This window comes from Bufo bufo, chromosome 3 (genome assembly GCF_905171765.1).
Source record: "Bufo bufo chromosome 3, aBufBuf1.1, whole genome shotgun sequence".
Taxonomy (NCBI): domain Eukaryota; kingdom Metazoa; phylum Chordata; class Amphibia; order Anura; family Bufonidae; genus Bufo; species Bufo bufo.
The window spans coordinates 121,394,309-121,525,976 of NC_053391.1; the positions used below are offsets into that span (position 1 = coordinate 121,394,309).

At 43.9% G+C, this 131,668-nt stretch overlaps 1 protein-coding gene and 1 pseudogene across 1 annotated transcript; both read left to right on the top strand.

Annotated features, from left to right (window-relative positions):
- Positions 1 to 2,032: 2,032 nt before the first annotated feature.
- LOC120994736 (3 beta-hydroxysteroid dehydrogenase type 7-like) lies at positions 2,033 to 102,344 on the top strand. The gene is made up of 7 exons (XM_040423520.1): positions 2,033 to 2,104; positions 17,893 to 18,063; positions 24,236 to 24,391; positions 32,602 to 32,710; positions 53,151 to 53,250; positions 65,865 to 66,027; positions 100,835 to 102,344. The coding sequence occupies exons 2-7, from the start codon at positions 17,916 to 17,918 to the stop codon at positions 101,260 to 101,262; spliced, it is 1,104 nt and encodes a 367-aa protein (XP_040279454.1). The 5' UTR covers positions 2,033 to 2,104; positions 17,893 to 17,915; the 3' UTR covers positions 101,263 to 102,344.
- Positions 93,608 to 94,615, top strand: LOC120994737 (annotated as a pseudogene).
- Positions 102,345 to 131,668: the final 29,324 nt, after the last annotated feature.

Below are 131,668 nucleotides of genomic sequence, written 5' to 3' on the forward strand. Positions count from 1 at the left end.
CACTGTTAGGGTCCATTCACACGTCCGTGGTGTGTTGCAGACCCGCAAATTGCGGATCCGCAACACACCCAGCCGGCACCCCCTATAGAAATGCCTATTATTGTCCGCAGCTGCGGACAAGAATAGGACATGTTCTATCTTTTGCGGAGCTGCGGACCGGAAGTTCGGGCCGAAACCCGTAAGTTCGGGGCCGCGCTCCGCAGATGCGGAAGCGGAGAGCACATAGTGTGCTCTCCGCCTCACGTCCGGGCCTATGGAGAATGAATGGGTCCGCACCTGTTCCGCAAAAATTGCAGAACGGGTGCGGACCCTTTTGTGGACGTGTGAATGGACCCTTAAGGAGATGGGGTACTGTGGTAGTCACTAATAAAGGGGTGGCCGCTGTGGAGGTCACTATTAAAGGGGCGAGCTGCTGTGGAGGTCACTGTTAAGCAGGCGGAATGCTGTGGAGTTCACTGTTAAAGGGGCGGACTGCTGTGGAGGTCACTATTAAGGGAGAGGGATGTTTTGGAGGTCACTATTAAAGGGGCAGATGCTGTGTAGCTCTCTGTTAAGGAGGCAAGGAATGATGGAGTTCACCGTTAAGGGGACGGAACGGTCCGCTATAGAGGTCAGTGTTAAGGGGCGGTGTGGTGCTGTAGAGGTCACTGTTAAGGGTGCAGGGTGTTGTGGAGGTCACATTTTAAGGGGACGGAGCTCTGTGTTATTGTGGAAATCACTGTTAACAAGACACTAATAAATGGGATGCCACTGTGGAGGTCACTGTTAAAGGGAAGGGGCGCTGTGGCTGTTACTGTTAAGGGGGCAGGCCACTGTGGAGGTCACTGTTAAAGGGGCTGGGTACTGTAGATGTCATTGTTATAGTGGATACTGTCTATCTTTTAACGACACACACAAACATTAAATGAAATAGATAAAATATAACAGTGCAAAGCCGGGTCCTTCTGCTAGTTCATAACTATTTTATGAGGTATCACTATCTGTCTTAAAAGCCGAGAAATTCTAATTTAGAAAATTGTGATATTTTTTTTCCCCCAAATTTTTTTGTACATTTTTGATTTTTTTTTTATAAATAAAGGCAAAACATTCTTATCTGTGCTCGCAGCTTGAAGGGTTGATCTCACTGACATTCACCCTCCTTGTCCTTCTCTCCCTCCCCTCTTTCCCATCCCCCTTTCCTTACCCTTCTTTCCTTTATTGCAAGCTCTATCTTCTCTTCATTCTCTCTTTTCTCTTCTCCTCAACTGCTTATATACTCACCTTTATCTTGACAACTTATAAGTTCATGTTCATCTATGACACAGTCACTGCCTTATAAAGTCAGAAATCGGGGATATACCCCGCGCTACACAGAATTTATTGAATATGGCTGTACCATTATTGAATACTTATTTTATTGTTATATATACAATTCACATGTATGAACAAATGCTATATAAACATGTTGCATGCATGAGCATTAAATAAAAACAGTTTAAACATAAAGGCAAAACATATCGACCCGAATTAAAAAAAACAAAAAAAACATTTTTAATCTATAGCATGTTAATTTATGTTGCGGACTTCAATATTTGCAATGCAGAGAGTGAAATCTGCTACAAACTTACAGCATTTCCACTAGGATTTTCCCATTTTGTGTGGATTTTGCTTCTGCGGAAAACCAGCAGACCCATTGTGGGTTTTTCCGCTGCAAAAATCTGCATCAGACCCTGCACAGGTGCTGGTACCCTTTCTAAAATCTGTTCCTTCAAAATACTGCATAAAATAACTGAACAAAACCTGTATGTGTGAATATACCCTTATTCTCACATGGTAGGATATATTCAAGCACAACTTTTTGTGTCTGTCTCCTACAACTTTTTGGGGCTTCCAGAAATTCATGCATCTGCTGCAGAAGCAACTCCATTCAGATGTATGTAACACATCTTCAGGTACAGAAATAACTGTAACAATTCTGTTGCTTGTGAACACACCCTAAGAGTTCGGTGACACTTGAGCTGGTGAACTTTCATCAGAGAATTTTATACACGAGTGAAGACAGGATGCCACAGGGAGTGGACAGAAAGGCTGAGTCTGTCCTCAAGTCAGCCACTGACTAGATCAGGTGAGACTATGTGCTGAAAATGATAAATATTACATTTTGATTTTATGTTTTTTTGTTCTTATTGTTGCTATGTGATCTAATTGGTCTTTTAATTCTATGTAAATTATCCTTAATCACTACAAATGAAAGGTTCTACAATATGCTTTGTGTTTCAATTACTCACCATTAGGCTTAATGCACACGAAAGTGTGCGCTCCATGGCCGTATTGCGGACCGCATTTGTGGATCCGCAATACACGGGCACCGTTCCGTGTGCATTCCGCATCACAGATGCGGACCCATTCACTTCAATGGGTCCGCAAATCCAGAGATGCGGAATGGTGCGGAACGGAAGCACGGAACGGAACCCTACGGAAGCACTACGGAGTGCTACCGTGGGGTTTCGTCCCGTACTTCTGTTCTGCAAAAAGATAGAACATGTCCTATCTTTTTGCGGAAAGGCCGGATCGCGGACCCATTAAAGTGAATGGGTCCGTGATCCGCTGCGACTGCCCCACGGTGGGTGTTCGTGCATTGCGACCTGCAATTTGCGGGCCTCAGCACGGCCACGGGGCGCACACGTTCGTGTGCAAGAGGCCTTAGGGCTCATGCACACGTCCATGTTTTTTGTCCGCATCCGATCCGCAAAAAATGCTTCACTTCAATGGGGCCACAAAAGGAAAAAATAGAACATGTCCTAAGATTGTACGTTTTACGGACAAGAATAAAACTGTTCTATAGATTGCAGGATGTTCCGTAACGCAAAAGGCGGAATGCACATGTCTGGTATCCATGTTTTGCAGATCAGCAATTTGCGAACCGCAAGAACAGTTATGGCCGTGTGCATGAGCCCTTAATAGGGTGCCTTCACACGCAGCAGATTTTCTTGCAGAAATTTCTGCAATTGAAAGAAAAAAAATCTGTTTCACAAAATGGATGTGCTTGCTGCAAACAAAAAAAAAAAACATTCAGATGAATGGAACTGATTTACAGGCAACAAAATCTGTCATGTGTGAAGGCACGCTAAAAAAAAACTACCAGAGAGATATGTGCAACAGATGTATTTAGCTGACATTGCAACCCCTAGGCTGGATAATACAGTATATCAATTATCTGAGTGCAGGGAAGTTATGCACGGGTTTGTAATCTCTGAATGTAAAAAAGGTTCTTTTATTTACTGGCAGCAAAAAAGATATATTGAAAAAAGTAAGAATCACAAAGTATGAGTTGTATAACTTTTTATTTATACTTCTATGGGGGAAATTTAACAAGCCCTGCATTCCAGAATTCTGGCTTGTGAAAGCCTTTTCATGGCATTGACCACGTGTTCTCCAGACCAATCTCCGGCTATCATTGCATCCCAGACAAAAGTGGCACTCATCGCTGAAGAGGATAGACCTCCATTATAGCCTCCATTGACAATTTGCTGTGCCCTGTGATAGCCTTTGAGAGGGGTAGCATGAAGTCAATAAAACACATGTAGATGGACATCTGACTTGAAGCTCAGTGACTACGTTTGGAATGTGATGTCCAATTTTACTTGCAGTACAGAGTACTTGCAGTTGAACAGTGTTGACATCTCAGCCTAGGAACGTAGCGATCTGGCGGCGTGATACATCAAGGTCTCTCAGTTCAAGGATTCTGTCCCTCTCAGTCTGTGACAAGTGGTGATAACTGGCACTTTGAAGAACAGAAGATATCACACAATCACCCCACATGACTTGATCCGATTTTTGAGGTTTCATGTGACTAAAAACTTTGCTTTCAATCTGGCTTTTATGTCCTCCACACTTGCCACAGTCTGGAGCTAGGTCCTTGAAAATCTGATCCCTTGCAGATCTTAGTGACACCAGCTACTTCTTCAATTTGCATAACTTTACGGCTTGTCCTTCTTGGTGTTGTAGTTTCTAGGTTAAGCATTGCACATATTGAATGTAAAAATAAAGAATAAAAGTAAAAAAATAAAAGCATACAATGCACAAAAAAACTTGATTTGTTTAATAAAAAAAAACATTCATATCTATGGAAAAATTATAATCAATATAAAAAAAAGTACGAGTATATTAATCCATGAAGTACCAGTCACATACTTCATACTGCAGGGATCAGCTACAACTGCCATCCAGCTGAAACTACATCTCCCAAAATACACACTCGTTCGCCTATTCTCAGAGCTCCCAGAACTGAGTTGTGCATCTTAGGCCTCATGCACACGACCGTTGTGTGTTTTGCGGTCCGCAAACCGCGGATCCGCAAAACACGGATGGCGTCCGTGTGCGTTCTGAAATTTGCGGAACGACACGGACAGCCTTTAATATAACTGCCTATTCTTGTCCGCAAAGCGCGGACAAGAATAGGACAGGTTATATTTTTTTGGCAGACCACGGAACGGAGCAACGAATGCGGACAGCACACGGAGTGCTGACCGCATCTTTTGCGGCCCCATTGAAGTTAATGCGTCCGCATCTGAGCCGCCAAAACTGTGGCTCGGATGCGGACCAACACAAGGGCTTAGGAGTTGTAGTTTCACAGAAGCAGGTGTGCCGGTGGTTGCTGATCTCCGTTGTAGTGTCTTGCAGGGCCCTTGAAGATTGCACTACCAGAATAGATAATTGTTGGAATATCTAGTTAGTAATTCATAGCTCTATTATTCATAGCTCTATTCATAGCTCTATTATGAAGGCTTGGCTTGGCTTGGCTTGGAAAAGTTAATAAAAATACACCCTATAGATGTTTAACCCTTTCAGGACACAGGCCAGGACCAGGCCATTTTTTTGCAAATCTGACATGTGTCACTTTATGTGGTAATTACTTTAAAACACTTTTACTTATCTAGGCCATTCTGAGATTGATTTCTCGTCACATATTGTCCTTCATGACAGTGGTAAAATTGAGTCAAAATATTTCATTTTTATTTATAAAAAAATACCACATTTAGCCAAAATTTTGAAAAAATTTCAATTTTCTAAATTTCAATTTAGTGATACCTCCTAAAATAGTTTTTACTTTACATTTCCCATATGTCTATTTCATGTCTGGATCATTTTGTAAATGACATTTTTCTTTTTTTGGGACGTTTGAAGGCTTAGAAGTTTAGAAGCAAATCTTGAAATTTTTCAGAAAATTTCCAAAACCCACTTTTTAAGGACCAGTTGAGGTCTGAAGTTACTTTGTGAGGCTTACATAATAGAAACCACTCAAAAATGACCCCATTTTAGAAACTACACCCCTTAAGGTATTCAAAACTGATTTTACAAACTTTGTTAACCCTTTAGGTGTTCCACAAGAGTTAATGGAAAATGGAGAAGACATTTTAGAATTGCACTTTTTGGGCAGATTTTCCATTTTAATAATTTTTTTTCTGCTAACAAAGCAAGGGTTAACAGCCAAACAAAACTCAAGATTTATTACCCTGATTCTGTAGTTTACAGAAACACCCAATATGTGGCCGTAAACTGCTGTACGGGCACACGGCAGGTCGCAGAAGGAAAGGAACGCCATATGGTTTTTGGAAGGCAGATTTCACTGGATAATTTTAAGCTGCCATGTCACATTTGAAGACCCCCTGATGCACCCCTAGAGTAGAAACTCCAAAAAAGACCCCGTTTTGGAAACTACGGGATAAGGTAGCATTTTTGTTGGTACTATTTTAGGGTACATATGATTTTTGGTTGCTCTATATTAGACTTTTTGTGACAAGTTAGCAAAAAATAGCTGATTTGGCACAATTTTTATTTTTTGTTATTTACAACGTTCATCTGACAGGTTAGATCATGTGGTATTTTTATAGAGCAGGTTGTTAAGGACGCAAAAATACCAAATATCAGAGAACATCAAGGCAGGATGTCAGTAATCCCAATTTATTACCTAAAATATAACCTAAAATAGTGACAGAACTAAAACCGTACTCACATATAACTGAAAACATGCAACTAAAAACATGCACATATAGCAAAATCGACCGCACAATGAAATGTCCACACAATCCGTGTAGGGCTGCAGTGTCCGTATGCAACTCAGGTCAGGTGTATAACCGCATGTATGCAGATTCAATTTGTGTGCAAACTCAGCAGGCAGTATAGGTCAAATGTTCAACCAATATAGTCTTGTCCAAAACTTCATACAAGCCCCATAGGGCAAAGTACATTACCCCTCCTGCGTCCCCTTGATCTTGCTCCAGCCACTTGGACTCAGGTCTATGACGTGGCATCCCACAAGACCTGGCTGCGTCCCACGTGATGCACGTAGCTGTTGTAGGGCTGGTCAGTGCGCTGGGTCCTAAGGTCCGGACTGTATGATTGTATCCACACTGGAGATCACTCCCTGGGGGTCCGAGGGGTATGGGGACTTTTGGTAATGTCACCTCAGAGTTCCAATGAAAAGTCCTGTGCTGTCATGAACCAAACCGGATGCGTTTCGGGGATCAAGCCCCTTCCTCAGCGGTAATGACAGCTTCCATAGACCATAGGGTCTATGGAAGCTGTCATTACCGCTGAGGAAGGGGCTTGATCCCCGAAACGCGTCCGGTTTGGTTCATGACAGCACAGGACTTTTCATTGGAACTCTGAGATGACATTACCAAAAGTCACCAATCATACGGTCCGGACCTTAGGACCCAGCGCACTGACCAGCCTTACATATAGATCAGGTTGTTAAGGACATGGCAATACCTAACATGTCTACTTTTGTTTTTTAACATTTAACACAATAATATCATTTTTGAAACAAAAAAATTATGTTTTAGTGTCTCCATAGTCTGAGAGCCATATTTTTTTTATTTTTTGGACGATTTTCTTATGTAGGGTCTAATTTTGCGGGATGAGGTGATGGTTATATTGGTACTATTCTGGGGGCATACGCATTTTTGATCGCTTGGTGTTGCACTTTTAGTGAAGTTTGACACCGTTTTTACTTTATATTTTTGACGGTGTTCATCTGAGGGATTAGATCATGTGATATTTTTATAGAGCCAGTCGTTGCGGACGCAGTGATACCTAATATGTATACTTTTCTTATTTTCCCCATTTAAAAAATAATAATTTTACTTTATTTTGGGAACAGGGCGCTTTTTGTTTTTTTACTTGAAACTTTAATTTTTTATTATAAAAAAACACTTTAACTTTTTTAAACTTTTAATATTTGTCCCACTGTGGGACTTCACCTTTTCAGGGTTAGATCCCCGTTTCAATTCAGTACAATACATTATGTATTGTACTGAATTGAACTGTCAGCGTCTTACAGAGTAAGACGCTGACAGTTGCCTAGGAGACCCAGCCCTCAGGCTGGATCTGCTGGGCTTCCGTACCTGGCAGGCTCCGATGCCTGTGTAAGGCATCGGGCTGCCATGGCAACCATCGGCCCCCTGTCAGAGCAGCGCGGGGGGCCAATGGAGTCAGAGGGAGCCCCTCCCTCTGTAAACCCCGCACGTGCTGCGGTCAGCGCTAACCACGGCATGTGAAAGGGTTAATCCGCCAGCATCGCCGCATACAGCGATGCCGGTGGATGCAGCAGGGGCCCGGCTATCAGTAACAGGAGCTGTACCCGCCCGATCCATCACGTACATGCACGTGAGGATGCTGTAAGGCACCACATTCCCCCACGTACATGTACGTGATAATACGGAAATGCGTTAAAGCAGCAGGTCTCGCACTAAGGGTGGTTGATATGTCGCAGATTTGCCGTCATGGATTTTCATGCAGCAGATCCGCAGTGTTGTACAGTACCAGCAATGTTCAACAGCAGTAAAGGGCTCAGCTCACCTGCAATCACTTGGGGAGGCACAGATCACAGGCACTGAGTATATTCCAAAACAAGGAGAGTCGTGCAGCTTCCCATAAAAAAAGTGATAGCATTTATTCTTTATAGCAATAAAATATCAAATAACACAGTACAGACTCACAGCATTAGCGTCTACATGTTTTGGATCTTAAAATGGTTATAGTCATGAGAAAGGGTCACATTTTAAGATCTGAAACACGTAGACGCTAACGCTGTGTATCTGTACTGTGCTACTGGATATTTTATTGCTATAAAGAATAAAGGCTATTACTTTTTTTATGGAAAGCTGGATGTCTCTCCTTGTTTTGGATAGTACCAACAAAGTGGATGAGAATTTAGGAAATCACCCTTTGTAATGCAGAGAGTCAAATTCAGAGCCATATACATGTACAGTGGATATAAAAAGTCTACACACCCCTGTTAAAATGTCAGGTTTCTGAGCTGTAAAAAAAAAAATGAGACAAAGATAAATCATTTGAGAACTTTTTCCACCTTTAATGTGACCTATAAACTGTACAACTCAATTGAAAAACAAACTGAAATCTTTAAGGTGGAGGGAAGAAAAAAAAAAATTAATAATGTGGTTGCATAAGTGTGCGCACTCTCTTATAACTGGGGATGTAGCTGTGTTCAGAATAAAGCAATCACATTCAAAATCATGTTAAATAGGAGTCAGCATACACCTGCCATCATTTAAAGTGCCTCTGATTAACCCCAAATAAAGTTCAGCTGCTCTAGTTGGTCTTTCCTGAAATTTTCTTAGTCGCATCCCACAGCAAAAGCCATGGTCCACAGAGAGCTTCCAAAGCATCAGAGGGATCTCATTGTTAAAAGGTATCAGTCAGGAGAAGGGTACAAAAGAATTTCCAAGGCATTAGATATACCATGGAACACAGTGAAGTCATTATCAAGGGGAGAAAATATGGCACAACAGTGACATTACCAAGATTTGGACGTCCCTCCAAAATTGATGAAAAGACGAGAAGAAAACTGGTCTGAGAGGCTACCAAGAGGCCTACAACAACATTAAAGGAGCTGCAGGAATATCTGGCAAGTACTGGCTGTGTGGTACATGTGACAATAATCTCCCGTATTCTTCATATGTCTGGGCTATGGGGTAGAATGGCAAGACGAAAGCCTTTTCTTACGAAGAAAAACATCCAAGCCAGGCTAAATTTTGAAAAAACACATCTGAAGTCTCCCAAAAGCATGTGGGAAAAGGTGTTATGGTCTGATGAAACCAAGGTTGAATTTTTTGGCCATAATTCCAAAAGATATGTTTGGCGCAAAAACAGCACTGCACATCACCAAAAGAACACCGTACCCACAGTGAAGCATGGTGGTGGCAGCATCAATATTGACACAAAACCTTCAGGCTTCTGCTAGAAAGCTGAACATGAAGAGGAACTTCATCTTTCAGCATGAAAACAACCCAAAGCATACATCCAAATGAACAAAAGAAATGGCTCACCAAGAAGACTAAAGAAGAGTCCAGACCTGAATCCCATTGAAAATCTGTGGGGTGATCTGAAGAGGGCTGTGCACAGGAGATGTGTGACGGTCGGGTACACACACACACAGGGGGGAGGGAAGTGACCACTGCGCTCCACCCTTATCCCTGGCCGTGCCTACTTGCCTCGCGAGTCCTAATGACAGGGGACAACTGGACGGCAATCCCTAGCTTGGACTAAATGCAGGGATGACAGACAGACAAACAACAGAACGTGAACGGACCGAGTCAATACCAGGAAAGCTACAAAGTACAAATGGAGCAAGCAGAGAATAGTCAGGAGAAGCCGGGTCATAAATACCAGGAGAGTCGTGTAGTACCAAAGGAGTCAGCAGAGGATTGTCAGGAGGAGGCCGGGGTCAGAATACCAGGAGAGCAGCAAAGTACACAAGGAGCAGGCAGAGGATCGTCAGGAATTCAGCAGGAGGTAGTACGCCAGGAAAGACAAAACCACAGGTGGAACCTAAATTAACAGGCAACCTGTGGCCAGCAGGCTGCCTGTATTTATAGTGGGGAGTGAGGGTCATGTGACGTGGCCAGCGTCACATGACCGACAGACCAACCAGTCGAGCACCGAGTGATCAGCTCGGCGCTCAAGGCAGACTTAGGAGCAGGGAGCCACCCAGCTAGTAAGCCGCCCTGGGAACGAGGTCAAGCACAGATCCTCGCTCCCGAAGCTAAGCAGCAGGTCTGCGGCTAATGGGGGACCGAGTGCACCTTCGGAACCCCGTTACAAGATGCCCTCGCAATCTGACAGATTTGGAGTGTTTTTGGAAAGAAGAGTGGACAAATCTTGCCAAGTCAAAATGTGCCATGCTGATAGACTCCTACCCAAAAAGACTGAGTGCTGTAATAAAATCAAAGGTGCTTCAACAAAGTATTAGTTTAAGGGTGTGCACACTTATGCAACCATATTATTTTATTTTTATATTTGTTCTTCCCTCTACCTAGATTTCAGTTTGTTTTTCAATTGAGTTGTACAGTTTATAGGTCACATTAAAGGTGGAAAAAGTTCTGAAATTATTTATCTTTGTCAGATTTTTTTACATCACAGAAACCTGACATTTTAATAGGGGTGTGTAGACTTTTTATATCCACTGTATATTATGCTGTTTTAGTCACTTTTTTTTGCTGCGGACTTGCGACAAAATCTTCCATTATATGTGGATGTACCCCAAGGGTACATTCACACAAAAGTGAGCAAAACAACCATTCAAAATAGATAAACAGTTTTTTGTGGCCATTTTGCATTAGTGTGTGGATCCATTTTGTAGCCTTTTATCTGATTTTAATAGTAGTTTCAAACCTCTGCAGTGCCCTCACTATACATAATGCCTCCCATTGTGCCTCTTTTTATTCAATGGCCCCCATAGTGCCCTCTCCAGTAATGGTCCTCTTAGTGACTCCTAGTAGTATATGTCATGGCCCCCTTTGTGCCCTCAGTATTTGTAAACTGTATCCCAGTGCCCCCAGTATATATATATATATATATATATATATATATATTACTGTCATAGTTCTCCAAGTAATTATAGTGCCGTCATGGTTTTGACTATGTTCAGGTACTGTGCGGCCCAAATAAATGTGTGCCACCATCAATACCATGTGGGAGTTAACAATACAGTCGCACTGAACAGTGCAGTATTCATTAGTTTAATTAGAGTCTGCTGCAGCCCCTTTGCCTGTGCGGTACTCGAACGCAGCACAGCCACATTATAACCGTGACACATCGCCACCGGCCATATCCTTATTGAAGCAACACTGATGCTCAGTCAGTATACTGGACTAGCAGTGCGCCTGTGTGCTGGAACTGATGACAGTCTACCGCTTATTACCTAAGGCCCCTTTCACACGGGCGAGTTTTCCGCGCGGGTGCAATGCCTGAGGTGAACGCATTGCACCCGCACTGAATCCTGACCCATTCACTTCAATGGGGCTGTGTACATGAGCGATGTTTTTCACGCATCATTTTTGCGTTGCATGAAAATCGCAGCATGTTCTATATTCTGCGTTTTTCACACAACGCAGGTCCCATAGAAATATAGAAATAATTGGGGCTTCGTGAAAATCGCACAGCATCTGCCAGCAAGTGCGGATGCGATGCGATTTTTACGCATGGTTGCTAAGGAGACGAGGGATGAGCGACCCGGGTCCCCTTTACTTTATTAGTTTCCATTATAATATGGTTATAATGGAAAATAATAGTTTTTTTTAATACAGAATGCAAAGTGAAATGTCACTTGAGGGTTAAAAAATAATAAAAACATTACTCACCTCATCCACTTGATCGCGCAGCCGGGATCCTCTTCTATCCTTCTATCTTCATTCAGCAGGACCTGCACTAACGTCACCGCGCTCACCACATGGTGAGCGCGGTGATGTCAGAGAAGGTCGTCTTTTTGCAGGTCCTTCACGAAGAACAAAGAAGAGAATCCCAGCTGCACGATCAAGTGGATGAGATGAGTAATGTTTTTATTATTTTTTTAACCCTCAAGTGACATTATACTTAGCATTCTGTATTAAAGAATGCTATTATTTTCCATTATAACCATGTTATAATGGAAAATAATTAAATCTACAGAACTCCTAACCCAAACCCGAACTTCAGTGAAGAAGTCCGGGTTCGGGTCTGGGTACCACATTCAGTTTTTTCTCACGCATGTGCAAAACGCATTGCACTCGCGGGGAAAAAACTGAACATCGGAACGCAATCGCAGACAAAACTGACTGCAATTGCGTGCCTTCTCGCACAGGTTTCCCGCAATGCACCCTGAACGCATCCGGCCCTCACCCGCGATGCCCGTGTGAAGGGGGCCAAAAGGTTTCTGTTTCACTGCCAGCAATTCCACAGTACAGCTTGCTTTTCAACAGATCCTTCTAGAGGCAGATGGTTATATTCAAGCATGCCCAATAGCATTAACTTATAACCCCCTAGTGACCAGCCTGTTTTGGGCCTTACTGGCCAAGCTTTTTTCTTTTTTCATTGTCGCCTTCCAAGAGCTATAACTTTTTTATTTTTCTGTCTATGTAACTGTATGAGGGCTTTGTTAATTTGTTGTTAATGGTGTCATTTTGGGGTACACAGAACTTTCTGGTTAATTTTTATTAACTCTTTCTGGGAGGGAAATGGGAAAAAACAATCGTGTCACTGATCACTTGTTATTAAATTTTTTCGGTGGCGACTAAGAATAAATTAGCAATTCTGTCAGTTTTACATGATATTTGTATAGTGCAGGTCATTACAGATGCAGTGATACCAAACATGTGGGGGAGATTTTATTTTTGCAATTTTGTTCATTGAAAAGCATATTTTCAATGGAAAAAAATTGTATTTTTTATTAATTTTTTTAAACTTTTTTTTTATTACTTAATAGTCCCACAAGGGGACTATGACAGGCAATATTTTGATTATCCCTATAGTGCATTGCATTTTAATGTTAGTGCTATACTGACATTGACCAGCAGGCTGCGCCAGAGAGGCGCAGCCTTCTGGAAAACATTCAAGGCAGGCTTGGGCCCTATATGGGGCCCCAGCCAGCCATAACACACATCGGCACCCTTCGATCGCATTTGGGGGCTGCAGATGGGAGACATAGGGAGTCCGCTACCTCCGTTAACGCTTAAATGAGGCGGGCGCCATTGCGGCATTTAAGGGGTTAAGCAGCCCAGATCGGCACTCCTGCCGGTCTGGGCAGTTAGAGCAGGAGTGCAGCTGTCATGTGAGAGCCGAGTCCCTGCTCTCTGCTGCATGGGGGACCGTTAAAAGGCCGCGGCCCAGCCTAAGGCCCCTTAGTGACCGCCGTAAAAACTAGAAGGCAGGTTCACATGTAGATTTTTAATGGCAATTTTTTTTTGCGTTAAAAGTTCTGTGTCAAGAAAAATGAAAGTCTGTGGGAAATACGAAATGTGAGGTTTTTTTTCTTCTGGAGTTTTTGTTAATTAGTTGTAATTTTTTAACTCATTTTTAAAAACGCATGATTTTAATGTTTGATGTTTTTTTCTGGGATCTTCTTCTGTAGAGGGTTAAAATGAAAAAACTCCATCAAAATAATGCCATAAAAACTGCATGTGATATAGAATTTTTTTTTGTGGTTTCTATGTTTTTTTTATTTAAAAAAAAATGCCAGAGCAAAATCATGTGTGTCTCAAGTGAAAAACCAGAGTTCTAACCAGTATTGAAAACAGATGTAGCAGTTCTAAACTTCAGTGTGATATTGCAGTGAGCCCCTGAGGAGCCATTGCAGAGGATGGGAGTGGAGCGACCCTGATAAGATGTTGTCCCACAGTGTACTCCCTCAAGCCGTAGCTCCCTGCGGATCGGTGCAGTGGATAGGTGGTTTGAAGAATCAGTTGAGCAGTAAAAGTATAACTCTCTTTACTTAGTGCAAATTATTACTTGTGGCACATAAAACAGTATTAAATAATTAAATTCAATGTGCAGATTCTTTGGCACCAAATGAGAAGGTATGGTGGATGGTTGGATGGCAATTTGATAGCACTAGCAGGCACTTGTGGATATACAGTAGGTGTCCACTGTGTGATACAGGCTTGATGCTAGTCTGGCCTGGAGGAGGATTGGATGATGGGTGTCTGAGTCGTAGTCCCTCACCTTACAGCAGTGTCTATAAAGCTCTAGTTTCACTGATCACTCTGCTGTATTGTCTGTCACAATGATACTTTCTGAAAGCAGTGTTCTGGATTTTGAAGATCTCTTTGGAGAATTAGACATGGTTACTAGGAGAGACAAAAAAGGGGGTCAGTCAGCACATACCAAACCGCAGGAGCACATTGCTATGGCAGGGAACAACATTAAAAGACAAAAACATGCAATGCGACAACTCACTGCAATATAGAGTACAAAATTGCATAATAATTACAAGTGCTACACTATAAGTGAGAGATACTTGGCAAATCGTTTTGTACAAAATTATTTGAGCCCGTCTGCCGAACGTCAAGGCGATCTCTGTTAGACGGGTTCCTACACTAAGTTCTACCTGTTAGGTGCCATGACGGCTACCAGTGGCTTCAATGAGGGAGCAGGCCTGACTATATACTCACACTAATTAAAATCAGCCTACACTCCCTGAAGTGTATGGTAGCCGTCATGGCACCTAACAGGTAGAACTTAGTGTAGGAACCCGTCTAACAGAGATCGCCTTGACGTGCGGCAGACGGGCTCAAATAATTTTGTACAAAACGATTTGCCAAGTATCTCTCACTTATAGTGTAGCACTTGTAATTATTATGCAATTTTGTACTCTATATTGCAGTGAGTTGTCGCATTGCATGTTTTTGTTTTTGTCTTTAAAATGGTTACTACTAGGAGTAGAAGCTCTCACATGTGATTTCTCTCTCTTTGCAGTCTGAACTGGAACTTGCCCTCCTGGCAGGATCAGCCCACTTTTACCAAGAGAGAAGGAGCAGGGCGATTAGCCCAGTTCCTGCCAACCTTATCTCCCTAAACGGCTAAAACATAAGAAGATACATAACAATATACAACACATTACTACAGTATTTACAATGTACTGTATAATAAACCCTCAGGTCTGGAGTAATGCAATATCACATCTCACTGTAATATCACGACACAAAAGCCATTGAAAAGAGTCATTTAAAAGTTTCCTCCCTTTGCTGGAATCAAGATGAGGATTGCTACATCTGTATGTCACCACTGATGCTCAAAATATTGGTTGCTATATCATAAGGGTAAATTTTTTATTAACTTTCCCAAGCCAAGCCTTCATAATAGATCTATAAATCAGGGTAGGGCCACTCGGTGCAGGTGGGCTCAGGGGGGCTATAAATAACTAATTCTAGGTGTACCTATGTCGCTGTAAGTCAGCGCTGAAGCTACACAGCTCTGTCACCTGTGTAGTGGACAGAGCTTGTCACTGCAGTGCTGCTCCCATTGACTTCAATATGAGTAGCACCATGGAACTAGCACCCTCCAGTACACAATTGACAAAGCTGTGTAGTTCCGGCGATGACTTCAAGTGACATAGCTACACCTAAACAGCTGATTGGTGGGGTGCATGATGTCAGATTGCTGCCATAATGGATTGGCCATCGCTTAGTAAAAACTGCATGACCCCTTTAAACATCAGATCGCTTAGTGAAAGGTATCATTACATTCAGCCAAGCTAGCCTTACAAGACATTGTGTCAGATTTATCAATGGATTTCCTAATGACAGACTCTCTTTAAATCCATGTCCCCTCCTAATCTTTGTTTTAAAGGGGTTGTCCCACAAAAAAATTTCTACCATTTTCAAACCAGCACCTGGATCTGAATACGCTTGTAATAGTATAGAATTAAAAATTTAGCAGAGCCATTGAGTTATTTAATAAAATGTATCTGTATAGCGCCAAATGCTGTTTTTTTATTTTTATTTCTTTGACCTGCTCACTGAGGAGGCCGCACATGCTCAATTTCATCCTTTAACTGCCTACTGATCTGTGATAGGGAGAGTTGAGACACGCCCCTGAGCTGCAGCAGAAAAGACACTCCCCCTGAGCTGTCAGCTTGATATAAATCTAGCAGAGTAATGAATGTGGAGATCTTTGGATCCATGTGAGGTACAGGGATGGTTCTAGCTTTGTTAGGACTCATGCACATAAAGGTTTTTTCTTTCCGTGTCCGATCCAGTTTTTTTTGCCAACCGTGTGGCGAAAAAAACCTCGCCACTGGGTTTTGGAGGGGCCTGTGTGCCAGCCTCTTGCCTCAGGATTATGACCCATATACTAACTTTGAAGGAGAAGACAGACCGGCCGCACAGCCTAAATCTGTGGAACTGTTTTGGGCAAAAAAGCCATGCTTGCTGTCGGCCAAATGTGACTTCCATGAAATTCGGGAACCCCTGCTCGGATCTGGGTGATTTTTTGGATATGTTGTTCACCTAGATCAGAGCTATCCATGGATGTATAAATTATGGGGATATGTGGGGTTTTGAGGTGTTTTTTGTGTTTTGGGAAAAATGTGTGTTTTCTGCCTGTGAGTGATTAAGTTAGCCCATTATGTTTGGTAATTGTATAACAGACAGAGCCTATTGTGTTTTGGTAATTGTATTTTGTTGATTGCGTCAAAGACAATGCCCATTGTATTTTGTTGATTGCGTAACAGACAGAGGGAAGGGGGTTTTGTGTACAATTGCTGGGAAGGTTTTAATACTGTAAATGCATGTGATTGGCTAATATATAAACTGTCACAGTCTTCTACAAAGCCCCCAGGGGGAGTGTCCCTTGCTAGGAGACCTGTATAAAAGGCTGAAAAATAACCCATTAAAAAGTTCCTGTTTTGCCTTCAACATAGAGCTTAGTCTCATGTGTGTGGGGATTGCTATACGCTGTATATTCCCCTGGCTATCCTGTAAGAGCTGTTCCTTGTTCCTGTGGTGGTTACGGTGTCGAGTGGAGTGCTTGGAGCCCTCGGGAAGCACTAGGAGCATCCATCAACGGAGTTACCCAGTCGAGGTGCCAGGAGATCCGTTACAGACCATATGCATAACCATTCATTTCAATGGGTCCGCAAAAAAAAAAAACGGAAGTTACTCAGTGTGCATTCCATTTTCATATGTCCGCATGTCCTACTATTGTCTGCATAACGCACAAGGATAGGACTGTTCTATTAGTGGCCATCTGTTCCATTCCACAAAATACGAAATGCACACGGACGTCATCCGTATTTTTTGCGGATCCATGTTTTGCTGACTGCAAAATACATACGGCCGTGTGCATGTGCCCTTAGAAAGAGGTTGTCATGTACTATATGATGTCTGATTTTCATTTTTTATATTCGTCATGGGATAACCCATTAAGGTGGTGCTCATTGTTTATCGTTCCTTCATTCTAACCCTAATATATCCCCCCAAGAACAACTACCGCTGGGGGATATGGTGCAGGTACTCCTATTTCATACCTAATAGCAAGTATGCCAAAATGTTTTTAAGTCTGAGCACAAACTAAAGATGAGGCCTAAGGGTAGTTTCACACTAGCATTACAGAGATCCGGCAGCCTGTTCCACTAGGGAACAGCCTTCCAGAGTTCTCTGAATCTGGCATTGCAGGACGCTACCTGAATGCCCGTCGGCCCGATTAAATATAATGGGGACTGGCAGAGATCCGGCAGCACCACGGCAAATACGCCAAGAATCAGCAGAACTGAAAATGTTGCGCGCAATCGTATTTTTCCGGTCAATTCACTGCATATTTGCCAGGTTGTTAGTGGGTTAATGTTTCAATGGTAGCATCAACAGGCTAACTGTGCATTAGATCACAATTCAAAAAGTAGTTGTCATATGACAAGATGTCAGTGCTGCCTGAGGCTCTGTTCATACTTTACTTCTGTTCTGTCTGCTTTTGGTTGGTCTTTAATGGCTGAAATAGTGTAGCATGCTTTGCTATTATATTCAGGAAACTTTGTGAAACCCAATCCATCATATTCACCATGACTCTAGTGAGAAATGCAACTACTGATATTTTCTGCTGTTTTATTCCTTATCTAATAAATTTGTCATTTTATAACAGGCAGTTCCTATACTATCCTCAATATGGCGAAAGATCTGGTGTACTTAGTCACAGGTGGATGCGGCTTTCTTGGAGAATGTATTGTAAAACTTTTACTCAAAGAAGAGTATGTGAAGGAGGTTAAAATATTTGATCTCAATGAAACTGAAGCTATAAGAAATCTAGAAACAGGTAAATACAAGAAATTATCATTCAAGGTCATAGTCAAGTACAGTCCCCGAAGCAGGGGATATCTGGATTTTATTTTCTATGATGTAATCTAATGTTATGCCATGTATTGTTAATGCATTGTATATTCACAGCATAGCTCTGTATGGTAACGGAGTTAAATAATTCTGACATAGCCCTTTGCAAGAGGTTGCTAGGTGGTGGCTGGCTCCACTCCTAGCTCTAGTGTTCTAGGAAAATCTGAGGAGGAAGAAGGGACAGGAAGGAAGCAAAGTTCATATGTTCTTTCTCCTTGGTCCTCAGGATTCAAAGACTAACAAGTCCCTGTTTGATTTACAGCAAGAGAGAAAAGAGCGAAAGGAAAAAGTTCAGAAATCTACATGGTCTAGCACCAAGAGTCAGTCAGTATGGAAACCGCCATTGAGGGCAATTCAGACTTTACTGCTGTGGAAGGATTACAGTTGATGCACATTAAAGTAACAGATTGGCCAGTTGTATCATTCAACCTATACACCACCATGTGCATTACATGTATAATGGCAAAATTACAGTTGCCAGCCACAGATTCTAATGAGAAAGACTCTAGCAAGATAGTGTGAGAAGAGGGCCATAATTTCCATGCTTGCCTAAATCCATACATCGCTATCTGGGATAGAATTGCAGTGTGTACAGTTGGAACTGTGTTTTGCTATTTTAGATATACTACAACTCTTATTTTGCACCACAGTATAAAGAGACTTCTTATTGAATTTACTCTGGCGTGCTTACTGACTCTTGCACCATACACAGGCCATTGCACATTGAACTCTACATGCCCTGCATTGCACCCATCCAAACACCTAACTAGTGTTGAGCGAAGTGCGCTTCGGATCATACATCCAAAGTTGCTTCGTTCAAAACTTTGTTTGAATGCTGTACGGAGACGGGTCTCCATACAGCATCCAAATTTATTGTCTTTGCGGAGGTGAAATTCGTTATGTCTGAAGTCTCACGAGACTTCATGGAATAACTTCGGACTTCAATTATTCAATTTGAAAACCATTATAAAACTGTTTTGAAGTCGTCTTTGGTATCGGCTGGTACCTGGGTACCGAAGCCAACTTCAGATCCCAGTTTTAAAATGGTTTTCAAGTTGAATAATCAAAGTGATTTCCATCAGCATATCAACTGTGCGGAATTTCAGAGCAGATTTTGCCCTTTGCGGTGCGTGACATCTAGGGCAAATCTGCATTAAAATCTGCAGGTAGCAAATATGGATTTTGGTGTGGATTTGGTGCAGAAACACAGCAAAATCTATAATAATTTATAGTGTTGAGCGAATCGAGCTTCGGATCCTAGATCCGAAGTCAATTTGTTCAAAACTTTATTTGAGTGCTATACGGAGATTAGTCTCTGACCTGCATTCAAATGTATGGGCTCCGAGGCAAGGCAAATTCGTTATCACCGAAGTCCCGTGGGACTTCGCCGAATAACTTCGGGATTTCATTTTTAAGCTTTAAAACATGGATCTGAAGTCGGCTTCGCTACCGCCAAGGCCGCTGTCAGACCTGGCATACTCGGGCAAGTGCCTGGGCCCACAGCTCCTGCGGGGCCCACAGCACAGCTGCCAGAGGCCAGAAGCAATGAACGCTTCCATCAATACAGATGGAAGCGCTCATTGCTGGAGCGCAGGGAGCTGCGGTCCGGTCACCACTGCTCAGCTCCCCGCACTCCTCCCCTTCTTCAGGCCAGCCGCGCTCTGAATGGTGAAGCTGGAAGACTTCTCCCCGCTCCACCATTCAGCCTGCAGGCATGGATCGCGCTGTCAGCCTGTGTGGGCGGAGCTTGCAGTCCAGTAATCTGCATAAGCTCTGCCCACACAGTGCTGCAGAGCGATCTGTACCTGCAGGGAAAAGAGGTATGTGAGCTTCAGGAATGGGACAAAGTGAGTAATTAGTGTTTTTTTGTTTTTAATACAGAGGGGTCACAGAGGACTTTATTACTATGGAGTAGGCACAAAGGACTTTATTACTATGGGGGCACAGAGGTCTTTATTACTATAGAGGGGGCACAGAGGTCTTTATTACTATGGAGGGGCACAGAGGACTTTATTACTATAGAAAGGGGCACAGAGGGCATTACTACCCTGGAGGGGGCACAGAGGGCATTACTAATGTGAAGGGGGCACAATGGGAATTTCTACTATGGAGGGAGCACAGAGCCAGAGGGCATTACTACAAGGAAGGGGGCACAGTGGGCATTATTACTGTGAAGGGGGAACAGTGGGCATTATTACTGAGAAAGGGGCACAATGGGGATTTCTACTATGAACGGGGAACAATAGGATTATTACTATGAAGGGGGCACAATGAGGATTATTACTGTGAAGGGGCATAATGGGAATTATTACTGTGAAGGGGCACAGAGAGGGCATAACTACTGTGAGAGGGCACACATCTGTACAAAACTACTGTGAAGGTTGTACAATGAGGGCAATACTACTGTGAGGGGGTACAATTTTTTTTAAAGTATGGGGGGGTGCCAGAGAAAGGACCCGCCCCGGGTGCCAAACACCGTAGGCACGCCACTGAAGCAGGGAACCATTTGCTCCCCGCTCCACCATTGAGCCGCCAGTGCTCCACAGCAGCAGTAGCACGATGTCCTTACACATCGTCCTGCTGATCTGTGTAGGAGGAGGAGTGGGGCAGGCGGGGAATCAGCCTCTGCTCCTCCTACACAGCAGCGCAATGTGTCACAGTATCCTGCTGCTGCTGATGGGGAGCGCAGATCATGGGAGGAGCCAGGTGATTGAGGCGAGGAGTATTTATTGTTTGTTTTTTTCACTTCCTGTGAAGGGGGCACATCTGGGTATAACCACTGTGAAGAGGGCACTGGGCCACTGTGAGGGGGCACATATTTTGGGATATCTACTGTGAAGGGGGCACATATCTTGGCATATCTACTGTGAGGGGGCACATATCTTGGCATATCAACTGTGAGGGAGCACATATCTTGGCATATCTACTATGAAGGGGGCATATCTTGGCATATCTACTGTGAGGGGGCACATATCTGTGAGTAGACCTGAGGGACTGAAACACTGGGTAGAAAATAAAAGTAGGCACGTAAGGACTGATTCACAAATATCCACTTTGTAGAAGGCTCTGTGTAAGGTATTAAATCTACAGGGTGGGCCATTTATATGGATACACCTTAATAAAATGGGAATGGTTGGTGATATTAACTTCCTGTTTGTGTCACATTAGTATATGTGAGGGGGGAAACTTTTTAAGATGGGTGGTGACCATGGCGGCCATTTTGAAGTCGGCCATTTTGAATCCAACTTTTGTTTTTTCAATAGGAAGAGGGTCATGTGACACATCAAACTTATTGGGAATTTCACATGAAAAACAATGGTGTGCTTGGTTTTAACGTAACTTTAAAAATCAATGGCCGAAGTTATTTATCGAAGTCTCTCAAGAATTTGCCTTGCCGGAGCCTATACGTTTTAATGCTGTACAGCGATAGGTCTTGGATAGTTTGGAGCGAATGGACTTTGGACCTAGGATAAATAAAAATGGAAATAATAATAAAAATAGAAATGTGCAAATGAGTCTCTAGGAGCAATGGGGGCACTGCCGTTATACCTAGAGTGATGAAGTTTTCACTGCCTGGCCCTGTCAATTAAATTGGAGGGGTTGTGGCAGTCGCAAAGAGAGCAAGAGAGAGCAGAGCCTCTAGGTGTAACAGCAACGCCCCAGTTGCTCCTAGAGGCTCATTTTCATATATTAAAACCTAATTTTTCTCAGCAATGCGGGCACATATGAACATAGGACCATCACAGATGCCTTCAGCTGCCAAGTGCACATGTAACAGCCAGTTGCATAGGTACAAATATGCTTACAGATGCCCTTTAAATTTATGCAGATTTTCTATGCAGATTTTAATTTGCTTCTAACTGCATTTCTGCACCAAATAGGCACCAAAATCTGCATGTGTTTTCTGCAGATTTTGTGGAGGATCTGCCTCAGATTTCACCTTTTGCCTTGCATAAACAATTGGTATGCTGCAAATTTCAAAATCCTCACTGCAGGTTAATTTCCACATGGAAAATTTCTGCACCATTTACATAAGATTTTAAAACTAGATTTGAACTATCATTTCCACCCGTTTCTGTCATAAATGAAAGCAAATCCGATGGGCCGTGGGCAGTGGTAAACCACCAATGAGGCCAGGTGAGGCGATCGCCTCAGGCAACACCAGGTAGGGGCAAGAGGGGGGCAGCAGAAGGGCCATGGGCTGAAGGGATGGGGTTAGGTTAAGAGATTGGCATTAGGGAGAGTGGGGGTGCCATTTCAGTTTTTGCCTCAGGCCTCATGCACACGACCGTTGTATGCATCCGTGTCCGTTGTTCCGTTTTCCGGAACAACGGACACGGTTCTGCGGACCCATGGACTTTCAATGGGTCCGTTGAAAACTCGGAAAATGCACCGTTTTTCATCCGCGTCTGTGATCCATGTTTCCTGTCCGTCAAAAAAATATGACCTGTCCTATTTTTTGGACGGACAACAGTTCACAGACCCATTCAAGTCAATGGGTCCGTGAAAAAACACGAATGCACACAAGATTGTCATCCTCGTCCGTGATCCGTGTGCGTAGGCTACTTTCACACAGACGGATCCGCTGATCCGTCTGCATAAAAGCTTTTTAGATCTGAGTTTTCACTTCGTGAAAACTCAGATCCGACAGTATATTCTAACACAGAGGCGGTCCCATAGTGATGGGGAAGCTTCAAGTTAGAATATACTAAGAACTGTGTACATGACTGCCCCCTGATGCCTGGCAGCACCCGATCTCTTACAAGGGGCTGTGATCTGCACAATTAACCCCTCAGGTGCCGCACCTGAGGGGTTAATTGTGCGTATCATAGCCCCCTGTAAGAGATCAGGTGCTGCCAGGCAGGAGGGGGCAGACCCCCCTCCCTCCCCAGTTTTAAATTCAAAGGTGGCCAGTGTGGCCCCCCCCTCCCTCCCCTGTATTTAACTCATTGGTGGCCAGTGAGGCCCCCCTCCCTCCCTCTCCTGTATTTAACTCATTGGTGGCCAGTGCGGCCCCCCTCCCTCCCCTGTATTTAACTCATTGGTGTCCAGTGCGGCCCCCCTCCCTCCCCTGTATTTAACTCATTGGTGGCCAGTGCGGCCCCCCTCCCTCCCTCACCTGTATTTAATTCATTGGTGGCCAGTGCGGCCTCCCCTACATAAATACAGGGGAGGGAGGGAGGGGGGGGGGGCCGCACTGGCCACCAATACATTTTAAACTGGGGAGGGAGGGGGGTCTGCCCCCTCCTGCCTGGCAGCACCTGATCTCTTACAGGGGGCTATGATACGCACAATTAACCCCTCAGGTGCGGCACCTGAGGGGTTAATTGTGCAGATCAAAGCCCCCTGTAAGAGATCGGGTGCTGCCAGGCAGCAGGGGGCAGTCATGTACACAGTTCTTAGTATATTCTAACTTGAAGCATCCCCATCACTATGGGAACGCCTCTGTGTTAGAATATACTGTCGGATCTAAGTTTTCACGATATAACTCAAATCCGATAGTATATTTTAACATAGAGGCGTTCCCATGGTGATGGGGACACTTCAAGTTAAAATATACCATCGGATTGGAGAAAACTCAGATCCGATGGTATAATAGGGACTCCTGACTTTACATTGAAAGTCAATGGGGGACGGATCCATTTGCAATTGCACCATATTGTGTCAACGTCAAACGGATCCGTCCCCATTGACTTGCATTGTAAGTCAGGACGGATCCGTTTGGCTCCGCACGGCCAGGTGGACACCAAAACGACTTTTTCCTTCATGTCTTTGGATCCTCCAAAAATCAAGGAAGACCCACGGAAGAAAAAACGGACACGGAACCCGTTTTTGCGGACCGCAAAAAAAACAGTCGTGTGCATGAGGCCTCAGGCAGCAGAAAGGCTAGGTGCACCCCTGGCTATGGGAGACCACATCCCTCCTGCATAGCCCCACCCACTCCACTTTTAAATGGTGACAAGAGAAGTAAAAAGTCACAAAATATGTCACAAAATATTTGTGACTTTGTACTACGCCACATTAATAGCTTGCATACTTTGGTAAATGTCTGCCAATGTGTCTCTGACTTCACCATTGTCTCTTATTGAAATTTTTAGCATCTACCACAGTTACTTTAATTAAAGGAGATATTACTGACTTTGACCAGATTTCATCGGCTGTTAAAGGCGTTGACGTAGTGATTCATACTGCTGCTCTTGTGGACAGTTTAAATATATTTCCTTTAAAGAAACTAGAAGCTATAAATGTTGGAGGTAAGTTGAACATTTTATTATATATCATTTCATGTCAATATTGCTGCCTTAAGACTGTATTACAGTAAAAGATTTTTAAGGTGGTTGTTGGGAATAGCCTGCTGATTAGTGGAGGAGACTGTTGCTATTATATGCAGCGATCTCCTCCATAGTATGGGGAAGAGTGATCGCTAATGTCATCACTCATCCCCATACTGACTTGTTGTTTTCCTGCTTAAAAATCTGGATTGCCCTGTGAAAGAGTGTTTGCTAGTTCACCAGGTAATCGGCGGCAGTACCACACTGCCAGATCATTGGTAACGAGCGTTCCTACGAGTGCTCGTTAGCGATGATCTGGCTGACTATCGGCCATTGTAATACAGCCTTTAAGCATTTTCCAAAGATTAAGCTGATCTGTTTGCCCTGCCACTGGAGCTCCCAGAGTTCAGCTGGACTGTCGGAAAACACAGCAGTAGGGTTAGGGTGCCCATATAACTTGCGTCCAGACATTGCAGATAATATCTAATTGGTGGGCTGCATCTTTACTAATTGCAATCATTGAATTCAGTTGGTTGTTCACATCATGTATGTGAATGTTAGGTTCTCCAGAGAAAGAGATGCACTTGGTTGTCACCTGGAGAGTACACAGAAATTGTGGGGCTTTATAGCAAGGTCAGAATTAACCCCCTCCCCATATAGCTACCCTGTATATTTAACTTTCCTTACTGTTATTTTGTTGTTATCTTTAAAAAGCATACACTATACTGATACATAGATAGATGTATGTGTAGATACCAGCAGCACAACTGCTGATTTACTTTTCATATCACCTTTTGCGTTTTCATTTTACAATTTGCATTTAAAGCTGTCCAATATTCAAATAAATGTTAATTGGGATGGGTGGGTGGGACTAAAAATTTAAATATATGTTAATAAGCCTTGGACTGAACATCCACCCTACAATGCCCTCTCATGCTTTAGTGATGTGTTATGCTTTCAATGTTGTTACTGCTTTATAGTCACACTTTAATTTATGTTATTTTTGCCAGTTCTGTTGTCTCCAGCAGCTTTCTTCCATTATGTCTTGTTTCCCCTTGCCTGTAGCATATGGTCCCGCCCACTGCCATTACTATTCACTGCCAAGGCCACTCATGATTTTGCCAGTGAGGTTGGAGCTACAGTTCATCCTCTCCTGATGCTGCCTGTCCATTCACAATACACCCGGTCACTTGTCACTTTGTCAAAAAAATGAAACATAAAGATTCCAAGCAAAAAGAAATTGCTTTACCTAGTATCCAATAATTAATAAATGGTTAAAAAAATGAAAAAATAAACCACATATAATTTGTCACCTCATCCTCCAAAAAAAGAGTAAAAAACATCATATGTATGTCATATATTAAATATACCGTATGGTGAACCTCATAAAAAATAAAAATAAATAAACAATGACAGAATTGCAATGGTTGTTCACCTCGCCTCATGAAAAAAATAGATAAAAAACTATCAAAAAGCCAAATGGTGCCAATAAAAACTACCCCATCCCATAAAAATTATCCCCCCACAAAGCTCAGTCAATAAAAAAGTTATGGCTTTTAAAAAAACATTTGAGCAAATTCCAGGTTAGAAAATCCAGATGTCGCTCCTTCCCTTCTGAGCACTCCTGTGTGCCCATACAGCAGTTTACAACCACATATGAGCTGTTGTCATATTCAGGATAAAATGTGAAGCAAAATGAGGTGAGCTTTTACTCCTGATAATAAGTGATGAGCGTCAGGTGCAGTATTCGAATTTGCGATATTTCTCGAATATTTTGTAGAATATTCGTCATATATTCACGAATTCGAGAATTCGAGATGATATTCTTGATTGCGAAAATCGGCAATGTATTATTCGCGTAATGAGTGTGAAATACCGACGTGGGTCACTTATGCTAAATTTTTCAAGCTGGTGAGGAGAAAATGGTTGACACGGCAGAACATTAGAATAGCTTTATATGCAGATAGAGTGCTCCAATATATTTGCACTTACGAATTTTCGGCAATTAATGATGAGCATATTTTTTCGCAATACGTGCAACTTGTATAGTAAGGGGCAGGCAACTTTTCTATTGGTTGCTAGGGATGTTGCTAAGCTGTGACAACGCCTTCTCATTGGCCCACAAGCTAGAAGAAGAAGATCACCTGATGTGTACTGTGTTAAAAAAATAAATAAAATGAATATTCGTCATTACAAATATGTAGCACTATATTCTAAATATTCGCAAATTCTTGAAGTGCCGATATTCGCAATAAAAATTAGCTTTTCGAATATTCGCGCTCAACACTACTGATAATCTTTGCAAAACTGAAAAATGTGGAGAAAAAACAACATTTTACTGGAAAAATCTTAATTTTTCATCTTCTAAATTTCTAAATTCTATGAAACACCAGTGGGGTCAAAGCACTCATTATAACCCTTGATAAATTTCTTGAGGAGTGTCGTTTCCAAAATGGGGTTACTGTTTGCAGGTTTCCACTTCAGGAGCATCTCAGGTCTCTTCAAATGCAACATGGTGCCTGAAAACCATTTCAACAAAATCTGCCTTCCAAAAGCCATACGGTACTCCTTCCCTTCTAAGATCTGTTGTGTGCTCATACAGCAGTTTACGATCATATATGCAGTGTTTCTGTAATCTACAGAATCAAGGTAATCTATATAGAAGTTTTTTGTTGTTAACCCTTGCTGTTCCAGGAAAAACTTTTAATTTTGACCTCCATTTTACTTTAATTCCTGTGGAACACCTGAGGGTTTAACAAAGGTTCTAAAATCAGTTTTGAGGGATGCAGTTTCTAAAATAGGTTCATCTATGGGTAGTTTCTATTAAGTAAGCCTCTTAAAGTGACTCCAGAACTAATCCGGTCTTTTAGAAAGTCAATTTTGGAAATTTTCCTGAAAATTTTATAAATTGCTTTTAAAATTCAAAATCAACTTAAAGTGGAAATGTGGTAAATGTTAATTAATAACTATTTTCTGAGGTATGTTTATCTGTATTAAAATTAGATACATTCAAATTTAGAAAATTGCTAATCTTTCCAAATTTTCCTTGAATAAATGCAAAAGATATCAACTGAATCTTACCTCTAACACAAAGTACAATGTGTAATGAAAAAAACAATCTCAGATTCACTTGGATAAGGAAAAGCATACAAAAGTTTTTACCACATAAAGTGACACTTCAGAATTACAAAATTAGGCAGAGAAGGTGAAAAATGTCTCTTTGACATGATTGGTCATGTGACATGCACACATTATCTCAAAGGCCCTTTACCTTCTCCTAACAGTTCTTGTACATTGCGGGTTTGTTCAGATTTTTGCCTGAAATGCAACAAAAACTGCAATAAAAGCATGATGCACAATAATCCCTAAAGACATACAGTACCTGTGTGCAGGAGCGCAGGGCTGGAAGCTGAATTGCCGCACCCCCAGCAATCCTAGCACAGCCTGGAGGCAAGAGGATTAGTTTGTCTCATGAATGATGTGCTCCTGGATGCCGAGTCCAGCACCATTTCAGCCTCCACCCCCGCTACACGATGTGTTGGGACTTGGAGGCTCTTCCCCCTTACTGGGTTTAAATAGAGTAAGCATAGACATATTGATCAAATATTACATAACACTGAAAATACCTAAAAATATCTTATCATACAAATGCCTCACAGACTACCCCATTTCTGTCTTTTGATACTAGACCTATGTTCATTGAGGCAAATTTTTGTTTAGATGTCTGTCCCACATATAATGTGCCCTATGGACATTTCAAGCAATAAACTACACTGCGTGTATCAGAAGTAGTAAAACTTTTAATAGGTGTTTTAAAACCTGTTGTTGGATGGTAGTTTACTTCCCCTGTAATAATGGCATGACAGTTCAAAAAACTTAAAGGGAACCTGTCACCGGGATTTTGTGTATAGAGCTGAGGACATGGGTTGCTAGATGGCCGCTAGCACATCCGCAATACCCAGTCCCCATAGTTCTGTGTGCTTTTATTGTGGAAAAAAAACGATTTGATACATATGCAAATTAACCTGAGATGAGTCCTGTACGTGAGATGAGTCAGGGACAGGACTCATCTCAGGTTAATTTGCATATATATCAATTTATTTATTTTTACACAATAAAAGCACACAGAGCTATGGGGACTGGATATTGCGGATGTGCTAGCGGACATCAAGCAACCCATGTCCTTAACTCTATACACAAAATCCCAGTGACAGATTCCCTTTAACCACCTCAGCCCCCTTAGCTTAAACACCCTTAATGACCAGGCCACTTTTTACACTTCTGAACTACACTACTTTCACCGTTTATTGCTCGGTCATGCAACTTACCACCCAAATGAATTTTACCTCCTTTTCTTCTCACTAATAGAGCTTTCATTTGGTGGTATTTCATTGCTGCTGACATTTTTAAATTTTTTGTTATTAATCGAAACTTAACGATTTGAAAAAACTACATCCATATATACATTTTTCTCTAAATTTATTTTTCTACATGTCTTTGATAATAAAAAAATGTTTGGCTAAAAAAAAAAATGGTTTGGGTAAAAGTTATAGCGTTTACAAACAATGGTACAAAAATGTGAATTTCCGCTTTTTGAAGCAGCTCTGACTTTCTGAGCACCTGTCATGTTTCCTGAGGTTCTACAATGGCCAGACAGTACAAACACCCCACAAATGACCCCATTTCGGAAAGAAGACACCCTAAGGTATTCGCTGATGGGCATAGTGAGTTCATAGAACTTTTTTTTTTTTGTCACAAGTTAGCGGAAAATGATGATTTTTTTTTTGATTTTTTTTTTTTCTTACAACGTCTCATATTCCAGTAACTTGTGACAAAAAATAAAAACTTCCATGAACTCACTAGGGCCATCACGAAATACCTTGGGGTGTCTTCTTTCCAAAATGGGGTCACTTGTGGGGTAGTTATACTGCCCTGGCATTTTAGGGGCCCAAATGCGTGCGAAGTAGTTTGAAATCAAAATCTGTAAAAAATGACCGGTGAAATCCGAAAGGTGCTCTTTGGAATGTGGGCCCCTTTGCCCACCTAGGCTGCAAAAAAGTGTCACACATGTGGTATCGCCGTACTCAGGAGAAGTTGGGCAATGTGTTTTAAGGTGTCATTTTACATATACCCATGCTGGGTGAGAGAAATATCTTGGCAAAAGACAACTTTTCCCATTTTTTTAAACAAAGTTGGCATTTGACCAAGATATTTATCTCACCCAGCATGGGTATATGTAAAATGACACCCCAAAACACATTACCCAACTTCTCCTGAGTACGGCGATACCACATGTGTGACACTTTTTTGCAGCCTAGGTGGGCAAAGGGGCCCACATTCCAAAGAGCACCTTTAGGATTTCACTGGCCATTTTTTACAGATTCTGATTTCAAACTACTTACCACACATTAGGGCCCCTAGAATGCCAGGGCAGTATAACTACCCCACAAGTGACCCCATTTTGGAAAGAAGACACCCCAAGGTATTCCGTGAGGGGCATGGCGAGTTCCTAGAATTTTTTATTTTTTGTTGCAAGTTAGCGGAAAATTATGATTTTTAAAAAAAAAAAAAAATTCTTACAAAGTCTCATATTCCACTAACTTGTGACAAAAAATAAAAACTTCCATTAACTCACTATGCCCATCACGAAATACCTTGGGGTGTCTTCTTTCCAAAATGGGGTCACTTGTGGGGTAGTTATACTGCCCTGGCATTTTAGGGGCCCGAATGCGTGAGAAGTAGTTTGAAATCAAAATCTGTAAAAAATGACCGGTGAAATTCGAAAGTGGCTCTCTGGAATGTGGGCCCCTTTGCCCACCTAGGCTGCAAAAAAGTGTCACACATCTGGTATTGCCGTACTCAGGAGAAGTTGGGCAATGTGTTTTGGGGTGTCATTTTACATATACCCATGCTGGGTGAGATAAATATCTCGGTCAAATGCCAACTTTGTATAAAAAAATGGGAAAAGTTGTCTTTTGCCAAGATATTTCTCTCACCCAGCATGGGTATATGTAAAATGACACCCCAAAACACATTGCCCAACTTCTCCTGAGTACGGTGATACCAGATGTGTGACACTTTTTTGCATCCTAGGTGGGCAAAGGGGCCCACATTCCAAAGAGCACCTTTCGGAGGGCAAAGACCCCATTTTGGAAAGAAGACACCCCAAGGTATTCAATGAGGGGCATGGCGAGTTCATAGAATTTTTTATTTTTTGGCACAAGTTAGCGGAAATTGATTATTTATTTTTTTTCTCACAAAGTCTCCCTTTCCGCTAACTTGGGACAAAAATTTCAATCTTTCATGGACTCAATATGCCCCTCACGGAATACCTTGGGGTGTCTTTTTTCCGAAATGGGGTCACATGTGGGGTATTTATACTGCCCTGGCATTCTAGGGGCCCTAAAGCGTGAGAAGAAGTCTGGAATATAAATGTCTAAAAATTTTTACGTATTTGGATTCCGTGAGGGGTATGGTGACTTCATGTGAGATTTTATTTTTTGACACAAGTTAGTGGAATATGAGACTTTGTAAGAAAAAAATAAATAAAATTCCGCTAAAAATGTCTGAATGGAGCCTTACAGGGGGGTGATCAATGACAGGGGGGTGATCAATGACAGGGGGGTGATCAATGACAGGGGGGTGACCAGGGAGTCTATATGGGGTGATCACCCCCCTGTCATTGATCACCCCCCTATAAGGCTCCATTCAGATGTCTGTATGTGTTTTGCGGATCCGATCCATGTATCCGTGGATCCATAAAAAACATACGGATATCTGAATGCAGCCTTACAGGGGGGTGATCAATGACAGGGGTTTGATCAATGACAGGGGGGTGACCAGGGAGTCTATATGGGGTGATCACCCCCCTGTCATTGATCACCCCCCTATAAGGCTCCATTCAGATGTCTGTATGTGTTTTTCGGATCCGATCCATGTATCCGTGGATCCGTAAAAAACATATGGACATCTGAATGCAGCCTTACAGGGGGGTGATCAATGACAGGGGGGTGACCAATGACAGGGGGGTGACCAGGGAGTCTATATGGGGTGATCACCCCCCTGTCATTGATCACCCCCCCTATAAGGCTCCATTCAGATGTCTGCATGTGTTTTGCAGATCCGATCCATGTATCTGTGGATCCGTAAAAAACATACGGACATCTGAATGCAGCCTTACAGGGGGGTGATCAATGACAAGGGGGTGATCAATGACAGGGGGGTGACCAGGGAGTCTATATGGGGTGATCAGCCCCCTGTCATTGATCCCCCCCCTATAAGGCTCCATTCAGATGTCCGTCTGTGTTTTGCGGATCCGATCCATGTATCCGTGGATCCGTAAAAAACATACGGACATCTGAATGCAGCCTTACAGGGGGGTGATCAATGACAGGGGGGTGATCAGGGAGTCTTTATGGGGTGATCACCCCCCTGTAAGGCTCCATTCAGATGTCCGTATGTGTTTTGCGGATCCGATCCATGTATCAGTGTATCCGTAAAAATCATACGGACGTCTGAATGGAGCCTTACAGGGGGGTGATCAATGACAGGGGGGTGATCAATGACAGGGGGGTGATCAGGGAGTCTATATGGGGTGATCTGGGGTGATCAGGGGTGAATAAGGGGTTAATAAGTGACGAGGGGGGGGTGTAGTGTAGTGTGGTGCTTGGTGCTACATATTAATGAGCTGCCTGTGTCTTCTGGTGGTCGATCCAAACAAAAGGGACCACCAGAGGACCAGGTAGCAGGTATATTAGACGCTGTTATCAAAACAGCGTCTAATATACCTGTTATGGGTTAAAAAAATCACATCTCCAGCCTGCCAGCGAACGATCGCCGCTGGCAGGCTGGAGATCCACTCACTTACCTTCCGTTCCTGTGAACGCGCGCGCCTGTGAGAGGACGCGCCGGCGCGTCCAGGAGGAATCAATCAACCACCTCCAGGACGCGTCGCTGCGTTCGGCGGTCCGGAGGTGGTTAAAGGGCATCTGTCAGCAGATTTGTACCTATGAAACTGGCTGACCTGTTAACCTTCTGCTTACAAAATGCACTTTAGACATGGAAATGTACTTGTTTGGGTGTCAAGCACCATCTCTCTTGTTAGAGTTACACTTTCTATTGTTTCTATTTTTTTATAGTGTTTGATTAAAGTACTCAAATGCATATAATATTTTTTCTTATTGTACACACAGGGACCGAGAATGTTATAAATGCATGTCTGGCCATGAATGTGCCTTATTTAGTCTACACGAGTTCAATAGCAGCAGTAGGACCAAATAAAAATTGTGATCCAATGCTGAGGTAAGAAAAATCTGCATTGCTTTGTTAATACAGAATGAATGTTTTGAGACAAAACCCAAAAAAGAGAGTTCTAATGCCCAATCATTGTATAGCAGAAGGTTGCCATGAGCCCAAATGCTGAAACCACCTAAGTACACAAACATAGTAAGGGCAAAGTAGTCGTAAGTAAGGCCTCATGCACACAACATCATTTCCGGCCCCATTGAAGTGAATAGGTCCACATCCGAGCCGCCAAAACTGCGGCTCGGATGCGGACAAAACCACGGCCGTGTGCATGAGGCCTAAGGCCCCTTGCAGACGAGCGTGTCCGGATAAGGTCCAGATGCGTCCCGGTGCATTGCGGCAAACCCACGCGAGTAGGAACGCAATTGCAGTCAGTTTTGACTGCGATTGCGTTCCGATGTTCAGTTATTATCGCGCGGGTGCAATGTGTTTTGCACGCGCGTGATAAAAAAAACTGACTGTGGTACCCAGACCCGAACTTCTTCACAGAAGTTCAGGTTTGGGTTAGTTGTAGTGTAGATTGTATTATTTCCCCTTATAACATGGTTATAAGGGAAAATAATAGCATTCTGAATACAGAATGCATAGTACAATAGGGCTGAAGGGGTTAAAAAAAATTAACTCACCTTAATTCACTTGTTCGCGCAGCCGACATCTCTTCTGTCTTCATCTGTGAGCAATAGGATCTTTGATGACGTCACTACGCTCATCACATGGTCCGTCACATGATCCATCACTATGGTGATGGATCATGTGACGGACCATGTGATGAATGCAGTGACGTCATCAAAGGTCCTATTGCTCCAAGATGAAGACAGAAGAGATGCCGGCTGCACGAACAAGTGGATTAAGGTGAGTTAAATATTATTATTTTTTTTTAATCCCTCCAGCCCTATTTTACTTAGCATTCTGTATTCAGAATGCTATTATTTTCCCTTATAACCATGTTATAAGGGAAAATAATAATGATCGGGTCTCCATCCCGATCATAACCTAGCAACCGTGCGTGAAAATCGCACCGCATCCGCACTTGCTTGCGATTTTCACGCAACCCCATTCACTTCTATGGGGCCTGCGTTACGTGAAAAACGCACAAAGTGGAGCATGCTGCGATTTTCACGCAACGCACAAGTGATGCGTGAAAATCACCGCTCGTGTGCACAGCCCCATAGAAATGAATGGGTCAGGATTCAGTGCGGGTGCAATGCGTTCAACTCACGCATTGCACCCGCGCGGAATACTCGCCTGTGTGAAAGGGGCCTAAGTGTGAGGATTGTGTAACAGAGAATGTGGTCACAGATTTAACTGAAATCTGATTGATAATAACGATCACCATAATTCTATCTGTTGATACAATATAGTGGTCCCTCAAGTTACAATGGCCTCAGGTTACAGTGGTCTTCCCTGGACCACTGTAACTTGAAACCACATTCAACATACAGTACAATGTTACAAACCTCTGTAGCAAACATAGTTGGCTCAAAGATCTAGCCAGTCAGCGTGGGCATTTTAGTGTGCCAGAATGAGTGTCACGGCCATGGCTATGACCGTGACTCCTGAACCGCATGCGGTTGCCAGCGGTTTAGTTTGGTTGTCAATCACAGGTGAGGGCTGTGGTATTTGCCTCACCTGTGATTGACAACCAAACTAAACCGCTGGCAACCACATGCGGTTCAGGAGTCACGGTCATAGCCATGGCCGTGACAATGAGTGGATGCCAGTTGAGGGTAGATTAATTTAATATTTCTTCTATACTTGGTTTACTGTATAAAACCCTGAAGAAGCTCCTGTACTCTACATAAAATCACTTCTGGTAGTTATTTCTATTATGTGTAAGGACTTGCTTTATTTACATCAGTTATCTGCTTACTATTCTTTATTGTTTCTTACATTGGAATGGCATTTTAGGTTTTCAAAACCAATTAGCAGTTTTCCATAGAGTTAAGGTCTCAACTTACAATTTTCTCAAATTACCATGATCATTCCAAAACACATTAATATTGTACTGTAACTTGAGGAACCTCTTGTATTCAGGGCCCGATTGGCCATACACCTTACAGGGAAATTTCCCGGTCGACCGATGGCCAGGGAGCTGCCTGTCTGAGCCTTCCTCACGGCAAGCCAGTGGAGGTTCTTGAGGATGTATTTTGTGGTGGACTGTGGTATTTGGCTCTGTTGGGGTGGTATAGTGTGTCAAGATATGGTATTGCTGGCTACTTGTGTTGGCCCTGCCTTCCATCAACTTGGACCACTTTGGGGTCACTTTTAGTATTTTTTCCAGGGCCACTTTAAGTTTCCAGTCCGCCCTTGCTTGTATTGAAGTCTGCACCTTTTATACCATGTGAACCGCTTTCAATTTATGATGGTTAATGATTAAAAGCTACATTCAAGTAATACATATTCACATATTAAATATTAAGAAAACAAAAGATCATGGCATTTTATTTGCAGATTGAGATTTCAATTTGAAATTTGACATGCCGGTATTTATCCCACCAGATCTGCCCTGTCCTGTGTTTAGTATATGCCTGTAATGTTAATTTCATATAGTATTGTGCACACTCAGGGCTGCTATGGCAAGACACACAGGAGATGGTCATGAGCCACATGTGGCTTTCAAATCACTGGTTGTAGTTGCCTATATAGAGCTTTCTATCACTATAAATACTACACATAATGCCACGCCATAGTATTTCATCACCAATAGTAACAACTGATAACTGTGATCAGGTCAGTTTGTGATATGGCCATGTTCCCATGGACTATTATATGACATAGGTATCTTTGAAAAGATGTGTTTTCAAGTCAAGCTTAAAACAGGTAATAGTAGGAGTACGTCTGATAGGCCACAGAATGGATACAGGACAGGAGAAGTCCTGAAGACAAGAGTAAGAATATATAATCATGGAGGATGAGAGTCATGATCTGATCAAAAAGCATGAGTAGGTTAGCAGATCGACATACAGTAAGAGTAGACGTGTATAATGGTTCAACATTGTGGAGAGCTTTGTAGACTAGGAGGAAAGTTTTTTTTTTTTTTTTTTTGAGAAATGTTATTATAAAACTCTAATACAATTATTCCATTTTGCACAATATCAAAAGCTATAAACCTCTATTATCCACCCAAATTCCCTGCACCAGAAAAAGGAGGGGGAGAGAAAACAAAGGAAGAAATGTAGAAAATGCTCCCTGCTTACATTGTATCCTAATCTTCTTCACCCAGGGCTCACACATCTGATCATATAACCTACTCATATCTTTATTCTGAAAATCATTTTTTCTACTTTCCTATTATGCACCACTGATCTCTTTTCGTAAGTGTTCTTGTATTCTTCCAGATTGTTTGCTATTAATAATCTATCCTGAAATAATAATCTAATTACCACTATTTTTGAACTGGTTTTGATGTATACCCCAGGATGCCTACAAGCAGATACTTTGGGACTGTTATTTCAAAAACCGTCATATCAGTCCATTATCTAAATAATTTAGGGCACCACCGAAATAAATGTACATGGTCTGCTTTTTCCCATTTTACATCTAGGACACTCATCTGATTTCATTAAACCTATAGAGTGAAAAAAGTCAGGTGTACAATATAGCCTATGATCTCAAAAGAAATGTTAGGCCCTCAGAGAAACAATATGCATCTTTAACACCTCTGACAAGACGACATCATGAACTTCATGCAACTACTTACAGCTTAAGAGATACAGCTTCTGGATTTATTTTCATAATTATTCCCAGAAGCCTCAACTTAAATTCCTTAAAAAGAAAGACTATTTTTTAAAGTGGTTTTCTAACTTCAGATTATTATTTAAATAAAACCTAGCCCACCCAGCGGGAACTGTTGAGGGGTGAAAACATAGCTGCTCCCCGATGCTCAGTTCCAGCTCTTTTTTCACTTCTTTCTTCGGTCCCCACATATAAACTTCTGCCATGGAGGCATGTCACTGCAGAAATGTGCGCGTCATTGCCTGCAGTGGTGCATATGATCCCAGTCCATGCTGAAAGTTTACATATGGGGGCCAAAGCCCATTGAAGACAGAACCAAGCATTGGGGAGCAGGTAAAGTCTCTCTTGGTTGGAGGAAGTATTTACAAAAAAATCTGAAGGTGAATAACACTTTTAAATCTTTTTAACCACACTTGCATATATCTGAGGAATATTAACTTGGATATATTAAATTTTAGTTAAATAAATAGTTAAAACTTAATCATTCCATTTTTAAAGGGAATCTGTTACCATAATCTTGGACTTTTATCTGCAGTTATACATGAGTAGTACTACACATAGGGAGTCCACATCTCTCTTCTTTTATTTTCCTACTGCCCTGTTCCCCCACTGTCAGCTCTCAAAGCTGTGCTGAAATACAGGACTGAAAGTCAGGACTGCTGTGCTTTACTAACATAACGGAGGGGACTCTTGTGCGCAGGCACAGCAGTCCCAACAATGTATTTCAGCGCAACTGTAGGTGTAAATTGTAAAGTGATCTTAACTCCTTATCTGCCCTACTACTTACTGTATGTATTATAGCAGATAATGCTCCAAGATACTCCAAGACTATTAACTATTGTAACGCTCTGTATTCCAAACCTTTGGTAAAAACTCATTTTTAATAGTATACACAAACTATGATCCCTTAGTTGACACAACTTGTTAGGACAGTGGTCCATACCCACCGTGTTACCAACCATACTGCCCAACCCCCGGCCTGCCAGCTTTCCAGTATCTATGCCTTCTTTGCCTTTAGGCTTCCAAATTCTTCCCCAGCCAATGGCTGGAGGTCCCTGGACATTTAAGGTACCCTCCCCAATCAGAGGGTGCTTAAAGGGGTTCTCCGGGAACTAAGGCAGCTCTTTATCTCAGTGTTGTGAAGTAACTTGTCCTCCTGTGTGATTAGACAGGCTTTGTGTGTACTAACAGGATAGCAGCCATTTTGTTTCTCCTAATCATTGCTCCCTAGACAAAACAAGCCATTATAACTAATGAAAGGTATTTGGGAATATATTTATAATAAAGTAATATTTGTGTATTTTCATTTTCTTAATTCCCCGAGAACCACTTTAAGCTTTAGGTTCCCTGGTGACTCATAAAAGTGTTTTATAGTTTAGTGCTATTGCGATTTACCTGTGTTTATCCTGCGTTATTGCCTGCCTGTGTTCCTATTGTGCTGAAGTCGGGTTCCCCCCTGCCTGTTGTATCCTACACTTCCAGTTTCAGTTCAGTTTGTGTTCGAGTTAACCCTGTCTGTCTGCCGTGTCTGTGTATCCAGCCTGCCTGCTCTGTCTGCGTCTTCACTATGTCCTTCTCTGCAAGTCTGTTCTGTGTCTACCTTCATCTACACTACTAGTGTGCTATCTGAATCTCTAAAAAAACTGCATTCAAGCCTACGTGACTGTTTAGAACGCTCCTGCAGTTTCCTGAAGTTTTGACGCAGTTTTTGCATCCTGAGTCCGATGCCAACTATACTAGGACTTTCCCAAGAGGTGGCAGTCTGATTGCTCCCCTGCAGTGAAGTTCAAATCTCTGTATAGGAGTGAAAGGGTGAATACCAGGGCAGTGCCAGAATAACATCCTTACTCCTTAGGGTTAACGCAAAGTCAAACCAATCAGTTGTCACATTGGATCTACAATCACTGATCCATAACACAGCTGATCTGGCAAAAATACCTGACCCAATAAAGCAGGGCAAACGCCCATTCTCTTCTAACAGTTGCAACACCTCATTGCAAATTCTATGAGGACCTTGTCACCATATAACCCTCCCCCCCTTCCAAATATTATATATTATTTAGTTCTTTTTGAAATCCAAACTTCAGAGTATAGCAATATAAAGGGAACTATTTTCACAAAATGTATATGATCAGTGATAGGTGAAGCCCCCGCTATACTTTGACTCTACCCCTTATTGATTCAAATAGGGGGTTAACATTATAAAGTAATGTACTGTATTTAGATCACTGCAAATGGTGCACCACACTAATATGCAACTGACAATACAAGGCTAAACCCTCACACTGATGTTAAAAAATGAGATTTTAGGCAATATATTCCTGTCAGGAACATATCGGAGCCCGCACACCGCCAAGGTATCTCAGTGTAGTGTGGGACCTACCGCTAACCTACCTATAGTGTGCAAACACTGTCCAATAGGTTCTACCTCCAAAGTAAGATCACTAACACAATGGGAGGAGGGAGGAGGCTGCGAGCCCCACCTATGGCAGGCCATGTAACACAGGCTACCAGGTGCACTAGAATGTTACCAATGATAAGCGTCCACACATTCAATACATATCAAGAAAAATCACAGAATAGAGTGGCCTTACTGGGAGGAAATGCTCAAACCCCAAATATTATAACCGGGGGAGCAGATACTCCACATGTGATCTGTTGCTAATGGCAATCCCCAGCAAAAATGCATACAATGGAGGATGCCGGCAGCGGACCACATGTACCACAAAAACATCCTACACAAGATGAAATAATGTGTGGATGAAAATATAAGAGTAAATAGATCACTGCAAATGGTGCACCACACTAATATGCAAATGACAATACAAGGCTAAACCCTCACACTGATGTTAAAAAATTAGATTTTAGGCAATATATTCCTGTCAGGAACATATCGGAGCCCGCGCACCCCGCCAAGGTATCTCAGTGTAGCCCGGGACCTACCGCTAACCTACCTATAGTGTGTGAACACTGTCCGATAGGTGCCAAGGTCCGACTCACAGTCAAACTCCCACGTACCTCTAAAGTAAGATCACTAACACAATGGGAGGAGGGAGGAGGCTGCGAGCCCCACCTATAACAGGGCATGTGACACAGGCTACAAGGTGCACTAGAATGTTACCAACGATAAGCGTCCACACATTCAATACATATCAAGAAAAATCACAGAATAGAGTGGCCTTACTGGGAAGAAATGCTCAAACCCCAAATACTGTAGCGCATTTATAACCGGGGGGAGCAGATACTCCACATGTGATCCGTTGCTAACGGCATTCCCCAGCAAAAATGCATACAATGGAGGATGCCGGCAGTGGACCACATGTAGACCACATGTAACGGGGTGCACGGGCTCCGATATGTTCCCGACAGGAATTTATTGGCTAAAAATCTCATTTTTTAACATCAGTGTGAGGGTTTAGCCTTGTATTGTCAGTTGCATATTAGTGTGGTGCACCATTTGCAGTGATCTATTTACTCTTATATTTTCATCCACACATTATTTCATCTTGTGTAGGATGTTTTTGTGGCACATGTGGTCCGCTGCCGGCATCCTCCATTGTATGTATTTTTTCTGGGGATTGCCGTTAGCAATGGATCACATGTGGAGGATCAGCTCCCCCGGTTATAAATACGCTACAGTATTTGGGGTTTGAGCATTTCCTCCCAGTAAGGCCACTCTGTTCTGTGATTTTTCTTGATATGTATTGAATGTGCAGACGCTTATCGTTGGTAACATTCTAGTGCACCTGGTAGCCTGTGTCACATGGCCTGTTTATAGGTGGGGCTCGCAGCCACCTCCCTCCTCCCATTGTGTTAGTGATCTTACTTTGGAGGTATGTGGGAATTTGGCTGTGAGTCGGACCTTGGCACCTATCGGACAGTGTTCACACACTATAGGTAGGTTAGCGGTAGGTCCCGCACTACACTGAGATACCTTGGCGGAGTGCACGGGCTCCAATATGTTCCTGACAGGAATATATTGGCTAAAATCTCATTTTTTAACATCAGTGTGAGGGTTTAGCTTTGTACTGTCAGTTGCATATTAGTGTAGTGCATAATTTGCAGTGATCTTTTTACTCTTATATTTTTATCCACACATTATTTTATCTTGTGTAGGATGTTTTTGTGGCACATGTGGTCCGCTGCCGGCATCCTTCATTGTATGCATTTTTTCTGGGGATTGCCGTTAGCAACGGATCACATGTGGAGGATCAGCTCCCCTGATTATAAATACGCTACAGTATTTGGGGTTTGAGTATTTCCTCCCAGTAAGGCCACTCTGTTCTGTGATTTTTTATGTACTGTATTTGTATATATTAATAGCTGATTATCGACTTTTCCCACATGAAATGATTTATATATTGTGATTTTTCCCATGAAGTGCCCAATCACCAATTCTGTGTTTCTGACTAATGATTTACCTGCAACACCCCCCCCAACACACACAGACTGAAGAAAAAATAGTTTTCAAAAGCCAGGTTGGTAATTATATATTGAGATTTTGGACTCAAAATGTAATTAATTAACCCAGCTTACCTTGTTGCACTGAGACATCAGAAGGCATCCTGAATAGCTGATTACATATACAATATTAACATTACTGACTTCATCCACATAAATGGAGTTCAAGAGTTTGAGTTGCTTGCAGTATACATTCATTTGATAGCACTGGATAATGTTCATGGCCATTCACTTGACCGAGGTTACTGAACTTGGTGTCACTTTCTAGTGGCTTTTTCCATTGCGCTTCTCACTAAAGCACGTACCATACATAATGTTTATGGTGGATATATTAAAGCCTTTTCAAGGGTCAAAAGTGAATATGTGATCATAAATGTGTTCATGTCTTGATCCATCCTCTCTGTAGTTACCTGTTAATGTTTTACTCATTGCCTCCTTTTATGGTCCAGTTAACATGTAGATCAAGGTATCAATCACACTGCCAAAACGTGAAGCTATCTGGTCACACAAGACTACTCTTTACATATATTTTAGCTTGGCTTTCATTTAATAAGGACTGAAAGTCAGTTCAGTGCCCTAGCCCTAAAAACTCATTTCTAAATACAGACCTCCTTGGCACTAATCAAGAGGAGCTCTGCCACCCCACTCCCAAAGCTACATCTCTGCTTTATACTGTAGATTCTTTGTACTGATGGTAAAACAGAACATTAACAAAAACTCGTCAAAAAAATATCCTTAAATATTATGAATAGTTTTGAGCGAATTGAAATGAACCTAATTGCCTTCGATCCGAATTTCAGGAAAAATTCGATTAGCAACGAATCCGAATTTCCTCACACTTTGTGGGAATGAATATGTTTTTTCCTAAAATGGCGGCTACACGTGTTACAAAGTGAAAGTAAGAAGCCCTGGAATGCGACGTGACCCATAATACCGTGCCTCCAGCCAATCAGCAGATAGCAATCCGCTGTGATGTCGCAGCCCTATTAAAGCCTCATTCCGAGCGGTCGTCACTATTTCATCGTGAACTGAGCATAGGGAGAGACGTGTCAAGAGCTAGGGGCAGTTTTTTTAGCAATCTTTTAACTGTAGAATATTGGATACGGACAGTGCGGGGAGATTTTAGGGAGAGTTTTTATACACTGTACGGAGATCATAGGGAGAATGCAGGGACAGTGCAGGCTCTGTGTAATCGCCCTGTGCATCTTATTCACCTGCGACGCCATTCATTCTTAATCTGTTCTGTTATGCATATACTTTCTGTGCATCAGACTCATTGTCAACAAGCGGGCTAATATATAGGCTTGTTTATCTAGTTCATGTGCTGTGCCATATATACTTAAGCCCTTAATGACCAGTCTGTTTTGGGCCTTACTGACAAAGTGTTTTTCTGTCTTTTTTCATTGTCGCTTTCCAAGAGCTATAACATTTTTATTTTTCCGTCTATTTAGCTGTATGAGGGCTTGTTTTTTGCGGGATAAGTTGTAGTTTTTAATGGTCCCATTTTGGGGTACACATAACTTCCTGATTAACTTTTATTAACTCTTTCTGGGAGGGAGATGGGAAAAAACTGCAATAATGCCACTGAGTTTATATGTTATACATTTTGCAGAGTTAATTTTTTTGGCATAAATAACATGTCTTTATTCTCCGGGTCAGTATGATTACAGCAATATCAAATACATATTGGGGCACATTTATTTGGACCAGCATTTTTGACGATGGTTTTAATAAGTTCCTTTGCTGGTGGTGGTGGTGTAGCCAAAGTTATGTAGAGTCGCCGGCCTTTGCTGTCTTACATGTAGACCATTTTCTACGCCTAAACCAGGCATAGAAAATGAAGAATGAGACGGGCATGCCACGCCCCCTTTTAAGACTTGGCTAGAGCTGGGAAGAAGTTGAAGATTCTGCCGCAACATGGCGTGACGTTTTACTACTTTTGTGCAATAAAACCCCTTTTTTTAAAAAGAAAATCTTTTGCATCGATAAATCTCCCTACTATAATCCATGTTGAGAGTCTCCAAGGTTTTAAAAAAATGCAATGGTACAGGCTTATGCCTAAAAACAACTGCAGGTCAGAAGTCTGATGAATTCCAATTCAAGCTTCTTTGCAGCCACAAATCAGATTTTTTATTTTCTGTGTCCTCTAACCTCAGATTAATGTAAAAAATGAAAATCACACATTATATTATACATGGCAATCTCTTTCAAACAAAGCCCTGTACCTCACATGGATCCAGAGATCTCCCCATTCATTGCTTCAATTGCTCTGTTAGATTTATATCAAGTTGGTAGATCGGGGGTGGGGGGGGGGTGCTTTCTGATGCAGCTCTCTACCTATGACAACTCAGGAGGCAGTTGAAGGAAAGGAACTGAGCAGAATCATCCACCCTAGTGAGATGGACAGAGAAATAAGAAAAAAATATATATATATATAGTGATGCTGTGATGCTATACAGATACATTTTATTGAATAACTCACTGGCTATGCAAAATTTTTAATTACGGTACACGCAAATACAGAAGTTTTCAGATTTAGATGCTAGTTTGAAAACTGCTCAATATTTTTTGTCGGAGATCCCCTAAAAGACTATTAGCTGAGTCTTCCACAGTGAGCAAAGGCGGTCACATCTAGCCCAACTTTTCATATCTGGATCTTCCTTAAGAATAGTTCCCCTGACACATTCAGGCTTGCTGTTACTGAATGTAGAGGCGTCCACTAATGATCTATAATAGATGTAACTCTGTGAAGTTACACCGGCTGCGTTATCTGAAATGCCCAGTAGATGGACTCAGTATGCTGTTAATAAGACATTGAGCATTGATCATATGACTGGCTGAAATGAGTCACATGGTTAGTGACATCATCGCAGGTCCTAAAACGACGCTGGCTGCACAGCTCTAAAGAGGAAGGTCCTAGAAAAGTTTCTAGAAGCTACGATTTGCTCAGCCAGAGAGAGGACATGGGTCTGGCATTGAGAGACTGCAGCACAGAGATAGAACCTGGCGGAGAGAACTTACTTCACCCAAGATCACACCTGCTGAGAGAGGGACCGCTGGCAAAGACAAGCACTGAGTCCAGACGTCTGGTGAATCCAGTGAAAGGAGATTGCTGCGGACTGGCCTGGTAAATGGTGTTGTGAGGGTAAGTCAAACCTCTCCCTGTATCACCACAGGGCACCTGTCTCCTCACCACAATAAAGACTCTGAGGTCCAGTGCGGACATTACACAGCTCAGGCTGTTTCAGTGACCCTGCGGAGCAGGACTTATAAGGGCCCCAACTCTCCTATGTGCACCAACGGCCATTAGGGCGAAGATAGGGGGTGGGACGCAGGTGTGCTAGTGGGTGGGTGAGAAAGAATCCACATTACTCTGTTATTTGTGTTACGCTATTGTATTTTCCTATGTATGTTGGTTCATTTTGTTACGCACTATATAAAGTTAATTCCAGTTAGGCTGTGTCAGTCTCATTTGCACCAAGTATGTTCCCAGTGGAGCCTCACATCCCTACCCCGGATGTTCCACTGGGTGGAGGCACTGCCGCAGACATGTACCCCAACTCCCAGATAGCGGAGGCTCAGGATCCGCCTGTCAGGCATAGTGAGTTAACTAGGGTTAGGGACCCCATAGACACTAGGGGGCGCCACCAAAACCCCGTTACATATGGAGGCACTGCTGAGATCAATTGGGGTACAACCAGTGAGAATAGATTAAATCCTCAGGCCACTCCCTCCTTTGCAAAAGAGTGGGCCCAGCAAAGAAATGTACCATTGCAGCAAGCTGTGATGTTATGCAGAGTCCCATCCTGCTGTGAGATGAATCACGTCATCTTGTGTATAGAACTTCGATTGGGAATAGAAATGGCGACCGTCAGGGATATCCTGCAGGATTCTGAAGGCCAAACTTACATGTTAATATATTGTCATACGGACTTGGGAGACCATGAGATGCCTACCAACATTCATTTATATGGAGCCCCGAATGAAGGATGCTCTTTAGTGTACGCTCTACTTGAGAAGAAAGAAAGGGTCTCGCTGCAACAACCCTTTAAATTAGAACAGAGAGATTATGTCACAGAAAATTATTCTAAGCCCCTGACTCCCATCTCCGGAAAGGCCGGAGCCATTCCTAAACAAGCTGCCCATCCTCCTAGAGAACGGGGGATGATTACTCCTAAAGCAGAATTTCATCCATCTACAGCATTACTGAAACCAGACAACCCTGAAGTCCGCACCCCGCCTACAGGAGGTAGTGATGTATCGGACATACTCCAGAAACTCTCAGAAGCCATAGTGACGGCAAACCACACCCATAGTTACCGCAAACTAAAGGTGTTTTCTGGGAATCAGCCTGTTCCTTCAGGAGAAGAGCCTTTTGAGGTCTGGAAGGATAATGCTATGCAGTTGTTGGAGGAATGGTCTTGTACGGATACCATAAAGAAACAGCGGTTGGTGGAGAGTCTTCGTTTTCCCGCTACAGACATGATAAGACTGTACAAGGGAGTAAATGGGCAAGCTACTGTGCACGACTATCTACAAGTTTTGCAGGATGCTTATGGGAAATCAGAAGATTTGGATGATCTGCTGGTTAAGTTCCTAGCCACTAAGCAGAAAGAGCATGAAAAAGCCACTGACTATATCAACCGGTTACAGCTATCGCTTGGAAAGTTATTCCATAAAGGAGCAGTTCCTGCCTCTGAGTTGGATGCTCGGCTATCTAAGCAAATTCAGAGAGGTGGCTTAATCAATAATCCAATTATGATTCTGCTGGGAGCCAAGTTGGATGATAAAGTCCTGCCTTATTCCACCTTAATAAATACAGCCAGGAGATTGGAAGACCAGATGTGTCCACCCCTACAGAAGAAGAAAGAGGATACAGAACTGTCAGCTCTTAGGAAGAAGGTGGCTGAATTGGAGTTCTTATGCAAGTCACCACCAGAGAGAGCAGATCCTCCCCCTGGAAGTGGGGGGCAACACAGGAAGACTCAGAAAAAACTGTTTCCTGAGGATTCACCCCGCCGAGGCGATTGCTTTAAATGTGGAAAGTCAGGGCATTTTCAGCGGGAGTGCCCTGCGAACTCCATGGAGGTGGATGTGGAGGTGCTGGCAACCGAGCTTGAGGAGACTCAAATGACCAGGTCTTACAAGCGAAGGAAGACCCGGCCTACATATGGGTTATCTGTAGGAGCCAAGATTGGGCCTAAATCTTTGATACACGTGCAAGTAGAAGGAATTCAGGCTTCAGCATTGCTAGATACAGGTTCTCAAGTCACCATTATCTACGGAGACTTCTATGAACGTCATTTGAAACACATTCCTATGGAACCTGCAGGAGAGTTTCAGCTATGGGGCGTTGGTTCTCAAGCTCAACCTGTGGAGGGATGCATAAAAGTGACCATAACTATTCCCCAGTTAAACACTGGGATAATATGTCCTATGGAACTGGAAGCTTTAATATGCCCTGCAGCCAGGAAAGTGTGTGCCCCAATAATATTGGGCACTAATGCAAAGATGGTACAGGATGTATTCAAGGCCTATCTGACAGAAGTGGGAGATGTCTCCTTAGACCGACTGATGGAGGTCAGCCCTGTCCTAGGGAAAGAGTGTAGACGACTAGCCCTTGAAACAAAACCTGGGTCGTGCCACTATTCAGGAACAGAACCTGCATTTGTGAATCCTGGTGAGACCAAAACCTTACGAGCCATAGCCTCAATGCACCATGAAATGTTGGGGGGAACTGGACAATACCTTATTGAGTCTCTGCCTGAAGAGGATCAGAAGAAAGGGTGGACTCTCATACCTGAGGTAAAAGATTGGCGGAAAAGGTGGTGTCGGAGCTTTCCTGTGATGGTACAGAATTTAACCCCCACGGAAATCCAGATTGATCGTCATCAGAAGATTGGTGTGATACACCTTTTGGATCAAGTTTCGTCCATCATGTCTGTGAGTGCAGAACAGAAGGATCATGTGAAAGCACCTTTAGATTTTGATCTAGAAGATTCTCCTCTACCACAGGAGTGGAAAGACAGCCTTCGTTCAAAACTGGTCACCCGAGAGGGAGTGTTTTCCAGAGCAGAGATGGACGTGGGGTGTTCTAAGAGTGCCACCCATACTATAAGACTTGCTGATTCTACTTCTTTCAGAGAAAGGTCAAGAAGAATACCCCCTCGAGATGTGGAAGATGTCCGGGACATACTCCAGCAGATGGAAGGAGCAGGCATCATCACAGAGTCTCGGAGCTCCTATGCCTCACCTATTGTGGTAGTGAGAAAAAAGAATGGTTCAGTTCGGCTATGTGTGGACTACTGTACTTTGAACAAGAGGACTGTGCCAGATCAGTACACTTTGCCCCGGATAGAGGATCTTCTGAACGCCCTATCTGGCAGCCAGTGGTTCAGTGTGCTTGACTTGAGGTCTGGATATTATCAGGTACCCATGAAGAAGGAGGATCAGGAAAAGACAGCTTTCATCTGCCCTTTGGGGTTTTTCCAGTTTACCAGAATGCCACAGGGAGTCACAGGAGCTCCTGCTACTTTTCAGAGGCTGATGGAGAAAACTGTGGGGGATATGAATCCCAAAGAGTGTCTAGTGTATCTAGATGACCTAATTGTTTTCGGGAAGACACCGGAGGAGCATGAACAAAGATTGCTAAAGGTGTTGGATCGACTTCAAGCTGAAGGCCTGAAGCTATCAGTGGACAAATGCCGATTTGCCCAGAACTCTGTCACTTATGTGGGGCATATAGTCTCCGCTGAAGGAGTAGCCACAGATCCTGCTAAAATTGAAGCAGTGTTGAATTGGCCAAGACCAGATAACATCAGTGAGTTGCGGTCCTTTCTCGGATTCTGTGGTTACTACCGAAGGTTTGTGAAAGACTACTCAAAGATTGCTCGAGAGTTACATGACCTACTGAAGATTACCTCTGACGTAACGGGTGCTAAGGCACCATCTCCTAAAGACCCCTTTGGAGAGAAATGGACTTCAGGATGTGAAGATGCCTTTCTGACATTGAAGAAGAGACTTACAGAAGCTCCTGTTTTAGCCTATGCAGACCCTGAGAAACCATATATCCTCCATGTGGATGCCAGTATGGAAGGTCTAGGGAGTGTACTGCACCAAAGTTATCCAGAAGGATTGAGGCAGGTGGCTTACATAAGTAGAAGTCTTACAGGTGCAGAGAAGAACTATCCAGTCCATAAATTGGAATTTCTGGCACTCAAGTGGGCCATCGTGGATAAGCTACATGACTATTTGTATGGAGCAACATTCGAATTAAGGACTGACAACAATCCACTTACCTACATTCAGACTACAGCTAAGCTGGATGCCACAGGACATAGGTGGTTGGCTGCCTTATCAAGCTACAGTTTCAGCCTGAAGTACAAGCCTGGGCCCAAGAATGCCAGCGCAGATGCCCTGTCCCGCAGACCTAGACTCCCTCCTCACCAAGAAGAAGAGGAGTGGGAAGAGATCCCTGGGCCGGGGGTAGGAGCCTTTTGTCAGATGTATGTGGTGGCCGAGAGTCAAGAAGAGTTTGCCGAGCTAAGGGGGATAGACTCCATTAGCCACTCTCCAGAAGCCGTGCCTAAGGTGTTCCATGCTCCAGTCATGCTTCAACAGTTGTCCAGTATAACCACAGAAGACAAGAAGAAGGCTCAAGCGCAGGACTGGTATATTGGGATAGTTATCAGAGCAATAAAGACTAAGAATCCTAAATTGCTGACTTCTCTACCTGTGAGTCAAAGAGAATTATACCGAAGAGAATGGAGCCGACTACATCTTGAAGATGGAGTACTCTATAGGGTCGTGAAGTATCATGATCACCCTGACAGAAAACAATTGGTACTACCCCACAGATACCGTGGCATGGTCCTGAGAGCTCTCCACGATCAACATGGGCATCTCGGGGTGGACAAGACCTATGGCCTAGTACAAGATCGGTTCTATTGGCCTCGCATGAGGGAACACGTCGAGCAACATGTAAAGACATGCAGGAGGTGTATCCAGAGGAAGACCCTGCCTGTGAGAGCTGCCCCTATGGGTCATCTGAAAAGTACGGGACCCATGGATCTTGTGTGCATGGACTATCTCGGCATTGAAAGCGATACAGCGGGAATTGGAAATGTGCTGGTGGTAACGGACCATTTCACCAGATATGCTCAAGCCTTCCCCACTAAAGATCAAAAAGCTGTGACTGTAGCCAAAGTCCTTTGGCAGAAGTATTTTATTCACTATGGACTACCCAATCGGATACACTCTGATCAAGGTAGAGACTTTGAGAGTAAGTTGATCAAGGAGCTGTTGGACATGTTGCAGGTGCAGAAGTCCAGAACCACACCTTATCATCCAGAGGGTGATGCACAGCCAGAACGGTTCAATAGGACCCTCCTAGATATGCTAGGGACTCTCAAGCAAGTCGAGAAGCGGTCTTGGAGTAAACATGTGGAAGCCATGGTCCACGCATACAACTGTACAAGGCATGAATCTACAGGGTTCTCACCCTATTTCCTAATGTTCGGAAGAGAAGCTCGATTACCGATAGATGTCCGTTTGGGAGTGTCTCCTGATGGAACAGATTCAACTTCACACTTTCAATATGTGAGGAACCTCAAACAAAACCTTCATCGGGCCTATGAGTTGGCCACCCAAGCTGCAGCAAAAATAAAAGAACGGAACAAAAGAAGGTATGATTCTAAGGTGAGATATCGGGAGATTCAAGCAGGGGATAAAGTTCTTCTCTGGAATCTAGGTGTGCCTGGAAAACACAAACTGGCTGACAGATGGAAAGATACCCTGTTTGAGGTTGTGTCCAAACTGGAAGGACTGCCAGTGTACAATATTAGGGGCCCGGAGGGCCGAATAAAGGCTTGGCATAGAAACCATCTGCTTCCAGTTGTGTATGCTGATGAAGAGGAAGAGAGTAGTGAAGAACTGGAGGAAAACCCAGCAGAGAGTCCTGGAAATGGGGCAGAGGAGACCCCGGGAACTCCCAGTGCAGAGGATCAGTGGTGGTCATCACCCGCAGAAGAAACACAGCAATTGCCTCCTTTAACTCCGGTGGTTCCACAAAGTCCCGGAACCTCTCCTGGGTCACAAAGTCCTCCAAGGTTGAATCCAGAAAGTCCATGTTTTGTGCCTGGAACTTCCCTTAGAGACTCTACTTCGAAGGCAGGAGTCGAAGTCCCACAGTTGATGTCCCAAGATCCTCTCCCACAGCGAGAACTGAGACACAGTACCAGAGTGCGGCAACCCCCTAGGGCCTTAGTTTATGATAATATAGGAGAGCCCAGTTATGCCCCGCTGACACAAGCAGCATCTAAAATGGCCACTTTCCTACATGCACTAGCTGAAGTGGTAAATGTTAGTGACTCTTTACCCTAAATAAATAGCTAGCTAGGATATTACTGTGCCAACTGTACTGTATGTATGCTAAACATTTTTCTGTTGAATTTTTGTTAAGCCCCTGGCTCGGACTTGCCAGTGGAAGGCAAGTATTTTTCAAGGGGGAGTATGTAACTCTGTGAAGTTACACCGGCTGCGTTATCTGAAATGCCCAGTAGATGGACCCAGTAGTATGCTGTTAATAAGACATTGAGCATTGATCACATGACTGGCTGAAATGAATCACATGGTTAGTGACATCATCGCAGGTCCTAAAACGGCTGGCTGCACAGCTCTAAAGAGGAAGGTCCTGGAAAAGTTTCTAGAAGCTACGATTTGCTCAGCCAGAGAGAGGACATGGGTCTGGCATTGAGAGACTGCAGCACAGAGATAGAACCTGGCGGAGAGAACTTACTTCACCCAAGATCACACCTGCTGAGAGAGGGACCGCTGGCAAAGACAAGCACTGAGTCCAGACGTCTGGTGAATCCAGTGAAAGGAGATTGCTGCGGACTGACCTGGTAAATGGTGTTGTGAGGGTAAGTCAAACCTCTCCCTGTATCACCACAGGGCACCTGTCTCCTCACCACAGTAAAGACTCTGAGGTCCAGTGACGGACATTACACAGCTCAGGCTGCTTCAGTGACCCTGCGGAGCAAGAGCTTATAAGGGCCCCAACTCTCCTATGTGCACCAACGGCCATTAGGGCGAAGATAGGGGGTGGGACGCAGGTGTGCTAGTGGGTGGGTGAGGAAGAATCCACATTACTCTGTTATTTGTGTTACGCTATTGTATTTTCCTATGTATGTTGGTTCATTTTGTTACGCATTATATAAAGTTAATTCCAGTTAGGCTGTGTCAGTCTCATTTGCACCAAGTACAGGGAGTGCAGAATTATTAGGCAAATGAGTATTTTGACCACATCATCCTCTTTATGCATGTTGTCTTACTCCAAGCTGTATAGGCTCGAAAGCCTACTACCAATTAAGCATATTAGGTGATGTGCATCTCTGTAATGAGAAGGGGTGTGGTCTAATGACATCAACACCCTATATCAGGTGTGCATAATTATTAGGCAACTTCCTTTCCTTTGGCAAAATGGGTCACAAGAAGGACTTGACAGGCTCAGAAAAGTCAAAAATAGTGAGATATCTTGCAGAGGGATGCAGCACTCTTAAAATTGCAAAGCTTCTGAAGCGTGATCATCGAACAATCAAGCGTTTCATTCAAAATAGTCAACAGGGTCGCAAGAAGCGTGTGGAAAAACCAAGGCGCAAAATAACTGCCCATGAACTGAGAAAAGTCAAGCGTGCAGCTGCCAAGATGCCACTTGCCACCAGTTTGGCCACATTTCAGAGCTGCAACATCACTGGAGTGCCCAAAAGCACAAGGTGTGCAATACTCAGAGACATGGCCAAGGTAAGAAAGGCTGAAAGACGACCACCACTGAACAAGACACACAAGCTGAAACGTCAAGACTGTGCCAAGAAATATCTCAAGACTGATTTTTCTAAGGTTTTATGGACTGATGAAATGAGAGTGAGTCTTGATGGGCCAGATGGATGGGCCCGTGGCTGGATTGGTAAAGGGCAGAGAGCTCCAGTCCGACTCAGACGCCAGCAAGGTGGAGGTGGAGTACTGGTTTGGGCTGGTATCATCATAGATGAGCTTGTGGGGCCTTTTCGGGTTGAAGATGGAGTCAAGCTCAACTCCCAGTCCTACTGCCAGTTTCTGGAAGACACCTTCTTCAAGCAGTGGTACAGGAAGAAGTCTGCATCCTTCAAGAAAAACATGATTTTCATGCAGGACAATGCTCCATCACACGCGTCCAAGTACTCCACAGCGTGGCTGGCAAGAAAGGGTATAAAAGAAGAAAATCTAATGACATGGCCTCCTTGTTCACCTGATCTGAACCCCATTGAGAACCTGTGGTCCATCATCAAATGTGAGATTTACAAGGAGGGAAAACAGAACACCTCTCTGAACAGTGTCTGGGAGGCTGTGGTTGCTGCTGCACGCAATGTTGATGGTGAACAGATAAAACACTGACAGAATCCATGGATGGCAGGCTTTTGAGTGTCCTTGCAAAGAAAGGTGGCTATATTGGTCACTGATTTGTTTTTGTTTTGTTTTTGAATGTCAGAAATGTATATTTGTGAATGTTGAGATGTTATATTGGTTTCACTGGTAAAAATAAATAATTGAAATGGGTATATATTTGTTTTTTGTTAAGTTGCCTAATAATTATGCACAGTAATAGTCACCTGCACACACAGATATCCCCCTAAAATAGCTAAAACTAAAAACAAACTAAAAACTACTTCCAAAAATATTCAGCTTTGATATTAATGAGTTTTTTGGGTTCATTGAGAACATGGTTGTTGTTCAATAATAAAATTAATCCTCAAAAATACAACTTGCCTAATAATTCTGCACTCCCTGTATGTTCCCAGTGGAGCCTCACATCCCTACCCCGGATGTTCCACTGGGTGGAGGCACTGCCGCAGACATGTACCCCAACTCCCAGATAGCGGAGGCTCAGGATCCGCCTGTCAGGCATAGTGAGTTAACCAGGGTTAGGGACCCCATAGACACTAGGGGGCGCCACCAAAACCCCGTTACATAGACAATATATACATATGCAAAAATCTCCTGATGTAAGGAAACAGGCATTTACTATGCAACTGATGTATGATCTCTAAGAAATCAGCCTCTGATCAATATTGAGTCATTCTGTGAGTTACATATATTTTTGTACTGCTATATTCGAGCTCAGCTATGTCTTTAAATGCAACCTTCAACACATTTCTGATTGTTGACTCTCAATGTTTCTACTCATCTGTCCACATTTTATTTTAAGGGTCACAGAAGACACAGTCTACTCTGGTGAACTATTACTTTTATACGGAAAAACCAAGGCTCAAGCTGAAAAACTAACCCTGTTGGCTAACGGGAAGCAGGTAATGCAATGCAAGTATAATCTATGGGGGAGATTTATCAAACCTGGTGCAAAGTAAAACTGGTTTAGTTGCCTAGCAACCAATCAGATACCACCTTTCATTTTTCAGAGCTCCTTGGAAAATTAAAGGTGGAATATGATTGGTTGCTACGGGCAACAAGGCCAGGTTTTTTTTTACACCAGTTTTGATGAATCTGCCCCTATGTATTTAGCTGTGATTTTTGGCTTTTTGCTATTTAGTTCATTTATCAAAACTAGTGCAAAGGAAAATAATAATAATCTTTAGTTATTTAGCGCCAACCTATTCTGCAGAGCTTTACAATTCAGGGGTTTATATACAAACAGTCATAAATAACATAGCAATAGACAAGTCAATAATTAGAACAAGAGGAATGAGGACCCGGCTCGCAATAGCTTACAATCTATGAGGAGATAGGGGTGACACAAAAGGTAAATGTGCTTGTTTTGTGCAATGGTCCAGGCATCTTGGGAAAATAGGGGAATAGATATAAAGCTGCATGAGCCGGTCACAGCTGATATCTGTAGTGCTTTTGAGTGCATGGGTGCGGTGGAGAGTTTGGTTGAGGATCAGGTCCAGGAAATGATGATACATGGGCTATATATAGAGAGGAGTTAGATCAGGGGATATGATGTGTTTTTAGGGAGTGCCTAAAACTATTAATATTGAAATTTAACCTAATTTCTTGGGGTAGGGCATTCTAGAGAACTAGTGCAGCTCGGGAAAAGCATTGGAGCTGGGAGTGAGAGGTATGGATTATGGCAGGTGTCAGTCATAAGTTGTTGGCAGAGTGTAGATCACGGGTATGGTGGTAGATAGCTATGAGGGAAGAGATGTAGGGGTGCAGCACTGATGAGAGCTTTGTGGGTGAGGAGAAGCAATATAAATTGGATTCTGTATGGGCAACCAGTGCAATGACTGGCACAGAGTGGAGGCATTAAAGTAGTGGTTAGACACTAGACATAGGTGACCCTGGCTGCTGCAATAAGGAAAGATTGGAGAGGAGAAAGTCTGGTGAGGGGGAGGCTAATTAATAGGGATACAGTTGCAAACGCCAACTTCTGCTCGGTCCTCCGGGACATGGATAGTGCAGGACTGCACACACACAGCAACGAATGTAGATGATTTCCTGTAACCTGTGCCAATTAATACTGAGTTACAATAATCAAGGCAGGAATGGATCAGGGCAACAATGAGAGATTTTATTGTTCCCATAGTGAGAAAGGGGCAGATTCTAGAGATGTTTTGAGGTGCAGGCGACATAAACGGGCGAGAGATTAAACATAGGGGGTGAAGGAAACATAATGTCAAACATAACACTGCGACAGCGGGTGCGATCCTTAGGCGTGATGATGGTGCCACACACTGAGATAGAGATATCTGGTTTAGGTAGGTTGAATGGAGAGAACACAAGAAGTTCAGTTTTTTAAATATTCAGTTTCAGATAGAGAGAGGACATGATGTTAGAGAGGCGGAAAGACAGTCACTGGTGTTCTGTAATACAGCAGTGGTGATGTCAGGATGAAGTGTATAGTTGTGTGTCATCAGCATAGATATAATACTGGAAATCAAATCTGCTGATGGTCTGTCCAATTGGGGGGGCTGTGAAGACAGATAGAAGAGGAGAGGGCTTAGGACTGAACTCTGAGGAAACCCAACAGCAAGAGGGAGAGGATAAAAAGTGGAGCCAGCGAATGATACACTGAAAGAGCGGTCAGAGAGATATGAAGAAATCCAGGAGAGGGCAGTGTCCTTTAGGCCGATAGATTGGAGCATGGTACTGTAAGTAGGAGGTGGTGGTCTACAGTGTCAAAAGCTGCAGAGAGGTCAAGGAGAATGAGAACAGAGTAGTCATTGTTGCATTTTGCTGTTGGGAGGTCATTTGTCTCTTTGGTAAGGGCAATTTCTGTAGAATATAGGGTGGGGAAACCAGATTGTAATGGATCATAGAGAGAGTGGGCAGAGAGATAGTAGATGAGGCGAGAGTAGACTAGATGCTCCAGGAGTTTAGAGATGAAGGGACGATTGGAGACTGGTCTGTAGTTAGATGTGCAGGATGGGTTAAGAGAAGATTTGTTAATAATGGAGTAATTACATAGTGTTTAAAAGAGGGGGGAAGATACCACAAGAAAGAGAGAGGTTGAAGATTTTTGTTAGGTGATGAGTGATAGCCGGAGAAACAGACTAGAGTAGGTGTAAGGGAATGGGGTCAGAAGTGCATGCGGCAGGACGAGAAGAAGAGAGGAGCTTGGAGACTTCTTTTTCTGTGACTAGGTCAAACGTGGACAGTGAGCCAGAGGAGATGCATGGGGAAAGGGGATCGATGACACTTAGCGGCTGTAAGCTGATTTCATGCCGGCTGTTTTCTATTTTCTCTATAAAGTAGGCAGCCAGATCTTCAGCACAGAGAGGTCTGTGATAGGCGCCTGCACCTTAGGACTGAGAAAGGAGTGAAAAGTTTTAGGCTGGGTTCACACTTGAGCGTTTTACAGCGCGTTCAAACGCGCTGTAAAATGCTCAACACATGAAAACCAATGCTTCCCTATGGCCCTGGTTCTCACTTGAGCGTTTTACAGCGCGTTTGAACGCGCTGAAAAACGCCCTACGCTCAAACAAGTTCTTGAGCTTCTTTGGGGCGTTTTGACGCGCGTTTGTGGCCATAGGACACTGCAGTCAATCACACAAACGCGCGTCAAACGCGCGTTTACTATTGCAAAAAACGCACATAAAAACGTGCGACAAAAACGCACGTTAAACGCGCATATAAAATGCGCTCAAGTGTGAACCCAGCCTTAGAGTTTTTTGGGTTGTTGGACAGTGAGGAGATTAGGGTGGCGAAGTAGGTCTGTTTGGTGAAGGTGGAATGCAGAGTTATAGGTTCTTAGTATGAATTTGTAATGGAGGAACTTTTCTGGTGTGTGAGTTTTTCTTCTTAGGTGTTCGGCACACCAGGAGCAAAGCTGGAGAAAACGAGTTTGCGGTAAGCCAGGGCTGCTTTGGTCTGTGTTTGGAGGTTCTGAGGGCGCTACTTCATCCAGGGTGCTTCTGAGGGTGTCATTATGGTAATTTACAGCCAGATCAGGGTAGGAGAGGGAACAATGATGAGTGTAGAACGTCTGTAAGTATATGAGGGTCAATGACCAGTAGATTTCTGTATGTGTAATAAGAAGGAGTGTGCTAGGATGGGTGTGGATTTGTGAGAGTGAAGGAGAGGATATTGTGGTCAGAGAGTGAGAGAGGTGAGTTATAAGAGTTGGAGATTGAACAAAGTCAGAAGACCAGGTCAAGTGTGTTACTGTTTTTATGTGTTTCAGAGTTAGTAAGTTGCGAAAGGCCAAGAGAGGAGGTTAGAGAGAGAAGCTGGGAGGTAGACATGGAGACGGGGCTGTTTATGGGGATATCGACGTTTCGCAAGATAAATTGACTTAGCTGCACCTAGCAACCAATCTGATTAATCCGTTCATTTTTTTAAAGAAACGCTGAAAAATAAAAGGTGGAATCTGATTGGCTGCTGGGGGAAAAATAAGCCAGTTTCCCTTTGCACCAGTTTTGGTAAATCTCCACCTATAGTGTTTTGAAACTCTTCACTTGATTTCTTCATAGGGCATTACCATGCCTCACTGGTTAGCAATGTTGTTAACGCACTAGGGTCCTGGATCTGAATCCAGGGTTTCAGATTTCCTTCATACTTCAAAAACATATTGATAAAATAAGACAATTGGCTGCCTATCAATTTTACCCAAGTGTGTGTGTGTGTAGGTGTGTAACGTGTTAGTGGTGTAACTAGAACTGACTGGGCCTCACAGCAAATATTTGAACACCCCACCCCCACACACACACCCCCACCCCCAGCAACCTGCTCCTCCCGTGCAACCCTCACTACTGCGCCTAGTCAAGATCACTCACTCATCCATTTCCTCCGTTTTCTACATATACTTTATATACTGTATGTCATGTCACTGTATATAGTGTCATTTTATATACTGTAATTGTGTAATACTGTTGAGGGAGCCCTGACAATAAAATCTTTCAGTCCTGGGCCGGCCACTTTGGAGTTTGAGCCCCATAGCGGCTGCTTCCCCTGCTTCCACTATATTTACATCCCTGTTGCTCAAAATAAAGATGCACCACATTTGACACAGGGGGGCAAATTTACTATTTAAAATGCACCACAAACCTGGTGTATCTGCCTTGCACTACTTTTGTCAACCGTGTTACACACTTTTCTAACCTTTTTACGTTTTGTCCAAAAAGGGAGTATGGTCTCACAGGAAATGGCGTGGTTAAGTGATCCGCCGTGCACCAAAATATGCTCCAAATTTTGCTGCATTTTTTAAGTAAAACTATGCTTATAGGTGGGGCTGACTAGGCCCCTAGGTGGCGTAAACATGATAGACTACACAGTCTAAAGATGCAGCTGATTTATCAGCTTGCATCAGCCATTGTTATATATCTGGCGCAGTTTAAGACTATTTTCTAAATTTACACTGTCATACTGCTAAACAATATTGTCAGTCTGTTTCCCCACTGTTTCGTCAGTTAGTGGCATACCACAGTTCTGAAACTCAGACAGATTTTGGCACATGGACAGAATTCTGGTGTACATCTGGCGCAGAATTTAATATAGTTTACATTTATAAAGGTCCGTGCGCCAGAATAGTAAATTTATCTAATGTTACGACAGTTAGTGCAGTGTGCAGCACTATTATTAAATCTTCCCCAGGGTGTCATGGTGAATAATAAATTTAGTGCATTATTAGACACTTACTTTGCCCAAAAATATTGATGTAATTCTGCCACATGCTGACTCATCTTAAACCATACTCCATTTCTACTAACACAAGAGCAAGCACAATAAGGGTCTAAAAACCTTTAGAAATGTGGCGTATTGTGATTTCTGGCTCATTTTGATTAGTGAGGGTCAGTTCACAGTTCACAGTTCAGCAGTTTTTTATGCTGATTTTGGCACATTTCCATGTTTCAAAATTAGCTCCAAAAAAGCCTCAAAACAGCCTCCCATTCATTTCAATAAGAAGCAGCACTTGCCTTTTTTCACATGGAGATAAGAAGCAGCATGTCCTATCTCGGGGTGGAATCTGTGCTGTATTTCCCATTGAAATGAAAGGTAAGCATTAAAAAACTGATCTGTGCATATCCATGTGTATTTTGATCATTTTCTGCACAATTTTTTCATGCCAAAAACCACAAGCAGGTTTGTAATGTATAGGTTAAAAAAAAGTGTCAAAAACTGCCCCAGAAAAGTGTGGATTCCACTCTGAATTTTGTAGGTGGATCCATCGTGTGAACATACCGTACCTTAACTCTTTTCTATTGTCTCTATTACACTGTAGAAAATATTGATGCTGTATCAGCAACTGAAAATAATTAGCTTATTTAGTGCATGTCCACATTGCATGGATATAAGGTCAAAAATCTGTAGCATTTCAAGTAAATTTAAAGGCTATGTACACCTTTGGGGGCAATTTTGTTATGATTGCATTTAACTCAGTTTGGGCTAAAAATCTATTTTTCAATTGGTCTTTATTTAAAAAATATTGAGCCATTTTGTCACAAAGGGTCTGTTTTTTTAGCTGTGTGAATTGTGCCTATCTCTAAATTACTAAAAGGTCATAAACACTTATGTAAAGCTACTTTCACACTCGCGTTTTGTGCGGATCCGTCATGGACGGATCCGTTCAGATAATACAACCGTCTGCATCCGTTCAGAACAGATCAGTTTGTATTATCTTTAACATACAGGGAGTGCAGAATTATTAGGCAAGTTGTATTTTTGAGGATTAATTTTATTATTGAACAACAACCATGTTCTCAATGAACCCAAAAAACTCATTAATATCAAAGCTGAATATTTTTGGAAGTGGTTTTTAGTTTGTTTTTAGTTTTAGCTATTTTAGGGGGATATCTGTGTGTGCAGGTGATTATTACTGTGCATAATTAGTAGGCAACTTAACAAAAAACAAATATATACCCATTTCAATTATTTATTTTTACCAGTGAAACCAATATAACATCTCAACATTCACAAATATACATTTCTGACATTCAAAAACAAAACAAAAAAGAATCAGTGACCAATATAGCCACCTTTCTTTGCAAGGACACTCAAAAGCCTGCCATCCATGGATTCTGTCAGTGTTTTGATCTGTTCACCATCAACATTGCGTGCAGCAGCAACCACAGCCTCCCAGACACTGTTCAGAGAGGTGTACTGTTTTCCCTCCTTGTAAATCTCACATTTGATGATGGACCACAGGTTCTCAATGGGGTTCAGATCCGGTGAACAAGGAGGCCATGTCATTAGATTTTCTTTTTTTATACCCTTTCTTGCCAGCCACGCTGTGGAGTACTTGGACGCGTGTGATGGAGCATTGTCGTGCATGAAAATCATGTTTTTCTTGAAGGATGCAGACTTCTTCCTGTACCACTGCTTGAAGAAGGTGTCTTCCAGAAACTGGCAGTAGGACTGGGAGTTGAGCTTGACTCCATCCTCAACCCGAAAAGGCCCCACAAGCTCATCTTTGATGATACCAGCCCAAACCAGTACTCCACCTCCACCTTGCTGGCGTCTGAGTCGGACTGGAGCTCTCTGCCCTTTACCAATCCAGCCACGGGCCCATCCATCTGGCCCATCAAGACTCACTCTCATTTCATCAGTCCATAAAACCTTAGAAAAATCAGTCTTGAGATATTTCTTGGCCCAGTCTTGACGTTTCAGCTTGTGTGTCTTGTTCAGTGGTGGTCGTCTTTCAGCCTTTCTTACCTTGGCCATGTCTCTGAGTATTGCACACCTTGTGCTTTTGGGCACTCCAGTGATGTTGCAGCTCTGAAATATGGCCAAACTGGTGGCAAGTGGCATCTTGGCAGCTGCACGCTTGACTTTTCTCAGTTCATGGGCAGTTATTTTGTGCCTTGGTTTTTCCACACGCTTCTTGCGACCCTGTTGACTATTTTGAATGAAACGCTTGATTGTTCGATGATCACGCTTCAGAAGCTTTGCAATTTTAAGAGTGCTGCATCTCTCTGCAAGATATCTCACTATTTTTGACTTTTCTGAGCCTGTCAAGTCCTTCTTTTGACCCATTTTGCCAAAGGAAAGGAAGTTGCCTAATAATTATGCACACCTAATATAGGGTGTTGATGTCATTAGACCACACCCCTTCTCATTACAGAGATGCACATCACCTAATATGCTTAATTGGTAGTAGGCTTTCGAGCCTATACAGCTTGGAGTAAGACAACATGCATAAAGAGGATGATGTGGTCAAAATACTCATTTGCCTAATAATTCTGCACGCAGTGTAGACAAGACGGATCCATCTTGAACACCATTAAAATTCAATGGAGGACGGATCCATTTTCTATTGTGCCAGATTGTGTCAGTGAAAACAGATCCATCCCCATTGACTTACATTGTGTGTCAGGACAGATCAGTTTGGCTCCGTTTCATCAGACGGACACCAAAACGCTGCATGCAGCGTTCTGGTGTCCGTCTCCAAAGAGGAATGGAGACTGAACTGATGCATTCTGAGCGGATCCTTTTCCATTCAGAATGCATTAGAATGCAAACTGATCCATTTTGGACCACTTGGGAGAGCCCTGAACGGATCTCACAAACAGAAAGCCAAAACGCGAGTGTGAAAGTAGACTAAGCCACATTCTTATGAGTAAGATAACAATTGAGCTATGAGTTTTGAGGAGGTCAGTGATAAGGAGCCATCAGCTGATCTTCCTGACGGAACAGAGTGAAAATTCAGATCCTGCTACTAGAGAAACTCAAGGTTTCATGGAGACAGGGGTTCTAAATTAGTGATAAAGACCAATGGAAAAAATGATTTTTAGCTCAAAATGAGTACATACAGTAATAAAAAAAAAAATTCCCCCCAACGGTGAAAATTGTCTTTAAGGCTACATTCACACTCACGTTTGGTGTGGATCCATCATGGATCTGCACAAATGCATCCGTTCAGATAATACAACCGCATGCATCCATTCAGAACTGATCCGTTTGTATTATCTTCAACATAGCCAAAACGGATCCGTCTTAAACACCATTGAAAGTCAATGGAGGACGGATCCGTTTTCTATTGTGCCATATTGTGTCAGTAAAGGCGGATCCGTCCCCATTGACTTACATTGTGTGTCAGGATGGATCCGTTTGGCTCAGTTTTGTCCGACGGACACCAAAACGCTGCCTACAGCGTTTTGGTGTCCGCCTCCACAGCGGAATGGAGACTGAACGGAGCCAAACTGATGCATTCTGAGCGGATCCTTTTCCATTCAGAATGCATTAAAGAGCAAAACTAATCCGTTTTGGACCGCTTGTGAGATCCCATGATGGATCTCAAACGGAAATCAACATGCCAGTGTGAAAGTAGACTTATCTGCATTGTTCATATTGCTTCCTTTGCTGGCTGGATTCATTTTCCCATCACATTATTCAGTGCTTATTTCCATGGTTACAGACCACCCTGCAATCCATCAGTGGTGGTCGTGCTTGCACAATATAGAAAAAAGCACTAGCCTATGTGCGCTCCCATGGTCCGGGCCACCAGGGAGGCTTACGCTTTCTCCTATAGTGTGCAAGTGTAACACCCCAGAGTGGTGTTACACTTCTACACCCTGCTACTGTCTTTACTGGTCTAACCTCATGTCATCGTATGTATTTATTCCAGGTCCTCCACAATGTGCATTCCTATTTTGTTATGTAACTGTTATGTTAATATGTAATGTACCTGGTTCACCAGCAGGTGGCAGCAAACACAGCAGAGATATACTTAGATAGAATGGAACTTACCATTCCATTCTTCCCCCTTCCCCCTCTGGAGAGAGGTAGGCGGGTCCCACCTCCTGCAGGAAGGGTGGGAACCAGTTTCTAGTCAGTCTAGCTTAACCCCTGCTAGGGGACAGGTGGTGTAGGGGGAACGTGTCTGCTGAACGTGCCCACGCCAGCCAGAGCACCTTCAGCTCTGCTGGCCATGTAGGTCAAAGCTTGAAGCTTCAGGAGCCAGGAGGAAAGTTCCCTGGCATCACCTAGAGTCAGACTACAGAGAGAAAATGCAGCATCAAGAAGAAAACAAAGATTCTATTTAAGCCTGTCAGTACAGCAGAGTCAGAGAGAAACAGATATAGCAAAGTGGATTTTTCCTGCCAGTTTCATGCTAAAGCCTGCTGGGACCAAGACAAAGCCTGAAGACTGTTTCTGATGAACGTTTATTCAAGTAAGGGCTCATTCAGACGGCCGTATGCTGTCCGCAAAAATACTGAATGCTATCCGTTTTTTTGCGGATCCGCAAAAAAAATGAAACATGTCCTATACTTGTCTGTGAAAATCAGGACATGGCCCCATTGAAGTCTATGGGTCCGCAAAAATACTAAATGCTATCCGTTTTTTTGAAGATCCGTTTTTTTGCGGATCCGCAAAAAAACGGATAGCATTCAGTATTTTTGCGGACAGCATACGGCCGTCTGAATGAGCCCTAAAGCTGCTGTTCAACTACATACAAGGTCTGGACTCAATCTTTCTTTCAAATCCCTCAATTATTCCCCATATTTATTGCTTCGGAGCTAAAGCCTGGGGTCCAGTGGTATCCAGGTAGGAGCACAGTGAAACACATAAAGGTATATTTCAGGCCGCACTATACTACTCGGCATTCCTACATCTGGGACGCGTTATAGATATAGAGGGCCCTAGAAGAAGACGCCCATTGCACAAGCACGACCACCACTGATGGATTGCAGGGTGGTCTGTAACCATGTAAATGAGCAGTGTATAATGTGATGGAAAAAAAAATCCAGCCAGCAAAGGAAGCAATATGGGTAATGACAATACATTAGTAAGTGCCTTGTATTAACTTTCTCTACATGATAAATGCCACTTACTGAAGTGAGACAACTCCTTTAACCTCTTCAGGACACAGGGCGTACCGGTACACTGATGTCCTGGTACTTAAGGACACAGGGCGTACGGGTACGTCCTGTGTATTTCCGATCACTGCCACCCGGCGGGCGGTGATCGGAACCCGGTGCCTGCTCAAATCGTTGAGCAGGCACCTTGGCTAAATGCAAGGGGGGGTCCCGTGACCCCCACGTGTCGGCGATCACCGCAAACCGCAGGTCAATTCAGACCTGCGGTTTGCGGCTTTACCTGCGGTTTGCGGTGGCTGGCCATCGGGTCCCCATGCGGCTGTAGGGGGGACCCGATGGCATGGAAGGCAGCGCGATGCCTAAGGAAGGAATCGCGCTGCCTTCCGGTGACGAGCCTGTGAGATCCAGCCCCCTGGATCTCACAGGCCGGAAGCTGTATGAGTAATACACACAGTATTACTCATACAGCCAATGCATTCCAATACAGAAGTATTGGAATGCATTGTGAAGGATTAGACCCCCAAAAGTTCAAGTCCCAAAGTGGGACAAAAAATTAAGTGAAAAAAAAAGTTGAAAAAATAAAGTTTTCCCTCCAAAAAATTAAAAGTTTAAAGTAAAAATAAACAAAAACGTCATTTTCCCAAAATAAAAAGTTTAAAAAATTGGTAAAAAATAGGGGGTATCGCCGCGTCCGTGACAACCTGGTCTATAAAAATATCACATTATCTAACCTGTCAGATGAACACCGTAAAAAATAAAAAATAAAAACTGTGCTAAAAAAATCTTTTTTTGTCACCTTACATCACAAAAAGTACAATAGCAAGCGATCAAAAAGGCGTTTGCCCACCAAAATAGAACCAATCTAACCGTCACCTCATACCGCAAAAAATGAGCCCCTACCTTAGACAATCTCCCAAAAAATAAAAAAACTATGGCTCAGAATATGGAGACACTAAAACATCATTTTTTTTGTTTTAAAAAAGCTGTTATTGTGTAAAGCTTACATAAATAAAAAAAAGTATAATAAAAAAAGGAAATAACAAAAAATAAAAAACGCTGCCAATACAGCTATTTCTTGTTACCTTGCCTCACAAAAAGTGTAATATAGAGCAACCAGAAAATCATATGTACCCTAAACTAGTACCAACAATACTGCCACCCTATCCCGTAGTTTCTAAAATGGGGTCACTGTTTTGGAGTTTGTACTCTAGGGGTGCATCAGGGGGGCTTCAAATGGGACATAGTGTAAAAAAAAAACAGTCCAGCAAAACCTGCCTTCCAAAAACCGTATGGCATTCCTTTCCTTCTGCGCCCTGCCGTGTGCCCGCACAGCGGTTTACGACTACATATGGGGTGTTTCTGTAAACTACAGAATCAGGGCCATAAATATTGAGTTTGGTTTGGCTGTTAACCCTTGCTTTGTAACTGGAAAAAAATTCTTAAAATGGAAAATCTGCCAAAAATGTGAAATTTTGAAATTGTATCTCTATTTTCCATTAATTCTTGTGGAACACCTAAAGGGTTAACAAAGTTTGTAAAATCAGTTTTTAATACTTTGAGGGGTGTAGTTTATAGAATGGTGTCATTTTTGGGTGGTTTCTATTATGTAAGCCTCACAAAGTGACTTCAGACCTGAACTGGTCCCTAAAAATTGGGTTTTTGAAAATTTCTGAAAAATTTCAAGATTTGCTTCTAAACTTCTAAGCCTTGCAACATCCCCAAAAAATAAAATATCATTCCCAAAATGATCCAAACAGGAAGTAGACATATGGGGAATGTAAAGTAATAACTATTTTTGGAGGTATTACTATGTATTATAGAAGTAGAGAAATTGAAACTTGGAAATTTGCAATTTAAATTTTTTTTTTGGTAAATTTGGTATTTTTTTATAAATAAAAATGATTTTTTTTTTACTTCATTTTACCAGTGTCATGAAGTACAATATGTGACGAAAAAACAATCTCAGAATGGCCTGGATAAGTCAAAGCGTTTTAAAGTTATCAGCACTTAAAGTGACACTGGTCAGATTTGCAAAAAATGGCCTGGTCCTTAAGGTGAAATAAGGCTGTGTCCTGAAGGGGTTAAAGGGAACCTGTCACCGGGATTTTGTGTATAGAGCAGAGGACATGGGTTGCTAGATGGCCGCTAGCACATCCACAATATCCAGTCCCCATAGCTCTGTGTGCTTTTATTGTGTAAAAAAAAAAGATTTGATACATATGCAAATTACCCTGAGATGAGTCCTGTACGTGAGATAAGTCAGGGACAGGACTCATCTCAGGTTAATTTGCATATGTATCAAATCGTTTTTTTTACATAATAAAAGCACACAGAGCTATGGGGACTGGGTATTGCGGATGTGCTAGCGGCCATCTAGCAACCCATGTCCTCAGCTCTATAGCCAAAATCCCAGGTTCCCTTTAATTTACAGCCACACGTGATGTTAATGCTGTGGATTCTCCTCAGTGGAATTTCAGGAGGTAAATCTGCAACATTTACAGTACAAGCAAAGTGGATAAGATTTCGAAAATCCTGGCTTGATTTTAAAAACCGCATAAAAGAACTGTATGTGGAAACCCTGAGCCTGAGAATTTAGACAGGGTGCAGGTTATTTGTATTTCCTCTAGTGTGCAGTATTTACTTTGTATGTACCTGTAAGCTACATACAATATTCAGTGAACAACTTGTCACTTTTTTATATTCTTTTGCAGACCAGAAATGGAAATAAATTGACAACATGTGTGATTCGACCAAGTTCCATCTATGGTGAAAAGTCACCAACTACATTGAACAATTACAAATCTGCCAGATCAAATTGTAATCGCATTAACAACTTTCAATCTGAAAATATAGAACAAAGCTTCACATACATTGGTAAGATTAATCATAATCTGGGCTAATTTATTTCTAAGCAAGACAGACCTGTTTTACAGCTAAATTACACAGGTAACATCTTCCCCAATAAATGTAAAACCTTTAAAGAAAGAACCACAAGAATTTTATTTGACAGACAAGCATTTCTTTAGTTTAAACCTATAGTATTTGGATACGTTCATGCAGCCTTTGTTTAGCTCACAATCCACTTTCTATTGTATATCTTATATATAGAGACTAGAGAATTGATTAAAAAAGAATCTAATTTTCTAAAAATGTGGGTCAAACCTGAATCCAAATTTTTGGCGATTTGATTTCTCAAAATTTCTCAAAATGGTGTCAGCCATTTTTCAGATCAAAAGACAGGAAAGATGAAGAAGGATAGGGGAAAAAAATTCCCTCCTGACTCCAATCAGGCAATCAAAATTAGGCTAGGTCTACACGACAACATGTGCCGCGCGACATATAGGGCACAACTACACTGCAACATTTGTCGCGCAACAATTTTTATAATGGTAGTCTATGGTGTCGCAATGCGACATGCTGCGACTACGACGCGATAGTCGCAGAAAAATCCATCTCGAATGGATTTTTTGCGACTGTAGCGTCAAAGTTGCAGCATGTCGCATGTCGCAGTTACTATCATTATAAAAATTGTAGCGTGACATTGGTGCGACAAAATGTCGCGCAACAAATGTCGTCGTGTAGACCTAGTCTAACTCCCTGAAACAACGACCCTTGTCCAGAATTCTAGTAACTATAATCTGAAATATTATTACACTCCAGAAATACATCCAGGCTAAGGATGAGCAAACCAGAACTTTGCTATTTTTTTTAGACGCCAGATGAACCCAAATTTTTCCAGGTTCGTTTCAGACGAATCCACTAAAACGGCGCATTTTAGTGCACATGTCAGTGGGAAAAAAGCACTAGGGAGGAAGAAGAAGGGTTCTCACATGACCCTGAGAGGGAGTGGGGGGATGGCTTGCCCAGATTGGCTCCCAGGCTGACAAACTGACAAACAGCCTGGATGAGCCAATCAGCGCTGCAACAAGCAGGGAGGTGCCCTAGCAGAACGCCATTCTGTATTGGGCTGTGAAAGAGGGTGGATGGGTCTTACAGTGTCTGCCAGGAAAATTATGATAGGGAGTCAGGGAGAGGGAAAATCTATCCGGGACAGTCAGAACTCAATCTATCATGTATATATGTGTGATATATACACTGCTCAAAAAAATAAAGGGAACACAAAAATAACACATCCTAGATCTGAGTTAATTAAATATTCTTCTGAAATACTTTGTTCTTTACATAGTTGAATGTGCTGACAACAAAATCACACAGAAATTAAAAAATGGAAATCAAATTTTTCAACCCATGGAGGTCTGGATTTGGAGTCACACTCAAAATTAAAGTGGAAAAACACACTACAGGCTGATCCAACTTTGATGTAATGTCCTTAAAACAAGTCAAAATGAGGCTCAGTAGTGTGTGTGGCCTCCACGTGCCTGTATGATCTCCCTACAACGCCTGTGCATGCTCCTGATGAGGTGGCGGACGGTCTCCTGAGGGATCTCTTCCCAGACCTGGACTAAAGCATCTGCCAACCCAGTCTGTGGTGCAACCTGACCTTGGTGGATAGAGCGAGACATGATGTCCGAGACATGAGGTCTAGCATTGTCTTGCATTAGGAGGAACCCAGGGCCAACCGCACCAGCATATGGTCTCACAAGGGGTCTGAGGATCTCATCTCGGTACCTAATGGCAGTCAGGCTACCTCTGGCGAGCACATGAAGGGCTGTGCGGCCCTCCAAAGAAATGCCACCCCACACCATTACTGACCCAATGCCAAACCGGTCATGCTGGAGGATGTTGCAGGCAGCAGGACGTTCTCCACGGCGTCTCCAGACTCTGTCACGTCTGTCACATGTGCTCAGTGTGAACCTGCTTTCATCTGTGAAGAGCACAGGGCGCCAGTGGCGAATTTGCCAATCTTGGTGTTCTCTGGCAAATGCCAAACGTCCTGCACGGTGTTGGGCTGTAAGCACAACCCCCACCTGTGGACGTCGGGCCCTCATATCACCCTCAGGAGTCTGTTTCTGACCGTTTGAGCAGATACATGCACATTTGTGGCCTGCTGGAGGTCATTTTGCAGGGCTCTGGCAGTGCTCCTCCTGTTCCTCCTTGCACAAAGGCGGAGGTAGCGGTCCTGCTGCTGGGTTGTTGCCCTCCTACTGCCTCCTCCACGTCTCCTGATGTACTGGCCTGTCTCCTGGTAGCGCCTCCATGCTCTGGACACTACGCTGACAGACACAGCAAACCTTCTTGCCACAGCTCACATTGATGTGCCATCCTGGATAAGCTGCACTACCTGAGCCACTTGTGTGGGTTGTAGACTCCGTCTCATGCTACCACTAGAGTGAAAGCACCGCCAGCATTCAAAAGTGACCAAAACATCAGCCAGGAAGCATAGGAACTGAGAAGTGGTCTCTGGTCCCCACTGCAGAACCACTCCTTTATTGGGGGTCTCTTGCTAATTGCCTATAATTTCCCCCTGTTGTCTATCCCATTTGCACAACAGCATGTCAAATTGATTGTCACTCAGTGTTGCTTCCTAAGTGGACAGTTTGATTTCACAGAAGTGTGATTGACTTGGAGTTACATTGTGTTGTTTAAGTGTTCCCTTTATTTTTTTGAGCAGTGTATATATATATATATATATATATATATAGCACATATATATATGCATGATCACTGCAGCAATACCCACAGTGTGGCAGCAATCTACCTGTGTGTATTAAGTTGAAATTGAACGTCACGCATCAATCATCCATTCACGTATTTTCTTTTTTTTTTGGGGTGCTTTCAATTTAATTAAGCAGCATATATATGTGATTACTGCAGCAATACCCACAGTGTGGCAGCAATCTACCTGTGTGTTAAAAATAAGCTTCACGCCTCAATCGTCCATTTACGTACTTTTACTGTCCACGCGGTCGCAATAAAAAATTTTTTTTTTGGGGGGTGCTTTCAATTTTAGTAAACAGCATATGTACATGATTATTGCGGCAATACTCTGCATTTCTTCTGACAGTTACCGTATTTTTCGCTTTTTAAGACATACTTTCCCCCCCAAAAAAAGTGGGGGGGAAATGGCTGTGCGTCTTATAAAGCAAATACTACTGAGCGCTTCAATTATGGAAGCGCTCACTAGTATGTGACAGGAATAGGGAATGAAGGGCTGCAAGCGCTTGTAATGCTCACCCTCCCAGTCTTTATTCCTAGGGCCGGCGCTGCACTGTCCTGACCCCGTACAGCGACAGGACGTAGTGCACGCACTATGAACTGACGCTGCAGTCAGATGACAGTGCAGCGCAGGCGGAGAAGACATGGGAGCGCGACTTCTGCAGGAGATGGAGAGGAGAAGTGGCGCAGGAGAGGTAAGAGAAGTTTTTTTATTTTATTCTGATGTGAGGTCTGATGGGGGTTCTGGCAAGGAACTCTGATTATTGGGGTCTGACAATGAGGGCTGATCTGAGGTCTGATAGGGGTCTGGTCTGAAATAAAGGGCTTATCTGAGGTATGATGGGGGTCTGAAATAAAGTGCTGATATAAGGTCTGATGGGAGGTCTGACAATGAGGGCTGATTTGAGGTCTGGTCTGAAATAAAGGACTTATCTGAGGGCTGATGGGGGTCTCACATTGAGGGCTGATCTGAGGTCTGATGGGGGTCTGAAATAAAGGGCTGATCTGAGGTCTGATGAGGGTCTCACATTGAGTGCTGATATGAGGTCTGATGGGGGTCTGAAATAAAGGGCTGATATAAGGTCTGATGGGGTCTGACATGGAGGGCTGATATGTGGGTCTGATGTGATGTCCTGATATGGGGGGCTGATCCAATGTCCTGATATTTATGGGGGTCTGATCTGAGGATCTGATATGAGGTCTGATGAAAAAAAAAATCTTGTTTTCCTTGGGTGCGTCTTATAAAGCGAAAAATACGGTAATTTTCCTCAGTGAATTGAATTGAAGCGAATCTAATTGAATTTGATAATTTCTTTTGAAAAATGGCAGCTACATGTGCTACAAAGTGAAAGTAAGAAGCCCGGGAATGTGATATGACCCAAGGGGGAGGACCTCTGGGACGAGACAGTATACAGAACCAGGCAGAACATACCGAGGTGTAGATGGACGGACCCCTTGGGTCAGTAACAAAGGAAAAACCTGGCAAGGCAAAAATGTTGCTGTAGCTGGAGCAAGTATCAGCAGAATAAGGGGTGGTGGTAGCAGCAGCCACAGCAAAAGGCCATAGCTCCCACTGTCAACCAGCGGTCGTGTTTTGACCAACCATCCAGCTGTACTGGAATGGTTGTCTCGCTCTTCAGCATCATCTTAGGTGACAACAGATACACACAGCCAGGAATCTGTGGGTTCCTCTGACACCGTACGCAGTAGGCATTGCCCAGGAACAACCTCTGTGTCTTTACCTGTCCTGCAACTGCCTCTTTCTTTTGCTGCTCCTTCTGCTCAGGAAGTAATGCAGGCTGCCGAATCTGCTCTGCTTTTCAGCCAGGATGAGCTTATTGAGGACAGTCAGCAGCTACAGCCCAGCAAAGACTTGGAAGAGTGGTCCACTGCGCTAGTCCTTAGGCGTGCAACTAGCGATGATGACAGTCGGGTGGGAGAATGTGTTGCGAGTGGTCAGAGACATGGCCATGAGACTGGTGAGGGTGACATAAGTGATGACCAGACAGCAGTGGATGATGATGTAGCCGATCGTACGTAAGAACTGGATGAAAAGGGGGCATTATCATCCTTATCAGAGAGTGAGGGTGGCAGCAGGCCCATGAGACAGCAGTTAGGAAACAACTAGAGGTGCAACAGTTCATACAGGGGTAGGCAGTCACCACGGAGTGGTGGGGGTGAAACGCCATACTCAGTAGTGTGGGAATTTTTTTCTCAAGTAGCTGGGGGACGTTATGGCAGTATGTAGGATATGTGGGCAGAAGGTGAAGCGCAGTCAGGGTGCTAATGTTGGCACCACGGCCCTGCATCAACACATGCATCATCACCATAAAGTGGCCTGAGAAAACCGTGGCACTAACATAGTGGTACAGCCTGACACAGCAACCGCTGCATCTCCCAGTGACCCACATGCCTTCTCCAGCAATCAGGGCTCTTCAACCACAGCAGAAGGAAGCTGTTGTTCCTTCCCTTCTTCTATTGCTCCTCCTACTCATCACATGTTTCATCAGCAACCGATCACCAAGACGATTGCAAAGAGACAACAGTATGTGTGCACTCACCCAACAGCGCAGAAGCTGAACATGCACCTGGCCAAATTGCTAGTACTATATTCCCTGCCTTTCCATATCGTGGACACTGAACATTTCAGAGAACTTATGGCATGTGCCTACCCAGGATGGAGAGTCTCAAGCCATAATTACTTCTCTAAAAAGCTGTACCAGCCCTCCACACGTATGTTGAGCAGAAGGTGAGCCAATCCTTGACCCTGTCAGCATCTGGTAAGGTTCATGGCAGCACTGACATGTGGAGCTGTAACTCAAGTACAATATATGTCCTTTACAGCACACTGATTAAATGTGGTTCAGACCCAGGCACTCCAGCAACTTTGCCAGGTGATGGCAATGCTGCCTCCACATTATAATCTTGGGATTTCTGTGCAAATGTCCTCCTCGTGTCCTCTTCTCTTTTCTCCACCTTGTCCTCAGCCTCCACTGTTGGCACAGTACAGAGTGGTCCTCCAGCATACCACCTATACAAAGCATGGTGTTGTCATGTGGTTCTTCACCTGGTCAGCCTGGGAGAACTGAGTCGCACTGAGGGGGAACTGCTCTGCGTCATCAACCAAGAAATCGAATCCTGGCTGTCTCTTCGTCAAAAGGACATAGTAAACTATAGTCACTGATAACGGGAAGAACATTCTGTCTGCGCTGTGTCAAGGAGGGCTGACCCATGCGCCCTGCATGGCGCATGCCTTCAGTCTGGTTGTCACCTGGTTCCTGAAGTCTTCCACCCAACTGCAAAATGTCTTGAAAATGTCAAGGAAAATGTGTATGCACTTCAGCCGCTCTTACTGTGCAAAACAAGCCCTCCTTGAGCTGCAAAGGCAGAATGGTCTTCCCCTACATCACTTCATATGGGAGTTTTCCATACATTGGAGCTCCACATGTCAGACCACCTGTATGAGCAGAGGAAACCTGTGACCGATTTCTTGATGATGCAGATAGACAGGACTACTCCCCGGTGTAACTTTGAAATTAGACGGTGGCAGCTCATGCCTGACATCTGCCATTTGCTCAGACCCTTTGAAGAGGTCACTTTATTTGTCAGTCACATGGACTACGGGATGAATGATGTCATTCCACTCCTTCACATCCTGGAGGGGATGCTGATAAATCTGACTGGCGAGGGGACAGAAGACATGGCGCCTACATCTCACGCTACTTGAGCCATGTGGAGGCTGAAGTGGCACAGCAGGAGGACATAAACGCCCAAGAATTCCATACAGAACTAGGTGGTACAGGAGTGGAGCAGAAGCATGATAAGCTAGAGGGTGGTGACGACAAAGACGATGCAGATGACCCCAACAGACTGACAGTATGCAGTGGAAATGGAGGCAGGGAATCCCTCCAAGTCCCTTTGGCAAATGGCCAGATGCATGCTGAGTTGCTTGTGTAGTGACAGCCGCATTATCACCATTCTGCAAAGGGAGGACTACTGGCTCTCCACAATGTTAGATCCTTGCTACCAGTCCAAAATGGTGGCCTTTTTTACACCTTCTGAGAGGGATGAAAAACTCAACTACTGTTGAGACATCCTCTGTAGTCGGTTGGTCGCTGCCGACCCGCACCATCACCCATCCTCATGATGGACGGACCGGGGGATCCTCTGAGCTTACGCTCCACTGCCATGACTGTTGGAGGGGGGAGGGGGCAGGAGCAGCACCAGCTCCATCAGCAGCAATTTAAGTCACCTACTGAAGAAACCACCCAGCAGCAGGATATGGAGAAGAACCTGAACCAGAATCAGTCGCCCCAGATACAAGATCCCATGGACTACTGGGCAGCTAAACTTGAATTGTGGCCGCAACTTGCCAAGTTTGCCCTGGGCAAGCTTTCCTGCCCTGCCAGTAGTGTGGCATCAGAGCAAGTGTTTAGTGCGGAGTGTGGCATAGTTACCACAAAGAGAACTCATCTTTCAACACAAAATGTTGAGAAACTAAGGCTATTTTCACACTCGCGTTTTGTGCGAATCCGTCAAGGACTGATCCGTTCAGATAATACAGCCATCTGCATCAGTTTAGAACGGATATGTTTGTATTATCTTTAACATAGCCAAGACGGATCCGTCTTGAACACCATTGAAAGTCAATGGAGGACGGATCCGTTTTCTATTGTGCCAGATTGTGTCAGTGAAAACGGATCCTTCCCTATTGACTTACATTGTGTGCCAGGACGGATCCGTTTGGCTCAGTTTATCAGATGGACACCGTCTCCGTCTCCAAAGCGGAATGGAGACTGAACTGATGCAAACTGATGCATTCTAAGCGGATCCCTTTCCATTCAGAATACATTAGAATGCAAACTGATCCATTTTGGACCGCTTGTGAGAGCCTTGAATGGATCTCACAAACGGAAAGCCAGAACACGAGTGTGAAAGTAGACTAACCTTTATCATTTCCACTGGTGCCTGATACAACAGACTAGATCATTCTGGCAGTAGTGATCTGACTGTAGTGTGCTGCCACACTGGAATAATGTGACAAATTTCCCAATACTTCTGCCCACGTGGAGCTGCCACTATTTTGATGCTTAAATTCAATAAACGGTGGCACACAAAAGTTTTTATAGCACAACAGGACCACAAAGGTGCATACACGTCGATATCCCAACTAGACTTCAATTCAGACCATACATGAAAAGCCTCACCAAAAACCCAAATAGTTTTCTCTTTATATTTCTTTATAAAGTTACTCCTCATTATTGTGCATATTTCAATGACTAAGGCTACATTCACACAACCATATGTATTTTGCGAATCGCAAAATGCAGATCCGCAAAAAATACGGAAGACATCCGTGTAATGTCCATGTTGCATCTGTTTTTTTTTTTTGCGGACCCATTGTAACAATGCCTATTCTTATCCGCAAAATCTTTTTTGCGAAGATGCGGAACGGAGATACAGATGCGAACAGCACACGTTGTGCTGTCCCATTTTTTGCGGTTGTGTGAATGGGGCGACAAGGCCTAACAATCAAAAGTACATAAAGTAGTAAAAAGTCCATACTTAACAAATAAAGTGCTTTGTGCATGGGTCCCTGTAGAGGTTCAGCACATGTAGTGCCTAGCAAGTATGTAGCTACATTTCGGGGGTCCGCCCTCTTGACCAATGCTGCATGTGCTGAACCTCTATAAGGACCAATGCACAAAGGACTTTATTTGTTAAGCATGGACTTTTTACTACTTCATGTGCTTTTGACTGTTAGGGTACTTTCACACTTGCGTTGTTTGATTCCGGCAGGCAGTTCCGTTGCCTAAACTGCCTGCCTGATCAGGCAAACTGTATGCAAACGCATGTCATTTTTTCTGACTGATCAGGCATTTTTCAGACTGATCAGGATCCTGATCAGTCTGAAAAATGCCTGATCAGTCAGAAAAACGCATTGAAATACCGGATTAGTTTCTCCGGTGTCATCAGGCAAAACGGATCCGGTATTAATTTTTTTCACATTTTTAAAGGTCTGAGCATGCGCAGACCGGAATACCGGATCCGTCAAGGCAGCTCAGGCAAGTGTTCAGTTTTTTGGGCCGGAGATAAAACCGCAGCATGCTGCGGTATTATCTCCGTCCTGAAAAGTCAAAAAGACTGAACTGAAGACATCCTGATGCATCCTGAACGGATTACTCTCCATTCAGAATGCATTAGGATAAAACTGATCAGTTCTTTTCCGGTATAGAGCCCCTAAGACGGAACTCTATGCCGGAAAAGAAAAACCCTAGTGTGAAAGTACCCTTAGTCATTGATGCACAATAGTGAGGAGTAACTTTGATACAGAAATATAAAAAGAAAACTATTCTGATGCTGTGATCTGCCTGATGCAACATACCTGCTACTGCTTCTACTGTGATCTGCCACCATCTTGTGCTGTTACTGCCACTGCTATTGCCCCCCACACTCTGTTCCGGGGCCACTATTGTGACTCTTCATGCTGTTGCCACCCTCCCCACTTTGTTACAGGGCCACTAGTGTCCCTGTTTGGCCGTGTTGACATCACTGTTTATTTTTCCATTCTTCTGATCCTTCAGAAGAACAGAAAAATAACAAAAAAAAGGGTCTTGTCGTTTGAGCGTCCATAAGGCCTCTATCACACGGTCAGTATTTTGTATCAGGATTTAATCAGGATTTGAAAGCCAAAAGCAGAAGTGGGTCGAAAACACAGAAGACATGCAAATATTTCCATCACATGTTATCACTGTTTTAGACCCACTCCTGTTTTTGCCTTACCAATACTGATGCAGAAAACTGACCAAATACTGACCGTGTGATAGAGGCCATAAAAGTCCTGCATGCAGGACTTTTTTTTTCCATCTGAATAAAACCGATTTCAGACACAGATGGCCAAATGCTGACCAAATATTGATGGTTTGAAGGCGGGTGCTCAAAGTACAGGAATCACTTTTTTAGGCTGTTCTGATGGATCAGAAGAATGGGAAAATAAACAGTGATGTGAACAGAGCCTTACTCCTGACACCATCCCCACTGTCATGGGGCCACTACTTGAATCTTGGGCAACTGCACGATTAAGTCCACGCTGATCATTTAGGCCTCTTTCACACGGGCGTTGCGGGAAAATGTGCGGGTGCGTTACGGGAACACCCGCGATTTTTCCGCGCGAGTGCAAAACATTGTAATGCGTTTTGCACTCGCGTGAGAAAAATCGCGCATGTTTGGTACCCAAACCCGAACTTCTTCACAGAAGTTTGGGCTTGGGATCGGTGTTCTGTAGATTGTATTATTTCCCCTTATAACAAGTAAAATAGCGCTGGAGGAGTTAAAAAAAATAAATTATAATTTAACTCACCTTAGTCCAGTTAATCGCGATGCCCGGCATCTCCTTCTGTCTCCTTTACTGAACAGGACCTGTGGTGAGCATTCATTACAGGTCAAGGACCTGTGGTGACGTCACTCCGGTCATCACATGATCCATCATATGATCTTTTACCATGGTGATGGATCATGTGATGACTGGAGTGATGTCACCACAGGTCCTTGACCTGTAATGAATGCTCACCACAGGTCCTGTTCAGTAAAGGAGACTGAAGGAGATGCCGGGCATCGCGATCAACTGGACTAAGGTGAGTTAAATTATTATTATTATTTTTTTAACCCTTCCAGCGCTATTTTACTATGCATTCTGTATTCAGAATGCTATTATTTTCCCTTATTACCATGTTATAAGGGAAAATAATAATGATCGGGTCTCCATCCCGATCGTCTCCTAGCACTTGCTTGCGGATGCTTGCGATTTTTACGCAACCCCATTTACTTCTATGGGGCCTGCGTTGCGTGAAATATAGAGCATGCTGCGATTTTCACGCAACGCACAGTGCGGGAGCAATGCGTTCAACTCACGCATCGCATCCGCGTGTAATACTCGTCCGTGAAAGGGGCCTTAGAGCTGATGCGAACATTGACTGCTACAACATGGATTAAAATAACCTTTTTTTTCTCCACTACTCAATTGGCGTTGCCTCCATGTCCTTATTTTGTTTCACTAAAGAATCATTGGGACACCTGCAGGGGCGTGCAGCAGGGACTCCATAGAAACTAATATGCAGCAGCCTCCTGTCACACAGGAGGACAGTGGCTGCCACATACATGCTCCAGCTCCCCCGATGCCCCACGTGCGCTTCCGGTTTTAGGGCATCCAGATCCCCCACGTGTGCTTCCGTTTGACCACGGCATCTGAAGGGTTAAAAGTACGCGACCGGAATTACTGCCAATTAGTGCCGGGTATCTGCTGTTTAAAACAGGAGACACCTGGTGACTAAGGCTCCCGCTGCATGCACCTGCAGGCGCCATATTTAAGTGCCCGGCTGCCATGTCAATTTAAGTTTGATGGTCGGGAAAGTGTTAAAAGGGGTTGTGCCAAGATATCAGCTTATTGCCTAGGTGCTGTATATTATATAAACTTAGTAAATTATCTTGGAAATAGCTCACTAGCCACACAATCACGGGAGGTGCACAATCTGATGAATTCACCCTTCAATTTAAGTAACTATCAATAGAAGATTGGCACACTCATGCATGCGGAGCCCCGCGGAGTCTAAACTATTTATTATAACTGTATCTGATAAAATACAATAAAATACAATAAAAATGCACATATAAATAAAAAATATATATTATATGTAAGTGGCCATTTTATGCCAACTGACAAACTTCCTGGCAATTTCATCTGAAATCTTTCTTGGTCTACCTGACCCAGGGTTGGTGGTATCAACAACCTGAAAATAAGTACTGTAATTGCCATTTTCAAATATTTTTCTCTAAGCTTCATTTACAGTGTAATAGCTGCTGTGTATATATATATATATATATATATATACAGTCAGGTCCATAAATATTGGGACATCGACACAATTCTAACATTTTTGGCTCTATACACCACCACAATGGATTTGAAATGAAACAAACAAGATGTGCTTTAACTGCAGACTGTCAGCTTTAATTTGAGGGTATTTACATCCAAATCAGGTGAACGGTGCAGGAATTACAACAGTTTGCATATGTGCCTCCCACTTGTTAAGGGACTAAAAGTAATGGGGCAATTGGCTTCTCAGCTGTTCCATGGCCAGGCGTGTGTTATTCCCTTATTATCCCAATTACAATAAGCAGATAAAAGGTCCAGAGTTCAGTTCAAGTGTGATATTTGCATTTGGAATCTGTTACTGTCAACTCTCAAGATGAGATCCAAAGAGCTGTCACTATCAGTGAAGCAAGCCATCATTAGGCTGAAAAAAACAAAACAAACCCATCGGAGAGATAGCAAAAACATTAGGTGTGGCCAAAACCACTGTTTGGAACATTCTTAAAAAGAAGGAACGCATCGGTGAGCTCAGGCTACTTTCACACTTGCGTTCGGAGCGGATGCGTCTGGTATCTGCACAGACGGATCCGCTCCTATAATGCAAACTATGTTATCCGTTCAGAACGGATCCGTCTGCATTATATTTCAGAAAAAAAACTAAGTCTAAAAGTTAGTCAGAACGGATCCGTCCCCACTGACTTACATTGTAAGTCTGGACGGATTCGTTTGGCTCCACACGGCCAGGTGGACACCCGAACGCTGCAAGCTGCGTTCGGGTGTCCGTCTGCTGAGCGGAACGGAGGCTAAACGGTGCCATACTGATGCATTCTGAGCGGATCCGCATCCACTCAGAATGCATTGGGGCTGTACGGATCCGTTCGGGGCCGCTTGTGAGAGCCTTCAAACGGAACTCACAAGCGGAACCCCGAACGCAAGTGTGAAAGTAGCCTCAGCAACACCAAAATACCCGGAAGACCACAGAAAACAACTGTGGTGGATGACCGAATAATTATTTCCCTGGTGAAGAAAACACCCTTCACAACAGTTGGCCAGATCAAGAACACTCTCCAGGAGGTAGGTGTTTGTGTGTCAAAGTCAACAATCAAGAGAAGACTTCACCAGAGTGAATACAGATGGTTCACCACAAGATGTAAACCATTGGTGAGCCTCAAAAACAGGAAGGCCAGATTAGAGTTTGCCAAACAACATCTAAAAAAGCCTTCAAAGTTCTGGAACAACATCCTATGGACAGATGAGACCAAGATCAACTTGTACCAGAGTAATGGGAAGAGAAGAGTATGGAGAAGGAAAGGAACTGCTGATGATCCTAAGCATACCACCTCATCAGTGAAGCATGGTGGTGGTAGTGTCATGGCGTGGGCATGTATGGCTGCCAATGGAACTGGTTCTCTTGTATTTATTGATGATGTGACTGCTGACAAAAGCAGCAGGATGAATTCTGAAGTGTTTCGGGCAATATTATCTGCTCATATTCAGCCAAATGCTTCAGAACTCATTGGACCGCGTTTTACAGTGCAGATGACAATGACCCAAAGTATACTGCAAAAGCAACCAAAGAGTTTTTTAAGGGAAAGAAGTGGAATGTTATGCAATGGCCAAGTCAATCACCTGACCTGAATCCGAGCATGCATTTCACTTGCTGAAGACAAAACTGAAGGGAAAATGCCCCAAGAACAAGCAGAAACTGAAGACAGTTGCAGTAGAGGCCTGGCAGAGCATCACCAGGGATGAAACCCAGCGTCTGGTGATGTCTATGCGTTCCAGACTTCAGGCTGTAATTGACTGCAAAGGATTTGCAACCAAGTATTAAAAAGTGAAAGTTTGATTTATGATTATTATTATGTCCCATTACTTTTGGTCCCTTAACAAGTGGGAGGCACATATGCAAACTGTTGTAATTTCTACACCGTTCACCTGATTTGGATGTAAATGCCCTCAAATTAAAGCCGACAGTCTGCAGTTAAAGAACATCTTGTTCGTTTAATTTCAAATCCATTATGGTGGTGTATAGAGCCAAAAATGTTAGAATTGTGTCGATGTCCCAATATTTATGGACCTGACTGTATATATATATATATATATATATATATATGGAGTATGTGCACTTATCTGTGTATGTACTAAAACATGGTGAATTGCACCATCTTGTGTTCACTAAGGGAAAAATTTACTTAAATTGCAGCTTGAAAAAAAAGAACATTCAACAAATAATTGACAACACATTTAATGCATAATGCCATATTTTTTGCCCTATAAGACACACTTTATGGGGCGAATACTAATGTCCACTTCCATTATGGAAGCACTCAATAGTACAGGAGGACTGGGAAGTGGTGAATACAACTCTCCCCTGACTCTGTACTCGCCGCTTCCTGGTCCTCGGCCGCTCACTGTGCTGTGACTGCACACAGCATGAGGACGTCGGCACTCTGTGACCTCACGCTGTGTGCTTTGGGTCACAGCACGGCGCATGGCAGGAAGAACAAGAAGAGAGCTGAATGACAGCGGAAGCCAGAGCAGGAGAGGTAAGTTGCTTTATTTTTTTCCTTTGATCTGAGCATTGGGGTCTGAACCGAGGTCTGAATGGTGGTCTTTCACATTGGACTTATTAATATGGAGGTCTGATTGGGGGACTTATTAATATGGAGGTCTGATTGGGGGACTTATTAATATGGAGGTCTGTTCTGAGGTCTGCTTGGGGAACTTATTAATATGGAGGTCTGATCTATAGTCTGATTGGGCAACTTTTTAACATTTGGGGTCTGTTCTGAGGTCTGATTGGGGGGTATTATTAACATTGGGGGGTAGGGTGAAAAATACAGTATTTAAATCGCTGATATCAATATATAAACTCACGATGCATAGCATCAACTAAATGTTGATATTTCATTAATGAGCCACCACTTCCCTATGTTATAGCCATCTACAAAAGAAATGAGCAAATTTATTTTCTGTTTCTGTGTAATTCTTCTCTAGAAAAGAGACATGCAAACCAATCTACTTTCTAAAACAAAGAAAACTGAGAGTCTCATACCTGCAAGTAGCATTCTTTTTTTTATCATAGCAGAACATAGAGAATTAACTTAGCGGCCTGAGAGGTATTGGTCGGGGTCCAGGGAGGGTACTATTTTTACGCATGAGAAACATATATGCAAATTAGTATATCTTACCTTTGCTGGTGTCAGGCAGGTTAAGCTTTCTAAGCTAATTTGCATACATTTTGCCAGAAATCCAAAGATATGCAAATTAGCTTTGCTTGATGTTAGCAAAGCCTGTAACACCTGGACTAGAATACTCCTCATGTGTACTCGGTACACATCATAAAGAAAAATATTACCTCTCCTCCCTAGACCCCAACCAAGAGGCCTCTCAGACAACAAAGCTAATTTTCTCTCCTCAGCTCTATAAATTGAGCTTCGGATCATAGATTCAAAGTCGATTCATTCAAACACTTTGGTTTTAATGCTGTCATGGGAACCTGTCTCCGTGTAGGCAAAAAATTATTTCACCTGAAGTCGTGCAATACTTCAGTGATTTAACTCTGTATTAATGTCTGCATCTTTAAAAACATTTAAAATTAGGAATCAAAAGTCGGGTTTGGCACTGGGGTACTAGCCGGTACCAAACCCAATCAGTGGTTGCTATGATTGCACACTACAGAAAAAAGCACCGACCTATGTGCACTCCTGCAGTCCCTGCCACCAGAGAGGCTGGCACTTTTTCCTATAGTGTGCAAGCATGGCCACCACTGATGGATTGCAGGGTGGTCATAACCATGGAAATGAGCAGTGTACAATGTGTAGAGATGGCCTTGCGTTTCGGCCAGCGGTCGTTTCGCGGCAAACTTTGCTCGTTCGCGGTTCGCCGAATGGGTGAATATATGGCGATGTCCGCCGGTGCCATATTCTTTTACATTGTGAAGAACTTTGACCCATGACACATCCATCAGGTGGTACAAGACAGCCAATTGAGACATTTTAGCACATGGACATACCCCCTACCTTATAAATAAACCCGATCTGGCCGCCATTTTACATTCAGTCTTTTGTCAGTGTAGGGAGAGGTTGCTGTGTGGAGCAGGGACAGACTGTTAGGGGCACCAAATGCTACCTAATAGGGCCACAAAAGTCCTTTTAAGGACTGGTATATGTGTGCTATCGATAGGTGTGACTTACTGAGGGGTGTGATATACTTATAATATACTTTCTAACATAGAAAGTATATTATAGTGCATTTGTATTGTGCAGCAGTTGTGTGCGGTTCTGCTGCGATACCGCAGCTATACAGAGGGACAAACGCGATTGGAACAAATAATTTCTACTGGTGTGATATACCAGTTGCCCCCCCAAAAAAACTGATTGACGCAGGGGTGTTATATACCAATAATATACTTTCTATATAGAGCATTTGGGTAGTGCAGCATTTGTGTTATCGAATTACAACTATTATCATTAGTTTTTTTTTCAAGAGGGGGGATTTCGTTAGCCATGTTTTTAATCCAATTTTATATTTTTAGTTCTTTTAAACATATGTATTTGACCTGTATTTGTACTGGCCTGCAGTAAAATTGATATCCAATGACCGTCTGATATACCTCCAGCCACATAATTACTTGATCTTTTCTGTCCGGTGAATGCCTAATGTTTGGGGCCTGTAGTCCAGTGGCCTGCAGTACAATTTTTATCCATTGACCGCATAATGTCAAGCCACATAATCAGAATTTCTTTTATGTCAGGTGAATGCCTAATTTTTAAGGCCGTACTCCCGTGGCCTAAAATAGAATTTTTCTAGGCTCCAACAGGGCACATTTCAGAGAATTTCCCTTTAAAGGGACACTGACAGGCCAAATCAGCATATATAGTTAGATATATCACATTACAGGTCTTATAGAGTCTTTTAAAAGCATATAACTATCCCCCCTGTCCACCTTATAAAGAGCGAAATATAAAGTTTTATAACCTGCATCTGCGGTCAGCAATCTGCCCAAGGGGCGGCGTTTCATGTGAAAATGCGCCCAGCCAGCCTTCCCAACTGCCGTTTGTAGCCCCGCCCAGCTCATCATTATTCACTTCGCTGGGCGGCGGCTACAACTCTCCCCAGTCCCGATCCTGCGCCTGCGCAATTCAATCCTCCGGGCATCGCTCATGCCCATTCTTCTGCGCCTGCGCCCCGCCGTGCCGTCGGACGCACTATAATTAACCCCTTATATGATGTGAGTGAGCAGCGCTCTGAAGCGCTGCTCTGAACAGTGCATGGCTGCAGCCTCAGCCATGCACTGTTCAGAGCAGCGCTTCAGAGCGCTGCTCACTCACATCATATAAGGGGTTAATTATAGTGCGTCCGACGGCACGGCGGGGCGCAGGCGCAGAAAATTGGGCATGAGCGATGCCGGGAGGATTGAATTGCGCAGGCGCAGGATCGGGACTGGGGAGAGTTCTAGCCCCGCCCAGCGAAGTGAATAATGATGAGCTGGGCGGGGCTTAAGAACGGCAGTTGGGAAGGCTGGCTGGGCGCATTTTCACATGAAACGCCGCCCCTTGGGCAGATTGCTGACCGCAGATGCAGGTTATAAAACTTTATATTTCGCTCTTTATAAGGTGGACAGGGGGGATAGTTATATGCTTTTAAAAGACCCTATAAGACCTGTAATGTGATATATCTAACTATATATGCTGATTTGGCCTGTCAGTGTCCCTTTAAGATTCATAAAAATGTCCCCTTATTTTTTGTTTGAATTTTTGTCATTGATCCCCCTCTGGTATGTCACTGTCCATGTTGTGGGACAATTTGTGCACTCCTACTAAGTATTTGGTAGCTGCAAATATGAGCTGAAGGTTCTTCAGGTTCGCCTGCCATTAAAGTAAACATTTGATTAGGTTGGCGCGGTCGCGTTCGCGAACTGCCCTGGCCGATGTTCGTCCATCACTAATAATGTGATGGAAAAATAAATCCAGCCAGCAAAGGAGGCTATATAGATGATAACAATACATTTGTAAGTGCCTTGCATTAAATGAGTTAACCAACCAATATAATGACAAGGGATGAGCGAATCAACTTCGGATGAAACATCCGAAGTCAAGTCGCATAAAACTTTGTTTCAATACTGTATGGAGCGAGTGATCTGTACAGTATTAGAATGTATTGACTCTGATGAGCCAAAGTTATTACTTCGCTAAGTCTCGCGAGACTTCGCATAATACCTTGTAACAACTTCGGCTCATCAGAGCCAATACATTCTAATACTGTACGGAGCGCTCGCTCTGTACAGTATTGAAACAAAGTTTTATGTGAATCATGAAACATCCGAAGTCGATTCGTTGATCCCTAATAATGACTCCCCCCTAAATGCCCGGGCACCTCATATAGATTATACTTATCCCGCTCCCCGACACCCGCATCGCTAATGCTCCCCGCACGGCTGCCGCTGCATCTCCTTAGCGTCACCCACGATGCACCTTCACAAAGTAATTCTTGTGGTCCTGTTTCACATAATTCTCTGATAAAATAAAGAATCTACAGGCTCAACAAGTTAATTGCAAGAGTTTTAGCATCATTGTGTTTTGGTACATAGCTACAGCAACGTAATAATAATGCACACAAATCTTAATGCTGAAATAGAAAAAAAGTAACTGAAAATTTGGATTTGAAACTAACTGGTAGGTCTTAGTTTGTCCACATGATGGCGCTGTTAACCACAATATAATGATGTGTCATTTTGATCAGTGAACAAACTGAAACAAGTATTGTACAAACTCAGAGGAAGATTTCCGGTATGTTAATTAAGATCTATATATCCCAAGAAACCCCCTTTTAGTCATGCTGTGATGTTTAAATTTGGTTTTGTATGATATTAATGATTAAAGAAAATTTATACAAATTAGCTCTTTCCAAAATGAAAAGAGAGCTGAACCTCTGATGTCAGACCAGATGTAAAGTAGCATCCCAATGCTCAACCTTTTAACCACTTGCTTACCATTGCACGGTTATATACATGGTGGCGGTAAACTCTTATCTGTGACCTGACGTATAAAAGTTGTGGGTTACATTACGATCTGCTGGTGCTCCATGGCACTGCAGATGTCTGTGACTGTGCTGTTATTAGACAGCTGCGGTCACAGCGAAGATCCCGAAAGGGGTCACCACTCATATGAACCCTGTGACAAGCTGTCACAGGGATTCACAGTGAAGGGAAGCTAGCAGGGGTACGCTGAGGGAAGATCCTTGATATGAGAGCACTCCCTGCTGGCTATAACATTAAGACCTCTTGCACACGAATGTGTGCGCCCCATGGCCATGCTGCGGCCCACAAATTGCGGGCCGCAATGCACAAACACCTACCGTGGGGCAGCCGCAGCTGATTGCGGACCCATTCACTTTAATGGCTCCGCGATCCGGCCGTTCCGCAAAAAGATAGGACATGTTCTATCTTTTTGCGGAACGTAAGTACGGGCCGAAACACCGCGGAAGCACTCCGTAGTGCTTCCGTAGGGTTCCGTTCTGTGCTTTCGATCTGCACCATTCCACATCTCCAGATTTGCGGACCCATTCAAGTGAATGGGTCCGCATCCGTGATGCGGAATGCGCACGGAACGGTGCCCGTGTATTGCGGATCCGCAAATGCGGTCCGCAATACGGCCACGGAGGACACACGTTCGTGTGCAATAGGCCTAACTGTGATCCTGCAGTCTGTGAATTAACCCCGTTAATGCCAAGACTGTGGCACAGAGGGGTTAATTCCCATTTTTTTTCATAAAAGAAAAATAAATAAATAAATTACTAATTATTAATTTATAACCTAAACTTAATAAACGGAACTGAGTCACCGCCATCAGATACAGCAGGGGGACCGAACCAGGGGGCACAGATGGGAGCAGGGGGCACAAAGCAGCTAGTGCCTGATTTCAGGCTCTGATCTGCAGAGTGTAGATCAGAGACTGAAACGGGCATTTTTTACACAGCCGCTCTCCGATTGGTTAGTCTGAAATCAGAGCAATCGCTGGCAAGGGAAAATTCTAATTGGTCCCTTGTCGGCATTACCAAACTATACACTGTCCGTGACAGCGGCAATGCAGAGGCAGAAGGTTTAATCCAAGAGATGTAAAGAGCTATTAAAGAGCTGCCAGAACGTTTATATACGTGCTATCTGCATGGGAATGAAGTGGTTAACTGGGCCTTGAGGAATAGCTAATGCTAGTTTCAAATCAGCGTTTTCCATTCCAGTATTGAGATCCGTCATAGGACCCCCAAACCGGAGGAAAATGCATCAGTTTTGTCCCCATTCATTGTCAATGGGGACAAAACTGAACGGAACAGAATGCACCAGAATGCATTCCGTTCCATTTGGCTGCGTTCCCATGCTGGACACAAAAGCGCTGCAAGCAGCGTTTTTGTGTGCGTCATGGGATGCTGATCAAGATGGATCCAGCAGGAAACACAATGTAAGTCAATGGTGCCTGTTCCGTTTTCTCAGACATAAAAGGAAATGGATCTGGCACCCATTGGCTTACAATGATTTTAGTGCTGGATCTGTCTTGGTCATTTTAGAGATAATACAACCAGATCTGTTCAGAACAGAAGTAGCCGGTTGTATTATCATAACGGAAGCGCTTTTGTTTATCCCTGCCAGATCCAGCAAAAAGGCAGATGTGAATGTAGCCTAAGCCAGAAACTCATTTGCAGACATCTGTTTTGAGGTTTTTGCTGCTCCTCAGTGCAGAACACAGAGAACCGACAAAGGCCTTTCACCTAAGTCAGTTCTCTTTGCTCTGCACAGATGTAGCATGAGTTGTAACAGAGAAGATAGCTACCTTATGTTGCTGCAGTGTGTGTGGGACCACTAAGTCAATCCAACCAGTTAAACACTGGGCTAGACCTACTGAAGTTTTTCTGTTGATCCCCTGGTAGTCACCCTTTAACCTTTATACAGGTATCTGGACTTTGCTGCAGGGAATAATCAGACCTCTACCTCTTGGAATAGTTACCGTATTTTTCCCCCCATAAGACGCACGTTTTCCCCCCCAAAAGTGGAGGGAAAATGCCCCTGCGTCTTATGGGGCGAATGCTTCCATTTTACTTAGCAGTCTGCGATGCTGCAGCATCGCAGCCTGCGATGTATGAGTGGGGAGAGAGGAGGGGCTGGAGTCCGGAACTTGCGGCGGGGCCCGCTGCAGTCACTGTACTCTTATACTGGGCCCTGCCGCTGACCAAAGTATTTCTAGACCGTAATCCTTAACCCGTTAATAAGTTTAACTAAAGCTGCGCTCTTCCCTGTTCCCCTGTATCCCCTGTATCAGTACAGCACTTACTAACAAGTTTCCATAGCAGGCAGAGCGGACGGCAGCAGTAACGTCACTCACTGACGTCGCGCGCCTGCTCCTCCCACTTTATGAATGAAGCAGGCGGAGCAGGCGCGTGACATCAGTGAGTAACGTAATGCTGCCTGCTATGGAAGCTTGTTAGTAAGTGCTGTACTGATTCAGGGGATACAGGGGAACAGGGGAGAGCGCAGCTTTAGTTAAACTTATTAACAGGTTAAGGATTACAGTCTAGAAATACTTCGGTGAGCGGAGGGCCGGTGTGTATTGGGGGACACTGTTATGAGGGGGATCTGTGGATGACACATATATAGCAGTGTCATCCACAGATCCCCCCCATAACAGTGCCATCCACAGATCCCCCACCCCATAGCAGTGCCATCCACAGATGCCCCTCCCCATAACAGTGCCATCCACAGATCCCCCATAAACAGTGCCATCCACAGATCCCCCATAACAGTGCCATCCACAGATCCCCCATAACAGTGCTATCCACAGATCCCCCATAACAGTGCCATCCACAGATCCCCCACATGACAGTGCGTCATCCACAGATCCCCCATAATAGTGTCATGCACAGACCACCATTAGTTCAAAACCCACCAAAAGCACACCTTTTGGTTATAAATATTTTTTTTCTTATTTTCCTCCTTAAAAAATAGGTGCGTCTTATAGGCCGGTGAGTCTTATAGGGCAAAAAATACGGTACTTTATGGTTGGTAGCTGAGCCACAGGGGTCAGAGACAACAATGCGGGGCACCAAGGGGCCAAGCAAAACTATAGTCAGTAACAGGCCGAAGTCAGGGCCTGTAGAGTTTGTGCAAATATGGGAAACAGAACCAAGGTCAGAACAGGCAGCACAGGGTCAGAACAGCAAATCAGGCACAGGTCAGGTAAGACAGTGGAGAATCAAAGTCAGGAAACAGGAAAAGGTCAGTACAAGGCAGACAACAAAATAACACTAGGCTAGGAACTAGCCAAGTTAATAACCTTATTGCTCAAGCACCTTCTCACTCTGAGCTTAATTAATGATTTGTACTGACAGCATTATGTGAGTACAATTCATTGAGATCGGGCAGGATCACACAGCATTATAAATCATTATAATGCCTCTGGTCCATGGGCGCATACTTCTCACACTGAACAGACTCCTGTGAAATAGTCCTAAGAGCCTATGGGACCAAGCTAATGAGAAGGCTGCAAAATGTGAAGGGCCTGGAAGATGGCAGTAGGAGGAAGGTCCAGTCCGCAAGTAAGGAGAGTGTGTCCTATAAGACTCCTAATGCCCACTAGGCACTCTCCACAAGGAGAAATAGTACCTTTAAACAAACTGAGGAGGGGGAGGTGAGATGCATGAACAAGTTGCTAAAAGTTGGATGGGAATTGTGCAATGATATAATGCAAGAAGACCCTAGGTGCAAAACTATTTGATATGTTTATAGGTCTGTAAGTAGTTGTATTATGTACGCTGGTATTGAATTGAATTACTACATATTAAAATGTATTACCACTAGAGATGAGTGAATCAAAGTTGTCATATATCTTCTATATGAAAAAGAATCTTCACATAAAAGAGAGGTAAAAAAAAAAAAAAAAATTATATTATCCTTAAGGCGGACGTAAACACGCCTCTAAGTTCTTTATCGAGTATCTTAATTTGATTTGTGCAAGCAGTAAAACAAAGGGACAATTGTATATGCAAAATATATAATCGTTTATTATAAAAACAAAGAATATAAAAACAATACAACTGCAAAACAAATGATGAAGTTACAAAGTAACACCCAAAATGTACCACACGGTGGTGTTAACCCCTATCTGATCAGCACAGTATGATTTAGTGATTTATGACAACCAGTGTCATACTTTTAACAAACAGACTCATATACCAAGAGAAACTTAGGATCTTCTGTTATCAAACAGGCTATAACAATAAAACACGGATATACAGGAAATTAACTGTTATCCCTTGACTCTGTTTTCCTATGACCAATCAAAAATATATGATATTAATATGATAAAATATTCAGCTCGGCAACCTTCCAAGGGTTTAGTCCTCTTTTCAAATAATGTCAGATCTTCAATTAACAATATGCATCTTTGCTAAGAGAATAATCAGCATTATGGAGGCACTTAAGACTATATATTCCCACAGTTTGGGAACTCTTGGCTATATACCGAGAGAAATATCTTATTAATATCATGAGTAGTAAACAAAATATACGTTACCGGGTCAAAGGTAAACAGAGTTCAGATGGGACCAGTTCTGAAGAACTTTCCTAGTAATCCAAAAAGAATAATCCAAGTTTCTTCTGGTAAAGTTTTTCTTTTTGATTGAATGAAAGGATGGATGGATCTATATGGATTTTCTGGATCTTTGGATCTTTTGATCTCTTTTGCTACTCCGCACACGAGTAATTATTCCCCCCTTATCTAAGAATCATCCCCTTTAGATTAGGGATTCCCAATCAGGTAAGGTGGGTGTATTCGCATGCTAATAACACCATTATGTCATATCAACTCCTAATATTGTATAGAACAAATAATTAAATAATATAATATTGTCCATCTGCCTCCAGATGGCACTGCGGTATCGTAGATGAACATCACAACTTTTAAGCATTAAAATTAAATATCTAATAATACGTTCTCAGGACCTCGTTGACCTTTTTTAATATAAATCATTGAGGAAGGTCTTTTCCTGACACTTTTAGGCCTCTTTCACACTTGCGTTGTTGGGATCCGGCATGCACTTCCGTTGCCGGAGGTGCCTGCCGGATCCGGAAAAACGCAAGTGTACTGAAAGCATTTGAAGACGGAACCGTCTTCCAAATGCTTTCAGTGTTACTATAGCACCCAGGACGCTATTAAAGTCCTGGTTGCCATAGTAGGAGCGGGGAGCGGGGGAGCGGTATACTTACAGTCCGTGCGGCTCCCGGGGCGCTCCAGAATGACGTCAGAGCGCCCCATGCGCATGGATGACGTGATCCATGCGATCACGTGATCCATGCGCTTGGGGCGCCCTGACGTCACTCTGGAGCGCCCCGGGAGCCGCACGGACGGTAAGTACACTGCTCCCCCGCTCCCCGCTACACTTACCATGGCTGTCAGGACTTTAGCGTCCCGGCAGCCATGGTAACCACTCTGAAAAAGCTAAATGTCGGCTCCGGCAATGCGCCGAAACGACGTTTAGCTTAAGGCCGGATCCGGATCAATGCCTTTCAATGGGCATTAATTCCGGATCCGGCCTTGCGGCAAGTGTTCCGGATTTTTGGCCGGAGCAAAAAGCGCAGCATGCTGCGGTATTTTCTCCGGCCAACAAACGTTCCGTACCGGAACTGAAGACATCCTGATGCATCCTGAACGGATTACTCTCCATTCAGAATGCATTAGGATAATCCTGATCAGGATTCTTCCGGCATAGAGCCCCGACGACGGAACTCTATGCCGGAAGACAATAACGCAGGTGTGAAAGAGCCCTAAATTACCTATATCCTGGACTTGTTGGAGTTGACTGTCTTCTCCTATCTTTTTGATATATAGGTTGACTTGATGAAAATTTTATATAGCGGCTTTGATGCTTGGCATCGGAACTTGTACATTTCACTTATCTACATCCATGAATAACTATTGTTTTGAAATAACATTTACTCTTCCCAGAAATCCAATTAACATAAACGTACTTGTTTCTGTACCTTCTACAATACCTTCTAAATGGTAAATACATGGTATAACATATATATAAATCAATACATTGTTACACATAGATAACACATTATATGAATTATTGATTAACATATGTTGTAAACTAAATATACCATACAGAGATATATATAATATAATTATGAATATATAAATTGAACCTCATACAGCAGGTGTGTCTCAAGGATATGAGTCCTTATCAAGTCATTGCTTATCCACCAAATAACCTTGTTCCCACCAGACAGACATGTCTTAGGAAGTTGGCATACTCCTTACAGATGGTCCCATATCTTTAGCAATAACTTTTAAATACAATGTCTGTTTATGTTCACAAATATTTTTATATAAACTGAACTTGCCATGAACTCATCTTGGCTTCCTCAGCCACATAATAGAACTTTGGTTCAGGCTGATTTTATTCTTAAAGGCAATGAGATGAGCATTCATTTTGATCATAATGTCATTAGATAATATTGTATACGTATGAAAATGCACAACAAAGTTGACGGAGTGGAATTCGATCCGAATTTCAGGAAAAATTAAATTCGCCCCAGATCAGAATTTCCTCACGCTTCATGATAATGAATCGCATTTTTCCTAAAATGGCTGCTGCACGTGTGAGGACATGGAAAAAGGAACTCTGGGAAGGAGGGATCACCCATAATGCAGCCAATTAGCAGCCAGCCAGCTCGCCCTGTGATGTCACAGCTCTATAAATAGCCTCAGCCATCTTGGATTCTGCCTTTTTTTCAGTGTACTTAGTGCAGGGAGAGACGTCAGCAGGCGCTAGGGACAGTGCTAGGAAAAACGTCATTGTGCTAAAAAAACGATTTACGAATGCAGGGAAAAATTATTCAAGTTGTAGGGAAAGGATAGGGAGGAATCATTCCACAGCATTTATGTAGAACAGGGTTCAGTAGGGGAGGTTACAGCCTGGGTAATAGGAACAATCCTATTACACCTTGCTGCACTGACTGGGGACCCAAATTGCCATTATACAGCTCTGTAATTCCAGCAAACCGTTCTTGTTATTGGGGTGCAAGTGCTGTTTGATACAGCCATTAAGAGGGATTATTACAAGGAAATATTTCTATGTCTTATTTGCCCTTGTGCAGTGCAGTTATATGTTCTAAAGCATTTTTTGGCTTGTATTAGTCGGGAAAAAAGGGGCTTATTAGCCGTCGTGTGGTTTAGTGCGAAATTTGGTGTGTATTAGTGCCAAAAGAAAAATATATTTGCCGTTCAGCGTTGCAGTTATATGTTCTAAAGCCCTTTTTTCGTGCATTAGTGGCAAAAGTAAAATATATTTGCCATTCTGTTGTGCAGTTATATCTTCTAAAGCCCTTTTTGGCGTGTATTAGTGGCAAAAGTAAAATATATTTGCCGTTCAGCGGTGCAGTTATATGTTCCAAAGCCTTCTGTGGCGTCTATAAGTGGGAAAAAATAAGGGCCTATTTGCCGTTCAGCAGTGCAGTTATATGTTTAAAAAGCCCTTTTTGGCGTGTATCAGTGGCAAAAGAAAAATATATTTGCTGTTTGCAGTGCAGTTATATGTTCTAACGCCCTTTTTGTCGTGTATTAGTGGCAAAAGAAAAATATTTGCCGTTCAGTGGTGAAGTTCCACTGTACTACAGCCATTTACAGAGTGTATTAATAGGATAGATACGTACGTCCTATTAGCTGTTCTGCGGTGAATTGTGATTGTTAGATTTATTTTTTTGTATTAATAGGAAAAAGAATACAGGAAATTGATGGTTGATTGTAGACTTTCTTCTATTACGTTGATTAGCCATTCATTCGTGAAATGTTTTTGTGAAACAGCCTTTATGGGGAAAATTGATGGGTGATTGTAGACCTTCTTCTGTATGAACTGAATGTCGATTAGCCATTCAGTGGTGAAAATTGTTTGTGATACAGCCTTTTTTGGGAAAATTGGTCGGTAGCTGTAACTATGGTCAAGGACAATATATGTCCTTTACGGTCCACTGGGTAAATGTGGTTCCTGCCCAGCCACACCAGCAACTTGGCCAGGTGACGCCGCTTCAGCCTCCATGTTCTCACGCCGTTGGTCCTGCGACAATGTCCGCCTCTACCTCCTCATCCTCCACCGTGTCCTCAGTCTCCACTGCAGGGACAATTCACAGTGCTCCTCCAGCATACCACATGTGCAGGGCATGGCGGTGTCATGCTGTTGTACACTTCGTTTGCCTGGGTGAACGGAGTCACACAGGGGAGAAACAGCTCTGTGTCCTTCATCAAGAAATCGAATCCTGGCTTTCTCCTCAACAACTCAAAATTGGAACCATAGTGACCGACAACGGGAAGAACATGGTGTCAGGCTGCATCAAGGAGGGCTGAGCCATGCGCCCTGCATGGCACATGTGTTCAATCTGGTTGTCAAGTGGTTCCTGAAGTCTTCCAACCATCTGCAAGACATCCTAAAAAATGGCCAGGAAACTTTGCATGCACTTCAGCCACTCGTACACCGCAAAGCACACCCTCCTTGAGCTGTAGCGGCAGAACGGCATCCCCCAACATAGGCTGATATGCGACGTTTCCACCCGTTGGAATTCCACCCTCCATATGTTGGACCGACTATACGAATAGAGAAAGGCCATAAACGATTTCTTGATGATCCAAGCGGAGAGGAGTACTCCCCTGTGTAACTTCGATGTCAGCCAGTGGCAGCTCATGCAAGATACCTGCCATTTGCTCAGGCCCTTTGAGAAGGCCACGTTATTTGTCAGTCACCAGGACTACGGGATGAACAACGTCATTCCACTGCTTCATGTCCTGGAACAGATGCTGGTAAATCTGGCTGGTCAGGGGACTGGAGACGTGGCTTAGAAAGATGGTGGCAGAGTTTGATACATTTGTCTGTCAAGATCTCTGTTTACAATCAGTGAACGGGAGCATCACTTATCGCAAGGATATGCAAACACCTACCAATGGGGTGTTAACTCCCAGAAGTCAGTAGTCGGCACGAAGGAGCAGCCATTTTCACAGTTCGAGGTATCTTCCCAGAAGCTTGACCTCTGCACGTCGACGGTCTGCATTGCAAAGCTTGTCTAAAATAAAAATCCCGCAGTGCACCCCCTTGGAGGCAACTCTTGATCCGGCACAGGCTGCTTTGCTCCTTCAAAAACAATGGACTCAATGTACAGCGTGACACCGATGTATAATTTCTCATACACCAGACTGAAAGAGTATTCCAAGCACCTGTCTGCCCACATAGCTGCAGAGAAGCAGAAGGGTCTTGCCATTGAAGTGGGCTCAGAGCTGAACCTAAAAGCTACCTTTTCCTGTTTACCTAGACTCAAAGGAAAGGACAGAGTTCCACTGGCTGTGCTCATACAGATTTCATCTAAGCCTCCACTCACCAAGACAAGCACAGAGGAGCGGATTGTGTGGACAGGCTGGTTCTGCGGGACGTACACAGAGGACGATCTATTGGAGGTGTTACCAGAGACATTTACTTCCCTCCCGCTCTTCCTGTATAACGGCTCAGAGGCGCTGACGGCTATCATAGGGACGTGGTTCCAAAGAAACTTTATTGTTTCGGTAAGCTGGTGATCAGTTCTCAGGACCTTACGTGGCTAGCAGCCATGTGGACCGGGTATGATGTGTCTGGATGAGTGTCGGCCACAGAGCTTGTTTTCTCTGTTCCTGTCGAACCTCGCATGGACATTTCTTATGCCATCCATGCAGAGGACTTCAAGACTTTATGGAATGACATTCATAAATCAAAGGACAAGGTCACGTTGAAGGAAGTGGACAATTTATTCCAATGTCTTTACTCGCATTTCTTCAGACACTTTAGTATTCACTTATCAGCAACCCAGCTCGTCAAGGTGACGGCATGAAGTTCTTCAGTAAGGACTACCTAATCCAAGTGCTGGGATTCATTACGGAGCTGGCCATCAATAACATCCAGTATTGAACACATGGGCGACTCTCATCTCGGACCTTGTCCACAATGTTCGGGACCCCCCGGACGTCTTACATGTCTTAGACATGATCCCTGACGTGCTTACTACATGTTATACCGCTTCATATCATTCTGTTACAGTGGCTGTGAGACCTGCACATATTAAGGCTTATTTTAAATAAGTGGGTACAAAACACAGAAGACATGCAAATATTCTATTCACGTGTCATCTCTGTTTTAGATCCAATCCTGTTTTTTTTTGGCATTAGCATTACCAATGGATTACTGACCAAATGCTGACCGAGTGAAGGCGGATGCTCCACAGACAGGATCCGTTTTTTGGGGGCTATTGTTTTGACGGATCAGAGGAAGGGCAAAATAATCAGTGACGTCAACACAAACTTACTGCTGACACCCTCTCCACTCTGTCGGGGGGCTTTACTTGTATAAGCGTTTAATAGAACAGGTTCTGTAGACATCTATGTGGAATTAGCTGACGACGGTGTAAAAGGAGTGCACTTCTTCTTGGCGCTAACATTGACCTGTAAGACTGAGTTCATACTTGAGTTTTTTGGTTAGTTTTGGCCCCGTGACTGCCCAAATAATTGAAGTGTGCAGTGATTCTAAGAGCGACGCCTGTCATCTGCATGTCATACCACAGCAGACTCCTTATGCATGTTACTGAAAGGCACAGTGTTCTACACCACTATAAAGGCTCTCTGCAGCCAGGAAATAGCCAGGGTTTTTTTACGCGATTCGCCGCAAATAAATTCGAACTGAACCAAATTTTTTCAAAAAATTCAGCGAACGGTCCAAATCGAATTTTTGAAAAATTCGCTCATCTCTAATTGTGACAAATACCACACCTCGTGCCCGTAACAAGATTATATAGGGTGAGAAACCAACCCGGGGTAGCTTATAACTAGACCAAAACACGGATGTATTTAATCACCGTAAGGGCACACTAGATATAACACAATATACATAGAGAATATATACAGTGGTCTAAAGTTACAGATACAGGTTATATGGGTACAACAGGGTTAAGCACAGTAAAAGTCAGTTACCAGGTAAGATGAAAGTTCCTTTGGGTTGTGGTGTGTTCTTAGCTGTAGTCACATGAAGGGCCGCGATCTCAGCTAGTTCCTTGGTCCCCCTAAACACATTACACGATGTGACCCTTCTTCAGAGAAAGACACCGCCCGATGGCTTGCATGGGCTTATGACCTGTAGCCGGCCGCTCCCATCCCCGCCTATGGGTAGGGTCTACCCCTCCTTCTCTGGTGCTGGGAGCAAATGACCCATAAAACCCCTTAGGGCTCATAGCCCCAGACCAGAATGTCGCAGGAAGATGGTTCCGGGCCCAATTGATCCGCCTGGGTTCCGGCTACAACTAGAGTCCAAACATGGTACCGTTATTTGGTTTCTGTGGGGAGATATGGATATCTCCTTTCCCTGGCATCCCCCCATCTAACATAGACCATGGGCACGTACATCGTGGCCACAGGGACACAAATATGTATCCGGTTTGCGCCTGCGATGGCTGGGCGATTCATAATTCCTTATGAAATGTAGGTGCCAACATGTCTGGAAGATATCATTGATCCTGACATAGACTGATACCTCTTGCTGGCGGTTTTCCTGCAGGACCTGGGCTGTCTGACTGGAGGTGTGAAATGTAAATAAATGTGGCCTGCTAGGAGTTCTCTGCTTTGAAGCAGGGCCCTCCTGTGGAGTTCACTACCTCTGCTATCTGTCAGCAAATGGGGGGTGTGAAGACATGGCTGTTAGCGGTTTTCTTCAGGCAGGTTTATGCTGGTATGCTAAGATGAGGCATCAGACCTCCAACCCGTGAATATTTCCCTGTGCAACGAATATCCCATTTGCTTCTGATCAGAGAGATAAATATCAGCCCAGACCGAACTTAGGTTGTTAAATATCTGACATCTTTATTTTTCATCACATACTTATAGGGCTTTTTGGGGGTGGGCGCATATTGTTTCTCAAGATCCAATTGGAACAATCCTGGTATTTCTAAAGAGGCCCTGGGAACATGTGTCACCAAATTACAGTTGAAACTTTGTTAAACAATGCTGGTATCTGCTGTATACAATACTTGCAAAAGAGCTATTTTACATTGAACAAGTTTTCCTCTATATGCTAACAAGTTGAGTAGGCTATCTTAGTTTGTTTCATTGTATGTGAGGTGAGATGTTAAATAGCTCCTTTGTTCAGAGATGCTGCTATTGTGTCCAGCACTGGCAGAGGGTGTGTTATGTGCTAATTCGATGTGCTGCATGCCACAAGAGATGATGCTTGTATAATATATGTCTTATCTGTGATGTATCAAAAGATTTATGAAAATCCCTTTCAATCCAACCATTGATCCCAACTTTTATATATATATATATCTAAAAACAGGATCACTGTACTTTTTTCCTCCATCTAAGGCCGTGTGTGTGTGTATGTATGTATATATATATATATATATAACGTGTGTGTGTGTGACACATGAAGACACTAAAGACTATGAAGGAGATAAAAAAAAACTTCTGTGTAATTTGGCGCACAGTAGGAAAAAATCTCCTGCATAGTGAAGAGAGAGAGAAGAAAGAAAAGTAAGAAAGAAAGACATGCAAGCTCTACACATAGATAGGATATTCGGGTTAGACCTTTTACTGGGCTAACCCCGCCCTCCATGGCACATGGCTGCCCAGTAATGTTACAGATAGGCAGGTACATTCCACCTCATGCCTTGACCAATAGAAATACTTTTTAGACCTGGAAGGTACACATTCGCACATTTTCCGAGAGTGGCGGTGGGTGGCGCTCAAACACTCACCATCCACTACCACACCCAGAACATGCGCAAATGCTCCCAAATGAATCAGCCTTCTTTTAAACAAATGTGGCCCTAATCGGACAACATCTATTTAATCTGGTACAAATATGCTACTGACCCACAGTGAATCTCTGTTAGACATGGTTCCGAAAGGGGGGATCAGTCCCTGAGGAAGGTCTTTTAAAACAGAGTCGACCAATAAAGGTGATATAGCATTCACATGGACACCAGTCCCACCAACCAATGTTCCATGTTTGGGCGCCCATGGTTCAGTGAGACCGGCATCAGTGTGCCATACCCCACCGTTGCTGATGAGGACCCGCTGGTAGCCTTCACTAAGAACATTGCTCTCAGAGCCAGCAGCCATTAGATCCCTCTCAAACCAACGGTGGCGGCTTTCACATGGGAAGTAGGGACCAGAGTGCTGATTTATAGAATTTCCCTTGCAACGACCTGACCCGATCACGCTCTCATAACCGTAATCAGGTCAGACCTTACACAGGGAGGCATATAGAAAATAAACCTACATACCATTCCTAAGCCAAAAAGAAAGTCTACTTTAGTCATCCTATGCTTAATAAAACTTTCCACGACAATTCCCTCCTCTCTGTAATATGTCCCCTGTGTTCTTTGAGTCTCTTGCTGAATCTTCGGTTTCCTCAGCTTGCCCTCGTCGATTGTGGTGCTCCTTGGGTGTTATTGCCTCCATGATGATGCTCCATCCTTCGGTTCGATTCTTTGGGGGGTTGACTCTGAGGCAGGTCCTGATGTGGTAAGGTGTGGCGTGGCGATGAACGTTTAGTTGGACATCCTTTCCATCAAAGACATAGGTTGATCCGTGGTGTATCTGGGAGCTGCGATTAGGATGTGATTATCTGCACGCCACTGGGAGATCCGATCGATCAACCAGCAGGAGCATCTCACCAGGATATATATGATAAAGAGAAAAACAACAACAACATGAGTATATATATATTCCTATTTCCTTCAACCAGTTACCTATGGAAACAGGAAATCTCCAAAACCACCCAAAGCTGCGAAAGGATTCTATCCCTCAGTAATAGCCCTATCTCAATTACAGTGATCTTATCCATGTGGGCCTGGACTTTATCCCTGGTATCTGCAGTCCTCTCCTATAAACTCACAGAAACCCCCCTAAGAAGCTAAAAGATAATCCAGCTGGTGCACCTGTTGGCAAGGGAAACAAGAGCGAAATATCATTATAGTCAATGTTTAATTTTTTAATCAGTTTTGCCACATATTCCTCTTATATCTGCTGCAAGTCTCTAGGCATCAGAATTAATGGACTCATTGTCCATGGGGTTGGGAAGGGTCTTCCCATCCAATACTACTCCTCCCTTTGACCATAGACCGCTAGAGTCTTTGGTCAGCCCTTGAATCTTTAATGCCCTTGCATATATTGTTCTACTGGGCTGTGCAGACTGCACAATAGGCTGATTAGCATGCTCAGACAAAACTTGTTCCACAGGTTCTGTAAAGCCAGGAACCTGTGGTAGAGTCAAGTGTGTGCATATCCCATCATCCAATTGTACAATGGCAGATATGGGGGTGGACCAGGAGTCACAATGGGGGTTTTACTTTGTTGTCTTGTGTTTGAACTGCACAAGTCAGTCCAAAAATTTTGCACAGACAGCCATGCTTGGCCACAAGTTTTTTTATATACATTTTATTCCAGTGATGGTCTCCTTTGTACCATGGAAAAGTGTCTATGTCATTCAGACATAGGCCCTTGATCATGGCCATATGAAAGTCTGAAAAAGACCCTTCTTTTGGGAACGGGTCAGTACATTTAATTCCTTCTGTCCATTTACACATATTATCAACCCAAGGATCAGTATAAAATGGACCTAAACACCTCTGGACAAACATTTTTGGACTTTCCCCCAATTCATTTTTAGGAGACAGTTTTACCATAGAGTGATTCGCAGCAGACTTAAATTTAAAATTCAGTTTCTTTTTGGGATCCTCCTTACCATAAGAATTGCCCATTTTTACTTAGCTAAAATATACAGTGAGATCAGCTGAATTTGGAGGTTTATCAAAGGATGTTTGTGTTCAGTGAAAAAATACTTACTGCTAAACCTTATGCTTATCAGTTTATGTGGTTTTTATCCTATTTCTTCTAATTCAGGTTCATAACTACTCCTGAATTTATGGCAGATTTTAAACTATTCTAGATGGTATTACTTCTAATTCAGGCTCATATTACTCCGGAATTTATGGCAGATTTTAAACTATTCATGGCCAATTTTATACCTTCAATTTCAGCATGAACTCGCATACAATCTATACATAATCTATACACAGTCTATACAGTGAAATTCAACCTTATATATACAGTATAACGACTAAAAATGCTTAAGCAACTATACAGCAATATACAGGTTTTAGCAAAGGATATTCGTTGCACACAATACTGTTTTTCAGATTAGGGGGCTCCAGACCCCATCTTTTCTTCAGGAATAGCAGATTCCTGGGGGAAATCAGATCCCTCTATTTCTTTAGGAATATCAGAATTCTGGGAGACGCTTATCAGAAGCGCTTACCGGGTTCAAATAATCCACTCTTACAGTATAGGGCAGTAATAATATATATCTTAAATATAGAATCACTTACCCGATACTGTATTCTGGTGGATCCCACTTCTGACACCAAACTGTTAGCGGTTTTCTTCAGGCAGGTTTATGCTGGTATGCTAAGATGAGGCATCAGACCTCCAACCCGTGAATATTTCCCTGTGCAACGAATATCCCATTTGCTTCTGATCAGAGAGATAAAAATCAGCCCAGACCGAACTTAGGTTGTTAAATATCTGACATCTTTATTTTTCATCACATACTTATAGGCCTTTTTGGGGGTGGGCGCATATTGTTTCTCAAGATCCAATTGGAACAATCCTGGTATTTCTAAAGAGGCCCTGGGAACATGTGTCACCAAATTACAGTTGAAACTTTGTTAAACAATGCTGGTATCTGCTGTATACAATACTTGCAAAAGAGCTATTTTACATTGAACAAGTTTTCCTCTATATGCTAACAAGTTGAATAGGCTATCTTAGTTTGTTTCATTGTATGTGAGTTGAGATGTTAAATAGCTCCTTTGTTCAGAGATGCTGCTATTGTGTCCAGCACTGGCAGAGGGTGTGTTATGTGCTAATTCGATGTGCTGCATGCCATAAGAGATGATGCTTGTATAATATATGTCTTATCTGTGATGTATCAAAAGATTTATGAAAATCTCTTTCAATGGCTGACAGTAAATATTAATCCATATTCCTCACACTAATTACCACCATATAACTATAGATTGGGCTATTGATTTCACAAAATGGTCATAAATGATAAACGCAAATATTAACTATATTCCAGGTAACATAGCTTGGATGCACGTACTTGCAGCATGGCAGATGCAACTCCAACCAGACGTACTTGCTGGCCAAGCCTACTATGCTTATGATGAAACTCCCTTCAAACAGTGGGCCCAATTAAACCATGCGTTGCTAACAGAAATCGACCCTACTTTCAAAATTGGAAAGTACATCCCGTACTGGAAGATGTGGCTAATTATTTTCTTTTACAGCTTAATAAAATTCATTGTCAGTCCTTTTTGGAATATGAAGCCCTTCATAACTTTCTCCGTATTGAAATTAATCACCATTTCATACAGCTATGATACTGATAAAGCCTTCAGACACTTTGGCTACAAACCCCTCTACACCTGGGAGGAGAGTAAGCAAAGAACATGTAAATGGTTAAAGCAGGAAACTCAATGTCGAGAAAAATTAAAACAAAAATAGCAATTTATTGCTAAACTAGATTCCCAGAGTTTTTCTAAAAGTATATAAAAGGGATCTGTCATCAGCACCTTCTCTATCAACCTTTTTGCTTAGAATCATAGTTGTGGTTCACCAGATTAGAAAGTTGCTTTTCTTTTGTTGATCCGAGGCTACATTCTTGAGTCATGATACTTTTTCTTAATATGCAAATTAGGGTGTCATTATTGTTCTGGTTGCACCCAAGTTCCACTCATTTCTGTGGCCAGCACCTCCCTCACTGCTTTGATTGACAAAGCCAGGCAGTGGTAGAGCAGCCAGGGAAGGCCAACCACAGAAAGGAGTCAGGCTTGGGTGCAAAAAGAGCAATGTCAAGGTCCTTGTTGCACCAATGGCCTAATTTGTATATTAAGAAAAAGTATCACTCAGAAATAGATGTTTATGAAAAACGTTTGATAGCGAGCTCTCTGGTGACAGATTCCCTTTAATTGGTATGATGGTTTAGGATTTGGTATATAGTTTTGAGGTATGAGCACCATGTAATGCGTAATTTCCCCTGAGTCCCAGTAGGTGGACACTTTGCCGTCTGCTTATCATTAAAGGGGTTGTCTCACTTCAGCAAGTGACATTTATCATGTAGAGAAAGTTAATACAAGGCACTTACTAATGTACTGTGATTGTCCATATTGCTTCCTTTGCTGACTGGATTCATTGTTCCATCACATTATACACTGCTCATACCCAGGGGTTACGACCACCCTGCAATCCATAGGAAAAAGCGCCGGACTATGGGCACTCCCGTGGTCCCTGCCACCAAAGAAGCTGGCACCTTTTCCTATAGGGTGCAAGCATGGCCACCGCTTCTGGATTGCAGGGTGGTTGTAACCTCTGGAAGAATGCAGTGTATAATGCGATAGAAAAAAGAATCCAGCCAGCAAAGTGGACAATATGGACAATCACAGTACATTAGTAAGTGGCTTGTATTAGCTTCCTCTACATCAGAGATTAGCAACCTTTCGCACTCCAGCTGCTGTGAAACTACAGTTCCCAGCATACAAACTTGCATGGTTCTTGTTACTCCCACAGAAGTGAAAGGAGGATTCCCGGAGTTGTAGTTTCAGAATAGCTGGAGTGCCGGAGGTTGCGGATCCCTGCTCTACATGATAAATGCAATATGCTAAAGTGAGACATCCCCTTTAAGAAACCCCTCTAATGCCTCATTCACACTTCAGTGTTTTGATCAGTTATTTCCATCAGTGATTTTGAGCCAAAACCAGGTGCGTCTCTAAACACAGAACAGGAGCAGATCTTTCCCTTATACCTTATGTCTGTGGAGGCTCCAATCCTGGTTTTGGCTCACAATCACTGATGGAAATCACTGACCAAACGCTGATGGAACTGTCCAAAGTGAAGAAACCCTTTCACTCAAGTCCAGGACCAATATAGCAATATCAGATTGGTGTCACACACAAATAGGCACATTTATTAACCCCTTAACACAAAATCCCATACATATACATGATCAGTGTTAAGGGGATCTATCAAGCGAATTCACATGCTGAGTTTGCTCCCTAGATGCCAGGTGCCCTCTGTATAACACATCTGGTGCCTGGCTGCATTGACAGGAATTGGAGATGATGCCAGTCCCAGTCATTTAACCCCTGCTATCTGCTACTGCTATTAATAGTGACACCGGCATCTGTGGGGTTAGGCAGAGGGAGGGGGCTCCCTCTGCTTTCTGATCATAGACCCGGCGCCAAAATTCTGCATCTTCGAACAATTGCCATGACAGCCTGGGGCCTTGTAGAGGTTTAAAGACCTGTCCTGGCTAACTGCCTCAGTCACGGCTTGGCATGAGGCATGGCTTGGCAGTCCAGAATCTCATGGACTGCAATGGTATTCTATTGCAGTCTTTGGGACAAGCGATCAGAAGATCGTCGGTTCCAGTCCTCTAAGAGAACTAAAAGTTAGTGTATAAAAAGTAAAAAAAATTATTAAAAATACAATTCCCAATTTTACATATAAGATGAATAAATAAATAAAAAAAATAAACATAATAAGTATTGCTGTGTCACAAAATGCCAGAACTATTAAAATCTGAAAATACAAAAATAAAAATCTATAATTGGTCTTATCCCCCAAAAATTTAATGAAAGTGATCAAAAAGTCATTCATACCAATAAAATTGTACCAAAAAAAAATATACAGTTTGCCCCACAAAACTAGTCGTCATACTACTATGTAGAAGGAAATATAAAAAAGTTATGGCTGTCAGAAAATCGCGATGCAAATAAAATTTTTAAACTAAAAAATGATGAGTGCTTAGTGGAAGGGGGTGCACCTCCACTGCCTAACAGATTAGTTATAATTTATGCATGGAACTGGACTAAATTATAGTTGAAATCTACACCAGTTCATAGCTAGTATGGATTTCAGTTTTTGGCGTACACACAGCCAGAAGACACGCCACTTTTCCTAAGACTGGTGTTAGTAAATCTGGCTCAGTATGTTAACTGTTCACTTATCTTGTACCTGAACATACATTAGTATCACAGGGTTAGGCCTCATGCACAAGACCATATGTAGTTTCACTAATGATGTTTTTTGGGAGCCGCAAAATACATACGGTCGTGTGCATGAGGCTTTAGACAGAATCTCTACTTTCTTGGCACTGCTATTGCTTCTGCTGACTCTACGAAGTCCCTGCCAATGACAATTTCATTTTTTTCCTAGGCCCATTGCAGACGAGCATGTGTCACGCTGAAAGTCCGCAGCGCAGCTCCCAGCCTGGCCTCCCAACACTGACGGGGGTCACATTGCATTATATTGATTTATGATGCTATGTAAACCTTACAGTTCTGGAATGTATAAGATGACACTAACAGCATTATGTCAGTGTCATCTAATACATTCCAGAACTGTAAGGGTTACATAGCATCATAAATCAATATAATGCTATGTGACCCCCGTCAGTGCTGGGAGGCCAGGCCGGGAGCTGAGCTGCAGACTCGCAGTGTGACATGCACTCGCCTGCAAGGGGCCTTAAAGCTCAAGAACTCATTAAGTTTTCCCTGCTTGTCTCAACAAGAATTAAATAAATTTGTAGGTGAATCCTTATGTGATGAAGGTGTCTGTATTATATTTATGTCACAATGTCCTCTGCTGTATTCCTATTAAGCTTTTCTCTTTGATTGAACCAATAAACTGTTCCAATAAAATACATTTGTGTTATTCAAGAAACAAGAATCACTGTGACCACTAACAATTCTGAATAAAAAAAAATTGCTTTTGCCAGGTGTCTACTCTTGTAAAATGGATGAATGATCACTAAAGCAATGGTACATTATTGTGCTACTCCAACTCTTTTAGTTTTTATTTCCAAAAGTCAATAATGATTAATTTCACATTATACACTACTCACAAAAAGTTTGGGACATTTGGCTTGTGGGTGAAATATCAGGATAAACCTAAAATGCACTCTAACCTTTTACAGGTGAACTTGATGTGACCTTCTCTAAACTTTTGAATGCACATGTCCAACTGTTCAGTGTTTCAGTACTTTTTGCACAACTTGCTGTTCTCTAACATGAAGCTCAACGGCAAAATTCACAACAGGTGTTTGATCCATGAATCACCCAATAAATGTCCTGATTCAATTAGAATTGGTATTTAAACAGTCCTCCTCATCATGCTGTTCACATTTTGACATCATGAGACCAAGACGACACCTAACAATTGATTAACAGTACCTCGTCATTGTGAGGCTTCAAGCAGGATGTTCTCAGACAGAAGTGGCCACTGAGCTTAAAGTGTCACAGAGTGTCATCAGCAGGTTGCAGCAGAGATATCAAGAGACTGGAAGAGTCACAGAAAGGCATAGAAGTGGATGTCCTTTGGCCACATCCCACACTGATGACCACTTCATTGTGAACAATGCCCTGTGGAACCAGGTGATGAATGTCACACAACTCTAGGCACATTTAAGGGAGGTGAGAGGCACTCTAGTTTCAGGTCAGACCATTCGAAACTGTACATCAACACATCAACGTGGTCTGAGTGCTAGATGACCTGCAAGGGTACCTGACTACAGGCGTCATCGTCTTGCATGGGCCAGGGAGCATCTAAAGGACAAGTTGGCCTCTGTGCTGTTCAGTGATAAAAGTCGATTCACGCTGAGCAGGGCCGTCTTTAATATTGATTGGACCCTGGGCAAGAATTTACTTGGGCCCCCTGGATCCCGCCTTCACACACCCTAGCATGCAATCACGCCCTCCACCACAACACACAACACACAGTGAATGGGTCCGCATCCGAGCCGCCAAAACGGCGGCTCAGATGCAGACCCAAACAACGGCCGTGTGCATGAGGCCTAAGGACATGCAGTCTCAGGAGTGGTCCACACCACACCCCTGCCTTGCAGCCTCACAGGAGTACAGGACCAGTATCTGTTCACGTATGTATGGCATAATTGGGATGCACATCACACATGGCATGACACAGGTCTTTACCAGACACATTATTATTGCCACATGTGTCACATGCCACTACCGACTGTACAGCCGTTCAGACAGTTCAGAGTTCCACTTCCTTCAGAAAAGCGAGCCTGCCGTGCACTCCAGCGACTTACAGATAGAGGCAGTGGCATTGCTATGGCTGGTGTCACCCTTTGCTCAGGGGGGCCCTCATCGTGTGGTGTGGAGTGGTCATTTTTACTAAGGAATATAGTTTAACCGTTTATGTCCAAAAGAGAAAAAAAGAAGTCACTAAGTCAGCTCCAATCAGATATCTGCACATAGACCAAGACTCTTGGTCTATGTGCAGATATCTGTTTGGAGCTGACTTCTGATTTTCTCTTTTGCACATAAATGGTTAAACTATATTCCTTAGTAAAAATGACCAGTCCACACCACACCATGTGGGTCTTTATTTATGAGGGCCCTCCTGAGCAAAGATTAGTAAATGTGGCCGGGTGGCCCCAGGCCACAGTTCAGCAGACAGAGAGAACCCCTTATGTCTCCCGTCTCTATAATAATCCCCCACTAATGGGGTTATTTAAATTACTGGTGGATTATTAGAGAGACGAGAGACATAAGGAGCTGACTTCTTATTTTCTCTTTTGCACATAAATGGTTAAACTATATTCCTTAGTGAAAATGACCAGTCCACACCACACCATGAGGGCCCCCCTGAGCAAAGATTAGTAAATGTGGCCGGGTGGCCCCAGGCCACAGTTCAGCAGCAGACAGAGAACCCAACCCCTTATGTCTCCTGGGGCTGGGGCCGTCTCTATAATAATCCCCCACTAATTTATGAATGGGGTAAGGGTTAATTAATAATTCGGTGACCTGACCGGTCTAAATTTCTAATATAAATAAAGTCAATATGCGTGCAGCTCTAGACTCTACCTACCTCCTCCTCCTGGCGCGGCAGGGGCAGGTCTGCCTGTGTAAGGTGAGTGAGTCACTGGTGGTCAAGTGAGTCCGTGACTCACCACCCAATCCCTTTAGCTCCGGAGGCGGAGACTTAGTCCCTGCTGCTGGCTGCTCCGCCGCGGCACCACTCACCACACACCCCTTTACCAACCACTTGACGACGCCGACGACGTGCTAGCTTGTAAGTTGTTCTGAAGAAGACTGCATAGTGAATCGGGAAACGGAGCTCCCTTGGGCCCCCAGGAGCAACTGGGCCCAGGGCAGCTGCCCCTTTTGCCCAGCCTTTAGTGGTGGTGTTGTAGCGTGGGCAGGTGTGTCTAGTCAATACATAACTGCCCTACACTTTGTGATTGGTACAGTGACAAGCCCATACTACTAGAATTACATAATTAATCCAGTCATTGTGCCTCTGCATGAACAACACAGGCCTAAATTCATCTTCATTTCATATTCATTAGGGAATGGCTGTTGGAGACTGGGGTACCTCAATAGATGGCCTGCACTTTCTCCAGACCTTAATCCCATTGAAAACCTATGGGATCAGCTGAATCGCCATGTAGAGGCTCGTAACTCTGTATCCCAGAACCTTAATGACCTGAGGGCCACCCTTCAAGACGAGTGGGATGCCATGCCTCAACAGACAATAAGTCAACTTGTGAACAGCATGAGATGGCGTTGTCAAGCTGCAATTGATGCTCAAGGACACATGACAAGTTATTGAGACACTGACATTTTTTGTGGGGGTATACCCACCACTGTTGTTGGCTTTTATTTCAATAAATTGTTTCAGATTAGGAAATCTCTATTGCATGCTTCTACTTAAATGCCCTACTTTCACAATGTAGCGTGAACTTCTAATTAATCCGAAAGCCAAATATTCCTAACTTTTTGTTAGTAGGGTACTGTATGTTTATGGAGTTCAGAACCTTCACACAGTCACACACTAAATGGCCAAAAATATGTGGGCACCCCTGATAATTATTCTGTTCAGGTTCAAAGGCTATTAACACCTTAGGGGGCAGTTTGTTTTATTGCATTTTTACAAATTTTGAGCTAAAAATCTTTTTTTCAATTGGTCTTTATGAAAAATTTTCTGCAGTTTTTGTGATAAAGGGTTAACTTTTTGCCTAGCTGTGAGCATCTTACTTTCCGTTTGAGACATTATCTGCTGGCTATATGTTTCCTTTTTCTTTAATAAACACTTATTTAAGCCATATTCTTATCAGTAAGATACCAATTGAGCTATAATGAATGTTTATGAAGTCAGGAGATCATAGATAAGGAGCTGTCAGCTGAGCTGCCTCACAGGAAACAGTATAAACACAGAGCCTGGTACTAGCCTGGCCATCTTGGCTGCAATACCCGCCGTGTTACTAAATATTGTTGTGTAATAGTGCAGCCATTGAACTGAGTGGAATTGTAGTGTGATTTGTAAGTTGCAGCAACCTCAACCCAAAATTTGTTGCAGTTGTGTAACACCTCGGAGTGGTGTTACCATTCCTGCACCCTGCTACTGTCTCTAATGGGCTAACATAATTGTCATCTGTGTATTTCTGTCCAGGTCTACTACATTGTGCAATGATAATCTATCTATGTAACTGTTTATTACATGTAATATGCCTGGTTCACCAGCAGGTGGCAGTGCAAATGGCAGAGCTATACTTAGATAGAATGGAACTCACGATTCCATTCTCCCCCCTTTGGGCAGAAGTGGGCCAGTCCTGCTTGCTACCAGAAGGAGATATGGCAGTTCTAGATTATTCCATGTTGGAGCCGAGAAGACCTGAATGAAGTAGCAGTCAGAGGAAATTGTTCTTCGGCTGAAAATAAGTTGTTTACTGAGTGTCAGGAGGGGAATAACAGTCAACGGCACCCCATCCAAGGATACCAGAGCAGATCAGAACTACAGAAGCCAGACTTAAGCAGAATTTAGTGCAGCATAAAGAAAGAAACTAAAGTGATTAAGCAAGCCTGTCAGTACAGCAGAGAAAGAGAGAAAGCAGAGTTGAGTTTGCCTGCCAGTTTATGCTAAAGCCTGCTCGAACAAAGACAAAGCCTGCAAATCGTTTGGATGAAAGTTTATTCAAGTAAAGCTGCCATTGAATTTCACCACAAGGTCTGGACTCAAGTTATTTTCCTTCATCCCTCAATTATTCCCCCTTTATTTTGCTTCGGAGCCAAAGCCTGTGGTCCAGCAGTATCCAGGTAGGAGCACCGTGACATAAAGAGACCTTTAGGCCACACTACACCACTCAGCATTCCTACTAAACCTGGGATGTGATAGGGGCTCTGGGGGACGGCAGGTTGCAGTTGCGGCAGCTTGCAAGTCATGCAGTGACCCCAGACCCCACTGCTAAAACCAATTGCACAGTGGGTGTCATGGCCAAGATTGCTGTGTACCCCTGACCTTACAGCTACACCCACTTAAAAAAAGGTGTATAAAATCAGGCACACAGCCATGTTATCTCTGAAGACAAACACTGGTTAGTCATATGGGTTATAGTGAAGAGCTCGGTAAGTTTAAATTTGGAAATGTAATAGGATGCCACCTTTGCCCCAAGTCACTACATGAAGATCTTCCCCAATCCATTCAGGGCCGGTGCAAGGATTTTTGCCGACACAAGCGAAGCTACATTTTACACCCCCCCAATCGCTGGTTTGAGGACCGTATTTTTCGCCCTCTAAGACGCACCTAGGTTTTAGAGGAGGATAATAATAAAAAAATTGTGACAAAACCCCTGTTTTAGGAATGTCCAGACTCTTGTATTTCAAATGCTGTTCATGTAGTTAACCCTATTTCGCCCTTTAAATGTACACAAACCACCTCATCTGCCTGTGAAGCAGTTAGCGAACACAATGGACATTAGAGAACACAATGGATATTGCCCGTGACGCAATCCACAAACACAATGGTTATTGACTGTGATACATTTAGCAAACACAATGGTTATTGCCTGTGATACATTTAGCAAACACAATGATCTGGGTCATCGACCGCCTGTTCCCCACAAGGACCCCGTGGGACTAACCCTTGCTGGAGGACTTGATAAAAGGCTGAGCTGTGGCCATCAATAAAGTTGATTGTTTTTACCCCCTTCCTGAAGTCCTGGATCCTGTTTGTGGGGAATTGGGAGCTATATATTCACAACACCTTCGGATTTACTTGGTTTTCGGGAGACGCTGTACGGATTTACTCAGCTGGAGTGTACGATATCCGTAACATAAATATTTTCCATTACACCTCAGGTCAGACCCCCAATGTTAATCAGACCTCAGATCAGACCCCGAATGCCTCAGATCAGCCCCTCATGTCAGACATCAGCCCCCCATGTCAGCCATTAGCCCCCCATGTCAGCCATTAGCCCCCCATGTCAGCCATTAGCCCCCCATGTCAGCCATTAGCCCCTCATGTCAGTCATTAGCCCCCATGTCAGCCATCAGCCCCATCCATTAGCCCCCATGTAAGCCATTATGCCCCCATGTCACATTTCTCCCCCTCCATGTCAAATCACCCCCCTATGTCACATCAGCCCTCCATGTCACATTCCCCCCCCCTGCATGTCACATTTCTCCCCCTGCATGTCACATTTCTCCCCCTCCTTTTTACATAATCCCCTCTGTCACATAACCCCCATGTCACATTTCTCCCCCATGTCACATTTCACCCCCTCAAGGCCTCAATGTCACATTTTTCCCCCTCTATGTCAAATCACCTATGTCACATCAGCCCTCCATTTTACATTTCTCCCCCTCCTTGTCACATTTCACCCCCTCAATGTCACATTTTTCCCACTCCAAACCATGTCACATCACCCCCTTCGTGTCACATCATGATCACATCATTACCCCCTATTGTGTCACATTTCAGTCCCCCACCCCATGGAACATCACCCCCCCCCTCTCCCGGGCCCTGGCCCCATCCCCATGACACAGACAACATACAGACATTGTCCCCCCTCCCATCATGTCACGGTCACCCCCCCCTCCATTTATGATTGTTCTTTGTGTAATAATTTTTTTAAAACACATTTATGCCGTGCACTCTGGCGCTAGTGCGCTCATCAGTGATCACCTACCCACCTGTCCTGCTGCTACGGCAATCTGGATGTGTGTGAGTCAGACTCACAGACACAGTCAGCTCCAGTCCCTGCTGCTGCGCCACTCGCCAGTCACACCCTCCTGGCCTGACCACGTGACCGTGCTGCCAGGGCCGTGCCGCTCTGTGAGTGAGGGCCGGGGCCACACGGCACACGCAGACTGGGGCGGGCGGCGCAACTCACAAGAGTAAGTGATTTAAAAAATATATATAAGGGTTCATTTTTCCGCCCTCTCCCAGGGTGCGCCCTAAGGCAGCTGCTTGGTCTGCCTTATGGTAGCGCCGGCCCTGAATCCATTATGTTACTATTTTAAAGGATAAGGATCTAGGACAGGGCTGGCTAACCTGCGGCTCTCCAGCTGTTGTAAAACTACAACTCCCACCATGCCTTGCTGTATGCTGATTGCTGTAGGCAGATTGGGCATGATGGGAGTTGTAGTTTTGCAACAGCTGGAAAACCGCAGGTTGGCCATCCCTGATCTAGGAGAAACAACAAGATGATAGAGTGCACACACTCGCAAAGCAGGGCTGCCACATGTGGCATGTAAAAATCACCATGCTCTGCTTCATCACTCACTACAGAGCTCCAAGCTGCCCCTGGAAGTGACATCAAGCACTGTGCATCAAGAGCTTCATGAAAATGAGTTTCCATGGTTAAGAAGCTGCACATCATCAGTCACATGATCTTCATCAACAGGATGTTGATTCCAAGAGATCCGGGACCTGTGAAGGCGCGATGGAGCCAAAACCAAATCAGGTAAGTAAGGCCTCATGCACACAGCCATGCCGTTTTTTGTGGATCCGCAAAAAACGGAAGCCGCCCTTGTTGCCTTCCGCAATTTGTGTAACGGAACGGGCAATATAAATGCCTATTCTTGTCTGCAAAGCACGGACAAGAATAGGACATGTTATATTTTTTTAGCGGGGCCCCGGAACGGAGCCACGGATGCGGACAGCACACGGGGTGCTGTCCGCATCTTTTGCGACCCCATTGAAGTGAATGGGTCCGCATCCAAAACGGCGGCTCGGATGCGGACCCAAACAACGGTCATGTGCATGAGGCCTAAGGATGTGTTCACACTTCAGTTATTTGGTCAGTTATTTCCATCAGTTATTGTAAGTAAAAACTGGGTGCCGGTCAAAAACACAGAACAGATGCAGATCTTTCCATTATACCTTAGCTCTGAGTAGGTTTCACTACAGGTTTTGGCTCACAATAACTAATGGGAATAACTGAAGTATGAATCTGGCCTTAGATCACCTCCACGGGTATGGCCACTCTGTGAGGTCTGTTAAAAAAACTGTTACACAACCCCTTTAAAGCGAATCGAATATCTCTGTAGAGACCTGAAAATGGCTGTCCACCGACGGTACCCAGAAGTTCTAGGAAAAGGACCTTTGATGACGTCACTGCGCTCATCACGTGGTCCGTCACATGATCCATCACCATGGTAAAAGATCATGTGACGGACCATGTGATGAGCGCAGTGACATCATCAAAGGTCCTATTCCTGTGCACAGCAAAGAAGAAGACAGAAGAGAAGCCGGGCTGCGCGATCAAGTGGATTAAGGTGAGTTATATTATTTATTTATTTTTTTAACCCCTCCAGCCCTATTGTACTATGCATTCTGTATTAAGAATGCTATTATTTTCCCTTATAACCATGTTATAAGGAAAAATAATAAAATCTACACAACACTTAACCCAAACCTAAACTTCTGTGAAGAAGTCCGGGTTCGGGTCTGGCTACCAAACATCCCGATTTTTCTCACGCGCGTGCAAAACACAATACAATGTAATCACAGTGAAAACTGACTTGTTTTAGTGTCAAAATCGCACCATTTTTCCTGAATGCACCCTGAACGCATCTGGCCCCAATCCGCAACGCCCTTGTGAAAGGGGCCTAATAGGAGATTCTTTGGAAATTAATTTTCAGCTGAGTAACGTCAGTGAATTACAGATGACATACAGATGGTAAAAACGGACATAGGGACCAACCATGGATCCTTCACGGATGAAACACATACGCTTTTTTCACGGACGTGACACTAACACGGAAATGTGAATGAGACCCAAAATGGATGTCATCCATCTGGCATCCGTGTTGCATCCGTTTTTCACTGACCATTGATAGGAGATGCACTGGAAATTTTCAGCTAAGCAGCATCCGTGAAAAATGGATGACGCACGGAGGGTACAAAACAGACACACTGACCAAACAGGGATGCTTCACAGACATCTTCACGGATATAACACGAACTGAATTTTTCACTGACATGAAATGGACACGGAAATGTGAACGAGGTCTTAGGGTCCCTGCATACCAAACCGCCATAGAAACAGCTTGCAGTTGTTTTCATACTGCATGTTTTTTTATGGCATTTTATATTTAGAGTTTTTTTTGTTTTGGATACGGGGATGTTATCAATTAGGAAAAAAATACCACTAGGCAAAAACACTTGTGTGTCTGCATTTCATGTTTCCCATAGACTTTCAGCTAACATCTGGAGCTGGCATTTTTACCGCAAAAACTGGACCAAAAACCACAGGTGCAAAAAAAAAAATACAAAACCCACAGAAAACTGCCACAAAATACCTATGTGTGTTTTTAACCTTAAAGGGGTTCTCCAGGCTTAACCTTTTTTTGGCGATTAAAAGCTAACCTGTGGAGGAAAGATTATTGCTCACATGCTTACCTTCTTGAGAGCTGCCTCCTGGTCATGTGGTTCCTCCAGATGGCTTTTCTGTGCTTCCGGGCAAAGTCCGTCTTCTTATCTTCCTGTCTTCTCTTCCTTTCTCCAGCAGGAGATGGATCCTCACGAGTGACGTCACCGCCTCGTGCTGAAGAAAGCGCTGGCCGGCCGTCTTCACTCCCCACGCAAGCGCACTATGCTGAATGCTAGCGCGCATGCGCAGGATTGCGGGACGCTCTCTGCAGTGTACAGGCTTCTATGTGAAGCCTGTACGGACTCCTGCACAGCACGATGTAAGCACTGTGTAGGAGTGACAGCATAGCGTTCAGCCATAGTGGCTGATTGCTATGCTGTGGATCTCACTGGGGGCACTGACTGGCACATGGGCGGGGGGCACTGTGGAACTGTGGATGGCACTTTGGGGATATGAAAAAATGCGTAGTAGGACAGCACCACTTACTTGTTATAAGCTCAAAAATACTTAGCGGCGGTGCCCGTGGCGTCAGGTCTCGGCCTCAGAGACCCCCAAAGTTTACCAGTAGAAATGAAGATAGTCACGGCACTCCAAAAGCTTCCTTAGTCAGTGTTCTTTATTCCACCAAAAGTACAGCAGCAACGTTTCGACAATAGTCTTTATCAAGCTACATAAAAGTTTACAAGTGACCCACACTACATTTTATAAGGGTATCAATTACTCAGTGGGTGTGTTCCAAACAACAAACCCGCCCCCTCTCAGGTATAAACAGTCATATAATCCAATATACATAATAAAATATAAGTTAACAACCACAGTGTCTAGTAATATAAGGCATACCAGGTGTTGATACGGAGGCTCCTAATCTTTAGCGTGTCCATGGTGTTCGGCGTCTTCCGCATACAACTGCGGCTGCGCGAGTATCCAGACGGGATTCACATACATCACATGGTCGACAAACCGGTCATGTGATCAATGACGTTCCTGTTGGTCATCTGACTGGTGACGCGCCTTAGCGTCTAATTGCTGTCATGGAAACCACAGGTCCTGCACAGATAATCTATTGTCCCGTGTGGTACTCTTTATTTGATGCTATTTCTAATATGCGCAGCTAATGTACAGACGCCGATCACCCTGGGCATAATGCCAGACAGGTGATATCAATCGGAAAGATATAATTTCATCTAGGCAATGAGCTCAAAATTTACAGCTAGACAATATCCTAAAAAATTGGTCAAGAGACATCTTGGCAAAGTCAGGCAACAGACGCGGACGCATCTATTGACCATGACCAAAACAAAAAATGAAAAAAAGAGATTACCTTTTGTGTCCACACATTCGGTTTTAAGCAAACAAATAGCGGGTACGCTTAAACGGAATTGGCAGATCCTGACACGCTCTTTCCCAGATATTGTTGAGTTTCAGACACCACCGCTCATGTCCTATAGGAGATCAAAAAATCTGGGGGATCAGTTGGTACACTCTTTTCTGCAGAGGCCCGATAAACCGCGCATCTCCAGAAAGGGCTGTTATCCTTGCCTCAGTTGCTGCAACTGTAATAATATGTTGAAGGGACAAACTTTTTTTCACTCACACACTGGAAAGAAATATGAGATAAAGGGTTTTTACACATGTTCCTCTGATTATGTGATCTATACATTGCAATGCCCGTGTGGTCTCATCTATGTGGGTGAGACCACACAGGCATGCAAGCTGAGGATCAACCAGCACAGGTACTCCATCCGGAAATTGTTTACCAGGATGGAGAATATGTCCGAGAATTTGGAAGGTGAACTCCCGGTCCCGGAACATTTTTTTAGATGTAAACACAACGTTGCGCAACTGAGGTTCAGGATTATTGATGGCGTCCCCACACCGCAGAGAGGTGGTGATCGGGAACGACTATTAAAACGACTGGAACTCAGATGAATCTTTGAACTGGACACCATTGAGCCAAAGGGACTCAACCGGGAGTTCAGGGTGGGCTCCCTCTTTTGAGTCGCCATAGGGGATGTGAATAAGGTTTTTTTTTTTTATATATTAAGTGGAAGTACCCGATGTTGTATCGAGATTATTAACCAATTTAATTTTCTTCTTTCTTTTTTCTATTTATCACTTATAGATAAGGCTGCCATGTGAGATTTGGGCAAAGGATGGACCAAGGTGTTTTGGAAGCAGCGACCTGGGAACCATCTAGCAGGTTTATTATATTGTCGTACTGATTGTATGTTATGGTTCGGATTACATTGACTGGGTATGCGTGGCGGATGTGGACCACATATGCGGCGTGCAGGATTTTCTTCCTTGATCACGCACCTGGTGAGCTGATCTATATATGTGGATTTTGTTCAGGTTCATTGGCATGGGGTGATGTTTATACAAAGAATGATAAAACAATGTTATATTAACAGGAGACAATGGGGATAGGCTTGGTAGGGGTCTTTTACTTAGCGGTTGGACCCAGACCAGGCAAAGGCGGACATCTGTGGTCTCTCTTTGACAAAGGGGGGCGATGGTTGTGGCCTTAGTATTCCCAGTCCAATTTATTCTCTATCATTCTTGTATATTACATGCCGATATATCCCCTGGGTATTCACTCATGGGGAGTATCGGTTTGGTCACTTTATACCGTAAAACATACGGGATTTCACCCTTTATGCTATTTTGAACCTATCCCCTTGAAAGCGAGCGGTTGATAGGGCCGCATTGTTTGAACAGCCCCGGGTTCCTATGAGAGGGCCTCCTGCGTGCTCGTATGTGAGGTTACACATCTCCGCTTTACGCATGCCAGGTAAGGTATTGAACCTTAGTTCTGATATGGGCCTATTTTGGGTATCCTGCAGTGATTGGTTCCTACGTCGTTGCTCAATAAAATAAAATAAAATAGATGAAATTATATCTTTCCGATTGATATCACCTGTCTGGCATTATGCCCAGGGTGATCGGCGTCTGTACATTAGCTGCGCATATTAGAAATAGCATCAAATAAAGAATACCACACGGGACAATAGATTATCTGTGCAGGACCTGTGGTTTCCATGACAGCAATTAGACGCTAAGGCGCGTCACCAGTCAGATGACCAACAGGAACGTCATTGATCACATGACCGGTTTGTCGATCATGTGATGTATGTGAATCCCGTCTGGATACTCGCGCAGCCGCAGTTGTATGCGGAAGACGCCGAACACCATGGACACGCTAAAGATTAGGAGCCTCCGTATCAACACCTGGTATGCCTTATATTACTAGACACTGTGGTTGTTAACTTATATTTTATTATGTATATTGGATTATATGACTGTTTATACCTGAGAGGGGGTGGGTTTGTTGTTTGGAACACACCCACTGAGTAATTGATACCCTTATAAAATGTAGTGTGGGTCACTTGTAAACTTTTATGTAGCTTGATAAAGACTATTGTCGAAACGTTGCTGCTGTACTTTTGGTGGAATAAAGAACACTGACTAAGGAAGCTTTTGGAGTGCCGTGACTATCTTCATTTCTACTGGTAAACTTTGGGGATATGAGGATGGCACATGGGGGCACTGGATTTCACTGGGGCACTGTGGATGGAACATTGGGCACTGTGGATGGAACATTGGGCACTGTGGAGGGCACATGGGGCACTTTGAATGGCAATGGGGGCAATGGGAGCACTATTGATAGCACATGGGGGCACTGGATGTCACTAGGGAACTGTGGATGGCACATTGGGGCAATGTGGATGACACATGGGGCACTGGATGTCACTGGGGCACTGAGGATGGCACATTGGGCACTGTGGATGTCACATGGGTGCAATGGATGGCACAGGGAGGGCAATGGATGGCACAAGGGGGCAATGCATGGCAAACAGGGACACTGAATGGCAAACAAGGGGGCATTGGATGGCATAAGGGGCAATTGATGGCATAATGGGGCAATGGATGGCACAAGAGGGCAATGGATGGCAAACAACGGGGCACTGCATGGCACAAGAGGAAATGGATGGCACAAGGGGGCAATGGATGGCACAATGGGGACACTGGATGGCACAAGGGGGCAATGCATGGCAAACAGGGGCACTGGATGGCAAACAGGGGCACTGGATGGCAAACAGGGGCACTGGATGGCACAAGGGGGCACTGGATGGCACAAAGGGGCACTGCATGGCACAATGAGGGCACTGGATGGCACAATTGTGCAATGGATGGCAAACAGGGGCACTGGATGGCAAACAAGGAGGCACTGGATGGCACAAGGGGGCACTGCATGGCACAATGAGTGCACTGGGTGGCACAAGGGGGAAATGGATGGCACAAAGGGCAATGCATGGCAAACAGGGGCACTGGATGGCACAATGAGTGCACTGGATGGCACAAGGGGGCAATAGATGGCACAATGGGGGAACTGGATGGCACAAGGGGGGCAATTGATGGCAAACAGGGGGACTATATGGCAAAAAAGGGGGCACTGCATGGCATAGTGGGGGTACTAGATGGTACTAGGGGGCACTGGATGGCACAAGAGGGCACTGGCTGACAAATAGGGGGCATTGGATGGCTTTAGGGGCACTGGATGGCACTGTTATGGGGCATTGTGGATTTCACTGTTATGTACGCACTGTGGATGTCACTGTTATGGGAGCAATGTGGATGTCACTGTTATGGGGGCACTGTGGACATCACTGTTATGGGGGCACTGTGGATGTCACTGTTATGGGGGCACTGTGGATGTCACTGTTATGGGGGCACTGTGGACGTCACTGCTATGGGGGGGCACTGTGGATGTCACTGTTATAGGGGCACTGTGGATGTCACTGTTATGGGGGCACTGTGGGCGTCACTGTTATGGGGGCACTGTGGATGTCATTGTTATGGGGGCACTGTGGATGTCATTGTTATGGGCGCTGAGTATAAGTGATAGGGCTCGTGCACAGAACCGTATCTGTTTAGCGGTCTGCAAGTCGCGGATCCACTAAATAAGGATACTGTGATCGGATACGCTTGCTGATTCCAGCTGTTTATCACACTGTGGAGATAGTGAGGGAAGAGCCTGTGGATGGTCAGTGATGGGATTAGATACACTGCTCAGCAGGCTGTATGACACAGGATAGGATTAGATGCACATGAGGGCAGAGCCTGTGGACGATCAGTAATAGGATTTAGACACTGGGTGAGAAGTAGATTCATGTCTGGGCGTAGAAAGATGGACACAGGAGTTGTAGTGGGAGTATGCTGCAAACAGAGCAGTGTGGGGGGCATGTCCAGCCTGTGACTCATCTCTGTGCAGTGCAGCCAGGCTTGTGTATCAATAAAGTTATGTATTCAACAAAACAAGAAGGGGAGAAAGTAAACAGATCTGCCAGGATAATGTGGTGTCTTCCAGGGGGAAAAGAAAGCTCAGACATAAAAAAAACAGATATTGGGGGCATATGTATGCATGGTGAGGGGTGTTAGGAGCACATAAATTTTTTTTGATTTTGGGACCGGACAACCTCTTTAAGAATCTTCCCTTTACTTAGTAGGAATCCATGTAATCCAAGGAAATAAAGCCTTCAAGGAAAGCCACTTCCACAAGGTAACACTAGCGAGATATTTCTCTTTCCATGGGAGACTCCTTGGGAGTAGTGTTGATCACGAATTATTCAAATCGCAAATTTTTATCGCGAATATCGGCACTTCGAGAATTCGCTAAGATGTAGAATATAGTGCTATATATTCGGAATCGTGAATATTCTAGTTTTTTTCATTAGTAACCTCCCTTCTTGCTTGTGGGCCAATGAGAAGGCTGCAATATCTTTGTCAGAGCTTAGCAACATCCCTAGCAACCAATAGGAAAGTTGCCTACCCCTTTACTATATAAGAAATTACCCAGCAGGGATTTTCTGCAGTTTTTTTTTGCAGTTCTGAGAGAGAGAGCAGTGACATTGCTGTGCTCTGTGCTTTCATCTGGATCCTATTCCTTATCCAATTACATTAGATAGTTAGTTAGCTCATATATATAATACAGATAGTTAGTGGGAGATAGTCAGTGTAGGTTATTGTGACGGACTGAACCGTCACTGGGGCTGCTGGAGAAGCCTGAGGGCCAGCCTCCTTCCTACAGACTATGGAGACCCCCTCAGACCTTTTGGGGTTACAATTAACTATGAACCCTGATTTATGTGTGTAATTTATATGCCACATATTTCCTATTGCCCATTAAAAAGGCATGGTGTGGATTCAGCAACACAAAAAGGGTTAACTGCACTGAGACTCCCACTGATTGTGTTAGTGATGGGATTAAGATAGTATGATACACTCAGGAGATAATCCGATCACATGTGTCTCCTCTTCCCATTCATTCATTATGGAGGGGGTGAAGATATCTGTTTGCATGTTCATTGTTGATTTTGTCAAAGACAATGCCAGTGTGTTTGTTAATTGCCTCACAGACAATGCCATTGTGTTTGTTGAATAGGGTTAGTTTTGTGTTTAAACTGTACAGGATTGGCTGCTATGTCATGTCCTCAGTATGTCATGTGTATATAAGTCAATTCTGTGTGTTCAATAAAGAGTTCCTGTTTTACATTCAACATAGAGCCTTGTCTCATGTGTATGGGGATTGCTATACGCTGTATACTCCCCTGGCTATAACTTCTAGCTCTTGTAAGAGCTGTTCCTGCTCTCTGGATTTAGAAGAGGTTCACCCACTGGAGCCTTGTCGTAAGTCCAGGGTGGGTAGGAGACGTGAGACCTCAACCAAGCTTCGGCGGTTTGTGGGGTCTGCAGCGCTTACAGTGTCAAGTGGAGTGCTTGGAGTCCTCGGGAAGCACTAGGAGCATTCATCAACGGATGTACCTGGTCGGGGTGCTAGGAGATCCGTTAAATTGGTGGCAAGCAGTGGGATGGCGTCCTAGTGCGAGGAGGAGCAGCTCGGAGACACCGTTCGTGGAACATATTGAGGGCAACGCTAGTATCCGTACAGCGCCCCTGGCTATAGAAGAATTGAAACAGCAGTGGAGTACGATGAGGATGTCATGGATGACCGGGATACAGCCCGCAAAGGCATCTGGTACCAGGCACTGGGTATTGTGGAGTATCTGCGGGACGAGAGACTCCCCACGGAAGACCAGCGGTTGCAGAAGCGAGTAGCCCTGCGGATGCCCTTCCTGGGAGAGCAGCCCTGGGAGGAATGGGTAAAGGAATTGGAACACCTAGCATGGCAGGAGCTGTGGCTGGAAGATGCCTACCAGGCGCTCTGGTGGTATGGGGCACAGTACCTACCCAGGACAGCTGAGCATGACAAGCCAGAGGGAGAGGAGTTTGATGGTGCCCTGGCTTGTTATGGGAGACTTTTTCAGAGCTGTAGTTTGGGAGCCCTACACAAGCCCGGTTCAGGGACCTCTTTGAGTGGCGGGAGAGCAGGTAAGACTGGGACGACACTCACAAAATTGAGCAAGACCTGGTCCACCTGGTGACCCGGGAGATGAAGCTGGAACAGCACTACCAGCAGCTGTTCCACTCCAGTGAGAGGGTTCAGCGAGAGAGCAGAGTATCAGACCCAGGTCCAGAGCCCTTCAGCTGGGAGGATATTGTGGAGGTTTACTGGGAAGACCCGACTGAAGTATCCCCTGCTTCAGTACCAGCTACAGAGGTAGGGGACCTCGTAGACTGGTCCTGGGGGGAACCCCATATGGCAGGTGGAGATGGGACCGAGATCTATCCACCGGCCCTACAGGGATGCTGGGCAGTCGGCCCAGATCCCCAACGGCAGCCGGAGTTTCAGGGAGTAGGGACAGTCGGTCCTGCTCCCCAGCGGCAGTATGTTTTGAAGGGAGAGGAGAGCATCGTCTCCATTCCCCAGCGGCAGAGTACCTTGAAGGGAGAGGAGACAATCGGTCTCTCTCCCCAACCACAGGGGGACAGCACCCCTAACTCCGATGGTGCAGATGGGACTGCAGTCTCTGCACCAGGCCTACCGGGATGCTGGACGGCCGGTACGGATCCCCCACCAACCCCGCACGAATGCCAGGAGGAGAAGGTAAACTATCCCTCCTCTCCACAGCTGATCCGCAACAAGGTCCTGGGGGCAGGATTCCCGGACCCCATCCCAGCGGAAGAGCTGGCATCTGGGCAGAGTGCAGTTGGCCTCTGCCCTCCCCTATCCTCTTCTCCAGAGCCTGACTCCCCACTGGCTACCCCAGCGGAAGAGCTGGCATCTGGGCAGAGCGCAGTCGGCCTCTGCCCTCCCCTATCCTTTTGTCCAGAGGCTGACTCCCCACAGGCTACCCCAGCAGAAGAGCTGGCATCTGGTCAGAGCGCAGTCTGCCTCTGCCCCCCCCCCCCCTGTATCCTCTTGTCCAGAGCCTGACTCCCCACTGGCTACCCCAGCGGAAGAGCTGGCATCTGGGCAGAGCGCAGTCGGCCTCGGCCCACCAAGTACCCACAGCTCCAACAACAATGAAGCAAGGAGTAGCAGATGCCCAATCAACAGCTGGGGACATACAGGACAGAGCCAGGCCCCAGAGTTCAACAGGACCAGTGTTTGTTTATGGGTGGGCTACTCGACTAACTCAGGCACGGACCGACAGGAGGTCAGGTACCTTGCTAGTCTACTGTTGGGAAGGGAGAAATGTGACTGACTGAACCATCACTGGGGCTGCTGGAGAAGCCTGAGGGACAGCCTCCTTCCTACAGACTATGGACCAAGAACTATGGAGACCCCCTCAGACCTTTTGGGGTTACAAGGAACTATGAACCCTGATTTATGTGTGTAATTTATATGCCAAATATTTCCTATTGCCCATTAAAAAGGCATGGTGTGGATCCAGCAACACAAAAAGGGTTAACTCTGCACTGAGACTCCCACTGATTGTGTTAGTGATGGGATTAAGATAGTTGATTATAATAGCAGCCGACTCCTATGATACACTCAGGAGATAATCCCATCACATGTGTCTCCTCTTCCCACTCATTCATTATGGAGGGGGTGAAGATATCTGTTTGCATGTTCATTGTTGATTGCGTCAAAGACAATGCCAGTGTGTTTGTTAATTGCATCACAGACAATGCCATTCTGTTTGTTGAATAGGGTTAGTTTTGTGTTTAAACTGTACAGGATTGTCTGCTATGTCATGTCCTCAGTATGTCATGTGTATATAAGTCAATTCTGTGTGTTCAATAAAGAGTTCCTGTTTTACATTCAACAGAGCCTTGTCTCATGTGTATGGGGATTGCTATACGCTGTATACTCCCCTGGCTATAACTCCTAGCTCTTGTAAGAGCTGTTCCTGCTCTCTAGATTTAGAAGAGGTTCACCCACTGGAGCCTGGAGCCTTGTCGTAAGTCCAGGGTGGGTAGGAGACGTGAGACCTCAACCAAGCTTCGGCGGTTCGTGTGGTCTGCAGCGCTTACGGTGTCAAGTGGAGTGCTTGGAGTCCTCGGGAAGCACTAGGAGCATCCATCAACGGAGGTACCCGGTCGGGGTGCTAGGAGATCCGTTACAGTTATATCCTGATATAGTGCAGCTGATAGGTTCCAGTGCAGGGTGTTCGGTAGTGTGATAGGAATTACAGTTTCTCTGCTGTCCATACATACATGAAACAGACATAGTGCTGTGATGTCACAACAATACTTAGTGCACCAATCAGTAATATCTACTCAGACCTGACAAAATGTTAAGTTGCATGTATTGCGCAAAAAATATGCGCATCATTAGTTCTGATTTGTGCAATCGGGAAAATAATGACTGGAGATCACGAATTCTAGAATTCGCGAATTTATTGCGAATATTATGTGAAAAATTTGCAAAATATTGCAAAAATGAATATCGCCTATGCCGCTCATCACTACTTGGGAGCCAGGATCATACTCCATACTGGTGAACGGCAAGAATCCCAAAACAGCTGTCTATGGATGGATATTTGGCTTGGATATTTTCCCTTGCCATATCCTCATTCAGTGAGAGATCTTTGCATATTGTTTTCCCATGGAGCATTGCCAATAAGTCTCCTGACCATGGAGCACTTTCAGTGAGTCGCCATACAGGGCTAGTCTCTTTAACCCCTTGGTGACATATGACATACTAGTACATCACAGCGGGAAGTGACTTCCTGGAAATTAAAGTACGTCATAATGATTGGGCAAGCACTAGAGCTGAGCGCGCCTAATCAATGCAGGGGCCCGGCTGTATGAGCCGGCATTGCTGTAAATGCCGATGCCGGCTGATTAACCCCTTATATGCCGTGATCAATGCTGACCGCGGCATATAAGAGGATTGCAGAGGGAGGGGGATCCATCTGCCTCTCCCTCAGCCCCCCGGTTCTGCGGTCACAGGGGGCCGATGGCTGCCAAGGCAACCCCAGGCCTCAAAAAGACCTCAGGGTCTGCCATGTGGTTAGCTTGCGTTTGGTTATTGGCTGAGTTCCTGGTGCTACCAAAGCTTCATTGAAGATAAGTGTTTCCGTTCCCTTTTGTATTTCGTTTTGATATATTTGTGTGTTGTCTTTCCCTGTTGTTTGTCATTAGGTCTGAGGGAGACTTCTGTTCTTGGAGGCTGGTGTGTGAGGAGTTGTTACAATTCTTACATGACTATAATGAAATGAATATGAAATTCACATTAAACTTTGGGGGCACCATTTTGGATTTCCTCGATGTTCGTGTGACAATTGATGAGGGAATTCTCACCACCACCGGTTTCCAAAAACCCACCGCTACTAACTCACTGCTCCACTACGACAGTTACCATCCACGTAGCGTGAAACAGGCGGTCCCTTATGGACAATTTATACGTCTTAAACGTATTAATAGCACAGAAGTAGGGTAAAGGAATCAGGCCCAGGAACTAAAAGCGAGACTTTCAAACATAGGTTACCCGAAGTCAGAACTTGACGCAGCGTTGGAGAGAGCAGGCAAGTTTACACAGGGTGAATTATTGAAGAAAAGCAGTTCCAATAGTTCTAGAAGAAAGGTCACTAATAGGTTCGCATTTGCCTTCAAATACAGTCCCGTAGCGGCTACAATTAGACAGGTGATATACAAAAACTGGGACATCCTCAAACATGAGGAGGGGCTCCAGGATATAGCACAAAATAAACCACTTATCACTTTTGAAAGGTGACATACAATAAAGGAGTTAGTGAGAAGTAGGCTCAAGGAAAGTAAAACCAGCAATTGGCTCACTGAACGCCTACCCATAAAAAACTATAAGGCCTCTTTCACACGAGCGTGTCCGGATAAGGTCCGGATGCGTTGCGGCAAACCCGCGCGAGTAGGTACCCAATTGCAGTCAGTTTTTACTGCGATTGCGTTCTGTTGTTCAGTTTTTATCACGCGGGTGCAATGTGTTTTGCACGCGCGTGATAAAAAACTGACTGTGGTACCCAGACCCGAACTTCTTCACAGAAGTTCAGGTTTAGGTTCAAGGTTGTGTAGATTGTATTATTTTCCCTCATCACATGGTTATAAGGGAAAATAATAGCTTTCTGAATACAGAATGCTAAGTAAAATAGGGCTGGAGGGGTTAAAAAAAAATCATTTAACTCACCTTAATCCACTTGTTCGCGCAGCCGGCATCTCTTCTGTCTTCATCTGTGAGGAAAAGGATCTTCGATGACATCACTACGCTTATCACATGGTCCATCACATGATCCATCACCATGGATAATGTTAAAAGAATAATGATCAGGTCCCCATCCCGATCGTCTTCTAGCAACCGTGCGTGAAAATCGCACCGCATCCGCACTTGCTTGCGGATGCTTGCAATTTTCACGCAGCCCCATTCACTTCTATGGGGCCTGCGTTGCGTGAAAAATGCACAAAATAGAGCATGCTGCGATTTTCACGCAACGCACAAGTGATGCGTGAAAATCACCGCTCATCTGCACAGCCTCATAGAAATGAATGGGTCCGGATTCAGTGCGGGTGCAATGCGTTCACCTCACACATTGCACCCGCGCGGAAAATTTGCCCGTCTGAAAGGGGCCTAAATGTGGGGACTGTTCCTTTTGCCAATATATTAACCAGGGCAAGTACCTATTTTTTGCAGGTATCAAGCACACAGTTAAAGGGCTTCTGTCAGCCCACTAAACCGTTTTTTTTTTTGGTTTACTAATAATCCCTACACTGCGAGCTCTGCATACATAAGTTAAATAATCATTTGTGTTCAGTAGAATTTGCTAAAAAGCGATTTTTAAAATATGCAAATTACCTTGCTACCAGCAAGTAGGGCGGCTACTTGCTGGTAGCAGCCGCATCCTCCGACCCTAATGACGCCCCCTCCGCATTGTGATTGACAGGGCCAGGGAACGGAATCGTTCTCTGCTGGCCCTGCCTGTTAGCATTCAAAATCTGGCGCCTGCGCCGCGGCCGTACCTATCTTCAATCTGCGCAGGCGCACTGAGAGACGGCCACTCGCTCGGCCGCTCCATCCTCAATGCGCCTGCGCCGATGACGTTACATCTACACCCGGCGCAGGCGCATTGAGGAGAGAGCGGCCGCCTCTCAGTGCGCCTGCGCAGATTGAAGATACGTACGGCCGCAGCGCAGGCGCCAGATTTTGAATGCTAACAGGCAGGGCCAGCAGAGAACGATTCCGTTCCCTCGCCCTGTCAATCACAATGCGGAGGGGGCGTCATTAGGGTCGGAGGATGCGGCTGCTACCAGCAAGTAGCCGCCCTACTTGCTGGTAGCAAGGTAATTTGCATATTTTAAAAATTGCTTTTTAGCAAATTCTACTGAACAGAAATGATTATTTAACTTATGTATGTATAAATCGCAGTGTAGGGATTATTAGTAAACAAAAAAAAAAAAACGGTTTTTGTGGGCTGACAGAAGCCCTTTAAGCAGTTTGCTACATGCAGGACCAAATATGTGGTTTACCTGGTTTTGTGCTCCTGTGGGTCTTTCTACATATGGAAGACAATTCGCCCTATGTATGAGAGATTCAGGGAGCACATAAACTCAGTGAGGTCGGGAAAAGGATGCCCTAGGCTTATTGATCATGTCCGTAATAGGCATGATCATAACACTAAATGTTTGAAATTCGCAGCTCTTGAACATGTTCCTGTCCCCGTACAGGGTGGAGATAGGCACCGCCTCCTCCTTCAGAGGGAGGCGGAGTGGATCATCCGCACCGCAGCTATGGGTCCATTAGGACTAAATGATCGTGACGATTTGAGTGTCTTTTTGTAGCAGCTTGAGGTCTATACACGTGTTACACACATCTTTAGTGTTAGGGAGTATATTGTTCTTACCTTTCTCGTTCTAGTTTGGATGAGGGTGTTCTAGCGTCTTTGGTTGCCCAGGCAACGTGGACGCATATAAATGAGCACAAAGTAAGCGCGATGAGGTCAAAGGCCAGAAGAAGCGCAAGTCCGCGAAACGGCCGTCGCCAGCTGATCACTCAGTGTTTTGATGCTTCATGTCCGCCCCAGCCCGTGTTACCAGTTATTCAAGTCAATAAAGAAGTGATTTTACTGCAATGGTGAGTGCCGCTATTACTTCTTATCTTCGGATCGTACCCTGATTTGCTTGGACTCTTATCTGTTTTATAGCAGAGCACCACCGATATTGCTATATAGTGACTGGGTCTCACAGTATACCGCCCTACACCTTGATTGGGTCTGAAGCAGTGCCGCCTCTAATCCCTTCACGTTGTTTGCAGACTCCTGTTCTTTGTTCCCTTTGGAGGAACAGGTTGACTCAGTACTGACATTAGTTTCAGGGTCCTATAGGGTGAGATAGAATTCTAGATATCCAGTGTATGATCTTACCTACCTTTGGGGCATGTTCATACTAGTAGTCTGTCAGGATTGGAATTAGGCCTCTTTCACATGGGCGAAACTTCCGCGCGGGTGCAATGCGTGGTGAACGCATTGCACCCGCACTGAATCCGGACCCATTCATTTCTATGGGGCTGTGCACATGAGCAGTGATTTTCACACATCACTTGTGCGTTACGTGAAAATCGCAGCATGCTCTATTTTGTGCATTTTTCACGCAACGCAGGCGCCATAGAAGTGAATGGGGCTGCGTGAAAATCGCAAGCATCCGCAAGTGCGGATGCGGTGCGATTTTCACGCACGGTTGCTAGGAGACGATCGGGATGGAGACCCGATCATTATTATTTTCCCTTTTAACATGGTTATAAGGGAAAATAATAGCATTCTTAATACAGAAAATAGGGCTGGAGGGGTTAAAAATAATAATAATAAATTAAACTCACCTTAATCCACTCGTTCGCACAGCCCGGATTCTCTTCTGTCTTCTTCTTTGAGGAAAAAGACCTGCGGTGACGTCACTGCGCTCGGTTCGTCACATGATCCATGATTAGGTTCGAATCCGACCAAGGGCAACATCTGCATGGAGTTTGTATGTTCTCCCCGTGTTTGTGTGGATTTCCTCTGGGTACTCCGGTTTCCTCCCACACTCCAAAGACATACTGATAGGGACCTTAGATTGTGAGCCCCATTGGGGACAGTTGGATCATAATGTCTGTAAAGCGCTGCAGAATATAGTAGCGCTATATAAAATGCATAAAATAAATAAATAAATGATCCATCATGGATCATGTGACGGACCATGTGATGAGCGCAGTGACGTCACCACAGGTCCTTTTCCTCAAAGAAGAAGACAGAAGAGAAGCCGGGCTGCGCGAACAAGTGGATTATGGTGAGTTTAATTTTTCATTATTTTTTTTTAACCCCTCCATCACTATTTTACTAAGCATTCTGTATTAAGAATGCTATTATTTTACCTTATAACAATGTTATAAGGGAAAATAATAAAATCTACAGAACACCTAACCCAAACCCGAACTTCTGTGAAGAAGGCCGGGTTCGGGTCTGGGTACCAAACATGCCAATTTTTCTCACGCGCGTGCAAAACGCATTCAAACGTTTTGCACTCGCGCGGAAAAGCATTTTCCCACAACGCACCCATATCCTATGTGAAGACGCCCGTGTGAAAGAGTCCTTAGGGTTTTCCTTAGGAGGTGTCCATCTTCCTTCCCTAGTTTCTAGGCCTTATTCCTGTACCCCCTTTCCCTCCTATGCTCGGTGTGATGTTTTCCTCCCACACACGAGCGTGACAGGCTCACAGGCACACTTGAAGGGCTCATGCACACAACCGTATGTATTTTGGGGTCTGCAAAACATGGATTCGCAAAAATAAGGCATCCATAAGGACTGCATGCAAGGCATCGCTCACAGACAGTCAGCATCCTACTGTGTACTGACCAGGGACAAGCACCCTGAATCAGCTGTCTACAAATGGATTTTTGGCTTGGCTATTTTCTCTTGTCCTTGTGTTCTGAAACTACAACTCCCAGAATGCTTCATTTACTTTTATAGAGGTTATGTTTGCATGCTTGTAGTTGTAGTTTCACAGCAGCTGGGCTACTGAAGGTTGCTCATTCCTGTCCTAAGGCCACTTGCAGACGAGCGATACGGATTAGGTCCGGATGCATTCAGTTAAGGCTCCATTCATACGTCCGTAGTGTGTTTTGCAGATCCACGGATCCGCAAAACACGGACACCGGCAATGTGCGTTCCTCGCCGACACTAAAAGAATATGCCTATTCTTGTCCGCAATTGCGGACAAGAAGGGGACATGTTCTATTTTGTTTCGGGAACGGAAATGCGGAACGAAATTGCAGACATGTGAATGGGGCCTAAAAATGTGCGATTTCGCAAGCAAGTTCCGTCGGTTTTGTCTGCGATCACGTTCAGTTTCTGACAGGCATCTCTTGGCAGCCATCCGCGAAAAACGCATTGCATCCGCACTTGCTTGCGGATGCGATTTTCATGCAGCCCCATTCACTTCTATGGGGCCAGCGTTGCGTGAAGAACGCAGAATATAGAACATGCTACGATTTTCACGCAACGTGATGTGTGATAAAACAACGCTCATGTACACAGACCCATTGAAATGAATGGGTCCAGGTTCAGTGCGGGCGCAATGCGTTCGCATTAACGTATTGCACCCGCGCGGAAAACTCGCTCGTCTGAAAGGGGCCTAAGGCTTGTTAAAAAGTTGGATTTTGACTCATAAGGAGCCACTTCTACAAGGTGGCGCTAGCAAGATGGTTCTCTTTCCTTCGGAGATACCTCTTTGCATATTATATCCTCCTGAAAAGACATCACGCAAATAAAACATGACCCAGGCAAATCAGTTGATATTGCTTTATATAACTTTCAACAGGTGAAAACAAGCCAGTAAAAATAACGCAAATTATGTATATTCACTGTTTTGCTTAAAAACATACAAAATGTGCAAATTCACAATTACATGGAAAATTTTAATAGAGTAATATAGTAAGGCAATACAAAACAATAATGCTTGATACCTCATACAGATTTGGTCATCGCAACAAAAAAACGAACTTAAAAAATCCACCTCCCGTCTTGGTAACCAACAGACAGCAGGACAAGACTATATACAGATTTGTAGTCCGTGACCATGGAAACACACGCCTCTCCACAGTAGCTGTATACACAAAAGGACATTTTTAATCCACACTATTTGCAGAGTAACTTTAGTTATATTACAAATTATATTATGGTCACAAAAGTGACACAAAGTTCTTTGGACCTCTTAAAAGGGTACGGCCACACAGTCATGTTTGGTGCTGCAGGTTTGGAAGCCAAAATCAGGAGAGGACTTCTGTTTTTTTTAATTCACTCCTCGTTTTGGCTTCCAGGACACCTGACCATGTGGTCTGCCTGTTTGTCTTGCAGATGTGTGCTGTGTGATTTTAATGTGTTTATCCAGACGTCTGTCGTGAGACAGAGACATGTACTACTTTGGTCCATGATGCGGATCCAACACGCAGGGGCGTACATAGAAATCATTGGGCCCCATAGCAAGAATCTGAATGGGGCCCCACTAACTCCGCCCACTAACCACCACTGGCCTATTCCACCACCTGCCCTGGCTCCTCCCCTTCCATACTCCCAGCAGTGGTAGCCGTGTAAGCATCAGGAGCGATGCGGGGAGCGGGGTACGTATTAGGCTACTTTCACACTTGCGTTTCTATTTTCCGGTATTGAGCTCCGTCATACCGGGGAAAAAATGCTTCCGTTTGGCCCCATTCATTGTCTGAGGGCACTGTCCACTATAAGCAGCACGCAGGCACAGTTCAGGGGGGGCTATGGTGACACAATAGTATAACAGTGCCACCATAGGCCCCCCCCCCCTGCAGTACGGGCACCGGCTGTGTGCACACCGTATCACGAATGTGGACCCATTCACTTGAATTGGTCCGCTATCCGGGAGATACGGTGCAGAACAGAGACACGATTTGGACGCCCACGGAAGCACTACAAAGTGCTTCCGTGGGTTTTTTGTCCGTGCCTCTGCACCACAAAACAGTAGTGCATGCACTACATTTTTAGCGGTGTGGACAGTCGGATGCGGATTGCGGACCCCATTCAAATGAATGGGTCCTGCGTTCGCATACAGCAGCCCTACAGTTGGTGGCCGTACGTTGTGGACCGCAATTTGCGGGCCGCAGCATGGGCCTGGCTGGTACATGTTTGTGTGCATGAGCCCTCAGGGTTTGTGAAAACCACTGACAGAGAACGGATGGCATCCATGTTCTGTCACTGGTTTTCACTGGCATGGGTAAAGGATGCTCTGGAAATACCTTCTTCAGCCTAGCAGTATATATGGAATATGGATGACACACGGAGGGCAAAAAACAGACCACAGGAATCTTTACAGATCAAACACTGACCATCTTGTCCAGGGCATCGTCATGGGCACAGATGTTTAAAGATCATAGACCTCCTTCAAAGTGACGTGATACACCTTAATAGGGCTTGGACAGAGAGTTACTTAGTGCCAGGGGCGTAGCTATAGGGGGTGCAGAGGTAGAGGTAGCAGTTGCCACTGGGCCCAGGAGCCTGAGGGGCCCAAAGACCCTTGTGCCACATAAGAAGACACCGGTATTATAGAAAGTGCATGCATTTCAATTTTTGCCTCAGGCAGCATAAAGGCCTTGTGCTTCCCTGCCCCTGGCCACAAAGCACTGAGGGAATGGGGGCCCAAGCTGAAGTCTTGCACCGGGGGCCCATGAGCCTTTAGCTACACCCCTGCTTAGTGCTATTTTATATTCAGCATAAATCTATATCATACACCAAACTTTGAGCGTTCACAAAGCAAAGGATGATTAAGAAATTATATATATATATAAAAGGATGACAAATAAATGATAGCGAAACAACTACATGCACACCGAAGTCTAATATCCATGCCACAACACGCTGACAA

Excerpts from the sequence above, each read along its gene's own strand:
- LOC120994736 (XM_040423520.1), top strand. The coding sequence starts at position 17,916 with ATGGCGAAAGATCTGGTGTACTTAGTCACAGGTGGATGCGGCTTTCTT. Across the intron at positions 53,251-65,864 it reads TGTTGGCTAACGGGAAGCAG|ACCAGAAATGGAAATAAATT; the intron begins GTAATGCAATGC and ends ATTCTTTTGCAG. Across the intron at positions 66,028-100,834 it reads ACAAAGCTTCACATACATTG|GTAACATAGCTTGGATGCAC; the intron begins GTAAGATTAATC and ends ACTATATTCCAG.